At 62.0% G+C, this 142,553-nt stretch overlaps 2 pseudogenes; both read left to right on the top strand.

Moving 5' to 3' along the window:
• Positions 1–92,864: 92,864 nt before the first annotated feature.
• Positions 92,865–92,983, top strand: LOC142864478 (uncharacterized; annotated as a pseudogene).
• A 2,426-nt stretch (positions 92,984–95,409) lies between these two features.
• Positions 95,410–95,529, top strand: LOC142864600 (uncharacterized; annotated as a pseudogene).
• Positions 95,530–142,553: the final 47,024 nt, after the last annotated feature.

The raw sequence follows: 142,553 nt of genomic DNA, 5'->3' as shown, positions 1-142,553 counted from the left end.
GATCCACACTGCCCCTTGCCTGCCCGTCTCCCGTGGGTGAGTGGACACAGCCAGATCCACACTGCGCCTTGCCTCCCCGTCTCCCGTGGATGAGTGGACATAGCCAGATCTGCACTGCGCCCTGCCTGCCCGTCTCCCGTGGGTAAGTGGACACAGCCAGATCCGCCCTGTCCCCTGCCTGCCCGTCTCCCGTGGGTGAGTGGACACAGCCAGATCCGCACTGCGCCCTGCCTGACCGTCTGCCATGTGTGAGTGGACACAGCCAGATCAGCACTGCGCCCTACCTGCCCGTCTGCCTTGGGTCAGTGGAATAGCCAGATCCACACAGCACCATTTCTGCTCGTCTCCCGTGGGTGAATGGACACAGCCAGATCCGCACTGCGCCCTGCCTGACCGTCTGCCGTGGGTGAGTGGACACAGCCAGATCCGCACTGCGCCCTGCCTGCCCGTCTGCCGTGGGTCACTGGACATAGCCAGATCCCCACAGCACCCTCTCTGTCCGTCTCCCGTGGGTGAGGGGACACAGCCAGATCCGCACTGGGCCTTGTCTGCCCGTCTCCCGTGGGTGAGTGGACACAGCCAGATCCGCACTGCGCCCTGCCTGCCCGTCTGCCGTGGGTGATTGGACACACCCAGATCCACACTGGGCCTTGTTTGCCCGTCTGCCGTGGGTCAGTGGACATAGCCAGATCCACACAGCACACTCTATGCCTGTCTCCCGTGGGTGAGTGGACACAGCCAGGTCCGCACTGCGACCTGCCTGCCCGTCTCCCGTGGGTGAGTGGACACAGCCAGATCCGCACTGCGCCCTCCCTGACCGTCTGAGGTGGGTGGGTGGACACAGCCAGATCCGCACTGCACCCTGCCTGCCCGTCTGCCGTGGGTCAGTGGACATAGCCAGATCCACACAGCACACTCTATGCCCGTCTCCCGTGGGTGAGTGGACACAGCCAGATCCACACTGCCCCTTGCCTGCCCGTCTCCCATGGGTGAGTGGACACAGCCATATCCGCACTGCGCCCTGCCTGCCGGTCTGCCGTGGGTCAGTGGACATAGCCAGATCCACACAGCACCCTCTCTGCCCGTCTCCCGTGGGTGAGTGGACACAGACAGATCCGCACTGCGCCTTGCCTACGCGTCTCCCGTGGGTGAGTGGACAAAGCCAGATCCGCACTGCGCCCTGCCTGCCCGTCTCCCGTGGGTGAGTGGACACAGCCAGATCCGCACTGCGCCTTGCCTGCCCGTCTCCCGTGGGTGAGTGGACACAGCCAGATCCGCACTGCGCCCTGCCTGACAGTCTGCCGTGGGTGAGTGGACACAGCCAGATCCGCACTGCGCCGTGCCTGACCGTCCGCCGTCGGTGAGTGGTCACAGCCAGATCCGCACTGCGCCCTTCCTGCCCGTCTGCCGTGGTTCAGTGGACATAGCCAGATCCACACAGCACCGTCTCTGCCCATCTCCCGTGGGAGAGTGGACACAGCCAGATTCACACTGCGCCTTGCCTGCCCTCTTCCCGTGGGTGAGTGGACACAGCCAGATCCGCACTGCGCCCTGCCTGCCCGTCTGCCGTGGGTGAATGGACACAGCCAGATCCGCACTGCGCCCTGCCTGCCCGTCTGCCGTGGGTGAGTGGACACAGCCAGATCCGGACTGGGCCCTGCCTGCCCGTCTGCCGTGGGTCAGTAGACATTGCCAAATCCACACAGCACCCTCTCTGCCCGTCTCCCGTGGGTGAGTGGACACAGCCAGATCCACACTGCGCCTTGCCTGCCCGTCTCCCATGGGTGAGTGGACACAGCCAGATCCGCACTGCGCCTTGCGTGCCGGTCTCCCGTGGGTAAGAGGACACAGCCAGATCCGCCCTGTCCCCTGCCTGCCCGTCTCCCGTGGGTGAGTGGACACAGCCAGATCCGCACTGCGCCCTGCCTGCCCATCTTCCTTGGGTCAGAGGACATAGCCAGATCCACAAAGCACCCTCTCTGCTCGTCTCCCGTGGGTGAGTGGACACAGCCAGATCCACACTGCGCCTTGCCTGCCCATCTCCCGTGGGTGAGTGGACACAGTCAGATCCGCACGGCGCCCTGCCTGCCCGTCTGCCCTGGGTGAGTGGACACAGCCAGATCCGCACTGCGCCCTGCCTGCCCGTCTGCCGTGGGTCAGTGGACATAGCCAGATCCCCACAGAACCCTCTCTGTCCGTCTCCCGTGGGTCAGGGGACACAGCCAGATCCACACTGCGCCCTGCCTGCCCGTCTCCCGTGGGTGAGTGAACACAGCCAGATCCCCACTGCGCCCTGCCTGACTGTCTGCCGTGGGTGAGTGGACACAGCCAGATCCGCACTGCGCCCTGCCTGCCCGTCTGCCGTGGGTGATTGGACATAGCCAGATACGTATTGTGCCCTGCCTGCCCGTCTGCCGTGGGTCAGTGGACATAGCCAGATCCAAACAGCACCCTCTCTGCCCATCTCCCGTGGGTGAGTGGACACAGCCAGATCCACACTGCGCCCTTCCTGCCCGTCTCCCGTGGGTGAGTGGACACAACCAGATCCGCACTGCGCCCTGCCTGTCCGTCTCCCGTGGGAGACTGGATACAGCCAGATCCGCACTGCGCCCTGCCTGACCGTCTGACGTGGGTGAGTGGACACAGCCAGATCTGCACTGCGCCCTGCCTGCCCGTCTGCCGTGGGTCAGTGGACATAGCCAGATCCACACAGCACCCTCTGTGCCCGTCTCCCGTGGGTGAGTGGACACAGCCAGATCCACACTGCGCCTTTCCTGCCCCTCTCCCGTGGGTGAGTGGACACAGCCAGATCCGCACTGCGCCCTGCCTCCCCATCTCCCGTGGGTGAGTGGACACAGCCAGATCCGCAGTGCGCCTTGCCTGCCCGTCTCCCGTGGGTGAGTGGACACAGCCAGATCCGCACTGCGTCCTGCCTGAGTGTCTGCCGTGGTTGAGTGGACACAGACAGATCCGCACTGCGCCCTGCCTGCCCATCTGCTGTGGGTGATTGGACACAGCCAGATCCGTATTGTGCCCTGCCTGCCCGTCTGCCGTAGGTCAGTGGACATAGCCAGATCCAAACAGCACACTCTCTGCACGTCTCCCATGGGTGAGTGGACACAGCTAGATCCACACTGCGCCCTGCCTGCCCGTCTCCCGTGGGTGAGTGGACACAGCCAGATCCGCACTGCGCCCTGCCTGCCCGTCTCCCGTGGGTGAGTGGACACAGCCAGATCCGCACTGCACCCTGCCTGCCCGTCTCCCGTGGGTGAGTGGACACAGCCAGATCCGCACTGCGCCCTGCCTGCCCGTCTGCCGTGGGTGAGTGGACACAGCCAGATCAGCACTGCCCCCTGCCTGCCCGTCTGCCGTGGGTCAGTGGACATAGCCAGATCCACACAGAACCCTCTCTGCCCGTCTCCCGTGGGTGAGTGGACACAGCCAGATCCACACTGCGCCTTGCCTGCCCGCCTCTCGTGGGTGAGTGGACACAGCCAGATCCACAATTCGCCTTGCCTACCCGTCTCCCGTGGGTGAGTGGACACAGCCAGATCCGCACTGCGCCCTGCCTGACCATCTGCCGTGGGTGAGTGGACACAGCAAGATGCGCACTGCGCCCTGCCTGCCCCTCTGCCGTGGGTCAGTAGACATAGCCAGATCCACACAGCACCCCCTCTGCCCGTCTCCCGTGGGTGATTGGACACAGCCAGATCCACACTGCGCCTTGCCTGCCCATCTCCCGTGGGTGAGTGGACACAGCCAGATCCGCACTGCGCCCTGCCTGCCCGTGTCCCGTGGGTGAGTGGACACAGCCAGATCCGCACTGCGCCCTGCCTGCCCGTATCCCAAGGGTGAGTGGACACAGCCAGATCCGCACTGCTCCCTGCCTGCCCGTCTCCCATGGGTGAGTGGACACAGCCAGATCCGCACTGCGCCCTGCCTTACCGTCTGCCGTGGGTGAGTGGACACAGCCAGATCCGCACTGCGCCCTGCCTGCCCGTCTGCCGTGGTTAAGTGGACATAGCCAGATCCAAACAGCACCCTCTCTGCCCGTCTCCCGTGGGTGAGTGGACACAGCCAGATCCACACTGCGCCTTTCCTGCCCCTCTCCCGTGGGTGAGTGGACACAGCCAGATCCGCACTGCGCCCTGCCTCCCCATCTCCCGTGGGTGAGTGGACACAGCCAGATCCGCAGTGCGCCTTGCCTGCCCGTCTCCCGTGGGTGAGTGGACACAGCCAGATCCGCACTGCGTCCTGCCTGAGTGTCTGCCGTGGTTGAGTGGACACAGACAGATCCGCACTGCGCCCTGCCTGCCCATCTGCTGTGGGTGATTGGACACAGCCAGATCCGTATTGTGCCCTGCCTGCCCGTCTGCCGTAGGTCAGTGGACATAGCCAGATCCAAACAGCACACTCTCTGCACGTCTCCCATGGGTGAGTGGACACAGCTAGATCCACACTGCGCCCTGCCTGCCCGTCTCCCGTGGGTGAGTGGACACAGCCAGATCCGCACTGCGCCCTGCCTGCCCGTCTCCCGTGGGTGAGTGGACACAGCCAGATCCGCACTGCACCCTGCCTGCCCGTCTCCCGTGGGTGAGTGGACACAGCCAGATCCGCACTGCGCCCTGCCTGCCCGTCTGCCGTGGGTGAGTGGACACAGCCAGATCAGCACTGCCCCCTGCCTGCCCGTCTGCCGTGGGTCAGTGGACATAGCCAGATCCACACAGAACCCTCTCTGCCCGTCTCCCGTGGGTGAGTGGACACAGCCAGATCCACACTGCGCCTTGCCTGCCCGCCTCTCGTGGGTGAGTGGACACAGCCAGATCCACAATTCGCCTTGCCTACCCGTCTCCCGTGGGTGAGTGGACACAGCCAGATCCGCACTGCGCCCTGCCTGACCATCTGCCGTGGGTGAGTGGACACAGCAAGATGCGCACTGCGCCCTGCCTGCCCCTCTGCCGTGGGTCAGTAGACATAGCCAGATCCACACAGCACCCCCTCTGCCCGTCTCCCGTGGGTGATTGGACACAGCCAGATCCACACTGCGCCTTGCCTGCCCATCTCCCGTGGGTGAGTGGACACAGCCAGATCCGCACTGCGCCCTGCCTGCCCGTGTCCCGTGGGTGAGTGGACACAGCCAGATCCGCACTGCGCCCTGCCTGCCCGTATCCCAAGGGTGAGTGGACACAGCCAGATCCGCACTGCTCCCTGCCTGCCCGTCTCCCATGGGTGAGTGGACACAGCCAGATCCGCACTGCGCCCTGCCTTACCGTCTGCCGTGGGTGAGTGGACACAGCCAGATCCGCACTGCGCCCTGCCTGCCCGTCTGCCGTGGTTAAGTGGACATAGCCAGATCCAAACAGCACCCTCTCTGCCCGTCTCCCGTGGGTGAGTGGACACAGCCAGATCCACACTGCGCCTTTCCTGCCCCTCTCCCGTGGGTGAGTGGACACAGCCAGATCCGCACTGCGCCCTGCCTCCCCATCTCCCGTGGGTGAGTGGACACAGCCAGATCCGCAGTGCGCCTTGCCTGCCCGTCTCCCGTGGGTGAGTGGACACAGCCAGATCCGCACTGCGTCCTGCCTGAGTGTCTGCCGTGGTTGAGTGGACACAGACAGATCCGCACTGCGCCCTGCCTGCCCATCTGCTGTGGGTGATTGGACACAGCCAGATCCGTATTGTGCCCTGCCTGCCCGTCTGCCGTAGGTCAGTGGACATAGCCAGATCCAAACAGCACACTCTCTGCACGTCTCCCATGGGTGAGTGGACACAGCTAGATCCACACTGCGCCCTGCCTGCCCGTCTCCCGTGGGTGAGTGGACACAGCCAGATCCGCACTGCGCCCTGCCTGCCCGTCTCCCGTGGGTGAGTGGACACAGCCAGATCCGCACTGCACCCTGCCTGCCCGTCTCCCGTGGGTGAGTGGACACAGCCAGATCCGCACTGCGCCCTGCCTGCCCGTCTGCCGTGGGTGAGTGGACACAGCCAGATCAGCACTGCCCCCTGCCTGCCCGTCTGCCGTGGGTCAGTGGACATAGCCAGATCCACACAGAACCCTCTCTGCCCGTCTCCCGTGGGTGAGTGGACACAGCCAGATCCACACTGCGCCTTGCCTGCCCGCCTCTCGTGGGTGAGTGGACACAGCCAGATCCACAATTCGCCTTGCCTACCCGTCTCCCGTGGGTGAGTGGACACAGCCAGATCCGCACTGCGCCCTGCCTGACCATCTGCCGTGGGTGAGTGGACACAGCAAGATGCGCACTGCGCCCTGCCTGCCCCTCTGCCGTGGGTCAGTAGACATAGCCAGATCCACACAGCACCCCCTCTGCCCGTCTCCCGTGGGTGATTGGACACAGCCAGATCCACACTGCGCCTTGCCTGCCCATCTCCCGTGGGTGAGTGGACACAGCCAGATCCGCACTGCGCCCTGCCTGCCCGTGTCCCGTGGGTGAGTGGACACAGCCAGATCCGCACTGCGCCCTGCCTGCCCGTATCCCAAGGGTGAGTGGACACAGCCAGATCCGCACTGCTCCCTGCCTGCCCGTCTCCCATGGGTGAGTGGACACAGCCAGATCCGCACTGCGCCCTGCCTTACCGTCTGCCGTGGGTGAGTGGACACAGCCAGATCCGCACTGCGCCCTGCCTGCCCGTCTGCCGTGGTTAAGTGGACATAGCCAGATCCAAACAGCACCCTCTCTGCCCGTCTCCCGTGGGTGAGTGGACACAGCCAGATCCACACTGCGCCTTGCCTGCCCATCTCCCGTGGGTGAGTGGACACAGCCAGATCCGCACTCCGCCCTGCCTGCCCGTCTTCCGAAGGTGAGTGGACACAGCCAGATCCGCACTGCGCCCTTCCTGCCCGTCTGCCGTGGGTCAGTGGACATAGATAGATCCACATGGCACTTTCTCTGCCCGTCTCCCGTGGGTGAGTGGACACAGCCAGATCCGTACTACGCACTGCCTGACCGTCTGCCGTGGGTGAGTGGACACAGCCAGATCCGCACTACGCCCTGCCTGCCCGTCTCCCGTGGGTGAGTGGACACAGCCCGATCCGCACTGCGCCCTGCCTGCCCGTCTGCCGTGGGAGAGTGGACACAGCCAGATCCGCACTGCGCCCTGCCTGCCCGTCTGCCGTGGGTCAGTGGACATAGCCAGATCCACCCAGCACCCTCTCTGCCCGTCTCCCGTGGATTAGTGGACACAGCCAGATCCACACTGCGCCTTGCCTGCCTGTCTGCCATGGGGGAGTGGACACAGCCAGATCCGCACTGCGCCCTACCTGCCGGTCTGCCGTGGGTCAGTGGACATAGCCAGATCCACACAGCACCCTCTCTGCCCGTCTCCAGTGGGTGAGTTGACACAGCCAGATCCACACTGTGCCTTGCCTACTCGTCTCCCGTGGGTGAGTGGACACAGCCAGATCCGCACTGCGCCCTGCCTGACCGTCTGCTGTGGGTGAGTGGACACAGCCAGATCCGCACTGCGCCCTGCCTGACCGTCTGCCATGGGTGAGTGGACACAGCCAGATCCTCACTGCGCCCTGCCTGCCCGTCTGCCGTGGGTCAGTGGACATAGCCAGATCAACACAGCACCCCCTCTGCCCGTCTCCCGTGGGTGAGTGGATACAGCCAGAACCACACTGCGCCTTGCCTACCCGTCTCCCGTGGGTGAGTGGACACAGCCAGATCCACACTGCGCCTTGCCTGCCCGTCTCCCATGGGTGAGTGGACACAGCCAGATCCGCACTGCGCCTTGCCTGCCGGTCTCCCGTGGGTAAGAGGACACAGCCAGATCCGCCCTGTCCCCTGCCTGCCCGTCTCCCGTGGGTGAGTGGACACAGCCAGATCCGCACTGCGCCCTGCCTGCCCATCTGCCGTGTGTCAGAGGACATAGCCAGATCCACAAAGCACCCTCTCTGCTCGTCTCCCGTGGGGGAGTGGACGCAGCCAGATCCACACTGCGCCTGGCCTGCCCGTCTCCCGTGGGTGAGTGGACACAGTCAGATCCGCACGGCGCCCTGCCTGCCCGTCTGCCCTGGGTGAGTGGACACAGCCAGATCCGCACTGCGCCCTGCCTGCCCGTCTGCCGTGGGTCAGTGGACATAGCCAGATCCCCACAGAACCCTCTCTGTCCGTCTCCCGTGGGTCAGGGGACACAGCCAGATCCACACTGCGCCCTGCCTGCCCGTCTCCCGTGGGTGAGTGGACACAGCCAGATCTGCACTGCGCCTTGCCTGCCCGTCTCCCGTGGGTGAGTGGACACAGCCAAATCCGCACTGAGCCCTGCCTGCCGGTCTCCCGTGGGTGAGTGGACACAGCCAGATCCGCACTGCGCCCTGCCTGCCCATCACCCATGGGTGACTGGACACAGCCAGATACACACTGCGCCCAGCCTGACCGTCTGCCGTGGGTGAGTGGACACAGCCAGATCCGCACTGCGCCCTGCCTGCCCATCACCCATGGGTGACTGGACAAAGCCAGATCCGCACTGCGCCCAGCCTGACCGTCTGCCGTCTGTGAGTGGACACAGCCAGATCCGCACTGCGCCCTGCCTGCCCGTCTGCCGTGGGTCATTGGATATAGCCAGATCCACACAGCAGCCTCTCTGTCCGTCTCCCGTGGGTGAGTGGACACAGCCAGATCCACACTGCGCCCTTCCTGCCCGTCTCCCGTGGGTGAGTGGACACAGCCAGATCCACACTGCGCCTTTCCTGCCCCTCTCCCGTGGGTGAGTGGACACAGCCAGATCCGCACTGCGCCCTGCCTCCCCATCTCCCGTGGGTGAGTGGACACAGCCAGATCCGCAGTGCGCCTTGCCTGCCCGTCTCCCGTGGGTGAGTGGACACAGCCAGATCCGCACTGCGTCCTGCCTGAGTGTCTGCCGTGGTTGAGTGGACACAGACAGATCCGCACTGCGCCCTGCCTGCCCATCTGCTGTGGGTGATTGGACACAGCCAGATCCGTATTGTGCCCTGCCTGCCCGTCTGCCGTAGGTCAGTGGACATAGCCAGATCCAAACAGCACACTCTCTGCACGTCTCCCATGGGTGAGTGGACACAGCTAGATCCACACTGCGCCCTGCCTGCCCGTCTCCCGTGGGTGAGTGGACACAGCCAGATCCGCACTGCGCCCTGCCTGCCCGTCTCCCGTGGGTGAGTGGACACAGCCAGATCCGCACTGCACCCTGCCTGCCCGTCTCCCGTGGGTGAGTGGACACAGCCAGATCCGCACTGCGCCCTGCCTGCCCGTCTGCCGTGGGTGAGTGGACACAGCCAGATCAGCACTGCCCCCTGCCTGCCCGTCTGCTGTGGGTCAGTGGACATAGCCAGATCCACACAGAACCCTCTCTGCCCGTCTCCCGTGGGTGAGTGGACACAGCCAGATCCACACTGCGCCTTGCCTGCCCGCCTCTCGTGGGTGAGTGGACACAGCCAGATCCACAATTCGCCTTGCCTACCCGTCTCCCGTGGGTGAGTGGACACAGCCAGATCCGCACTGCGCCCTGCCTGACCATCTGCCGTGGGTGAGTGGACACAGCAAGATGCGCACTGCGCCCTGCCTGCCCCTCTGCCGTGGGTCAGTAGACATAGCCAGATCCACACAGCACCCCCTCTGCCCGTCTCCCGTGGGTGATTGGACACAACCAGATCCACACTGCGCCTTGCCTGCCCATCTCCCGTGGGTGAGTGGACACAGCCAGATCCGCACTGCGCCCTGCCTGCCCGTGTCCCGTGGGTGAGTGGACACAGCCAGATCCGCACTGCGCCCTGCCTGCCCGTATCCCAAGGGTGAGTGGACACAGCCAGATCCGCACTGCGCCCTGCCTGCCCGTCTCCCATGGGTGAGTGGACACAGCCAGATCCGCACTGCGCCCTGCCTTACCGTCTGCCGTGGGTGAGTGGACACAGCCAGATCCGCACTGCGCCCTGCCTGCCCGTCTGCCGTGGTTAAGTGGACATAGCCAGATCCAAACAGCACCCTCTCTGCCCGTCTCCCGTGGGTGAGTGGACACAGCCAGATCCACACTGCGCCTTGCCTGCCCATCTCCCGTGGGTGAGTGGACACAGCCAGATCCGCACTCCGCCCTGCCTGCCCGTCTTCCGAAGGTGAGTGGACACAGCCAGATCCGCACTGCGCCCTTCCTGCCCGTCTGCCGTGGGTCAGTGGACATAGATAGATCCACATGGCACTTTCTCTGCCCGTCTCCCGTGGGTGAGTGGACACAGCCAGATCCGTACTACGCACTGCCTGACCGTCTGCCGTGGGTGAGTGGACACAGCCAGATCCGCACTACGCCCTGCCTGCCCGTCTCCCGTGGGTGAGTGGACACAGCCCGATCCGCACTGCGCCCTGCCTGCCCGTCTGCCGTGGGAGAGTGGACACAGCCAGATCCGCACTGCGCCCTGCCTGCCCGTCTGCCGTGGGTCAGTGGACATAGCCAGATCCACCCAGCACCCTCTCTGCCCGTCTCCCGTGGATTAGTGGACACAGCCAGATCCACACTGCGCCTTGCCTGCCTGTCTGCCATGGGGGAGTGGACACAGCCAGATCCGCACTGCGCCCTACCTGCCGGTCTGCCGTGGGTCAGTGGACATAGCCAGATCCACACAGCACCCTCTCTGCCCGTCTCCAGTGGGTGAGTTGACACAGCCAGATCCACACTGTGCCTTGCCTACTCGTCTCCCGTGGGTGAGTGGACACAGCCAGATCCGCACTGCGCCCTGCCTGACCGTCTGCTGTGGGTGAGTGGACACAGCCAGATCCGCACTGCGCCCTGCCTGACCGTCTGCCATGGGTGAGTGGACACAGCCAGATCCTCACTGCGCCCTGCCTGCCCGTCTGCCGTGGGTCAGTGGACATAGCCAGATCAACACAGCACCCCCTCTGCCCGTCTCCCGTGGGTGAGTGGATACAGCCAGAACCACACTGCGCCTTGCCTACCCGTCTCCCGTGGGTGAGTGGACACAGCCAGATCCACACTGCGCCTTGCCTGCCCGTCTCCCATGGGTGAGTGGACACAGCCAGATCCGCACTGCGCCTTGCCTGCCGGTCTCCCGTGGGTAAGAGGACACAGCCAGATCCGCCCTGTCCCCTGCCTGCCCGTCTCCTGTGGGTGAGTGGACACAGCCAGATCCGCACTGCGCCCTGCCTGCCCATCTGCCGTGTGTCAGAGGACATAGCCAGATCCACAAAGCACCCTCTCTGCTCGTCTCCCGTGGGGGAGTGGACGCAGCCAGATCCACACTGCGCCTGGCCTGCCCGTCTCCCGTGGGTGAGTGGACACAGTCAGATCCGCACGGCGCCCTGCCTGCCCGTCTGCCCTGGGTGAGTGGACACAGCCAGATCCGCACTGCGCCCTGCCTGCCCGTCTGCCGTGGGTCAGTGGACATAGCCAGATCCCCACAGAACCCTCTCTGTCCGTCTCCCGTGGGTCAGGGGACACAGCCAGATCCACACTGCGCCCTGCCTGCCCGTCTCCCGTGGGTGAGTGGACACAGCCAGATCTGCACTGCGCCTTGCCTGCCCGTCTCCCGTGGGTGAGTGGACACAGCCAAATCCGCACTGAGCCCTGCCTGCCGGTCTCCCGTGGGTGAGTGGACACAGCCAGATCCGCACTGCGCCCTGCCTGCCCATCACCCATGGGTGACTGGACACAGCCAGATACACACTGCGCCCGGCCTGACCGTCTGCCGTGGGTGAGTGGACACAGCCAGATCCGCACTGCGCCCTGCCTGCAAATCACCCATGGGTGACTGGACAAAGCCAGATCCGCACTGCGCCCAGCCTGACCGTCTGCCGTCTGTGAGTGGACACAGCCAGATCCGCACTGCGCCCTGCCTGCCCGTCTGCCGTGGGTCATTGGATATAGCCAGATCCACACAGCAGCCTCTCTGTCCGTCTCCCGTGGGTGAGTGGACACAGCCAGATCCACACTGCGCCCTTCCTGCCCGTCTCCCGTGGGTGAGTGGACACACCCAGATCCGCACTGCGCCCTGCCTGCCCGTCTCCCGTGGGAGACTGGACACAGCCAGATCTGCACTGCGCCCTGCCTGACCGTCTGACGTGGGTGAGTGGACACAGCCAGATCCGCACTGCGCCCTGCCTGCCCGTCTGCCGTGGGTCAGTGGACATAGCCAGATCAACACAGCACCCCCTCTGCCCGTCTCCCGTGGGTGAGTGGATACAGCCAGAACCACACTGCGCCTTGCCTACCCGTCTCCCGTGGGTGAGTGGACACAGCCAGATCCGCACTGCGCCCTGCCTGCCCGTCTCCCGTGGGTGAGAGGACACAGCCAGATCCGCACTGCGCCGTGCCTGACCGTCTGCCCTGGGTGAGTGGTCACAGCCAGATCCGCACTGCGCCCTGCCTGCCCGTCTGCCGTGGTTCAGTGGACATAGCCAGATCCACACAGCACCCTCTCTGCCCATCTCCCGTGGGTGAGTGGACACAGCCAGATCCACACTGCGCCTTGCCTGCCCTCCTCCCGTGGGTGAGTGGACACAGCCAGATCCGCACTGCGCCCTGCCTGCCCGTCTGCCGTGGGTGAGTGGACACAGCCAGATCCGCACTGGGCCCTGCCTGCCCGTCTGCCGTGGGTCAGTAGACATTGCCAGATCCACACAGCACCCTCTCTGCCCGTCTCCCGTGGGTGAGTGGACACAGCCAGATCCACACTGCGCCTTGCCTGCCCGTCTCCCATGGGTGAGTGGACACAGCCAGATCCGCACTGCGCCTTGCCTGCCGGTCTCCCGTGGGTAAGAGGACTCAGCCAGATCCGCCCTGTCCCCGGCCTGCCCGTCTCCCGTGGGTGAGTGGACACAGCCAGATCCGCACTGCGCCCTGCCTGCCCGTCTGCCGTGGGTGAGTGGACACAGCCAGATCCGCACTGGGCCCTGCCTGCCCGTCTGCCGTGGGTCAGTGGACATAGCCAGATCCACCCAGCACCCTCTCTGCCCGTCTCCCGTGGGTGAGTGGACACAGCCAGATCCACACTGCGCCTTGCCTGCCCGTCTGCCATGGGGGAGTGGACACAGCCAGATCCGCACTGCGCTCTACCTGCCGGTCTGCCGTGGGTCAGTGGACATAGCCAGATCCACACAGCACCCTCTCTGCCCGTCTCCAGTGGGTGAGTTGACACAGCCAGATCCACACTGTGCCTTGCCTACTCGTCTCCCGTGGGTGAGTGGACACAGCCAGATCCGCACTGCGCCCTGCCTGACCGTCTGCTGTGGGTGAGTGGACACAGTCAGATCCGCACTGCGCCCTGCCTGACCGTCTGCCGTGGGTGAGTGGACACAGCCAGATCCTCACTGCGCCCTGCCTGCCCGTCTGCCGTGGGTCAGTGGACATAGCCAGATCAACACAGCACCCCCTCTGCCCGTCTCCCGTGTGTGAGTGGATACAGCCAGAACCACACTGCGCCTTGCCTACCCGTCTCCCGTGGGTGAGTGGACACAGCCAGATCCACACTGCGCCTTGCCTGCCCGTCTCCCATGGGTGAGTGGACACAGCCAGATCCGCACTGCGCCTTGCCTGCCGGTCTCCCGTGGGTAAGAGGACACAGCCAGATCCGCCCTGTCCCCTGCCTGCCCGTCTCCCGTGGGTGAGTGGACACAGCCAGATCCGCACTGCGCCCTGCCTGCCCATCTGCCTTGTGTCAGAGGACATAGCCAGATCCACAAAGCACCCTCTCTGCTCGTCTCCCGTGGGGGAGTGGACACAGCCTGATCCACACTGCGCCTGGCCTGCCCGTCTCCCGTGGGTGAGTGGACACAGTCAGATCCGCACGGCGCCCTGCCTGCCCGTCTGCCCTGGGTGAGTGGACACAGACAGATCCGCACTGCGCCCTGCCTGCCCGTCTGCCGTGGGTCAGTGGACATAGCCAGATCCCCACAGAACCCTCTCTGTCCGTCTCCCATGGGTCAGGGGACACAGCCAGATCCACACTGCGCCCTGCCTGCCCGTCTCCCGTGGGTGAGTGGACATAGCCAGATCTGCACTGCGCCTTGCCTGCCCGTCTCCCGTGGGTGAGTGGACACAGCCAAATCCGCACTGTGCCCTGCCTGCCCGTCTCCCGTGGGTGAGTGGACACAGCCAGATCCGCACTGCGCCCTGCCTGCCCATCACCCATGGGTGACTGGACACAGCCAGATACACACTGCGCCCAGCCTGACCGTCTGCCGTGGGTGAGTGGACACAGCCAGATCCGCACTGCGCCCTGCCTGCCCATCACCCATGGGTGACTGGACAAAGCCAGATCCGCACTGCGCCCAGCCTGACCGTCTGCCGTCTGTGAGTGGACACAGCCAGATCCGCACTGCGCCCTGCCTGCCCGTCTGCCGTGGGTCATTGGATATAGCCAGATCCACACAGCACACTCTATGCCCGTCTCCCGTGGGTGAGTGGACACAGCCAGGTCGGCACTGCGACCTGCCTGCCCGTCTCCCGTGGGTGAGTGGACACAGCCAGATCTGCACTGCGCCCTCCCTGACCGTCTGAGGTGGGTGGGTGGACACAGCCAGATCCGCACTGCACCCTGCCTGCCCGTCTGCCGTGGGTCAGTGGACATAGCCAGATCCACACTGCACACTCTATGCCCGTCTCCCGTGGGTGAGTGGACACAGCCAGATCCACACTGCCCCTTGCCTGCCCGTCTCCCATGGGTGAGTGGACACAGCCATATCCGCACTGCGCCCTGCCTGCCGGTCTGCCGTGGGTCAGTGGACATAGCCAGATCCACACAGCACCCTCTCTGCCCGTCTCCCGTGGGTGAGTGGACACAGACAGATCCGCACTGCGCCTTGCCTACGCGTCTCCCGTGGGTGAGTGGACAAAGCCAGATCCGCACTGCGCCCTGCCTGCCCGTCTCCCGTGGGTGAGTGGACACAGCCAGATCCGCACTGCGCCTTGCCTGCCCGTCTCCCGTGGGTGAGTGGACACAGCCAGATCCGCACTGCGCCCTGCCTGACAGTCTGCCGTGGGTGAGTGGACACAGCCAGATCCGCACTGCGCCGTGGCTGACCGTCCGCCGTCGGTGAGTGGTCACAGCCAGATCCGCACTGCGCCCTTCCTGCCCGTCTGCCGTGGTTCATTGGACATAGCCAGATCCACACAGCACCGTCTCTGCCCATCTCCCATGGGTGAGTGGACACAGCCAGATTCACACTGCGCCTTGCCTGCCCTCTTCCCGTGGGTGAGTGGACACAGCCAGATCCGCACTGCGCCCTGCCTGCCCGTCTGCCGTGGGTGAATGGGCACAGCCAGATCCGCACTGCGCCCTGCCTGCCCGTCTGCCGTGGGTGAGTGGACACAGCCAGATCCGGACTGGGCCCTGCCTGCCCGTCTGCCGTGGGTCAGTAGACATTGCCAAATCCACACAGCACCCTCTCTGCCCGTCTCCCGTGGGTGAGTGGACACAGCCAGATCCACACTGCGCCTTGCCTGCCCGTCTCCCATGGGTGAGTGGACACAGCCAGATCCGCACTGCGCCTTGCGTGCCGGTCTCCCGTGGGTAAGAGGACACAGCCAGATCCGCCCTGTCCCCTGCCTGCCCGTCTCCCGTGGGTGAGTGGACACAGCCAGATCCGCACTGCGCCCTGCCTGCCCATCTTCCTTGGGTCAGAGGACATAGCCAGATCCACAAAGCACCCTCTCTGCTCGTCTCCCGTGGGTGAGTGGACACAGCCAGATCCACACTGCGCCTTGCCTGCCCATCTCCCGTGGGTGAGTGGACACAGTCAGATCCGCACGGCGCCCTGCCTGCCCGTCTGCCCTGGGTGAGTGGACACAGCCAGATCCGCACTGCGCCCTGACTGCCCGTCTGCCGTGGGTCAGTGGACATAGCCAGATCCCCACAGAACCCTCTCTGTCCGTCTCCCGTGGGTCAGGGGACACAGCCAGATCCACACTGCGCCCTGCCTGCCCGTCTCCCGTGGGTGAGTGAACACAGCCAGGTCCGCACTGCGCCCTGCCTGACTGTCTGCCGTGGGTGAGTGGACACAGCCAGATCCGCACTGCGCCCTGCCTGCCCGTCTGCCGTGGGTGATTGGACATAGCCAGATACGTATTGTGCCCTGCCTGCCCGTCTGCCGTGGGTCAGTGGACATAGCCAGATCCAAACAGCACCCTCTCTGCCCATCTCCCGTGGGTGAGTGGACACAGCCAGATCCACACTGCGCCCTTCCTGCCCGTCTCCCGTGGGTGAGTGGACACACCCAGATCCGCACTGCGCCCTGCCTGCCCGTCTCCCGTGGGAGACTGGATACAGCCAGATCCGCACTACGCCCTGCCTGACCGTCTGACGTGGGTGAGTGGACACAGCCAGATCTGCACTGCGCCCTGCCTGCCCGTCTGCCGTGGGTCAGTGGACATAGCCAGATCCACACAGCACCCTCTGTGCCCGTCTCCCGTGGGTGAGTGGACACAGCCAGATCCACACTGCGCCTTTCCTGCCCCTCTCCCGTGGGTGAGTGGACACAGCCAGATCCGCACTGCGCCCTGCCTCCCCATCTCCCGTGGGTGAGTGGACACAGCCAGATCCGCAGTGCGCCTTGCCTGCCCGTCTCCCGTGGGTGAGTGGACACAGCCAGATCCGCACTGCATCCTGCCTGAGTGTCTGCCGTGGTTGAGTGGACACAGCCAGATCCGCACTGCGCCCTGCCTGCCCATCTGCTGTGGGTGATTGGACCCAGCCAGATCCGAATTGTGCCCTGCCTGCCCGTCTGCCGTAGGTCAGTGGACATAGCCAGATCCAAACAGCACACTCTCTGCACGTCTCCCATGGGTGAGTGGACACAGCTAGATCCACACTGCGCCCTGCCTGCCCGTCTCCCGTGGGTGAGTGGACACAGCCAGATCCGCACTGCGCCCTGCCTGCCCGTCTCCCGTGGGTGAGTGGACACAGCCAGATCCGCACTGCACCCTGCCTTCCCGTCTCCCGTGGGTGAGTGGACACAGCCAGATCCGCACTGCGCCCTGCCTGCCCGTCTGCCGTGGGTGAGTGGACACAGCCAGATCAGCACTGCCCCCTGCCTGCCCGTCTGCCGTGGGTCAGTGGACATAGCCAGATCCACACAGAACCCTCTCTGCCCGTCTCCCGTGGGTGAGTGGACACAGCCAGATCCACACTGCGCCTTGCCTGCCCGCCTCTCGTGGGTGAGTGGACACAGCCAGATCCACAATTCGCCTTGCCTACCCGTCTCCCGTGGGTGAGTGGACACAGCCAGATCCGCACTGCGCCCTGCCTGACCATCTGCCGTGGGTGAGTGGACACAGCAAGATGCGCACTGCGCCCTGCCTGCCCCTCTGCCGTGGGTCAGTAGACATAGCCAGATCCACACAGCACCCCCTCTGCCCGTCTCCCGTGGGTGATTGGACACAGCCAGATCCACACTGCGCCTTGCCTGCCCATCTCCCGTGGGTGAGTGGACACAGCCAGATCCGCACTGCGCCCTGCCTGCCCGTGTCCCGTGGGTGAGTGGACACAGCCAGATCCGCACTGCGCCCTGCCTGCCCGTATCCCAAGGGTGAGTGGACACAGCCAGATCCGCACTGCGCCCTGCCTGCCCGTCTCCCATGGGTGAGTGGACACAGCCAGATCCGCACTGCGCCCTGCCTGACCGTCTGCCGTGGGTGAGTGGACACAGCCAGATCCGCACTGCGCCCTGCCTGCCCGTCTGCCGTGGTTAAGTGGACATAGCCAGATCCAAACAGCACCCTCTCTGCCCGTCTCCCGTGGGTGAGTGGACACAGCCAGATCCACAGTGCGCCTTGCCTGCCCATCTCCCGTGGGTGAGTGGACACAGCCAGATCCGCACTCCGCCCTGCCTGCCCGTCTGCCGAAGGTGAGTGGACACAGCCAGATCCGCACTGCGCCCTTCCTGCCCGTCTGCCGTGGGTCAGTGGACATAGAGAGATCCACATGGCACTTTCTCTGCCCGTCTCCCGTGGGTGAGTGGACACAGCCAGATCCGTACTACGCACTGCCTGACCGTCTGCCGTGGGTGAGTGGACACAGCCAGATCCGCACTACGCCCTGCCTGCCCGTCTCCCGTGGGTGAGTGGACACAGCCCGATCCGCACTGCGCCCTGCCTGCCCGTCTGCCGTGGGAGAGTGGACACAGCCAGATCCGCACTGCGCCCTGCCTGCCCGTCTGCCGTGGGTCAGTGGACATAGCCAGATCCACCCAGCACCCTCTCTGCCCGTCTCCCGTGGGTGAGTGGACACAGCCAGATCCACACTGCGCCTTGCCTGCCCGTCTGCCATGGGGGAGTGGACACAGCCAGATCCGCACTGCGCCCTACCTGCCGGTCTGCCGTGGGTCAGTGGACATAGCCAGATCCACACAGCACCCTCTCTGCCCGTCTCCAGTGGGTGAGTTGACACAGCCAGATCCACACTGTGCCTTGCCTACTCGTCTCCCGTGGGTGAGTGGACACAGCCAGATCCGCACTGCGCCCTGCCTGACCGTCTGCTGTGGGTGAGTGGACACAGCCAGATCCGCACTGCGCCCTGCCTGACCGTCTGCCGTGGGTGAGTGGACACAGCCAGATCCTCACTGCGCCCTGCCTGCCCGTCTGCCGTGGGTCAGTGGACATAGCCAGATCAACACAGCACCCTCTCTGCCCGTCTCCCGTGGGTGAGTGGATACAGCCAGAACCACACTGCGCCTTGCCTACCCGTCTCCCGTGGGTGAGTGGACACAGCCAGATCCACACTGCGCCTTCCCTGCCCGTCTCCCATGGGTGAGTGGACACAGCCAGATCCGCACTGCGCCTTGCCTGCCGGTCTCCCGTGGGTAAGAGGACACAGCCAGATCCGCCCTGTCCCCTGCCTGCCCGTCTCCCGTGGGTGAGTGGACACAGCCAGATCCGCACTGCGCCCTGCCTGCCCATCTGCCGTGTGTCAGAGGACATAGCCAGATCCACAAAGCACCCTCTCTGCTCGTCTCCCGTGGGGGAGTGGACACAGCCAGATCCACACTGCGCCTGGCCTGCCCGTCTCCCGTGGGTGAGTGGACACAGTCAGATCCGCACGGCGCCCTGCCTGCCCGTCTGCCCTGGGTGAGTGGACACAGCCAGATCCGCACTGCGCCCTGCCTGCCCGTCTGCCGTGGGTCAGTGGACATAGCCAGATCCCCACAGAACCCTCTCTGTCCGTCTCCCGTGGGTCAGGGGACACAGCCAGATCCACACTGCGCCCTGCCTGCCCGTCTCCCGTGGGTGAGTGGACACAGCCAGATCTGCACTGCGCCTTGCCTGCCCGTCTCCCGTGGGTGAGTGGACACAGCCAAATCCGCACTGAGCCCTGCCTGCCCGTCTCCCGTGGGTGAGTGGACACAGCCAGATCCGCACTGCGCCCTGCCTGCCCATCACCCATGGGTGACTGGACACAGCCAGATACACACTGCGCCCGGCCTGACCGTCTGCCGTGGGTGAGTGGACACAGCCAGATCCGCACTGCGCCCTGCCTGCCCATCACCCATGGGTGATTGGACAAAGCCAGATCCGCACTGCGCCCGGCCTGACCGTCTGCCGTGGGTGAGTGGACACAGCCAGATCCGCACTGCGCCCTGCCTGCCCATCACCCATGGGTGATTGGATATAGCCAGATCCACACAGCACCCTCTCTGTCCGTCTCCCGTGGGTGAGTGGACACAGCCAGATCCGCACTGCGCCCTGCCTGCCCGTCTCCCGTGGGTGAGTGGACACAGCCAGATCCGCAGAGCGCCCTGCCTGACCGTCTGCCGTTGGTGAGTGGACACAGCCAGATCCGCACTGCGCCCTGCTTGCCCGTCTGCCGTGGGTGATTGGACATAGCCAGATACGTATTGTGCCCTGCCTGCCCGTCTGCCGTGGGTCAGCGGACATAGCCAGATCCAAACAGCACCCTCTCTGCCCATCTCCCGTGGGTGAGTGGACACAGCCAGATCCACACTGCGCCCTTCCTGCCCGTCTCCCGTGGGTGAGTGGACACACCCAGATCCGCACTGCGCCCTGCCTGCCCGTCTCCCGTGGGAGACTGGACACAGCCAGATCCGCACTGCGCCCTGCCTGACCGTCTGACGTGGGTGAGTGGACACAGCCAGATCCGCACTGCGCCCTGCCTGCCCGTCTGCCGTGGGTCAGTGGACATAGCCAGATCAACACAGCACCCCCTCTGCCCGAATCCCGTGGGTGAGTGGATACAGCCAGAACCACACTGGGCCTTGCCTACCCGTCTCCCGTGGGTTAGTGGACACAGCCAGATCCGCACTGCGCCCTGCCTGCCCGTTTCCCGTGGGTGAGAGGACACAGCCAGATCCGCACTGCGCCGTGCCTGACCGTCTGCCCTGGGTGAGTGGTCACAGCCAGATCCGCACTGCGCCCTGCCTGCCCGTCTGCCGTGGTTCAGTGGACATAGCCAGATCCACACAGCACCCTCTCTGCCCATCTCCCGTGGGTGAGTGGACACAGCCAGATCCACACTGCGCCTTGCCTGCCCTCCTCCCGTGGGTGAGTGGACACAGCCAGATCCGCACTGCGCCCTGCCTGCCCGTCTGCCGTGGGTGAGTGGACACAGCCAGATCCGCACTGGGCCCTGCCTGCCCGTCTGCCGTGGGTCAGTAGACATTGCCAGATAAACACAGCACCCTCTCTGCCCGTCTCCCGTGGGTGAGTGGACACAGCCAGATCCACACTGCGCCTTGCCTGCCCGTCTCCCATGGGTGAGTGGACACAGCCAGATCCGCACTGCGCCTTGCCTGCCGGTCTCCCGTGGGTAAGAGGACTCAGCCAGATCCGCCCTGTCCCCGGCCTGCCCGTCTCCCGTGGGTGAGTGGACACAGCCAGATCCGCACTGCGCCCTGCCTGCCCGTCTGCCGTGGGTGAGTGGACACAGCCAGATCCGCACTGGGCCCTGCCTGCCCGCCTGCCGTGGGTCAGTGGACATAGCCAGATCCACCCAGCACCCTCTCTGCCCGTCTCCCGTGGGTGAGTGGACACAGCCAGATCCACACTGCGCCTTGCCTGCCCGTCTGCCATGGGGGAGTGGACACAGCCAGATCCGCACTGCGCCCTACCTGCCGGTCTGCCGTGGGTCAGTGGACATAGCCAGATCCACACAGCACCCTCTCTGCCCGTCTCCAGTGGGTGAGTTGACACAGCCAGATCCACACTGTGCCTTGCCTACTCGTCTCCCGTGGGTGAGTGGACACAGCCAGATCCGCACTGCGCCCTGCTTGACCGTCTGCTGTGGGTGAGTGGACACAGCCAGATCCGCACTGCGCCCTGCCTGACCGTCTGCCGTGGGTGAGTGGACACAGGCAGATCCTCACTGCGCCCTGCCTGCCCGTCTGCCGTGGGTCAGTGGACATAGCCAGATCAACACAGCACCCCCTCTGCCCGTCTCCCGTGGGTGAGTGGATACAGCCAGAACCACACTGCGCCTTGCCTACCCGTCTCCCGTGGGTGAGTGGACACAGCCAGATCCACACTGCGCCTTGCCTGCCCGTCTCCCATGGGTGAGTGGACACAGCCAGATCCGCACTGCGCCTTGCCTGCCGGTCTCCCGTGGGTAAGAGGACACAGCCAGATCCGCCCTGTCCCCTGCCTGCCCGTCTCCCGTGGGTGAGTGGACACAGCCAGATCCGCACTGCGCCCTGCCTGCCCATCTGCCTTGTGTCAGAGGACATAGCCAGATCCACAAAGCACCCTCTCTGCTCGTCTCCCGTGGGGGAGTGGACACAGCCTGATCCACACTGCGCCTGGCCTGCCCGTCTCCCGTGGGTGAGTGGACACAGTCAGATCCGCACGGCGCCCTGCCTGCCCGTCTGCCCTGGGTGAGTGGACACAGACAGATCCGCACTGCGCCCTGCCTGCCCGTCTGCCGTGGGTCAGTGGACATAGCCAGATCCCCACAGAACCCTCTCTGTCCGTCTCCCATGGGTCAGGGGACACAGCCAGATCCACACTGCGCCCTGCCTGCCCGTCTCCCGTGGGTGAGTGGACATAGCCAGATCTGCACTGCGCCTTGCCTGCCCGTCTCCCGTGGGTGAGTGGACACAGCCAAATCCGCACTGTGCCCTGCCTGCCCGTCTCCCGTGGGTGAGTGGACACAGCCAGATCCGCACTGCGCCCTGCCTGCCCATCACCCATGGGTGACTGGACACAGCCAGATACACACTGCGCCCAGCCTGACCGTCTGCCGTGGGTGAGTGGACACAGCCAGATCCGCACTGCGCCCTGCCTGCCCATCACCCATGGGTGACTGGACAAAGCCAGATCCGCACTGCGCCCAGCCTGACCGTCTGCCGTCTGTGAGTGGACACAGCCAGATCCGCACTGCGCCCTGCCTGCCCGTCTGCCGTGGGTCATTGGATATAGCCAGATCCACACAGCACCCTCTCTGTCCGTCTCCCGTGGGTGAGTGGACACAGCCAGATCCGCACTGCGCCCTGCCTGCCCGTCTCCCGTGGGTGAGTGGACACAGCCAGATCCGCACTGCGCCCTCCCTGACCGTCTGAGGTGGGTGGGTGGACACAGCCAGATCCGCACTGCACCCTGCCTGCCCGTCTGCCGTGGGTCTGTGGACATAGCCAGATCCACACAGCACACTCTATGCCCGTCTCCCGTGGGTGAGTGGAACAGCCAGATCCACACTGCCCCTTGCCTGCCCGTCTCCCATGGGTGAGTGGACACAGCCATATCCGCACTGCGCCCTGCCTGCCGGTCTGCTGTGGGTCAGTGGACATAGCCAGATCCACACAGCACCCTCTCTGCCCGTCTCCCGTGGGTGAGTGGACACAGACAGATCCGCACTGCGCCTTGCCTGCCCGTCTCCCGTGGGTGAGTGGACACAGCCAGATCCGCACTGCGCCCTGCCTGACAGTCTGCCGTGGGTGAGTGGACACAGCCAGATCCGCACTGCGCCGTGCCTGACCGTCCGCCGTCGGTGAGTGGTCACAGCCAGATCCGCACTGCGCCCTTCCTGCCCGTCTGCCGTGGTTCAGTGGACATAGCCAGATCCACACAGCACCGTCTCTGCCCATCTCCCGTGGGTGAGTGGACACAGCCAGATTCACACTGCGCCTTGCCTGCCCTCTTCCCGTGGGTGAGTGGACACAGCCAGATCCGCACTGCGCCCTGCCTGCCCGTCTGCCGTGGGTGAATGGACACAGCCAGATCCGCACTGCGCCCTGCCTGCCCGTCTGCCGTGGGTGAGTGGACACAGCCAGATCCGGACTGGGCCCTGCCTGCCCGTCTGCCGTGGGTCAGTAGACATTGCCAAATCCACACAGCACCCTCTCTGCCCGTCTCCCGTGGGTGAGTGGACACAGCCAGATCCACACTGCGCCTTGCCTGCCCGTCTCCCATGGGTGAGTGGACACAGCCAGATCCGCACTGCGCCTTGCGTGCCGGTCTCCCGTGGGTAAGAGGACACAGCCAGATCCGCCCTGTCCCCTGCCTGCCCGTCTCCCGTGGGTGAGTGGACACAGCCAGATCCGCACTGCGCCCTGCCTGCCCATCACCCATGGGTGATTGGATATAGCCAGATCCACACAGCACCCTCTCTGTCCGTCTCCCGTGGGTGAGTGGACACAGCCAGATCCGCAGAGCGCCCTGCCTGACCGTCTGCCGTGGGTGAGTGGACACAGTCAGATCCGCACTGCGCCCTGCTTGCCCGTCTGCCGTGGGTGATTGGACATAGCCAGATACGTATTGTGCCCTGCCTGCCCGTCTGCCGTGGGTCAGTGGACATAGCCAGATCCAAACAGCACCCTCTCTGCCCATCTCCCGTGGGTGAGTGGACACAGCCAGATCCACACTGCGCCCTTCCTGCCCGTCTCCCGTGGGTGAGTGGACACACCCAGATCCGCACTGCGCCCTGCCTGCCCGTCTCCCGTGGGAGACTGGACACAGCCAGATCCGCACTGCGCCCTGCCTGCCTGTCCCCCGTGGATGAGTGGAGACAGCCAGATCCGCACTGCGCCCTGCCTGCCCGTCTGCCGTGGGTCATTGGATATAGCCAGATCCACACAGCACCTCTCTGTCCGTCTCCCGTGGGTGAGTGGACACAGCCAGATCCGCACTGCGCCCTGCCTGCCCGTCTCCCGTGGGTGAGTGGACACAGCCAGATCCGCAGAGCGCCCTGCCTGACCGTCTGCCGTTGGTGAGTGGACACAGCCAGATCCGCACTGCGCCCTGCTTGCCCGTCTGCCGTGGGTGATTGGACATAGCCAGATACGTATTGTGCCCTGCCTGCCCGTCTGCCGTGGGTCAGTGGACATAGCCAGATCCAAACAGCACCCTCTCTGCCCATCTCCCGTGGGTGAGTGGACACAGCCAGATCCACACTGCGCCCTTCCTGCCCGTCTCCCGTGGGTGAGTGGACACACCCAGATCCGCACTGCGCCCTGCCTGCCCGTCTCCCGTGGGAGACTGGACACAGCCAGATCCGCACTGCGCCCTGCCTGCCCGTCTGCCGTGGGTGAGTGGACACAGCCAGATCCGCACTGGGCCCTGCCTGCCCGTCTGCCGTGGGTCAGTAGACATTGCCAGATCCACACAGCACCCTCTCTGCCCGTCTCCCGTGGGTGAGTGGACACAGCCAGATCCACACTGCGCCTTGCCTGCCCGTCTCCCATGGGTGAGTGGACACAGCCAGATCCGCACTGCGCCTTGCCTGCCGGTCTCCCGTGGGTAAGAGGACTCAGCCAGATCCGCCCTGTCCCCGGCCTGCCCGTCTCCCGTGGGTGAGTGGACACAGCCAGATCCGCACTGCGCCCTGCCTGCCCGTCTGCCGTGGGTGAGTGGACACAGCCAGATCCGCACTGGGCCCTGCCTGCCCGTCTGCCGTGGGTCAGTGGACATAGCCAGATCCACCCAGCACCCTCTCTGCCCGTCTCCCGTGGGTGAGTGGACACAGCCAGATCCACACTGCGCCTTGCCTGCCCGTCTGCCATGGGGGAGTGGACACAGCCAGATCCGCACTGCGCCCTACCTGCCGGTCTGCCGTGGGTCAGTGGACATAGCCAGATCCACACAGCACCCTCTCTGCCCGTCTCCAGTGGGTGAGTTGACACAGCCACATCCACACTGTGCCTTGCCTACTCGTCTCCCGTGGGTGAGTGGACACAGCCAGATCCGCACTGCGCCCTGCCTGACCGTCTGCTGTGGGTGAGTGGACACAGCCAGATCCGCACTGCGCCCTGCCTGACCGTCTGCCGTGGGTGAGTGGACACAGGCAGATCCTCACTGCGCACTGCCTGCCCGTCTGCCGTGGGTCAGTGGACATAGCCAGATCAACACAGCACCCCCTCTGCCCGTCTCCCGTGGGTGAGTGGATACAGCCAGAACCACACTGCGCCTTGCCTACCCGTCTCCCGTGGGTGAGTGGACACAGCCAGATCCACACTGCGCCTTGCCTGCCCGTCTCCCATGGGTGAGTGGACACAGCCAGATCCGCACTGCACCTTGCCTGCCGGTCTCCCGTGGGTAAGAGGACACAGCCAGATCCGCCCTGTCCCCTGCCTGCCCGTCTCCCGTGGGTGAGTGGACACAGCCAGATCCGCACTGCGCCCTGCCTGCCCATCTGCCTTGTGTCAGAGGACATAGCCAGATCCACAAAGCACCCTCTCTGCTCGTCTCCCGTGGGGGAGTGGACACAGCCTGATCCACACTGCGCCTGGCCTGCCCGTCTCCCGTGGGTGAGTGGACACAGTCAGATCCGCACGGCGCCCTGCCTACCCGTCTGCCCTGGGTGAGTGGACACAGAGAGATCCGCACTGCGCCCTGCCTGCCCGTCTGCCGTGGGTCAGTGGACATAGCCAGATCCCCACAGAACCCTCTCTGTCCGTCTCCCATGGGTCAGGGGACACAGCCAGATCCACACTGCGCCCTGCCTGCCCGTCTCCCGTGGGTGAGTGGACATAGCCAGATCTGCACTGCGCCTTGCCTGCCCGTCTCCCGTGGGTGAGTGGACACAGCCAAATCCGCACTGTGCCCTGCCTGCCCGTCTCCCGTGGGTGAGTGGACACAGCCAGATCCGCACTGCGCCCTGCCTGCCCATCACCCATGGGTGACTGGACACAGCCAGATACACACTGCGCCCAGCCTGACCGTCTGCCGTGGGTGAGTGGACACAGCCAGATCCGCACTGCGCCCTGCCTGCCCATCACCCATGGGTGACTGGACAAAGCCAGATCCGCACTGCGCCCAGCCTGACCGTCTGCCGTCTGTGAGTGGACACAGCCAGATCCGCACTGCGCCCTGCCTGCCCGTCTGCCGTGGGTCATTGGATATAGCCAGATCCACACAGCACCCTCTCTGTCCGTCTCCCGTGGGTGAGTGGACACAGCAAGATCCGCACTGCGCCCTGCCTGCCCGTCTCCCGTGGGTGAGTGGACACAGCCAGATCCGCAGAGCGCCCTGCCTGACCGTCTGCCGTGGGTGAGTGGACACAGTCAGATCCGCACTGCGCCCTGCTTGCCCGTCTGCCGTGGGTGATTGGACATAGCCAGATACGTATTGTGCCCTGCCTGCCCGTCTGCCGTGGGTCAGTGGACATAGCCAGATCCAAACAGCACCCTCTCTGCCCATCTCCCGTGGGTGAGTGGACACAGCCAGATCCACACTGCGCCCTTCCTGCCCGTCTCCCGTGGGTGAGTGGACACACCCAGATCCGCACTGCGCCCTGCCTGCCAGTCTACCGTGGGTGAGTGGACACAGGCAGATCTGCACTGCGCCTTGCCTGCCCGTCTCCCGTGGGTGAGTGGACACAGCCAAATCCACACTGTGCCCTGCCTGCCCGTCTCCCGTGGGTGAGTGGACACAGCCAGATCCGCACTGCGCCCTGCCTGCCCATCACCCATGGGTGACTGGACACAGCCAGATACACACTGCGCCCAGCCTGACCGTCTGCCGTGGGTGAGAGGACACAGCCAGATCCGCACTGCGCCCTGCCTGCCCATCACCCATGGGTGACTGGAAACAGCCAGATCCGCACTGCGCCCTGCCTGCCCGTCTGCCGTGGGTGAGTGAACACAGCCAGATCCGCACTGCACAGTGCCTGCCCGTCTGCCGTGGGTCAGTGGACATAGCCAGATCCACACAGCACCCTCTCTGCCCGTCTCCTGTGGGTGAGTGGACACAGCCAGATCCATACTGCGCCTTGCCTGCCCGCCTCTCGTGGGTGAGTGGACACAGCCAGATCCACAATTCGCCTTGCCTGCCCGTCTCCCGTGGGTGAGTGGACACAGCCAAATCCGCACTGCACCCTGCCTGCCCGTCTCCCGTGGGTGAGTGGACACAGCCAGATCCGCACTGCGCCCTGCCTGCCCGTCTGCCGTGGGTGAGTGGACACAGCCAGATCAGCACTGCCCCCTGCCTGCCCGTCTGCCGTGGGTCAGTGGACATAGCCAGATCCACACAGCACCCTCTCTGCCCGTCTCCCGTGGGTGAGTGGACACAGCCAGATCCAATCTGCGCCTTGCCTGCCCGCCTCAGGTGGGTGAGTGGACACAGCCAGATCCACAATTCGCCTTGCCTACCCGTCTCCCGTGGGTGAGTGGACACAGCCACATCCGCACTGCGCCCTGCCTGACCATCTGCCGTGGGTGAGTGGACACAGCAAGATCCTCACTGCGCCCTGCCTGCCCGTCTGCCGTGGGTGAATGGACACAGCCAGATCCGCACTGCGCCCTCCCTGACCGTCTGAGGTGGGTGGGTGGACACAGCCAGATCCGCACTGCACCCTGCCTGCCCGTCTGCCGTGGGTCAGTGGACACAGCCAGATCCACACTGCGCCTTGCCTCCCCGTCTCCCGTGGGTGAGTGGACACAGCCAGATCCACACTGCGCCTTGCCTCCCCGTCTCCCGTGGATGAGTGGACAAAGCCAGTTCTGCACTGCGCCCTGCCTGCCCGTCTCCCGTGGGTAAGTGGACACAGCCAGATCCGACCTGTCCCCTTCCTGCCCGTCTCCCGTGGGTGAGTGGACACAGCCAGATCCGCACTGCGCCCTGCCTGACCGTCTGCCATGTGTGAGTGGACACAGCCAGATCAGCACTGCGCCCTACCTGCCCGTCTGCCTTGGGTCAGTGGACATAGCCAGATCCACACAGCACCATTTCTGCTCGTCTCCCGTGGGTGAATGGACACAGCCAGATCCGCACTGCGCCCTGCCTGACCGTCTGCCGTGGGTGAGTGGACACAGCCAGATCCGCACTTCGCCCTGACTGCCCGTCTGCCGTGGGTCAGTGGACATAGCCAGATCCCCACAGCACCCTCTCTGTCCGTCTCCCGTAGGAGAGGGGACACAGCCAGATCCGCACTGGGCCTTGTCTGCCCGTCTCCCGTGGGTGAGTGGACACAGCCAGATCCGCACTGCGCCCTGCCTGCCCCTCTGCCGTGGGTGATTGGACACACCCAGATCCGCACTGGGCCTTGTTTGCCCGTCTGCCGTGGGTCAGTGGACATAGCCAGATCCACACAGCACCCTCTCTGCCCGTCTCCCATGGGTGAATGTACACAGCCAGATCCACACTGCGCCTTGCCTACCCGTCTCCCGTGGGTGAGTGGACACAGCCAGATCCACACTGCGCCCTGCCTGACCGTCTGCCGTGGGTTAGTGGACACAGCCAGATCCGCACTGCACCATGCCTGCCCGTCTCCCGTGGGTGAGTGGACACAGCCACATCTGCACTGCGTCCTGCCTGACCGTCTGCCGTGGGTCAGTGGACATAGCCAGATCCACACAGCACCCTCTCTGCCCATCTCCCGTGGGTGAGTAGACACAGCCAGATCCACACTGCGCATTGCCTGCCCGTCTCCCATGGGTGACTGGACACAGCCAGATCCGCCCTGTGCCCTGCCTGCCCGTCTCCCGTGAGTGAGAGGACACAGCCAGGTCCGCACTGCGACCTGCCTGCCCGTCTCCCGTGGGTGAGTGGACACAGCCAGATCCGCACTGCGCCCTCCCTGACCGTCTGAGGTGGGTGGGTGGACACAGCCAGATCCGCACTGCACCCTGCCTGCCCGTCTGCCGTGGGTCAGTGGACATAGCCAGATCCACACAGCACCCTCTATGCCCGTCTCCCGTGGGTGAGTGTACACAGCCAGATCCACACTGCCCCTTGCCTGCCAGACTCCCATGGGTGAGTGGACACAGCCATATCCGCACTGCGCCCTGCCTGCCGGTCTGCCGTGGGTCAGTGGACATAGCCAGATCCACACAGCACCCTCTCTGCCCGTCTCCCGTGGGTGAGTGGACACAGACAGATCCGCACTGCGCCCTGCCTACCCGTCTCCCGTGGGTGAGTGGACACAGCCAGATCCGCACTGCGCCCTGCCTGCCCGTCTCCCGTGGGTGAGTGGACACAGCCAGATCCGCACTGCGCCTTGCCTGCCCGTCTCCCGTGGGTGAGTGGACACAGCCAGATCCGCACTGCGCCCTGCCTGCCCATCTGCCTTGGGTCAGAGGACATAGCCAGATCCACAAAGCACCCTCTCTGCTCGTCTCCCGTGGGTGAGTGGACACAGCCAGATCCAAACTGCGCCTTGCCTGACCGTCTCCCGTGGGTGAGTGGACACAGTCAGATCCGCACGGCGCCCTGCCTGCCCGTCTGCCCTGGGTGAGTGGACACAGCCAGATCCGCACTGCGCCCTGCCTGCCCGTCTGCCGTGGGTCAGTGGACATAGCCAGATCCCCACAGAACCCCCTCTGTCCGTCTCCCTTTGGTCAGGGGACACAGCCAGATCCACATTCGCCCTGCCTGCCCGTCTACCGTGGGTGAGTGGACACAGCCAGATCTGCACTGCGGCTTGCCTGCCCGTCTCCCGTGGGTGAGTGGACACAGCCAGATCCGCACTGCGCCATGCCTGCCCGTCTCCCGTGGGTGAGTGGACACAGCCAGATCCGCACTGCGTCCTGCCTGACCGTCTGCCGTGGGTCAGTGGACATAGCCAGATCCACACAGCACCCTCTCTGCCCATCTCCCGTTGGTGAGTAGACACAGCCAGATCCACACTGCGCATTGCCTGCCCGTCTCCCATGGGTGACTGGACACAGCCAGATCCGCCATGTGCCCTGCCTGCCCGTCTCCCGTGAGTGAGTGGACACAGCCAGGTCCGCACTGCGACCTGCCTGCCCGTCTCCCGTGGGTGAGTGGACACAGCCAGATCCGCACTGCGCCCTCCCTGACCGTCTGAGGTGGGTGGGTGGACACAGCCAGATCCGCACTGCACCCTGTCTGCCCGTCTGCCGTGGGTCAGTGGACATAGCCAGATCCACACAGCACCCTCTATGCCCGTCTCCCGTGGTGAGTGGACACAGCCAGATCCACACTGCCCCTTGCCTGCCCGTCTCCCATGGGTGAGTGGACACAGCCAGATCCGCACTGCGCCCTGCCTGCCGGTCTGCCGTGGGTCAGTGGACATAGCCAGATCCACACAGCACCCTCTCTGCCCGTCTCCCGTGAGTGAGTGGACACAGACAGATCCGCACTGCGCCTTGCCTACCCGTCTCCCGTGCGTGAGTGGACACAGCCAGATCCGCACTGCGCCCTGCCTGCCCGTCTCCCGTGGGTGAGTGGACACAGCCAGATCCGCACTGCGCCTTGCCTGCCCGTCTCCCGTGGGTGAGTGGACACAGCCAGATCCGCACTTCGCCCTGCCTGACAGTCTGCCGTGGGTGAGTGGACACAGCCAGATCCGAACTGCGCCGTGCCTGACCGTCTGCCGTGGGTGAGTTGTCACAGCCAGATCCGCACTGCGCCCTGCCTGCCCGTCTGCCGTGGTTCAGTGGACATAGCCAGATCCACACAGCACCCTCTCTGCCCATCTCCCGAGGGTGAGTGGACACAGCCAGATCCACACTGCGCCTTGCCTACCCTCCTCCCGTGGGTGAGTGGACACAGCCAGATCCGCACTGCGCCCTGCCTGCCCGTCTGCCGTGGGTGAATGGACACAGCCAGATCCGCACTGCGCCCTGCCTGCCCGTCTGCCGTGGGTGAGTGGACACAGCCAGATCCGCACTGGGCCCTGCCTGCCCGTCTGCCGTGGGTCAGTAGACATTGCCAGATCCACACAGCACCCTCTCTGCCCGTCTCCCGTGGGTGAGTGGACACAGCCAGATCCACACTGCGCCTTGCCTGCCCGTCTCCCATGGGTGAGTGGACACAGCCAGATCCGCACTGCGCCTTGCGTGCCGGTCTCCCGTGGGTAAGAGGACACAGCCAGATCCGCCCTGTCCCCTGCCTACCCGTCTCCCGTGGGTGAGTGGACACAGCCAGATCCGCACTGCTCCCTGCCTGCCCATCTTCCTTGGGTCAGAGGACATAGCCAGATCCACAAAGCACCCTCTCTGCTCATCTCCCGTGGGTGAGTGGACACAGCCAGATCCACACTGCGCCTTGCCTGCCCGTCTCCCGTGGGTGAGTGGACACAGTCAGATCCGCACGGCGCCCTGCTTGCCCGTCTGCCCTGGTTGAGTGGACACAGCCAGATCCGCACTGCGCCCTGCCTGCCCGTCTGCCGTGGGTCAGTGGACATAGCCAGATCCCCACAGAACCCTCTCTGTCCGTCTCCCGTGGGTCAGGGGACACAGCCAGATCCACACTGCGCCCTGCCTGCCCGTCTCCCGTGGGTGAGTGGACACAGCCAGATCTGCACTGCGCCTTGCCTGCCCGTCTCCCGTGGGTGAGTGGACACAGCCAAATCCGCACTGTGCCCTGACTGCCCGTCTCCCGTGGGTGAGTGGACACAGCCAGATCCGCACTGCGCCCTGCCTGCCCATCACCAATGGGTGACTGGACACAGCCAGATACACACTGCGCCCTGCCTGACCGTCTGCCGTGGGTGAGTGGACACAGCCAGATCCGCACTGCGCCCTGCCTGCCCATCACCCATGGGTGACTGGACACAGCCAGATCCGCACTGCGCCCAGCCTGACCGTCTGCCGTTTGTGAGTGGACACAGCCAGATCCGCATTGCGCCCTGCCTGCCCGTCTGCCGTGGGTCATTGGATATAGCCAGATCCACACGGCACCCTCTCTGTCCGTCTCCCGTGGGTGAGTGGACACAGCCAGATCCGCACTGCGCCCTGCCTGACTGTCTGCCGTGGGTGAGTGGACACAGCCAGATCTGCACTGCGCCCTGCCTGCCCGTCTGCCGTGGGTGATTGGACATAGCCAGATACGTATTGTGCCCTGCCTGCCCGTCTGCCGTGGGTCAGTGGACATAGCCAGATCCAAACAGCACCCTCTCTGCCCATCTCCCGTGGGTGAGTGGACACAGCCAGATCCACACTGCGCCCTTCCTGCCCGTCTCCCGTGGGTGAGTGGACACACCCAGATCCGCACTGCGCCCTGCCTGCCCGTCTCCCGTGGGAGACTGGATACAGCCAGATCCGCACTGCGCCCTGCCTGACTGTCTGACGTGGGTGAGTGGACACAGCCAGTCTGCACTGCGCCCTGCCTGCCCATCTGCCGTGGGTCAGTGGACATAGCCAGATCCACACAGCACCCTCTGTGCCCGTCTCCCGTGGGTGAGTGGACACAGCCAGATCCACACTGCCCCTTGCCTGCCCGTCTCCCGTGGGTGAGTGGACACAGCCAGATCCACACTGCGCCTTGCCTCCCCGTCTCCCGTGGATGAGTGGACAAAGCCAGATCTGCACTGCGCCCTGCCTGCCCGTCTCCCGTGGGTAAGTGGACACAGCCAGATCCGCCCTGTCCCCTGCCTGCCCGTCTCCCGTGGGTGAGTGGACACAGCCAGATCCGCACTGCGCCCTGCCTGACCGTCTGCCATGTGTGAGTGGACACAGCCAGATCAGCACTGCGCCCTACCTGCCCGTCTGCCTTGGGTCAGTGGACATAGCCAGATCCACACAGCACCATTTCTGCTCGTCTCCCGTGGGTGAATGGACACAGCCAGATCCTGACTGCGCCCTGCCTGACCGTCTGCCGTGGGTGAGTGGACACAGCCAGATCCGCACTGCGCCCTGCCTGCCCGTCTGCCGTGGGTCAGTGGACATAGCCAGATCCCCACAGCACCCTCTCTGTCCGTCTCCCGTGGGTGAGGGGACACAGCCAGATCCGCACTGGGCCTTGTCTGCCCGTCTCCCGTGGGTGAGTGGACACAGCCAGATCCGCACTGCGCCCTGCCTGCCCGTCTGCCGTGGGTGATTGGACACACCCAGATCCGCACTGGGCCTTGTTTGCCCGTCTGCCGTGGGTCAGTGGACATAGCCAGATCCACACAGCACCCTCTCTGCCCGTCTCCCATGGGTGAGTGTACACAGCCAGATCCACACTGCGCCTTTCCTACCCGTCTCCCTTGGGTGAGTGGACACAGCCAGATCCACACTGCGCCCTGCCTGACCGTCTGCCGTGGGTGAGTGGACACAGCCAGATCCGCACTGCGCCCTGCCTGACCGTCTGCCGTGGGTCAGTGGACACAGCCAGATCCGCACTGCGCCATGCCTGCCCGTCTCCCGTGGGTGAGTGGACACAGCCAGATCCGCACTGCGTCCTGCCTGACCGTCTGCCGTGGGTCAGTGGACATAGCCAGATCCACACAGCACCCTCTCTGCCCATCTCCCGTGGGTGAGTAGACACAGCCAGATCCACACTGCGCCTTTCCTACCCGTCTCCCTTTGGTGAGTGGACACAGACAGATCCGCACTGCGCCTTGCCTACTCGTCTCCCGTGGGTGAGTGGACACAGCCAGATCCGCACTGCGCCCTGCCTGCCCGTCTCCCGAGGGTGAGTGGACAAAGCCAGATCCGCACTGCGCCTTGCCTGCCCGTCTCCCTTGGGTGAGTGGACACAGCCAGATCCGCACTGCGCCCTGCCTGACAGTCTGCCGTGGGTGAGTGGACACAGCCAGATCCGCACTGCGCCGTGCCTGACCGTCCGCCGTCGGTGAGTGGTCACAGCCTGATCCCCACTGCGCCCTTCCTGCCCGTCTGCCGTGGTTCAGTGGACATAGCCAGATCCACACAGCACCCTCTCTGCCCATCTCCCGTGGGTGAGTGGACACAGCCAGATTCACACTGCGCCTTGCCTGCCCTCCTCCCGTGGGTGAGTGGACACAGCCAGATCCGCACTGCGCCCTGCCTGCCCGTCTGCCGTGGGTGAATGGACACAGCCAGATCCGCACTGCACCCTGCCTGCCCGTCTGCCGTGGGTGAGTGGACACAGCCAGATCCGCACTGGGCCCTGCCTGCCCGTCTGCCGTGGGTCAGTAGACATTGCCAGATCCACACAGCACCCTCTCTGCCCGTCTCCCGTGGGTGAGTGGACACAGCCAGATCCACACTGCGCCTTGCCTGCCCGTCTCCCATGGGTGAGTGGACACAGCCAGATCCGCACTGCGCCTTGCGTGCCGGTCTCCCGTGGGTAAGAGGACACAGCCAGATCCGCCCTGTCCCCTGCCTGCCCGTCTCCCGTGGGTGAGTGGACACAGCCAGATCCGCACTGCGCCCTGCCTGCCCATCTTCCTTGGGTCAGAGGACATAGCCAGATCCACAAAGCACCCTCTCTGCTCGTGTCCCGTGGGTGAGTGGACACAGCCAGATCCACACTGCGCCTTGCCTGCCCATCTCCCGTGGGTGAGTGGACACAGTCAGATCCGCACGGCGCCCTGCCTGCCCGTCTGCCCTGGGTGAGTGGACACAGCCAGATCCGCACTGCGCCCTGCCTGCCCGTCTGCCGTGGGTCAGTGGACATAGCCAGATCCCCACAGAACCCTCTCTGTCCGTCTCCCGTGGGTCAGGGGACACAGCCAGATCCACACTGCGCCCTGCCTGCCCGTCTCCCGTGGGTGAGTGGACACAGCCAGATCTGCACTGCGCCTTGCCTGCCCGTCTCCCGTGGGTGAGTGGACACACCCAAATCCGCACTGTGCCCTGACTGCCCGTCTCCCGTGGGTGAGTGGACACAGCCAGATCCGCACTGCGCCCTGCTTGCCCATCACCCATGGGTGACTGGACACAGCCAGATACACACTGCGCCCGGCCTGACCGTCTGCCGTGGGTGAGTGGACACAGCCAGATCCGCACTGCGCCCTGCCTGCCCATCACCCATGGGTGACTGGACACAGCCAGATCCGCACTGCGCCCAGCCTGACCGTCTGCCGTCTGTGAGTGGACACAGCCAGATCCGCACTGCGCCCTGCCTGCCCGTCTGCCGTGGGTCATTGGATATTGCCAGATCCACACAGCACCTCTCTGTCCGTCTCCCGTGGGTGAGTGGACACAGCCAGATCCGCACTGCACCCTGCCTGCCCGTCTCCCGTGGGTGAGTGAACACAGCCAGATCCGCACTGCGCCCTGCCTGACTGTCTGCCGTGGGTGAGTGGACACAGCCATATCCGCACTGCGCCCTGCCTGCCCGTCTGGCGTGGGTGATTGGACATAGCCAGATACGTATTGTGCCCTGCCTGCCCGTCTGCCGTGGGTCAGTGGACATAGCCAGATCCAAACAGCACCCTCTCTGCCCATCTCCCGTGGGTGAGTGGACACAGCCAGATCCACACTGCGCCCTTCCTGCCCGTCTCCCGTGGGTGAGTGGACACACCCAGATCCACACTGCGCCTTTCCTGCCCCTCTCCCGTGGGTGAGTGGACACAGCCAGATCCGCACTGCGCCCTGCCTCCCCATCTCCCGTGGGTGAGTGGACACAGCCAGATCCGCAGTGCGCCTTGCCTGCCCGTCTCCCGTGGGTGAGTGGACACAGCCAGATCCGCACTGCGTCCTGCCTGAGTGTCTGCCGTGGTTGAGTGGACACAGCCAGATCCGCACTGCGCCCTGCCTGCCCATCTGCTGTGGGTGATTGGACACAGCCAGATCCGTATTGTGCCCTGCCTGCCCGTCTGCCGTAGGTCAGTGGACATAGCCAGATCCAAACAGCACACTTTCTGCACGTCTCCCATGGGTGAGTGGACACAGCTAGATACACACTGCGCCCTGCCTGCCCGTCTCCCGTGGGTGAGTGGACACAGCCAGATCCGCACTGCGCCCTGCCTGCCCGTCTCCCGTGGGTGAGTGGACACAGCCAGATCCGCACTACACCCTGCCTGCCCGTCTCCCGTGGGTGAGTGGACACAGCCAGATCCGCACTGCGCCCTGCCTGCCCGTCTGCCGTGGGTGAGTGGACACAGCCAGATCAGCACTGCCCCCTGCCTGCCCGTCTGCCGTGGGTCAGTGGACATAGCCAGATCCACACAGCACCCTCTCTGCCCGTCTCCCGTGGGTGAGTGGACACAGCCAGATCCACACTGCGCCTTGCCTGCCCCCCTCTCGTGGGTGAGTGGACACAGCCAGATCCACAATTCGCCTTGCCTACCCGTCTCCCGTGGGTGATAGGACACAGCCAGATCCGCACTGCGCCCTGCCTGACCATCTGCCGTGGGTGAGTGGACACAGCAAGATGCGCACTGCGCCCTGCCTGCCCCTCTGCCGTGGGTCAGTAGACATAGCCAGATCCACACAGCACCCTCTCTGCCCGTCTCCCATGGGTGATTGGACACAGCCAGATCCACACTGCGCCTTGCCTGCCCATGTCCCGTGGGTGAGTGGACACAGCCAGATCCGCACTGCGCCCTGCCTGCCCGTGTCCCGTGGGTGAGTGGACACAGCCAGATCCGCACTGTGCCCTGCCTGACCGTCTGCCGTGTGTGAGTGGACACAGCCAGATCAGCACTGCGCCCTACCTGCCCGTCTGCCTTGGGTCAGTGGACATAGCCAGATCCACACAGCACCATTTCTGCTCGTCTCCCGTGGGTGAGTGGACACAGCCAGATCCGCACTGCGCCCTGCCTGACCATCTGCCGTGGGTGAGTGGACACAGCCAGATCCGCACTGCGCCCTGCCTGCCCGTCTGCCGTGGGTCAGTGGACATAGCCAGATCCCCACAGCACCCTCTCTGTCCGTTTCCCGTGGGTGAGGGACACAGCCAGATCCGCACTGGGCCTTGTCTGCCCGTCTCCCGTGGGTGAGTGGACACAGCCAGATCCGCACTGCGCCCTGCCTGCCCGTCTGCCGTGGGTCAGTGGACATAGCCAGATCCACACAGCACCCTCTCTGCCCGTCTCCCATGGGTGAGTGTACACAGCCAGATCCACACTGCGCCTTGCCTACCCGTCTCCCGTGGGTGAGTGGACACAGCCAGATCCACACTGCGCCCTGCCTGACCGTCTGCCGTGGGTGAGTGGACACAGCCAGATCCGCACTGCGCCCTGCCTGCCCGTCTGCCGTGGGTCATTGGATATAGCCAGATCCACACTGCTCCCTGCCTGACCGTCTGCCGTGGGTGAGTGGACACAGCCAGATCCACACTGCGTCTTGCCTGCCCGTCTCCCGTGGGTGAGTGGACACAGCCAGATCCGCACTGCGCCCTGCCTGCTCGTCTCCCGTGGGTGAGTGGACACAGCCAGATCCGCACTGCGCCATGCCTGCCCGTCTCCCGTGGGTGAGTGGACACAGCCAGATCCGCACTGCGTCCTGCCTGACCGTCTGCCGTGGGTCAGTGGACATAGCCAGATCCACACAGCACCCTCTCTGCCCATCTCCCGTTGGTGAGTAGACACAGCCAGATCCACACTGCGCATTGCCTGCCCGTCTCCCATGGGTGACTGGACACAGCCAGATCCGCCATGTGCCCTGCCTGCCCGTCTCCCGTGAGTGAGTGGACACAGCCAGGTCCGCACTGCGACCTGCCTGCCCGTCTCCCGTGGGTGAGTGGACACAGCCAGATCCGCACTGCGCCTTCCCTGACCGTCTGAGGTGGGTGGGTGGACACAGCCAGATCCGCACTGCACCCTGTCTGCCCGTCTGCCGTGGGTCAGTGGACATAGCCAGATCCACACAGCACCCTCTATGCCCGTCTCCCGTGGTGAGTGGACACAGCCAGATCCACACTGCCCCTTGCCTGCCCGTCTCCCATGGGTGAGTGGACACAGTCAGATCCGCACTGCGCCCTGCCTGCCGGTCTGCCGTGGGTCAGTGGACATAGCCAGATCCACACAGCACCCTCTCTGCCCGTGTCCCGTGAGTGAGTGGACACAGACAGATCCGCACTGCGCCTTGCCTACCCGTCTCCCGTGCGTGAGTGGACACAGCCAGATCCGCACTGCGCCCTGCCTGCCCGTCTCCCGTGGGTGAGTGGACACAGCCAGATCCGCACTGCGCCTTGCCTGCCCGTCTCCCGTGGGTGAGTGGACACAGCCAGATCCGCACTTCGCCCTGCCTGACAGTCTGCCGTGGGTGAGTGGACACAGCCAGATCCGAACTGCGCCGTGCCTGGCCGTCTGCCGTGGGTGAGTTGTCACAGCCAGATCCGCACTGCGCCCTGCCTGCCCGTCTGCCGTGGTTCAGTGGACATAGCCAGATCCACACAGCACCCTCTCTGCCCATCTCCCGAGGGTGAGTGGACACAGCCAGATCCACACTGCGCCTTGCCTACCCTCCTCCCGTGGGTGAGTGGACACAGCCAGATCCGCACTGCGCCCTGCCTGCCCGTCTGCCGTGGGTGAATGGACACAGCCAGATCCGCACTGCGCCCTGCATGCCCATCTGCCGTGGGTGAGTGGACACAGCCAGATCCGCACTTGGCCCTGCCTGCCCGTCTGCCGTGGGTCAGTAGACATTGCCAGATCCACACAGCACCCTCTCTGCCCGTCTCCCGTGGGTGAGTGGACACAGCCAGATCCACACTGCGCCTTGCCTGCCCGTCTCCCATGGGTGAGTGGACACAGCCAGATCCGCACTGCGCCTTGCGTGCCGGTCTCCCGTGGGTAAGAGGACACAGCCAGATCCGCCCTGTCCCCTGCCTGCCCGTCTCCCGTGGGTGAGTGGACACAGCCAGATCCGCACTGCTCCCTGCCTGCCCATCTTCCTTGGGTCAGAGGACATAGCCAGATCCACAAAGCACCCTCTCTGCTCATCTCCCGTGGGTGAGTGGACACAGCCAGATCCACACTGCGCCTTGCCTGCCCGTCTCCCGTGGGTGAGTGGACACAGTCAGATCCGCACGGCGCCCTGCCTGCCCGTCTGCCCTGGTTGAGTGGACACAGCCAGATCCGCACTGCGCCCTGCCTGCCCGTCTGCCGTGGGTCAGTGGACATAGCCAGATCCCCACAGAACCCTCTCTGCCCGTCTCCCGTGGGTCAGGGGACACAGCCAGATCCACACTGCGCCCTGCCTGCCCGTCTCCCGTGGGTGAGTGGACACAGCCAGATCTGCACTGCGCCTTGCCTGCCCGTCTCCCGTGGGTGAGTGGACACAGCCAAATCCGCACTGTGCCCTGACTGCCCGTCTCCCGTGGGTGAGTGGACACAGCCAGATCCGCACTGCGCCCTGCCTGCCCATCACCAATTGGTGACTGGACACAGCCAGATACACACTGCGCCCGGCCTGACCGTCTGCCGTGGGTGAGTGGACACAGCCAGATCCGCACTGCGCCCTGCCTGCCCATCACCCATGGGTGACTGGACACAGCCAGATCCGCACTGCGCCCAGCCTGACCGTCTGCCGTTTGTGAGTGGACACAGCCAGATCCGCATTGCGCCCTGCCTGCCCGTCTGCCGTGGGTCATTGGATATAGCCAGATCCACACAGCACCCTCTCTGTCCGTCTCCCGTGGGTGAGTGGACACAGCCAGATCCGCACTGCGCCCTGCCTGACTGTCTGCCGTGGGTGAGTGGACACAGCCAGATCCGCACTGCGCCCTGCCTGCCCGTCTGCCGTGGGTGATTGGACATAGCCAGATACGTATTGTGCCCTGCCTGCTCGTCTGCCGTGGGTCAGTGGACATAGCCAGATCCAAACAGCACCCTCTCTGCCCATCTCCCGTGGGTGAGTGGACACAGCCAGATCCACACTGCGCCCTTCCTGCCCGTCTCCCGTGGGTGAGTGGACACACCCAGATCCGCACTGCGCCCTGCCTGCCCGTCTCCCGTGGGAGACTGGATACAGCCAGATCCGTACTGCGCCCTGCCTGACTGTCTGACGTGGGTGAGTGGACACAGCCAGTCTGCACTGCGCCCTGCCTGCCCGTCTGCCGTGGGTCAGTGGACATAGCCAGATCCACACAGCACCCTCTGTGCCCGTCTCCCGTGGGTGAGTGGACACAGCCAGATCCACACTGCGCCTTTCCTGCCCCTCTCCCGTGGGTGAGTGGACACAGCCAGATCCGCACTGCGCCCTGCCTCCCCATCTCCCGTGGGTGAGTGGACACAGCCAGATCCGCACTGCGCCTTGCCTGCCCGTCTCCCGTGGGTGAGTGGACACAGCCAGATCCGCACTGCGTCCTGCCTGAGTGTCTGCCGTGATTGAGTGGACACAGCCAGATCCGCACTGCGCCCTGCCTGCCCATCTGCTGTGGGTGATTGGACACAGCCAGATGCGTATTGTGCCCTGCCTGCCAGTCTGCCGTAGGTCAGTGGACATAGCCAGATCCAAACAGCACACTCTCTGCACGTCTCCCATGGGTGAGTGGACACAGCTAGATCCACACTGCGCCCTGCCTGCCCGTCTCCCGTGGGTGAGTGGACACAGCCAGATCCGCACTGCGCCCTGCCTGCCCGTCTCCCGTGGGTGAGTGGACACAGCCAAATCCGCACTGCACCCTGCCTGCCCGTCTCCCGTGGGTGAGTGGACACAGCCGGATCCGCACTGCCCCCTGCCTGCCCGTCTGCCGTGGGTCAGTGGACATAGCCAGATCCACACAGCACCCTCTCTGCCCGTCTCCCGTGGGTGAGTGGACACAGCCAGATCCACACTGCGCCTTGCCTGCCCGCCTCTCGTGTGTGAGTGGACACAGCCAGATCCACAATTCGCCTTGCCTACCCGTCTCCCGTGGGTGAGTGGACACAGCCACATCCGCACTGCGCCCTGCCTGACCATCTGCCGTGGGTGAGTGGACACAGCAAGATCCGCACTGCGCCCTGCCTGCCCGTCTGCCGTGGGTGAATGGACACAGCCAGATCCGCACTGCGCCCTCCCTGACCGTCTGAGGTGGGTGGGTGGACACAGCCAGATCCGCACTGCACCCTGCCTGCCCGTCTGCCGTGGGTCAGTGGACATAGCCAGATCCACACAGCCCCCTCTATGCCCGTCTCCCGTGGTGAGTGGACACAGCCAGATCCACACTGCCCCTTGCCTGCCCGTCTCCCGTGGGTGAGTGGACACAGCCAGATCCACACTGCGCCTTGCCTCCCCGTCTCCCGTGGATGAGTGGACAAAGCCAGATCTGCACTGCGCCCTGCCTGCCCGTCTCCCGTGGGTCAGTGGACATAGCCAGATCCACACAGCACCCTCTCTGCCCGTCTCCCGTGGGTGAGTGGACACAGCCAGATCCACACTGCGCCTTGCCTGCCCGCCTCTCGTGGGTGAGTGGACACAGCCAGATCCACAATTCGCCTTGCCTACCCGTCTCCCGTGGGTGAGTGGACACAGCCAGATCCACACTGCGCCCTGCCTGACCATCTGCCGTGGGTGAGTGGACACAGCAAGATTCGCACTGCGCCCTGCCTGCCCCTCTGCCGTGGGTCAGTAGACATAGCCAGATCCACACAGCACCCTCTCTGCCCGTCTCCCGTGGGTGATTGGACACAGCCAGATCCACACTGCGCCTTGCCTGCCCATCTCCCGTGGGTGAGTGGACACAGCCAGATCCGCACTGCGCCCTGCCTGCCCGTGTCCCGTGGGTGAGTGGACACAGCCAGATCCGCACTGCGCCCTGCCTGCCCGTATCCCAAGGGTGAGTGGACACAGCCAGATCCGCACTGCGCCCTGCCTGCCCGTCTCCCATGGGTGAGTGGACACAGCCAGATCCGCACTGCACCCTGCCTGACCGTCTGCCGTGGGTGAGTGGACACAGCCAGATCCGCACTGCGCCCTGCCTGCCCGTCTGCCGTGGTTAAGTGGACATAGCCAGATCCAAACAGCACCCTCTCTGCCCGTCTCCCGTGGGTGAGTGGACACAGCCAGATCCACACTGCGCCTTGCCTGCCCATCTCCCGTGGGTGAGTCGACACAGCCAGATCCGCACTCCGCCCTGCCTGCCCGTCTGCCGAAGGTGAGTGGACACAGCCAGATCCGCACTGCGCCCTTCCTGCCCGTCTGCCGTGGGTCAGTGGACATAGATAGATCCACATGGCACTTTCTCTGCCCGTCTCCCGTGGGTGAGTGGACACAGCCAGATCCGTACTACGCCCTGCCTGAACGTCTGCCGTGGGTGAGTGGACACAGCCAGATCCGCACTACGCCCTGCCTGCCCGTCTCCCGTGGGTGAGTGGACACAGCCAGATCCGCACTGCGCCCTGCCTGCCCGTCTGCCGTGGGAGAGTGGACACAGCCAGATCCGCACTGCGCCCTGCCTGCCCGTCTGCCGTGGGTCAGTGGACATAGCCAGATCCACCCAGCACCCTCTCTGCCCGTCTCCCGTGGGTGAGTGGACACAGCCAGATCCACACTGCGCCTTGCCTGCCCGTCTGCCATGGGGGAGTGGACACAGCCAGATCCGCACTGCGCCCTACCTGCCGGTCTGCCGTGGGTCAGTGGACATAGCCAGATCCACACAGCACCCTCTCTGACCGTCTCCAGTGGGTGAGTTGACACAGCCAGATCCACACTGTGCCTTGCCTACTCGTCTCCCGTGGGTGAGTGGACACAGCCAGATCCGCACTGCGCCCTGCCTGAACGTCTGCTGTGGGTGAGTGGACACAGCCAGATCCGCACTGCGCCCTGCCTGACCGTCTGCCGTGGGTGAGTGGACACAGCCAGATCCTCACTGCGCCCTGCCTGCCCGTCTGCCGTGGGTCAGTGGACATAGCCAGATCAACACAGCACCCCCTCTGCCCGTCTCCCGTGGGTGAGTGGATACAGCCAGAACCACACTGCGCCTTGCCTGCCCGTCTCCCATGGGTGAGTGGACACAGCCAGATCCGCACTGCGCCTTGCCTGCCGGTCTCCCGTGGGTAAGAGGACACAGCCAGATCCGCCCTGTCCCCTGCCTGCCTGTCTCCCGTGGGTGAGTGGACACAGCCAGATCCGCACTGCGCCCTGCCTGCCCATCTGCCGTGTTTCAGAGGACATAGCCAGATCCACAAAGCACCCTCTCTGCTCGTCTCCCGTGGGGGAGTGGACACAGCCAGATCCACACTGCGCCTGGCCTGCCCGTCTCCCGTGGGTGAGTGGACACAGTCAGATCCGCACGGCGCCCTGCCTGCCCGTCTGCCCTGGGTGAGTGGACACAGCCAGATCCGCACTGCGCCCTGCCTGCCCGTCTGCCGTGGGTCAGTGGACATAGCCAGATCCCCACAGAACCCTCTCTGTCCGTCTCCCGTGGGTCAGGGGACACAGCCAAATCCACACTGCGCCCTGCCTGCCCGTCTCCCGTGGGTGAGTGGACACAGCCAGATCTGCACTGCGCCTTGCCTGCCCGTCTCCCGTGGGTGAGTGGACACAGCCAAATCCACACTGAGCCCTGCCTGCCCGTCTCCCGTGGGTGAGTGGACACAGCCAGATCCGCACTGCGCCCTGCCTGCCCATCACCCATGGGTGACTGGACACAGCCAGATACACACTGCGCCCGGCCTGACCGTCTGCCGTGGGTGAGTGGACACAGCCAGATCCGCACTGCGCCCTGCCTGCCCATCACCCATGGGTGACTGGACAAAGCCAAATCCGCACTGCGCCCAGCCTGACCGTCTGCCGTCTGTGAGTGGACACAGCCAGATCCGCACTGCGCCCTGCCTGCCCGTCTGCCGTGGGTCAGTGGACATAGCCAGATCAACACAGCACCCCCTCTGCCCGTCTCCCGTGGGTGAGTGGATACAGCCAGATCCAAACAGCACCCTCTCTGCCCATCTCCCGTGGGTGAGTGGACACAGCCAGATCCACACTGCGCCCTTCCTGCCCGTCTCCCGTGGGTGAGTGGACACACCCAGATCCGCACTGCGCCCTGCCTGCCCATCTCCCGTGGGAGACTGGACACAGCCAGATCCGCACTGCGCCCTGCCTGACCGTCTGACGTGGGTGAGTGGACACAGCCAGATCCGCACTGCGCCCTGCCTGCCCATCTGCCGTGGGTCAGTGGACATAGCCAGATCAACACAGCACCCCCTCTGCCCGTCTCCCGTGGGTGAGTGGATACAGCCAGAACCACACTGCGCCTTGCCTACCCGTCTCCCGTGGGTGAGTGGACACAGCCAGATCCGCACTGCGCCCTGCCTGCCCATCTCCCGTGGGTGAGAGGACACAGCCAGATCCGCACTGCGCCGTGCCTGACCGTCTGCCCTGGGTGAGTGGTCACAGATAGATCCGCACTGCGCCCTGCCTGCCCGTCTGCCGTGGTTCAGTGGACATAGCCAGATCCACACAGCACCCTCTCTGCCCATCTCCCGTGGGTGAGTGGACACAGCCAGATCCACACTGCGCCTTGCCTGCCCTCCTCCCGTGGGTGAGTGGACACAGCCAGATCCGCACTGCGCCCTGCCTGCCCGTCTGCCGTGGGTGAGTGGACACAGCCAGATCCGCACTGGGCCCTGCCTGCCCGTCTGCCGTGGGTCAGTAGACATTGCCAGATCCACACAGCACCCTCTCTGCCCGTCTCCCGTGGGTGAGTGGACACAGCCAGATCCACACTGCGCCTTGCCTGCCCGTCTCCCATGGGTGAGTGGACACAGCCAGATCCGCACTGCGCCTTGCCTGCCGGTCTCCCGTGGGTAAGAGGACTCAGCCAGATCCGCCCTGTCCCCTGCCTGCCCGTCTCCCGTGGGTGAGTGGACACAGCCAGATCCGCACTGCGCCCTGCCTGCCCATCTGCCTTGGGTCAGAGGACATAGCCAGACCACAAAGCACCCTCTCTGCTCGTCTCCCGTGGGTGAGTGGACACAGCCAGATCCACACTGCGCCTTGCCTGCCCGTCTCCCGTGGGTGAGTGGACACAGTCAGATCCGCACGGCGCCCTGCCTGCCCGTCTGCCCTGGGTGAGTGGACACAGCCAGATACGCACTGCGCCCTGCCTGCCCCTATGCCGTGGGTCAGTGGACATAGACAGATCCCCACAGAACCCCCTCTGCCCGTCTCCCGTGGGTTATTGGACACAGCCAGATCCACACTGCGCCTTGCCTGCTCATCTCCCGTGGGTGAGTGGACACAGCCAGATCCGCACTGCGCCCTGCCTGCCCGTGTCCCGTGGGTGAGTGGACACAGCCAGATCCGCACTGCCCATGCCTGCCCGTATCCCAAGGGTGAGTGGACACAACCAGATCCGCACTGCGCACTGCCTGCCCGTCTCCCATGGGTGAGTGGACACAGCCAGATCCGCACTGCGCCCTGCCTGACCGTTTGCCGTGGGGGAGTGGACACAGCCAGATCCGCACTGCGCCCTGCCTGCCCGTCTGCCGTGGGTAAGTGGACATAGCCAGATCCAAACAGCACCCTCTCTGCCCGTCTCCCGTGGGTGAGTGGACACAGCCAGATCCACACTGCGCCTTGCCTGCCCATCTCCCGTGGGTGAGTGGACACAGCCAGATCCGCACTGCGCCCTTCCTGCCCGTCTGCCGTGGGTCAGTGGACGTAGATAGATCCACATGGAACCCTCTCTGCCCGTCTCCCGTGGGTGAGTGGACACAGCCAGATCCGTACGACGCCCTGCCTGACCGTCTGCCGTGGGTGAGTGGACACAGCCATATCCGCACTACGCCCTGCCTGCCCGTCTCCCGTGGGTGAGTGGACACAGCGAGATCCGCACTGCGCCCTGCCTGCCCGTCTGCCGTGGGAGAGTGGACACAGCCAGATCCGCACTGCGCCCTGCCTGCCCGTCTGCCGTGGGTCAGTGGACATAGCCCGATCCACACAGCACCCTCTCTGCCCGTCTCCCGTGGGTGAGTGGACACAGCCAGATCCACACTGCGCCTTGCCTGCCCGTCTCCCATGGGGGAGTGGACACAGCCAGATCCGCACTGCGCCCTGCCTGCCGGTCTGCCGTGGGTCAGTGGACATAGCCAGATCCACACAGCACCCTCTCTGCCCGTCTCCAGTGGGTGAGTGGACACAGCCAGATCCACACTGCGCCTTGCCTACCCGTCTCCCGTGGGTGAGTGGACACAGCCAGATCCGCACTGCGCCCTGCCTGACCGTCTGCTGTGGGTGAGTGGACACAGCCAGATCCGCACTGCGCCCTGCCTGACCGTCTGCCGTGGGTGAGTGGACACAGCCAGATCCGCACTGCGCCCTGCCTGCCCGTCTGCCGTGGGTCAGTGGACATAGCCAGATCTACACAGCACCCCCTCTGCCCGTCTCCCGTGGGTGAGTGGATACAGCCAGAACCACACTGCGCCTTGCCTACCCGTCTCCCGTGGGTGAGTGGACACAGCCAGATCCGCACTGCGCCCTGCCTGCCCGTCTCCCTTGGGTGAGAGGACACAGCCAGATCCGCACTGCGCCGTGCCTGACCGTCTGCCGTGGGTGAGTGGTCACAGCCAGATCCGCACTGCGCCCTGCCTGCCCGTCTACCGTGGTTCAGTGGACATAGCCAGATCCACACAGCACCCTCTCTGTCCATCTCCCGTGGGTGAGTGGACACAGCCAGATCCACACTGCACCTTGCCTGCCCTCCTCCCGTGGGTGAGTGGACACAGCCAGATCCGCACTGCGCCCTGCCTGCCCGTCTGCCGTGGGTGAGTGGACACAGCCAGATCCGCACTGGGCCCTGCCTGCCCGTCTGCCGTGGGTCAGTAGACATTGCCAGATCCACACAGCACCCTCTCTGCCCGTCTCCCGTGGGTGTGTGGACACAGCCAGATCCACACTGCGCCTTGCCTGCCCGTCTCCCATGGGTGAGTGGACACAGCCAGATCCGCACTGCGCCTTGCCTGCCGGGCTACTGTGGGTAAGAGGACACAGCCAGATCCACCCTGTCCCCTGCCTGCCCGTCTCCCGTGGGTGAGTGGACACAGCCAGATCCGCACTGCGCCCTGCCGGCCCATCTGCCTTGGGTCAGAGGACATAGCCAGATCCACAAAGCACCCTCTCTGCTCGTCTCCCGTGGGTGAGTGGACACAGCCAGATCCAAACTGCGCCTTGCCTGCCCGTCTCCCGTGGGTGAGTGGACACAGTCAGATCCGCACGGCGCCCTGCCTGCCCGTCTGCCCTGGGTGAGTGGACACAGCCAGATCCGCACTGCGCCCTGCCTGCCCGTCTGCCGTGGGTCAGTGGACATAGCCAGATCCCCACAGAACCCTCTCTGTCCGTCTCCCTTGGGTCAGGGGACACAGCCAGATCCACATGCGCCCTGCCTGCCCGTCTACCGTGGGTGAGTGGACACAGCCAGATCTGCACTGCGCCTTGCCTGCCCGTCTCCCGTGGGTGAGTGGACACAGCCAAATCCGCACTGTGCCCTGCCTGCCCGTCTCCCGTGGGTGAGTGGACACAGCCAGATCCGCACTGCGCCCTGCCTGCCCATCACCCATGGGTGACTGGACACAGCCAGATACACACTGCGCCCAGCCTGACCGTCTGCCGTGGGTGAGAGGACACAGCCAGATCCGCACTGCGCCCTGCCTGCCCATCACCCATGGGTGACTGGACACAGCCAGATCCGCACTGCGCCCTGCCTGCCCGTCTGCCGTGGGTGAGTGGACACAGCCAGATCAGCACTGCCCCCTGCCTGCCCGTCTGCCGTGGGTCAGTGGACATAGCCAGATCCACACAGCACACTCTCTGCCCGTCTCCTGTGGGTGAGTGGACACAGCCAGATCCACACTGCGCCTTGCCTGCCCGCCTCTCGTGGGTGAGTGGACACAGCCAGATCCACACTGCGCCCTGCCTGCCCATCACCCATGGGTGACTGGACAAAGCCAGATCCGCACTGCGCCCAGCCTGACCGTCTGCCGTCTGTGAGTGGACACAGCCAGATCCGCACTGCGCCCTGCCTGCCCGTCTGCCGTGGGTCATTGGATATAGCCAGATCCACACAGCACCCTCTCTGTCCGTCTCCCGTGGGTGAGTGGACACAGCCAGATCCGCACTGCGCCCTGCCTGCCCGTCTCCCGTGAGTGAGTGGACACAGCCAGATCCGCAGAGCGCCCTGCCTGACCGTCTGCTGTTGGTGAGTGGACACAGCCAGATCCGCACTGCGCCCTGCTTGCCCGTCTGCCGTGGGTTATTGGACATAGCCAGATACGTATTGTGCCCTGCCTGCCCGTCTGCCGTGGGTCAGTGAACATAGCCAGATCCAAACAGCACCCTCTCTGCCCATCTCCCGTGGGTGAGTGGACACAGCCAGATCCACACTGCGCCCTTCCTGCCCGTGTCCCGTGGGTGAGTGGACACACCCAGATCCGCACTGCGCCCTGCCTGCCCATCTCCCGTGGGAGACTGGACACAGCCAGATCCGCACTGCGCCCTGCCTGACCGTCTGACGTGGGTGAGTGGACACAGCCAGATCCGCACTGCGCCCTGCCTGCCCGTCTGCCGTGGGTCAGTGGACATAGCCAGATCAACACAGCACCCCCTCTGCCCGTCTCCCGTGGGTGAGTGGATACAGCCAGAACCACACTGCGCCTTGCCTACCCGTCTCCCGTGGGTGAGTGGACACAGCCAGATCCGCACTGCGCCCTGCCTGCCCGTCTCCCGTGGGTGAGAGGACACAGCCAGATCCGCACTGCGCCGTGCCTGACCGTCTGCCCTGGGTGAGTGGTCACAGATAGATCCGCACTGCGCCCTGCCTGCCCGTCTGCCGTGGTTCAGTGGACATAGCCAGATCCACACAGCACCCTCTCTGCCCATCTCCCGTGGGTGAGTGGACACAGCCAGATCCACACTGCGCCTTGCCTGCCCTCCTCCCGTGGGTGAGTGGACACAGCCAGATCCGCACTGCGCCCTGCCTGCCCGTCTGCCGTGGGTGAGTGGACACAGCCAGATCCGCACTGGGCCCTGCCTGCCCGTCTGCCGTGGGTCAGTAGACATTGCCAGATCCACACAGCACCCTCTCTGCCCGTCTCCCGTGGGTGAGTGGACACAGCCAGATCCACACTGCGCCTTGCCTGCCCGTCTCCCATGGGTGAGTGGACACAGCCAGATCCGCACTGCGCCTTGCCTGCCGGTCTCCCGTGGGTAAGAGGACTCAGCCAGATCCGCCCTGTCCCCTGCCTGCCCGTCTCCCGTGGGTGAGTGGACACAGCCAGATCCGCACTGCGCCCTGCCTGCCCATCTGCCTTGGGTCAGAGGACATAGCCAGATCCACAAAGCACCCTCTCTGCTCGTCTCCCGTGGGTGAGTGGACACAGCCAGATCCACACTGCGCCTTGCCTGCCCGTCTCCCGTGGGTGAGTGGACACAGTCAGATCCGCACGGCGCCCTGCCTGCCCGTCTGCCCTGGGTGAGTGGACACAGCCAGATACGCACTGCGCCCTGCCTGCCCCTATGCCGTGGGTCAGTGGACATAGACAGATCCCCACAGAACCCCCTCTGCCCGTCTCCCGTGGGTTATTGGACACAGCCAGATCCACACTGCGCCTTGCCTGCTCATCTCCCGTGGGTGAGTGGACACAGCCAGATCCGCACTGCGCCCTGCCTGCCCGTGTCTCGTGGGTGAGTGGACACAGCCAGATCCGCACTGCGCCCTGCCTGCCCGTATCCCAAGGGTGAGTGGACACAACCAGATCCGCACTGCGCACTGCCTGCCCGTCTCCCATGGGTGAGTGGAAACAGCCAGATCCGCACTGCGCCCTGCCTGACCGTTTGCCGTGGGGGAGTGGACACAGCCAGATCCGCACTGCGCCCTGCCTGCCCGTCTGCCGTGGGTAAGTGGACATAGCCAGATCCAAACAGCACCCTCTCTGCCCGTCTCCCGTGGGTGAGTGGACACAGCCAGATCCACACTGCGCCTTGCCTGCCCATCTCCCGTGGGTGAGTGGACACAGCCAGATCCGCACTGCGCCCTTCCTGCCCGTCTGCCGTGGGTCAGTGGACGTAGATAGATCCACATGGAACCCTCTCTGCCCGTCTCCCGTGGGTGAGTGGACACAGCCAGATCCGTACGACGCCCTGCCTGACCGTCTGCCGTGGGTGAGTGGACACAGCCATATCCGCACTACGCCCTGCCTGCCCGTCTCCCGTGGGTGAGTGGACACAGCGAGATCCGCACTGCGCCCTGCCTGCCCGTCTGCCGTGGGAGAGTGGACACAGCCAGATCCGCACTGCGCCCTGCCTGCCCGTCTGCCGTGGGTCAGTGGACATAGCCCGATCCACACAGCACCCTCTCTGCCCGTCTCCCGTGGGTGAGTGGACACAGCCAGATCCACACTGCGCCTTGCCTGCCCGTCTCCCATGGGGGAGTGGACACAGCCAGATCCGCACTGCGCCCTGCCTGCCGGTCTGCCGTGGGTCAGTGGACATAGCCAGATCCACACAGCACCCTCTCTGCCCGTCTCCAGTGGGTGAGTGGACACAGCCAGATCCACACTGCGCCTTGCCTACCCGTCTCCCGTGGGTGAGTGGACACAGCCAGATCCGCACTGCGCCCTGCCTGACCGTCTGCTGTGGGTGAGTGGACACAGCCAGATCCGAACTGCGCCCTGCCTGACCGTCTGCCGTGGGTGAGTGGACACAGCCAGATCCGCACTGCGCCCTGCCTGCCCGTCTGCCGTGGGTCAGTGGACATAGCCAGATCTACACAGCACCCCCTCTGCCCGTCTCCCGTGGGTGAGTGGATACAGCCAGAACCACACTGCGCCTTGCCTACCCGTCTCCCGTGGGTGAGTGGACACAGCCAGATCCGCACTGCGCCCTGCCTGCCCGTCTCCCTTGGGTGAGAGGACACAGCCAGATCCGCACTGCGCCGTGCCTGACCGTCTGCCGTGGGTGAGTGGTCACAGCCAGATCCGCACTGCGCCCTGCCTGCCCGTCTACCGTGGTTCAGTGGACATAGCCAGATCCACACAGCACCCTCTCTGTCCATCTCCCGTGGGTGAGTGGACACAGCCAGATCCACACTGCACCTTGCCTGCCCTCCTCCCGTGGGTGAGTGGACACAGCCAGATCCGCACTGCGCCCTGCCTGCCCGTCTGCCGTGGGTGAGTGGACACAGCCAGATCCGCACTGGGCCCTGCCTGCCCGTCTGCCGTGGGTCAGTAGACATTGCCAGATCCACACAGCACCCTCTCTGCCCGTCTCCCGTGGGTGTGTGGACACAGCCAGATCCACACTGCGCCTTGCCTGCCCGTCTCCCATGGGTGAGTGGACACAGCCAGATCCGCACTGCGCCTTGCCTGCCGGGCTACTGTGGGTAAGAGGACACAGCCAGATCCACCCTGTCCCCTGCCTGCCCGTCTCCCGTGGGTGAGTGGACACAGCCAGATCCGCACTGCGCCCTGCCGGCCCATCTGCCTTGGGTCAGAGGACATAGCCAGATCCACAAAGCACCCTCTCTGCTCGTCTCCCGTGGGTGAGTGGACACAGCCAGATCCAAACTGCGCCTTGCCTGCCCGTCTCCCGTGGGTGAGTGGACACAGTCAGATCCGCACTGCGCCCTGCCTGCCCGTCTGCCCTGGGTGAGTGGACACAGCCAGATCCGCACTGCGCCCTGCCTGCCCGTCTGCCGTGGGTCAGTGGACATAGCCAGATCCCCACAGAACCCTCTCTGTCCGTCTCCCTTGGGTCAGGGGACACAGCCAGATCCACATGCGCCCTGCCTGCCCGTCTACCGTGGGTGAGTGGACACAGCCAGATCTGCACTGCGCCTTGCCTGCCCGTCTCCCGTGGGTGAGTGGACACAGCCAAATCCGCACTGTGCCCTGCCTGCCCGTCTCCCGTGGGTGAGTGGACACAGCCAGATCCGCACTGCGCCCTGCCTGCCCATCACCCATGGGTGACTGGACACAGCCAGATACACACTGCGCCCAGCCTGACCGTCTGCCGTGGGTGAGAGGACACAGCCAGATCCGCACTGCGCCCTGCCTGCCCATCACCCATGGGTGACTGGACACAGCCAGATCCGCACTGCGCCCTGCCTGCCCGTCTGCCGTGGGTGAGTGGACACAGCCAGATCAGCACTGCCCCCTGCCTGCCCGTCTGCCGTGGGTCAGTGGACATAGCCAGATCCACACAGCACACTCTCTGCCCGTCTCCTGTGGGTGAGTGGACACAGCCAGATCCACACTGCGCCTTGCCTGCCCGCCTCTCGTGGGTGAGTGGACACAGCCAGATCCACACTGCGCCTTGCCTGCCCGCCTCAGGTGGGTGAGTGGACACAGCCAAATCCGCACTGCACCCTGCCTACCCGTCTCCCGTGGGTGAGTGGACACAGCCAGATCCGCACTGCGCCCTGCCTGCCCGTCTGCCGTGGGTGAGTGGACACAGCCAGATCAGCACTGCCCCCTGCCTGCCCGTCTGCCGTGGGTCAGTGGACATAGCCAGATCCACACAGCACCCTCTCTGCCCGTCTCCCGTGGACACAGCCAGATCCACACTGCGCCAGGGTCAGTAGACATTGCCAGATCCACACAGCACCCTCTCTGCTGGATCTGGGTGAGTGGACACAGCCACATCCGCACTGCGCCCTGCCTGACCATCTGCCGTGAGTGAGTGGACACAGCAAGATCCGCACTGCGCCCTGCCTGCCCGACTGCCGTGGGTGAATGGACACAGCCAGATCCGCACTGCGCCCTCCCTGACCGTCTGAGGTGGGTGGGTGGACACAGCCAGATCCGCACTGCACCCTGCCTGCCCGTCTGCCGTGGGTCAGTGGACACAGCCAGATCCACACTGCGCCTTGCCTCCCCGTCTCCCGTGGGTGAGTGGACACAGCCAGATCCACACTGCGCCTTGCCTCCCCGTCTCCCGTGGATGAGTGGACAAAGCCAGTTCTGCACTGCGCCCTGCCTGCCCGTCTCCCGTGGGTAAGTGGACACAGCCAGATCCGCCCTGTCCCCTGCCTGCCCGTCTCCCGTGGGTGAGTGGACACAGCCAGATCCGCACTGCGCCCTGCCTGACCGTCTGAAATGTGTGAGTGGACACAGCCAGATCAGCACTGCGCCCTACCTGCCCGTCTGCCTTGGGTCAGTGGACATAGCCAGATCCACACAGCACCATTTCTGCTCGTCTCCCGTGGGTGAATGGACACAGCCAGATCCGCACTGCGCCCTGCCTGACCGTCTGCCGTGGGTGATTGGACACAGCCAGATCCGCACTGCGCCCTGCCTGCCCGTCTGCCGTGGGTCAGTGGACATAGCCAGATCCCCACAGCACCCTCTCTGTCCGTCTCCCGTTGGTGAGGGGACACAGCCAGATCCGCACTGGGCCTTGTCTGCCCGTCTCCCGTGGGTGAGTGGACACAGCCAGATCCGCACTGCGCCCTGCCTGCCCGTCTGCCGTGGGTGATTGGACACACCCAGATCCGCACTGGGCCTTGTTTGCCCGTCTGCCGTGGGTCAGTGGACATAGCCAGATCCACACAGCACCCTCTCTGCCCGTCTCCCATGGGTGAGTGTACACAGCCAGATCCACACTGCGCCTTGCCTACCCGTCTCCCGTGGGTGAGTGGACACAGCCAGATCCACACTGCGCCCTGCCTGACCGTCTGCCGTGGGTGAGTGGACACAGCCAGATCCGCACTGCGCCCTGCCTGACCGTCTGCCGTGGGTCAGTGGACACAGCCAGATCCGCACTGCGCCATGCCTGCCCGTCTCCCGTGGGTGAGTGGACACAGCCACATCCGCACTGCGTCCTGCCTGACCGTCTGCCGTGGGTCAGTGGACATAGCCAGATCCACACAGCACCCTCTCTGCCCATCTCCCGTGGGTGAGTAGACACAGCCAGATCCACACTGCGCATTGCCTGCCCGTCTCCCATGGGTGACTGGACACAGCCAGATCCGCCCTGTGCCCTGCCTGCCCGTCTCCCGTGAGTGAGTGGACACAGCCAGGTCCGCACTGCGACCTGCCTGCCCGTCTCCCGTGGGTGAGTGGACACAGCCAGATCCGCACTGCGCCCTCCCTTACCGTCTGAGGTGGGTGGGTGGACACAGCCAGATCCGCACTGCACCCTGCCTGCCCGTCTGCCGTGGGTTGTGGACATAGCCAGATCCACACAGCACCCTCTATGCCCGTCTCCCGTGGGTGAGTGGACACAGCCAGATCCACACTGCCCCTTGCCTGCCCGTCTCCCATGGGTGAGTGGACACAGCCATATCCGCACTGCGCCCTGCCTGCCGGTCTGCCGTGGGTCAGTGGACATAGCCAGATCCACACAGCACCCTCTCTGCCCGTCTCCCGTGGGTGAGTGGACACAGACAGAGCCGCACTGCGCCTTGCCTACCCGTCTCCCGTGGGTGAGTGGACACAGCCAGATCCACACTGCGCCCTGCCTGCCCGTCTCCCGTGGGTGAGTGGACACAGCCAGATCCGCACTGCGCCTTGCCTGCCCGTCTCCCGTGGGTGAGTGGACACAGCCAGATCCGCACTGCGCCCTGCCTGACAGTGTGCCGTGGGTGAGTGGACACAGCCAGATCCGCACTGCGCCGTGCCTGACCGTCCGCCGTGGGTGAGTGGTCACAGCCAGATCCGCACTGCGCCCTGCCTGCCCGTCTGCCGTGGTTCAGTGGACATAGCCAGATCCACACAGCACCCTCTCTGCCCATCTCCCGTGGGTGAGTGGACACAGCCAGATCCACACTGCGCCTTGCCTGCCCTCCTATCGTGGGTGAGTGGACACAGCCAGATCCGCACTGCGCCCTGCCTGCCCATCTTCCTTGGGTCAGAGGACATAGCCAGATCCACAAAGCACCCTCTCTGCTCGTCTCCCGTGGGGGAGTGGACACAGCCAGATCGACACTGCGCCTTGCCTGCCCGTCTCCCGTGGGTGAGTGGACACAGCCAGATCCGCACGGCGCCCTGCCTGCCCGTCTGCCCTGGGTGAGTGGACACAGCCAGATCCGCACTGCGCCCTGCCTGCCCGTCTGCCGTGGGTCAGTGGACATAGCCAGATCCCCACAGAACCCTCTCTGTCCGTCTCCCGTGGGTCAGGGGACACAGCCAGATCCACACTGCGCCCTGCCTGCCCGTCTCCCGTGGGTGAGTGGACACAGCCAGATCTGCACTGCGCCTTGCCTGCCCGTCTCCCGTGGGTGAGTGGACACAGCCAAATCCGCACTGTGCCCTGACTGCCCGTCCCCCGTGGGTGAGTGGACACAGCCAGATCCGCACTGCGCCCTGCCTGCCCATCACCCATGGGTGACTGGACACAGCCAGATACACACTGCGCCCGGCCTGACCGTCGGCCGTGGGTGAGTGGACACAGCCAGATCCGCACTGCGCCCTGCCTGCCCATCACCCATGGGTGACTGGACACAGCCAGATCCGCACTGCGCCCAGCCTGACCGTCTGCCGTCTGTGAGTGGACACAGCCAGATCCGCACTGCGCCCTGCCTGCCCGTCTGCCGTGGGTCATTGGATATAGCCAGATCCACACAGCACCTCTCTGTCCGTCTCCCGTGGGTGAGTGGACACAGCTAGATCCGCACTGCGCCCTGCCTGCCCGTCTCCCGTGGGTGAGTGAACACAGCCAGATCCACACTGCGCCCTGCCTGACTGTCTGCCGTGGCTGAGTGGACACAGCCAGATCCGCACTGCGCCCTGCCTGCCCGTCTGCCGTCGGTGATTGGACATAGCCAGATACGTATTGTGCCCTGCCTGCCCGTCTGCCGTGGGTCAGTGGACATAGCCAGATCCAAACAGCACCCTCTCTGCCCATCTCCCGTGGGTGAGTGGACACAGCCAGATCCACACTGCACCCTTCCTGCCCGTCTCCCGTGGGTGAGTGGACACACCCAGATCCGCACTGCGCCCTGCCTGCCCGTCTCCCGTGGGTGAGTGGACACAGCCAGATCCGCACTGCGCCCTGCCTGCCTGTCTCCCGTGGGTGAGTGGACACAGCCAGATCCGCACTGCACCCTGCCTGCCCGTCTCCCGTGGGTGAGTGGACACAGCCAGATCCGCACTGCGCCCTGCCTGCCCGTCTGCCGTGGGTGAGTGGACACAGCCAGATCAGCACTGCCCCCTGCCTGCCCGTCTGCCGTGGGTCAGTGGACATAGCCAGATCCACACAGCACCCTCTCTGCCCGTCTCCCGTGGGTGAGTGGACACAGCCAGATCCACACTGCGCCTTGCCTGCCCGCCTCTCGTGGGTGAGTGGACACAGCCAGATCCACAATTCGCCTTGCCTACCCGTCTCCCGTGGGTGAGTGGACACAGCCAGATCCGCACTGCGCCCTGCCTGACCATCTGCCGTGGGTGAGTGGACACAGCCAGATCCGCACTGCGCCCTGCCTACCCGTGTCCCGTGGGTGAGTGGACACAGCCAGATCCGCACTGCGCCCTGCCTGCCCGTATCCCAAGGGTGAGTGGACACAGCCAGATCCGCACTGCGCCCTGCCTGCCCGTCTCCCATGGGTGAGTGGACACAGCCAGATCCGCACTGCGCCCTGCCTGACCGTCTGCCGTGGGTGAGTGGACACAGCCAGATCCGCACTGCGCCCTGCCTGCCCGTCTGCCGTGGTTAAGTGGACATAGCCAGATCCAAACAGCACCCTCTCTGCCCGTCTCCCGTGTGTGAGTGGACACAGCCAGATCCACACTGCGCCTTGCTGCCCATCTCCCGTGGGTGAGTGGACACAGCCAGATCCGCACTCCGCCCTGCCTGCCCGTCTGCCGAAGGTGAGTGGACACAGCCAGATCCGCACTGCGCCCTTCCTGCCCGTCTGCCGTGGGTCAGTGGACATAGATAGATCCACATGGCCTTTCTCTGCCCGTCTCCCGTGGGTGAGTGGACACAGCCAGATCCGTACTACGCCCTGCCTGACCGTCTGCCGTGGGTGAGTGGACACAGCCAGATCCGCACTACGCCCTGCCTGCCCGTCTCCCGTGGGTGAGTGGACACAGCCAGATCCGCACTGCGCCCTGCCTGCCCGTCTGCCGTGGGAGAGTGGACACAGCCAGATCCGCACTGCGCCCTGCCTGCCCGTCTGCCGTGGGTCATTGGACATAGCCAGATCCACCCAGCACCCTCTCTGCCCGTCTCCCGTGGGTGAGTGGACACAGCCAGATCCACACTGCGCCTTGCCTGCCTGTGTGCCATGGGGGAGTGGACACAGCCAGATCCGCACTGCGCCCTACCTGCCGGTCTGCCGTGGGTCAGTGGACATAGCCAGATCCACACAGCACCCTCTCTGCCCGTCTCCGGTGGGTGAGTTGACACAGCCAGATCGACACTGCGCCTTGCCTACCCGTCTCCCGTGGGTGAGTGGACACAGCCAGATCCGCACTGCGCCCTGCCTGACCGTCTGCTGTGGGTGAGTGGACACAGCCAGATCTGCACTGCGCCCTGCCTGACCATCTGCCGTGTGTGAGTGGACACAGCCAGATCCTCACTACGCCCTGCCTGCCCGTCTGCCGTGGGTCAGTGGACATAGCCAGATCAACACAGCACCCCCTCTGCCCGTCTCCCGTGGGTGAGTGGATACAGCCAGAACCACACTGCGCCTTGCCTACCCGTCTCCCGTGGGTGAGAGGACACAGCCAGATCCGCACTGCGCCCTGCCTGACCGTCTGCCGTGGGTGAGTGGTCACAGCCAGATCCGCACTGCGCCCTGCCTGCCTGTCTGCCGTGGTTCAGTGGACATAGCCAGATCCACACAGCACCCTCTCTGCCCATCTCCCGTGGGTGAGTGGACACAGCCAGATCCGCACTGGGCCCTGCCTGCCCGTCTGCCGTGGGTCAGTAGACATTGCCAGATCCACACAGCACCCTCTCTGCCCGTCTCCCGTGGGTGAGTGGACACAGCCAGATCCGCACTGCGCCCTGCCTGACCGTCTGCTGTGGGTGAGTGGACACAGCCAGATCCGCACTGCGCCCTGCCTGACCGTCTGCCGTGGGTGAGTGGACACAGCCAGATCCGCACTGCGCCCTGCCTGCCCGTCTGCCGTGGGTCAGTGGACATAGCCAGATCAACACAGCACCCCCTCTGCCCGTCTCCCGTGGGTGAGTGGATACAGCCAGAACCACACTGCGCCTTGCCTACGCGATTCCGTGGGTGAGTGGACACAGCCAGATCCGCACTGCGCCCTGCCTGCCCGTCTCCCGTTGGTGAGAGGACACAGCCAGATCCGCACTGCGCCCTGCCTGACCGTCTGCCGTGGGTGAGTGGACACAGCCAGATCCGCACTGCGCCTTGCCTGACCGTCTGCCGTGGGTGAGTGGACACAGCCAGATCCGCACTGCGCCGTGCCTGCCCGTCTGCCGTGGGTCAGGGGACATAGCCAGATCCCCACAGCACCCTCTCTGTCCGTCTCCCGTGGGTGAGTGGAAACAACCAGATCCGCACTGCGCCCTGCCTGCCTGTCTGCAGTGGGTCAGTGGACACAGCCAGATCCGCACTGCGCCCTGCCTGCCCGTCTGCCGTGGGTCAGTGGACATAGCCTGATCCACACAGCACCCTCTCTGACCGTCTCCCGTGGGTGAGTGGACACAGCCAGATCCACACTGCGCCTTGCCTGCCCGTTTCACGTGGGTGAGTGGACACAGCAACATCCGCACTACGCCCTGCCTGCGCGTCTCCCATGTGTGAGTGGAGACAGTCAGATCCGCACTTCGCCCTGCCTGCCCGTCTGCCTTAGTGAGTGGACACAGCCAGATCCGCACTGCGCCCTGCCTGCCCGTCTGCCGTGGGACAGTGGACATAGCCAGATCCACACAGCACCCTCTCTGCCCGTCTCCCGTGGGTGAGTGGACACAGACAGATCTGCACTGCGCCCTGCCTGACCGTCTGCCGTGGGTGAGTGGACACATCCAGATCCGCACTGCGCCCTGCCTGCACGTCTGCCGTGGGTGATTGTACACAGCCAGATCCGTATTGTGCCCTGCCTGCCCGTCTGCCGTGGGTCAGTGGACATAGCCAGATCTACACAGCACCCTCTCTGCCCGTCTCCCGTGGGTGAGTGGACACAGCCAGATCCACACTGCGCCCTGCCTGCCGTCTCCCGTGGGTGAGTGGACACAGCCAGATCCGCACTGCGCCCTGCCGGCCCGTCTCCCGTGGGTGAGTGGACACAGCCAGATCCGCACTGCGCCCTGCCTGCCCATCACCCGTGGGTGAGTGGACACAGCCAGATCCGCACTGCGCCCTGCCTGCCCGTCTGCCGTGGGTGAGTGGACACAGCCAGATCCGCACAGCACCCTCTCTGTCCGTCTCCCGTGAGTGAGTGTACACAGCCCGATCCACACTGCGCCTTGCCTACCCGTCTCCCATGGGTGAATGGACACAGCCAGATCCGCACTGCGCCTTGCCTGACCGTCTGCACGGGTGAGTGGACACAGCCAGATCCGCACTGCGCCCTGCCTGCCCGTCTCCCGTGGGTGAGTGGACACAGCCAGATCCGCACTGAGCCTGCCTGCCCGTCTCCCGTGGGTGAGTGCACACAGCCAGATCCGCCGTGTGCCCTGCCTGACCGTAGGCCGTGGGTGAGTGGACACAGCCAGATCCGCACTGCGCCCTTCCTGCCCGTCTGCCCTGGGTCAGTGGACATAGCTAGATCCACACAGCACCCTCTCTGCCCGTCTCCCGTGGGTGAGTGGACACAGCCAGATCCACACTGCACCCTACCTGCCCGTCTCTTGTGGGTGAGTGGACACAGCCAGATCCGCACTGCGCCCTGCCTGCCCGTCTCCCGTGGGTGATTGTACACAGCCAGATCCCTATTGTGCCCTGCCTGCCCGTCTGCCGTGGGCCAGTGGACATAGCCAGATCAACACATCACCCCCTCTGCCCGTCTCCCATGGGTGATTGGACACAGCCAGATCCGCACTGCGCCCTGCCTGCCCGTCTCCCGTGGGTGAGTGGACACAGCCAGATCCGCACTGCGCCTTGCCTGCCCGACTGCCGTGGGTCAGTGGACATAACCAGATCCACACATCACCCCCTCTGCCCGTCTCCCATGGGTGATTGGACACAGCCAGATCCGCACTGCGCCCTGCCTGCCCGTCTCTCGTGGGTGATTGGACACAGCCAGATCCACACTGCGCCTTGCCTGCCCGTCTCCCGTGGGTGAGTGGACACAGCCAGGTGTGCACTGCGCCCTGCCTGCCCGTCCTCCGTGGGTGAGTGGACACAGCCAAATCCGCACTGCGCCCTGCATGCCCATCTGCCGTGGGTCACTGGACATAGCCAGATTCACACAGCACTCTCTCTGCCCGTTTCCCGTGGATGAGAGGACACAGCCAGATCCACACTGCGCCTTGCCTTCCCGTCTCCCCTGGATGAGTGGACACAGGCAGATCCGCACTGCGCCCTACCTGCCCGTCTCCCGTGGGTGAGGGGACACAGCCAGATCTGCACTGCGCCCTGCCTGACCGTCTGCCGTGGGTCAGTGGACACAGCCAGATCCGCACTGCGCCCTACCTGCCCGTCTGCCGTGGGTGATTGGACACAGCCAGATCCGCAGTGTGCCCTGCCTGCCCGTCCGCTGTGGGTCAGTGGACATAGCCAGATCCACACAGCACCCTCTCTGCCCGTCTCCCGTGGGTGAGTGGACACAGCCAGATCCCCACTGCGCCCTGCCTGCCCGTCTCCCGTGGGTGAGTGGACACAGCCAGATCCGCACTGCGCTCTGCCTGCCGGTCTCCCGCAGGTGAGTGGACACAGCCAGGTCCGCACTGCACCCTGCCTGCCCGTCGCCCGTGGGTGGGTGGACACAGCCAGATCCGCACTGCGCCCTGCCTTCCCGTCTCCCGTGGGTGAGTGGACACAGCCAGATCCGCACTGCGCCCTGCCTGCCCGTCTGCCCTGGGTCAGTGGACATAGCCAGATCCACACAGCACCCTCTCTGCCCGTCTCCCGTGGGTGAGGGGACACATCCAGATCCACACTGCGCCTTGCCTGCCCGTCTCTCGTGGGTGAGTGGACACTGCCAGATCCGCACTGTGCCCTGCCTGCCCGTCTCCTGTGGGTGAGTGGACACAGCCCGATCCGCAATGCGCCCTGCCTGACCGTCTGCCGTGGGTGAGTGGACACAGCCAGATCCGCACTGCGCTCTGCCTGACCGTCTGCCGTGTGTGAGTGGACACAGCCAGAACCGCACTGCTCCCTGCCTTCGCGTCTGACGTGGGTCAGTGGACATAGCCAGATCCACACAGCACCCTCTCTGCCCGTCTCCCGTGGGTGAGTGGACACAGCCAGATCCACACTGCGCCCTGCCTGCCCATCTCCCGTGGGTGAGTGGACACAGCCAGATCTGCACTGCGCCTTGCCTGCCCGTCTCCGGTGGTTGAGTGGACACAGCCAGATCGGCACTGCGCCCTGCCTGCCCGTCTGCCGTGGGTCAGTGGACATAGCCAGATCCACACAGCACCCTCTCTGACCGTCTCCTGTGGGTGAGTGGACACAGCCAGATCCACACTGCGCCTTGCCTGCCCGTTTCACGTGGGTGAGTGGACACAGCAACATCCACACTACGCCCTGCCTGCGCGTCTCCCATGTGTGAGTGGACACAGTCAGATCCGCACTTCGCCCTGCCTGCCCGTCTGCCTTGGTGAGTGGACACAGCCAGATCCGCACTGCGCCCTGCTTGCCCGTCTGCCGTGGGACAGTGGACATAGCCAGATCCACCCAGCACCCTCTCTGCCCGTCTCCCGTGGGTGAGTGGACACAGCCAGATCCAAACTGCGCTTGCCTACCCGTCTCCCGTGGGTGAGTGGACACAGCCAGATCAGCACTGCGCCCTGCCTGACCGTCTGCCGTGGGTGAGTGGACACATCCAGATCTGCATTGCGCCCTGCCTGCACGTCTGCCGTGGGTGATTGTACACAGCCAGATCCGTATTGTGCCCTGCCTGCCCGTCTGCCGTGGGTCAGTGGACATAGCCAGATCTACACAGCACCCTCTCTGCCCGTCTCCCGTGGATGAGTGGACACAGCCAGATCCACACTGCGCCCTGCCTGCCGTCTCCCGTGGGTGAGTGGACACAGCCCGATCCGCACTGCGCCCTGCCGGCCCGTCTCCCGTGGGTGAGTGGACACAGCCAGATCCGCACTGCGCCCTGCCTGCCCGTCTGCCGTGGGTGAGTGGACACAGCCAGATCCGCACAGCACCCTCTCTGTCCGTCTCCCGTGAGTGAGTGTACACAGCCCGATCCACACTGCGCCTTGCCTACCCGTCTCCCATGGGTGAATGGACACAATCAGATCCGCACTGCGCCCTGCCTGACCGTCTGCACGGGTGAGTGGACACAGCCAGATCCGCACTGAGCCCTGCCTGCCCGTCTCCCGTGGGTGAGTGGACACAGCCAGATCCGCACTGAGCCAGCCTGCCCGTCTCCCGTGGGTGAGTGCACACAGCCAGATCCGCCGTGCGCCCTGCCTGACCGTAGGCCATGGGTGAGTGGACACAGCCAGATCCACACTGCGCCATGCCTGCCCATATGCCGAGGGTCAGTGGACATAGCCAAATCCACACAGCACCCTCTCTGCCCGTCTCTCGTGTGTGAGTGGACACAGCCAGATCCACACTGCGCCTTGCCTGCCCGTCTCCCGTGGGTGAGTGGACACAGCCAGATCTGCACTGCGCCCTACTTGGCCGTCTCCCGTGGGTGAGTGGGCAGAGCCAGATCCGCACTGTGCCATGCCAGCCCGTCTCCCGTGGGTGCGTGGACACAGCCAGATCCGCACTGCGCCCTGCCTGACCGTCTGCCGTTGGTGAGTGGACACAGCCAGATCCGCACTGCGCCCTTCCTGCCCGTCTGCCGTGGGTCAGTGGACATAGCTAGATCCACACAGCACCCTCTCTGCCCGTCTCCCGTGGGTGAGTGGACACAGCCAGATCCACACTGCGCCCTGCCTGCCCGTCTCCCGTGGGTGAGTGGACACAGCCAGATCCGCACTGCGCTCTGCCTGCCGGTCTCCCGCAGGTGAGTGGACACAGCCAGGTCCGCACTGCACCCTGCCTGCCCGTCGCCCGTGGGTGGGTGGACACAGCCAGATCCGCACTGCGCCCTGCCTTCCCGTCTCCCGTGGGTGAGTGGACACAGCCAGATCCGCACTGCGCCCTGCCTGCCCGTCTGCCCTGGGTCAGTGGACATAGCCAGATCCACACAGCACCCTCTCTGCCCGTCTCCCGTGGGTGAGGGGACACATCCAGATCCACACTGCGCCTTGCCTGCCCGTCTCTCGTGGGTGAGTGGACACTGCCAGATCCGCACTGTGCCCTGCCTGCCCGTCTCCTGTGGGTGAGTGGACACAGCCCGATCCGCAATGCGCCCTGCCTGACCGTCTGCCGTGGGTGAGTGGACACAGCCAGATCCGCACTGCGCTCTGCCTGACCGTCTGCCGTGTGTGAGTGGACACAGCCAGAACCGCACTGCTCCCTGCCTTCGCGTCTGACGTGGGTCAGTGGACATAGCCAGATCCACACAGCACCCTCTCTGCCCGTCTCCCGTGGGTGAGTGGACACAGCCAGATCCACACTGCGCCCTGCCTGCCCATCTCCCGTGGGTGAGTGGACACAGCCAGATCTGCACTGCGCCTTGCCTGCCCGTCTCCGGTGGTTGAGTGGACACAGCCAGATCCGCACTGCGCCCTGCCTGCCCGTCTGCCGTGGGTCAGTGGACATAGCCAGATCCACACAGCACCCTCTCTGACCGTCTCCTGTGGGTGAGTGGACACAGCCAGATCCACACTGCGCCTTGCCTGCCCGTTTCACGTGGGTGAGTGGACACAGCAACATCCACACTACGCCCTGCCTGCGCGTCTCCCATGTGTGAGTGGACACAGTCAGATCCGCACTTCGCCCTGCCTGCCCGTCTGCCTTGGTGAGTGGACACAGCCAGATCCGCACTGCGCCCTGCTTGCCCGTCTGCCGTGGGACAGTGGACATAGCCAGATCCACCCAGCACCCTCTCTGCCCGTCTCCCGTGGGTGAGTGGACACAGCCAGATCCAAACTGCGCTTGCCTACCCGTCTCCCGTGGGTGAGTGGACACAGCCAGATCAGCACTGCGCCCTGCCTGACCGTCTGCCGTGGGTGAGTGGACACATCCAGATCTGCATTGCGCCCTGCCTGCACGTCTGCCGTGGGTGATTGTACACAGCCAGATCCGTATTGTGCCCTGCCTGCCCGTCTGCCGTGGGTCAGTGGACATAGCCAGATCTACACAGCACCCTCTCTGCCCGTCTCCCGTGGATGAGTGGACACAGCCAGATCCACACTGCGCCCTGCCTGCCGTCTCCCGTGGGTGAGTGGACACAGCCCGATCCGCACTGCGCCCTGCCGGCCCGTCTCCCGTGGGTGAGTGGACACAGCCAGATCCGCACTGCGCCCTGCCTGCCCGTCTGCCGTGGGTGAGTGGACACAGCCAGATCCGCACAGCACCCTCTCTGTCCGTCTCCCGTGAGTGAGTGTACACAGCCCGATCCACACTGCGCCTTGCCTACCCGTCTCCCATGGGTGAATGGACACAGCCAGATCCGCACTGCGCCCTGCCTGACCGTCTGCACGGGTGAGTGGACACAGCCAGATCCGCACTGAGCCCTGCCTGCCCGTCTCCCGTGGGTGAGTGGACACAGCCAGATCCGCACTGAGCCAGCCTGCCCGTCTCCCGTGGGTGAGTGCACACAGCCAGATCCGCCGTGCGCCCTGCCTGACCGTAGGCCATGGGTGAGTGGACACAGCCAGATCCACACTGCGCCATGCCTGCCCATATGCCGAGGGTCAGTGGACATAGCCAAATCCACACAGCACCCTCTCTGCCCGTCTCTCGTGTGTGAGTGGACACAGCCAGATCCACACTGCGCCTTGCCTGCCCGTCTCCCGTGGGTGAGTGGACACAGCCAGATCTGCACTGCGCCCTACTTGGCCGTCTCCCGTGGGTGAGTGGGCAGAGCCAGATCCGCACTGTGCCATGCCAGCCCGTCTCCCGTGGGTGCGTGGACACAGCCAGATCCGCACTGCGCCCTGCCTGACCGTCTGCCGTGGGTGAGTGGACACAGCCAGATCCGCACTGCGCCCTTCCTGCCCGTCTGCCGTGGGTCAGTGGACATAGCTAGATCCACACAGCACCCTCTCTGCCCGTCTCCCGTGGGTGAGTGGACACAGCCAGATCCACACTGCGCCCTGCCTGCCCGTCTCCCGTGGGTGAGTGGACACAGCCAGATCTGCACTGTGCCCTGCCTGACTGTCTTCCGTGGGTGTGTGGACACAGGCAGATCCGCACTGCGCCCTGCCTGCCCGTCTGTCGTGGGTGAGTGTACACAGCCAGGTCCCACTGCGCCCTGCCTGCCCGTCTGCCTGGGTCAGTGGACATAGCCAGATCCACACAGCACCCTCTCTGCACGTCTCCCGTGGGTGAGTGGACACAGCCAGATCCGCACTGCGCTCTGCCTGACCGTCTGCCGTGGGTGAGTGGACACAGCCAGATCCGCACTGCGCCCTTCCTGCCCGTCTACCCTGGGTCAGTGGACATAGCTAGATCCACACAGCACCCTCTCTGCCCGTCTCCCGTGGGTGAGTGGACACAGCCAGATCCACACTGCACCCTGCCTGCCCGTCTCTTGTGGGTGAGTGGACACAGCCAGATCCGCACTGCGCCCTGCCTGCCCGACTCCCGTGGGTGATTGTACACAGCCAGATCCCTATTGTGCCCTGCCTGCCCGTCTGCCGTGGGCCAGTGGACATAGCCAGATCAACACAGCACCCCCTCTGCCCGTCTCCCATGGGTGATTGGACACAGCCAGATCCGCACTGCGCCCTGCCTGCCCGTCTCCCGTGGGTGAGTGGACACAGCCAGATCCGCACTGCGCCTTGCCTGCCCGTCTCCCGTGGGTTAGTGGACACAGCCAGATCCGCACTGCGCCCTGCCTGCCCGACTGCCGTGGGTCAGTGGACATAACCAGATCCACACAGCACCCTCTCAGCCCGTCTCTCGTGGGTGAGTGGACACAGCCAGATCCACACTGCGCCTTGCCTGCCTGTCTCCCGTGGGTGAGTGGACACAGCCAGGTGTGCACTGCGCCCTGCCTGCCCGTCCTCCGTGGGTGAGTGGACACAGCCAAATCCGCACTGCGCCCTGCATGCCCATCTGCCGTGGGTCAGTGGACATAGCCAGATCCACACAGCACTCTCTCTGCCCGTTTCCCGTGGATGAGTGGACACAGCCAGATCCACACTGCGCCTTGCCTTCCCGTCTCCCCTGGATGAGTGGACACAGGCAGATCCGCACTGCGCCCTGCCTGCCCGTCTCCCGTGGGTGAGGGGACACAGCCAGATCTAGACTGCGCCCTGCCTGACCGTCTGCCGTGGGTCAGTGGACACAGCCAGATCCGCACAGCGCCCTACCTGCCCGTCTGCCGTGGGTGATTGGACACAGCCAGATCCGCAGTGCGCCCTGCCTGCCCGTCTGCCGTGGGTCAGTGGACATAGCCAGATCCACACAGCACCCTCTCTGCCCGTCTCCCGTGGGTGAGTGGACACAGCCAGATCCACACTGCGCCTTGCCTGCCCGCCTCCCGTGGGTGAGTGGACACAGCCAGATCCCCACTGCGCCCTGCCTGCCCGTCTCCCGTGGGTGAGTGGACACAGCCAGATCCGCACTGCGCTCTGCCTGCCGGTCTCCCGCGGGTGAGTGGACACAGCCAGACCCGGACTGCACCCTGCCTGCCCGTCGCCCGTGGGTGGGTGGACACAGCCAGATCCGCACTGCGCCCTGCCTGCCCGTCTCCCGTGGGTGAGTGGACACAGCCAGATCCGCACTGCGCCCTGTCTGCCCGTCTGCCCTGGGTCAGTGGACATAGCCAGATCCACACAGCACCCTCTCTGCCCGTCTCCCGTGGGTGAATGGACACAGCCATATCCGCACTGCGCCCTGCCTGCCCGTCTGCCGTGGGTGAGTCGACACAGCCAGATCCGCACTGCGCCCTGCCTGCCCATCTGCCGTGGGTGATTGGACACAGCCAGATCCGCACTGCGCCCTGCCTGCCCGTCTGCCGTGGGTGAGTGGACACAGCCAGATCCGCACTGCGCCCAGCCTGCCCGTCTGCCGTGGATGAGTGTACACAGCCAGATCCGCACTGCGCCCTGCTTGCCCATCTGCGGTGGGTCAGTGGACAGAGCCAGATCCACACAGCGCCCTCTCTGCCCGTATCCCTTGGGTGAGTGGACACAGCCAGATCCACACTGCGCCCTGCCTTCCCGTCTCCCGTGGGTGAGTGGACACAGCCACATCCGCACTGCGCCCTCACTGCACGTCTCCCGTTGGTGAGTGGACACAGCCAGATCCGCAATGCGCCCTGACTGCCCGTCTGCCGTGGGTGAGTGTACACAGCCAGATCCGCACTGCGCCCTGCCTGCCCGTCTCCCGTGGGTGAGTGGACACAGCCAGATCCGCACTGCGCCCTGCCTGCCCTTCTCCCAGGGTGAGTGGACACAGGCAGATCCACACTGCGCCCTGCCTGACCGTCTCCCGTGGGTGAGTGGACACAGCAAGATGCGCACTGCGCCCTGCCTGCCCCTCTGCCGTGGGTCAGTAGACATAGCCAGATCCACACAGCACCCCCTCTGCCCGTCTCCCGTGGGTGATTGGACACAGCCAGATCCACACTGCGCCTTGCCTGCCCATCTCCCGTGGGTGAGTGGACACAGCCAGATCCGCACTGCGCCCTGCCTGCCCGTGTCCCGTGGGTGAGTGGACACAGCCAGATCCGCACTGCGCCCTGCCTGCCCGTATCCCAAGGGTGAGTGGACACAGCCAGATCCGCACTGCGCCCTGCCTGCCCGTCTCCCATGGGTGAGTGGACACAGCCAGATCCGCACTGCGCCCTGCCTGACCGTCTGCCGTGGGTGAGTGGACACAGCCAGATCCGCACTGCGCCCTGCCTGCCCGTCTGCCGTGGTTAAGTGGACATAGCCAGATCCAAACAGCACCCTCTCTGCCCGTCTCCCGTGGGTGAGTGGACACAGCCAGATCCACAGTGCGCCTTGCCTGCCCATCTCCCGTGGGTGAGTGGACACAGCCAGATCCGCACTCCGCCCTGCCTGCCCGTCTGCCGAAGGTGAGTGGACACAGCCAGATCCGCACTGCGCCCTTCCTGCCCGTCTGCCGTGGGTCAGTGGACATAGAGAGATCCACATGGCACTTTCTCTGCCCGTCTCCCGTGGGTGAGTGGACACAGCCAGATCCGTACTACGCACTGCCTGACCGTCTGCCGTGGGTGAGTGGACACAGCCAGATCCGCACTACGCCCTGCCTGCCCGTCTCCCGTGGGTGAGTGGACACAGCCCGATCCGCACTGCGCCCTGCCTGCCCGTCTGCCGTGGGAGAGTGGACACAGCCAGATCCGCACTGCGCCCTGCCTGCCCGTCTGCCGTGGGTCAGTGGACATAGCCAGATCCACCCAGCACCCTCTCTGCCCGTCTCCCGTGGGTGAGTGGACACAGCCAGATCCACACTGCGCCTTGCCTGCCCGTCTGCCATGGGGGAGTGGACACAGCCAGATCCGCACTGCGCCCTACCTGCCGGTCTGCCGTGGGTCAGTGGACATAGCCAGATCCACACAGCACCCTCTCTGCCCGTCTCCAGTGGGTGAGTTGACACAGCCAGATCCACACTGTGCCTTGCCTACTCGTCTCCCGTGGGTGAGTGGACACAGCCAGATCCGCACTGCGCCCTGCCTGACCGTCTGCTGTGGGTGAGTGGACACAGCCAGATCCGCACTGCGCCCTGCCTGACCGTCTGCCGTGGGTGAGTGGACACAGCCAGATCCTCACTGCGCCCTGCCTGCCCGTCTGCCGTGGGTCAGTGGACATAGCCAGATCAACACAGCACCCTCTCTGCCCGTCTCCCGTGGGTGAGTGGATACAGCCAGAACCACACTGCGCCTTGCCTACCCGTCTCCCGTGGGTGAGTGGACACAGCCAGATCCACACTGCGCCTTCCCTGCCCGTCTCCCATGGGTGAGTGGACACAGCCAGATCCGCACTGCGCCTTGCCTGCCGGTCTCCCGTGGGTAAGAGGACACAGCCAGATCCGCCCTGTCCCCTGCCTGCCCGTCTCCCGTGGGTGAGTGGACACAGCCAGATCCGCACTGCGCCCTGCCTGCCCATCTGCCGTGTGTCAGAGGACATAGCCAGATCCACAAAGCACCCTCTCTGCTCGTCTCCCGTGGGGGAGTGGACACAGCCAGATCCACACTGCGCCTGGCCTGCCCGTCTCCCGTGGGTGAGTGGACACAGTCAGATCCGCACGGCGCCCTGCCTGCCCGTCTGCCCTGGGTGAGTGGACACAGCCAGATCCGCACTGCGCCCTGCCTGCCCGTCTGCCGTGGGTCAGTGGACATAGCCAGATCCCCACAGAACCCTCTCTGTCCGTCTCCCGTGGGTCAGGGGACACAGCCAGATCCACACTGCGCCCTGCCTGCCCGTCTCCCGTGGGTGAGTGGACACAGCCAGATCTGCACTGCGCCTTGCCTGCCCGTCTCCCGTGGGTGAGTGGACACAGCCAAATCCGCACTGAGCCCTGCCTGCCCGTCTCCCGTGGGTGAGTGGACACAGCCAGATCCGCACTGCGCCCTGCCTGCCCTTCTCCCAGGGTGAGTGGACACAGGCAGATCCGCACTGCGCCCTTCCTGCCCGTCTCCCGTGGGTGAGTGGACACAGCCAGATCCGCACTGCGCCTTGCCTGCCCGTCTGCCAAGGGTGAGTGGACACAGCCAGATCCGAACTGCGCCCTGCCTGCCCGTATGCCATGGGTCAGTGGACATAGCCAGATCCACACAACACCCTCTCTGCCCGTCTCCCGTGGAAGAGTCGACACAGCCAGATCCACACTGTGCCCTGCCTGCCCGTCTGCCGTGGGTCAGTGGACATAGCCAGATACACACAGCACCCTCTCTGCCCGTCTCCCGTGGGTGAGTGGACACAGCCAGATCTGCACTGCGCCCTGCCTGCCCGTCTGCCGAGGGTGAGTGGACACAGCCAGATCCACACTGCGCCATGGCTGCCCGTCTGCCGTGGGTCAGTGGACATAGCCAGATCCACACAGCACTCTCTCTGCCCGTTTCCCGTGGATGAGTGGACACAGCCAGATCCACACTGCGCCTTGCCTTCCCGTCTCCCCTGGATGAGTGGACACAGCCAGATCCGCACTGCGCCCTTCCTGCCCGTCTCCCGTGGGTGAGGGGACACAGCCAGATCTGGACTGCGCCCTGCCTGACCGTCTGCCGTGGGTCAGAGGACACAGCCAGATCCGCACTGCGCCCTACCTGCCCGTCTGCTGTGGGTGATTGGACACAGCCAGATCCGGAGTGCGCCCTGCCTGCCCGTCTGCCGTGGGTCAGTTGACATAGCCAGATCCACACAGCACCCTCTCTGCCCGTCTCCCGTGGGTGAGTGGACACAGCCAGATCCACACTGCGCCTTGTCTGCCCGTCTCCCGTGGGTGAGTGGACACAGCCAGATCCACACTGCACCCTGCCTGCCCGTCGCCCGTAGGAGGGTGGACACAGCCAGATCCACACTGCGCCCTGCCTGCCCGTCTCCCGTGGGTGAGTGGACACAGCCAGATCGACACTGCGCCCTCACTCCCCGTCTCGCGTGGGAGTGTGGACACAGACAGATCCGCACTGCGCCCTGCCTGCCCGTCTGCCGTGGGTAAGTGGACCGAGCCAAATCCACACAGCACCCTCTCTGCCCGTCTCCCGTGGGTGAGTGGACACAGCCAGATCAACACTGCGCCCTGCCTGCCCGTCTCCCATTGGTGAGTGGCCACAGCCAAATTCGCAATGCGCCCTGCCTGCCCGTCTTCCATGGCTGAGTGGACACAGCCAGATCCGCAGTGCGCCCTGCCTGCCCGTCTGCCGTGGGTAAGTGGACCGAGCCAAATCCACACAGCACCCTCTCTGCCCGTCTCCCGTGGGTGAGTGGACACTGCCAGATCAACACTGCGCCCTGCCTGCCCGTCTCCCATTGGTGAGTGGCCACAGCCAAATTCGCAATGCGCCCTGCCTGCCCGTCTTCCATGGCTGAGTGGACACAGCCAGATCCGCAGTGCGCCCTGCCTGCCCGTCTGCCGTGGGTCAATGGACATAGCCAGATCCACACAGCACCATCTCTGCCCGTCTCCCGTGGGTGACTGGACACAGCCAGATCCACACTGCGCCTTGCCTGCCCGTCTCCCATGGGTGAGTGGACACAGCCAGATCCGCACTGCGCCCTGTCTGCCCGTCTGCCGTGGGTGAGTGGACACAGCCAGATCCGCACTGCGCCCTGCCTGCCCGTCTGCCGTGGGTCAGTGGACATTGCCAGATCCACACAGCACCCTCTCTGCCCGTCTCCCGTGGGTGAGTGGACACAGCCAGATCCACACTGCACCTTGCCTGCCTGTCTCCCGTGGGTGAGTGGACACAGCCAGATCCGCACTGCGCCCTGCATGCCCGTCTGCCGTGGTTAAGTGGACACACCCAGATCCGCACTGCGCCTTGCCTGCCCGTCTGCCGTGGGTCAGTGTACATAGCCAGATCCACACAGCGCCCTCTCTGCCCGTCTCCCGTGGGTGAGTGGACACAGCCAGATCCACACTGCGCCTTGCCTGCCCGTCTCCCCTGGGTGAGTGGACACAGCCAGATACACGCTGCGCCCTGCCTGCCCGTCTGCGGTGGGTGAGTGGACACAGCCAGATCCGCACAGCGCCCTGCCTGCCCGTGTGCTGTGGGTCGGTGGACATAGCCAGATCCACACAGCACCCTCTCTGCCCGTCTCCTGTGGGTGACGGTACACAGCCAGATCCACACTGCGCCTTGCCTACCCGTCTCCAGTGGGTGAGTGGACACAGCCAATTTCACACTGTGCCCTGTCTGCCCGTCTGCCGTGGGTGAGTGGACACAGCCAGATCCGCACTGCGCCCTGCCTGCCCGTCTGCCGTGGTTCAGTGGACATAGCCAGATCCACACAGCACCCTCTCTGCCCGTCTCCCGTGGGTGAGTGGACACAGCCAGTTCCACACAGCACACTACCTGCCCGTCAACCGTCGGTGAGTAGACACTGCCAGTTCCACACCGCGCCCTGACTGCCCGTGTCCCGTGCGTGAGTGGACACAGCCAGGTCTACACAGTGACCTGCCTGCCCATCTCCCGTGGGTGAGTGGACACTGCCAGTTCAACACAGCGCCCTGCCTGCCCGTCTCCCATGGGAGAGTGGACACTGCCAGTTCCACACAGTGCCTTACCAACCTGTCTCGCGTGGGGCAGTGGGCACATCCGGTCCCACAGAGCGCCCTACCTGCCTCTCTACCATGGGTGAGTGTACATCGCCTGTTCCATATTGCGCCCTCCCTGTCTGTTTCCCGTCGGGGATTGGACACTGCCAGTTCAACACAGCACCCTGCCTGCACGTCTCCCATGGGTGAGTGGACAGAGCCAGTTCCACACAGCGCCCGACCTGCCCGACTCCCGTGGGTGAGTGGACACAGCCAGGTCAACACTGTGACCTGCATGCCCGTCTCCCGTGGGTGACTGGACATTGCCAGTTCAACACAGCGCCCTGCCTGCCCGTCTCCCGTGTGTGAGTGGACACAGCCAGTTCAACACAGCGACTTGCCTGCCCTTCTCCCATGGGTGAGTGGACACAGCCAGTTCCACACTGCGCCCTGCCTGCCCGTCACCCATGGGTGAGTGGACACAGCCAGATCCACACGGCACCCTGCCTGCCCGTCTCCAAAGGATGTGTGGACACAGCCAGTTCCACTCTGCGCCCTGCCTGCCCTTCACCCATGGGTGAGTGGACACGGCCACATCCACACTGCGCCCTGCCTGCTCATCTCCCGTGGGTGTGTGGACACGGCCAGATCTACACAGCGCCCTGCCTGCCCGTCTCCCGTGAGTGAGTGGACACAGCCAGATCCACTCAGCGCCCTGCCTACCCGTCTCCTGTGGGTGTGCGGACACAGCCAGTTCCACACAGAGCCCTGCCTGCTCGTCTCCCGTGGGTGAGTGGACACAGCCAGATCCACACAGCGCCCGGCCTGCCTGTCTCCCGTGGGTGTGTGGACACGGCCACATCCACACTGCGCCCTGCCTGCCTGTCTCCCGTGGATGTGTGGACATGGCAATATACACACAGTGCCTGCCTACCCATCTCCTGTGGGTGTGTGGATACGGGCAGATGTACACAGCGCCCTGCCTGCCCATCTCCCGTGGGTGTGTGGACACAGCCAGATCCAACACTGCCCTGCCTGACCGTCTCCCATGGGTGTGTGGACAGAGCTAGTTCTACACAGCGCCCTGCCTGCCCATCTTCCGTGGCTGTGTGAACACGGCAAGATCCACACAGCGCCCTGCCTGCCCGTCTCCCGTGGGTTAGTGGACACAGCCAGATCCACACTGCGCCCTGCCTGCTTGTCTCTGGTGAGTGTGTGGACACAGCAAGTTCCACACAGCGCCCTGCCTGCCCGACTCCCGTGGGTGTGTGGACACAGCCAGATCCACACACTGCCCTACTTGACCGTCTCCCATGGGCAGTTTAGACAGCCAGTTCCACACAGAGCTCTGCTTGCCCGTCTCCCGTGGGTGAGTGGACACAGCCAGTTCCACACTGCGCCCTGCCTGCCCGTCTCACGTGGGTGAGTGGACATGCCAGATCCACAGAGCACCCTGTCTGCCCATCTACCGTGAGTGAATGGACACAGCCAGATCCACACAGTGCCTTGCCTGACCGTATCCCTTGGATGTGTGGAGACAGCCAGATCCACACAGCGCCTGCCTGCTCGTCTCCCGTGGGTGAGTGGACACAGCCAGATCCACACACCGCCCTGCCTGCCCATCTACCATGGGTGTGTGGACACGGCCACATCGACACTGCGCACTGCCTGCCCGTCTCCCATGGGTATGTGGACATGGCATGATCCACACTGCGCCCTGCCTGCCCGTCTCCCGTGGGTGTGTGGACACACCCAGATCAACACAGCACACGGCCTGCCCGTCTCCCATGGGTGTGTGGACACAGCCAGTTCCACACTGCGCCCTGCCTGCCCGTCACCCATGAGTGAGTGGACACAGCCAGATCCACACTGCTCCCTGCTTGCCCATCTCCCTTTGGTGTGTGCACACAGCCTGTTTCACACTGCGCCCTGACTGCCCGTATCTCGTTGGTGAGTGGACACAGCCAGTTCCACACTGCGCCCTACCTGCCGGTCTCCCGTGGGTGAGTGGACACAGCCACATCCACACTGCGCCCTGCCTGCCCATCTCCCGTGGGTGTGTGGATACGGGCAGATCTACACAGCGCCCTGCCTGCACGTCTCCCGTGGGTGTGTGGACACAGCCAGATCCAACACTGCCCTGCCTGACCGTCTCCCATGGGTGTGTGGACAGAGCCAGATCTACACAGCGCCCTGCCTGCCTGTCCCCCATGGGTAATTGGACACAGGCAGACCCACACAGCGCCCTGCCTGCCCATCTCCCGTGGCTGTGTGAACACAGCAAGATCCACACAGCGCCCTGCCTGCCCGTCTCCCGTGGGTTAGTGGACACAGCCAGATCCACACTGCGCCCTGCCTGCTTGTCTCTGGTGTGTGTGTGGACACAGAAAGTTCCACACAGCGACCTGCCTGCCCGACTCCCATGGGTGTGTGGACACAGCCAGATCCACACACCGCCCTGCCTGACCGTCTCCCGTGGGCTGTGTAGACAGCCAGTTCCACACAGAGCCTTGCTTGCCCGTCTCCCGTGGGTGATTGGACACAGCCAGATCCACACAGCGCCCTGCCTGCCCGTCTCCCAAGGGTGTGTGGACACGGCAAGATCCACACTGAGCCCTGCCTGCCCGTCTGCCGTGGGTGTGTAGACACAGCCAGATCCACACGGCGCCCAGCCAGCCCGTCTCCCGTGGGTGAGTGGACACAGGCACATCCACACAGCCCCCTGCCTGACTGTCTCCCATGGGTGAGTGGACACACCCAGATCCACACAGCGCCCTACCTTCCCTTCTCCGGTGGGTGTGTGGACACAGCCAGATTTACACAGAGCTCTGCCTGCTCATCACCCATGGGTGAGTGGACACAGTCATATCCACACTGCGCCCTGCCTTCCCGTCTCCCGTGGGTGAGTGGACACAGCCAGTTCTACACTGCGCCCTGTGTGCCCGTCACCCATGGGTGAGTGGACACAGCCAGTTCCACACTGTGCCTTGCCTACCCGTCTCCCGTGGGTGTGTGGACATGGCAAGATCCACACTGCACCCTACCTGCCTGTATCCCGTGTGTGAGTGGACACAGCCGGTTCCACACTGCGCCCTTCCTGCCCATCTCTTGTGGGTGAGTGGACACAGCCACATCCACAACGTGCCCTGCCTGTCCGTCTCCCGGGGGTGTGTGGACACAGTCAGATCCACACGGCGCCCAGCCTGCCCGTCTCCCGTGGGTGTGTGGACACAGCCACATCCACACAGCACCCTGCCTGACCGTATCCCATGGTTGTGTGGAAACATCTAGATCCACACAGCCCCCTGCCTGCCCGTCTCCCGAGGGTGTGTAGACACAGCCAGTTCCACACTGCTCCCTGCCTGCCCGTCTCCCGTGGGTGTGTGGACACAGCCAGATCCACACAGCGCCCTGCCTGCCCGTCCCCCATGGGTTATTGGACACAGCCAGACCCACACAGAGCCCTGCCTGCCCATCGCCTGTGGCTGTGTGGACACGGCAAGATCCACACAGTGCCCTGCCTGCCCATCTCCTGTGGGTTAGTGGACACAGCCAGATCCACACTGTGCCCTGCCTGCTTGTCTCTGGTGAGTGTGTGGACACAGCAAGTTCCACACAGCGCCCTGCCTGCCCGACTCCCGTGGGTGACTGGACACAGCCAGTTCCACACAGCTCCCTGCCTGCCCGTCTCCCGTGGGTGTGTGGACACAGCAAGGTCAACCCAGCGCATGGCCTGCCCGTCTCCCGTGGGTAAATGGACACTGCCATTTCAACACAGCGCCTTGCCTGCCCATCTCTCCTGTGTGAGTGGACACAGCCTGTTCAACACAGCGCCCTGCCTGCCCGTCCCCCGTGGGTGAGTGGACAAAGCCAGTTCCACACAGTGCCTTACCTACCCGTCACCCGTGGGACATTGGACACAGCCGGTCCCACAGAGCGCCCTACCTGCCTCTCTACCATGGGTGATTGGACAGCGCCAGTTCCACACCGCGCCCTTCTTACCCGTGTCCCGTGTGTGAGTGGACACAGCCAGTTCAACACAGCGACTTGCCTGCCCGTCTCCCATGGGAGAGTGGACACTGCCAGTTCCACACAGTGCCTTACCTACCTGTCACGCGTGGGGCAGTGGACACAGCCGGTCCCACAGAGCGCCCTACCTGCCTCTCTACCATGGGTGAGTGGACAGCGCCAGTTCCACACCGCGCCCTGCCTGCCCCTCTCCCGTGGGTGAGTGGACACTGTCAGTTCCACACAGCTCCCTACCTGCCTGTCACCCGTGGGTCAGTGGACAGAGCCAGTTCCAAACAGCGCCCTACCTGCCCGTCAACCGTGGGTCAGTGGACACAGCCTGTCCCACAGAGCGCCCTACCTGCCTCTCTACCATGGGTGAGTGGGCAGCGCCTGTTCCACATTGCGCCCTGCCTGCCCGTCTCCCGTGGGTGATTGGACACAGTCAGTTCCACACGGCGCCCTATCTGTCCATCTCCCGAGTGTGTGTGGACACAGCCAGTTCCACACTGCGCACTGCCTGTCCGTCACTCATGGGTGAGTGGACACAGCCAGATCCACAATGCTCCCTGCTTGCCCATCTCCCTTTGGTGTGTGCACACAGCCTGTTTCACACTGCGCCCTGACTGCCCGGATCTCGTTGGTGAGTGGACACAGCCAGTTCCACACTGTGCCCTACCTGCCGGTCTCCCGTGGGTGAGTGGACACAGCCACATCCACACTGCGCCCGGCCTGCCCATCTCACTTAGGTCATTGGACACAGCCAGTTCCACACTGCGCCCAGCCTGCCGGTCTACCGGGGTGAGTGGACACAGTCACATCCACACTGTGCCCTACCTGCCCGTCTCTCTTGGGTGTGTGGACTCAGCCCGATCCACTAGGCGCCCAGCCTGCCCGTCTCCCGTGGGTGTGTGGACAAGCCACATCCACACAGCATTCTGCCTGACCATCTCCCATGGGTGTGTGGATACAGCCACATCCACACTGCGCCCTGCCTGCCCATCTCCTGTGGGTGAGTGGACACAGCCAGTTCCACACAGAGCTCTGCCTGTCCGTCTCCCATGGGTGAGTGGACACAGCAACATCCACACTGAGTCCTGCCTGCCCGTCTCGTGGGTGAGTGGACACAGCCGGATCCACACCGCGCCTGGCCTGACCGGCTCCCGTGGGTGAGTGGACACAGCCAGATTCACACAGCGCCCGGCCTTCCTGTCTCCCGTGGATGTGTGGACATGGCCAGATACACACAGTGCCTGCCTGTCCATCTCCAGTGGGTGTGTGGACAGAGCCAGATCCACACAGCGCCCTGCCTGCCCATACCCCATGGGTAATTGGACACAGCCAGATCCACACGGCGCCCAGCCTGCCCATCTCCCGTGGGTGAGTGGACACAGGCACATCCAGAGAGCACCCTGACTGACCGTCTCCCATGGGTGTGTGGACACAGCCAGTTCCACACAGCGACCTTCCTGACCGTCTCCCGTGGGTGAGTGGACACAGCCAGATCCACACAGCGCCCTGCCTGCCCATCTCCCGTGGGTGTGTGGACACGGCCACATCGACACTGCGCACTGCCTGCCCGTCTCCCATGGGTGTGTGGACATGGCAAGATCCACACTGCGCCCTGCCTGCCCGTCTCCCGTGGGTGTGTGGACACACCCAGATCAACACAGCGCACGGCCTGCCCATCTCCCATGGGTGTGTGGACACAGCCAGTTCCACACTGCGCCCTGCTTGCCCATCTCCCTTTGGTGTGTGCACACAGCCTGTTTCACACTGCGCCCTGACTGCCCGTATCTCGTTGGTGAGTGGACACAGGCAGTTCCACACTGCGTCCTACCTGCCGGTCTCCCGTGGGTGAGTGGACACAGCCACATCCACACTGCACCCTGCCAGCCTATCTCCCGTGGATGTGTGGACACGGCCACATACACACTGTGCCCTGCCTGCCCATCTCCTGTGGGTGTGTGTATACGGGCAGATCTACACAGCGCCCTGCCTGCCCGTCTCCCGTGGGTGTGTGGACACAGCCAGATCCAACACTGCCCTGCCTGACCGTCTCCCATGGGTGTATGGACAGAGCCAGATCTACACAGCGCCCTGCCTGCCTGTCCCCCATGGGTAATTGGACACAGGCAGACCCACACAGCGCCCTGCCTACCCATCTCCCGTGGCTGTGTGAACACGGCAAGATCCACACAGCGCCCTGCCTGCCCGTCTCCCGTAGGTTAGTGGACACAGCTAGATCCACACTGCGCCCTGCCTGCCCGTATCCTGTGGGTGAGTGGACATGCCAGATCCACAGAGCACCCTGTCTGCCCATCTACCGTGAGTGAATGGACACAGCCAGATCCACACAGTGTCCTGCCTGACCATATCCCTTGGGGTGTGGAGACAGCCAGATCTACACAGCGCCCTGCCTGCCCGTCTCCGGTGGGTGTGTGGACTCAGGCAGATCCACACAGAGCTCTGCCTGCCCGAAACCCATGGGTGAGTGGACACAGTCAGATCCACACTGCGCCCTTCCTGCCCGTCTCCCGTGGGTGAGTGGACATAGCCAGATCCACACTGCGCCCTGCCTGCCCGTCTCCCGTGGGTGAGTGGAAACAGCCACATCCACACTGCGCCCTGCCTGCCCGTCTCCCGTGGGTGTGTGGACACGGCAAGATCCACACTGCGCACTGCCTTCCCGTCACCCGTGGGTGAGTGGACACAGGCACATCCACACTGCGCCCTGCCTGCCTCTCTCCTTTGGGAGAGTGGACACAGCCACGTCCACAGAGCGCCCTGCCTGCCTGTCTCCCGTGGGTCAGTGGAAACAGCCATGTACACAAAGCACCCTTTTTGCCAGTCTCCAGTGGGTATGTGGACACAAAAAGTTCCACACTGTGCCCTGACTGCTCGTCTCCCGTGGGTGTGTGGACACGGCCAGATCCACACAGCACCCTGCCAGACCGTGCCCCATGGGTGCGTGGACACAGCCAGTTCCACACTGAGCCATGCCTGCCCGTCTCCTGTGGGTGAGTGGACACAGCCAGTTCCACACAGCGCCCAGCCTGCCCATCTCCCTTGGGTGTGTGGACACAGCCAGATCCACACAGCAACCTGCCTGACCGTTTTCCAAGGGTTTGTGGACACAGCCTGTTCCAACTGCGCCCTGCCTGCTCGTATCCCGTTGGTGTGTGGACACACCCAGATCCACACAGCGCCCTGCCTGCCTGTCTCCTTTGGGTGAGTGGACACAGCCAAGTCCACAGAGCGCCCTGTTTGCCCATCTCCTGTGGTTCAGTGGAAAAAGCCATGTCCACACAGCACCCTTCCTGCCAGTCTCCGGTGGGTGTGTGGACACAGCAAGTTCCACAATGCGCCCTGCCTGCCCGTCACCCATGGGTGAGTGGACACAGCCAGATCCACAATGCTCCCTGCTTGCCCATCTCCCTTTGGTGTGTGCACACAGCCTGTTTCACACTGCGCCCTGACTGCCCATATCTCGTTGGTGAGTGGACACAGCCAGTTCCACACTGCGCCCTACCTGCCGGTCTCCCGTGGGTGAGTGGACACAGCCACATCCACACTGCGCCCGGCCTTCCCGTCTCACTTGGGTCATTGGACACAGCCAGTTCCACACTGCGCCCAGCCTGCCGGTCTACCGGGGGTGAGTGGACACAGTCACATCCACACTGTGCCCTACCTGCCCGTCTCGCTTGGGTGTGTGGACTCAGCCCGATCCACTAGGCGCCCAGCCTGCCCGTCTCCCGTGGGTGTGTGGACAAGCCACATCCACACAGCATTCTGCCTGACCGTCTCCCGTGGGTGTGTGGATACAGCCACATCCACACTGCGCCCTGCCTGCCCGTCTCCCATGGGTGAGTGGACACAGCAACATCCACACTGAGTCCTGCCTGCCCGTCTCATGGGTGAGTGGACACAGCCGGATCCACACCGCGCCCGGCCTGACCGTATCCCATGGGTGTGGGGAAACAGCCAGTTCCAACTGCACCCTGCCTGCCCGTCTCCCATGGGTGTGTGGACACACCCAGATCCACACAGCGCCCTGCCTGCCCGTCTCCCGTGAATCAGTGGAAACAGCCATGTCCACACAGCGCCCTTCCTGCCCATCTCCAGTGGGTGTGTGGACACAGCAAGTTCCACACTGTGCCCTGCCTGACCATCATCCATAGGTGTGTGGACACAGCCAGTTCCACACACCACCCTGCCTGCCTGTCTCCCATGGGTGTGTGGATACGGGAAGATCCTCACAGCGTCTGCTCTGTGGGAACCAACACGCTGGAGGAAACCTTGAGAGTCTGAGAGGGGAGGGAGTTCCAGAAGAAGGCCAGGAGGTCATTTTGAGTGAGTATGTGACCAGAACTCGTCCCGTTGCTTTTGGAGTTCTATGGGCTACACGTAGGAATCTTTGGTGGTGGCACCTGATGTTGGGGGATCCGGAGTCACACTCAGACCTGCTCCACAGGCCTCCTTTTACTTTTCTCTTCGGATTCATTATTTTTAAAAAGTGTCTCTTACCTCTATCATTGCATTTTCTTTTCTCTCTCTTTTCAAGCAGATGATGGGAGTACAAGTATTCAGGTGACATGTGTTGCCCGTGCCCCCCTCCCCCCTGTGTTCTTATTCATTTACCTCGGATGTCGTTCCAGCGTATTGTGGGGGTACCAATGTTAAGGTCGGGTACGTTGCCCTCTCCCAACATCCCCCCTCGGGTCAGAGCTTCAAGTGTGCCCATCCCCCAGTCGGTGCGCACCCACTCCATTCCTAATGGAGGTGTATGCCCATCCCCTCCCCCCACCCGCCCGACACCCACCCGATGAAGGTGATTCCCCTCTGTCCACTTAGGTGTCCATCCGTTCGTACCAATTTGCTGGTGAGCGCGAGCACGTGGTGCTCGTGTGTCCATTCTTGGGATACTTGGCTTACTGGAACGGGTTCCAGCTCTGGCCAGGAGAACCACGAGAGGTGCCCCCTCACCGCTGCTCCTCATAGCCGAATAGCACTCTGTGGTGTCCACGCCCCACATTTTATTTTTTTTTATTTATTTATTTTTTTTTTGAGACAGAGTCTCACTTTGTTGCCCGGGCTAGAGTGAGTGCCGTGGCGTCAGCCTAGCTCACAGCAACCTCAATCTCCTGGGCTCCAGTGATCCTTCTGCCTCAGCCTCCCGGGTAGCTGGGACTACAGGCATGCGCCACCATGCCCGGCTAATTTTTATATATATATATATCAGTTGGCCAATTAATTTCTTTCTATTTATAGTAGAGACGGGGTCTCGCTCAGGCTGGTTTTGAACTCCTGACCTTGAGCAATCCGCCCGCCTCGGCCTCCCAAGAGCTAGGATTACAGGCGTGAGCCACAGCGCCCGGCCTCACCCCACATTTTATTAATGCACTCCTGGATGGATGGGCACTCGGGTCGCTTCCACATCATTGCGATTGTGAATTGTGCCCTAACTGTAACCCTAACCCTTACCGAGCCCGTCTCCTCTGCCCCTGCCTGACGCACTCCTCCCCGGCGAGGCCCGTCACTGTCCTGGACCCCCGCCTGACCGGCTCCTTCCCGCCCGGCCTGTCACCCTCCTCGGCCCCTGCCTGACCGACAAATTCCCGCCCGGCCTGTCACCGTCCTCTGCCCCTGTCTGACATACTCCTTCCTGCTCCTCCTGTCACCGTCCTCGGCCCATGCCTGACAGGCTCCTCCATCTCCTGGGTCTTCCAAGGGCTTGGTGTGGACGCTGCTTACAGGAAGCCCTCCAGAAACCCGGCAGCAGGGTGGCGGTAGCAGTGTCCAGCAGCCGTCCCTAAGTCGCGTGCGGGGGACGTGCCCCCGCTGTGCCTCGGGGGCCCAGCCTGGTGTCTTCCCTGAGGCACTGTGGCTGCCGGCTGCCGTTCCCCGCAAGGGGAGAGCCGCGGAGGTGGGGACCGCCTCCTCGTGGGGACGTACACCCAGCTCTCCACCTCGGATTCCGGGGCTCTCTGTCCTGCCAGAAGGCCCAGCTGGCCTGCGGGTCCTTAGAGTGGCAAAAACATCCGAAAACTGAGATTGAGGGTCCGGTGGGTGTCTGCACTTTTGTGCTGGGCACCCCAGGGAGGCCCGGGGGCTGGCTGGACAACGTGGTCTGCTAGGGGGGGGGGGCGGGGTTTGGAGGAGCAACTGATGCCCTTTGCACTTTGGGTAGCAAGTGTCTGAGGTGTCTCTGAGCCCTGCGCCATGTCGGGGGGGGGGTGGGAGTCCGGGGGGGTGTAGGAGTAGGAGGAGGAGGAGGAGGAGGAGGTGGGAAGGGCCGTGGCCTGCAGTCGTGTTCCCGGGGTGGCTTCTTCCACAGGCTGCTTGGCCTGGGCTCCCTGCACCTGGGCCTTTGGAGGACTGGCCCTGTGCTTGCCAACGCTTCCCCTGCAGGGACCCAGAGCTGGGAGGTTGCATCTCTCAGCCCTGGGTCGGGCAGAGCCCCAGCGGGCCATGCCCACAACCTCTCTCAGCACGGGTCCCCCAGAAGGCTCCTTTGGGACCAGGATTCTCTTGCGGGTGACTTTTTAAGGTCTGTCCCCTGGATGGAGGGGCACCAGGAGTAGAGGAGCAGGAAGGGGAAGGGGGTGGCCATGCGAGGGGACACTTTCAGGCCAAGTCCCAGCTTCAGCCTGATCCTCCTGGGAACCCCGGGGTGTACGTCACACCTCCTGGTTGTCCTGCTCTGAGACAAGGAGCCGGGCTTCGCATTCCCACAGCAGCCAGTCGTGGGCTGAGGACACCTGGGGCGTTGGGAACTCCCTGGCTTCTCCTTGGCTTAACATCTGGAGCTGCTTGTGAATTGTGCCGCCACACACACCCGAGTGCAGGTGTCTTCTGCACAGACTGCGGGCCTCGCTCTTCTGAATGCCGCTAGCTCGCCACCCACCCACGGGAGAACCTGGTCAGGGTACTTTCTCTCGGGGGCAGACTCTGATCCTGGCGGGCTACCGGTGTTTCTGTTTGCTCGTTTCTTTCTTCCATTTCGGGAAAGGCTTCCTTACTGGGTGTGGAAATCTCCTATGCCTTTCCTCGCCTATTCTGTCAGCTTTAAAATTCTCTTTCAGTTGCCACCCTCACAGATGGATTAGGAAACTCTTTCCGGTGCACTCATTAGTGAATTGACCTCAACGAAGCTGGAATCCAATATCTAATCGCCGATTTTTAGCAAGTCTACATGCCAGGGTGGTCGGGGTCCAATGCAGCCCCGGCCAGGCCCAGGCCCCTTGGACCAGGACACAGAGGAGGGTCCCGGCCCCCACGGTCGCGGTGCCGGCAGTTCTCCAAGGGCTTGGGCGTTTTCCAGAGGTAGGAGATGGAGGGGACTGATTTCTTCAGCGCCCCACAAACCACGCCACCCCACCCATGGGACACATCCCTAGAGAGAGAGAGAGACGCCCCATACACTCGCTCCCCTCCCCCATGCGCTGTGCCCCAGCCCTGGCCCTGGAGAATAGGCGGCAGCCCACCCACAGGGTGGGGGGCGCAGCTGAAAGGGGTTGTGGGGGAGGGCGGCCCCTGCCTGGGGTCAAAGGGCAGGCGACCCGCGCGTGCGCAATTGGCGGTGGCAGCGGCAGTGGAGGCAGCGGTGGTGGTGGCGGTGGCCAGGAGCTGGGGGTGGGGGGTGGGTAGGTGAAGGAGGCCAGGCGAGGAGAGGAAGGGGGCTGGAAGGTCTCCACTGTCGACGGAAAAAAGCTAAACTCTGTAAAATAATTTTAAAGAGATTTATTTTGAGCCAAATTTGAGGACCATGACCCGGAGCCACTGCCAAGAGGCCTTGGGCAAGTGGACTCGCTGTGGCTGGGTTATAGTTTAGTTTTATGCATTTTTAGAGAGGCAGGGGTTATAGGCAAAGTCACAAATCAATACATGAGAGGCATACATTGGTTTGGCCCAAAAAGGTGGGACATTTCGAAGCGGGGGCTTACAGGTTATAGGTGGGTTTAAAGATTCTTTGGCTGGCAATTGGCTGAGAGAGTTAGTCTTTATTTAGAAGACCAGAAAGGATATGCTTACTTTAAGATAAGGGTATGAGCACTCTGGGAGGTCTAGACAGGAGGACACTTTAAATTTATAATAGGCGCCTGCTAGGATGTTTTAAGATGGTTTAAATTTAAGAATAGGCATTTGCTAGGATGCTTGAGTTAAGACAGGGGCTTCTTATTTTTTAGGTGATGTTAATGCCATACCAGAATTAGGTCAGGAAGTAAACCACTGCTTCGTTTGGTTAACAAAAGCCGCTTAGTGGGAATTTATTGTTTGTCAGCCTAACCCTGCTGGCCTCTTTACCATTTGCCAGCCTAACTCAGCTGGCCTCTTTAGGACAGAGTTTTTAGCAAAAAATTAGAGTTTAGTCCTCAGTTCCCCCTGTTGGCCAAAGATTATTTTATGGAATGCATATGTAGGCCAATAACTAGCATGAGGTCTCACGGTGCTAGGAAGGCTCATTTTTAGAGATGTCTGGTCCTATGGTGCTAGGAAGGCTCATTTTTAGAGTTGTCTATTTGGTCGCATGGTGTTGTGAAATAGGCGGTGTTATATTTTAGGGGGGGGACATGACTTTACTTGATTTAATAGCCAATTGTTAAAGGGGGCCAGATAGAGTCAGGCCTCTGGCCTACTCTGAAAAAAAAAAAAACATTTTGAACCAGATTTGTTTTGCGAGCTATTATGATTTGGGCCTTTGATTGATTTTTTCTTTTTTTTGTATCTGGTATAGCATTTATAGGAAACTTAATAAGAATTATAGGTAGAATTAGAAGGTAACAAGCAGCCTAACCAGCCAAAAAATTTTTTGCATGCATTATTATATTTTTTTAATTAGACTAACAATGCATTTACCCTCTGTATTAACAGTCAATTGAACTTTATGGTAAATTTTATTTGAGGATTATAAAACTGATACCAATTTAGAATCTAATAAATTTAATTTTTTTTTGGACAATTAGTCTCTATAGGTATAACATCTTGAGGAGGGCATAAATTAAACTTGAGAAACATTTGATTTTTAATATTTTAAAGGCAAAGTTATAAAACTAATTTACCTACAACTTGTAGCAAAATATAAGCATTATTAACAATTAAGCTAAGGAGGAAATTTAGTAATTTATAGTAAGGTGGCTGATAAATTACTTATTATATTTTCTTTTGGATAAATTTATAACTGATAAAAATTATACTTAGTAAGTTTTAAGTCTATAGGAAGCAGAGACAGACTTTTATGATTGGGATGGCTATCTGCAGCATGTGGCCTGAAATGACGGAGTATTTTATTTAGTATTTTTTTAGGCTTTTGTGTGTCCCTCCTTCATCTGGAGGGTCTAAACTAATTCTATCTCTTAGAATTGGCCCTTACAATCTGGCACGCCCCCTCTTCTGCGATATTCTCTGGGCTTAGAGGGAGGACATTTGAACAGGGCTTTGGCAGATTTTATGGTTTTAAGGTCTCAGAGATCAGGTAAACTTGCTAATTACTTAAAATTTGTCAGGACTTTGGAAAACAAAATAAAAGAATTAGTAATGTTTTAAATAAAGAGTCTTTATATGAAAATTTAGTTCCGTCTCATGAGGTTTGAATTAGCTATACTCATGGTCATATCAGATTTTTAATTAAAGTCTTGGAACTTTGTTTTTTTTTAGTCTAGTGGCATATATAATCTCTAAAGTTATTAGAAACCAGTATTTAAGTGGATTTGTCAGTCTTTTTTATGGCCTTTACTTGAAGAAGCCAATTTTAGACTTAGCCAGAAAGAATTATTTTCTGAGATGAATTAAAGTAAAATAATAACTTAAAAGATGATAAAACTTGACCAGCCATGGTTATAGAGTCTAAATTGGTTATTTTGTGACATATAGCAATTTACCTAATAACCATAATCATTACTGATAACACATACCAAGACATGTCAATATTTTATAATACTAGTATATTAATAATATACTTATAAGTATAGCTCAAAGAAAGTTAAACACCATTTTATATTTGACAATGTTTTCTGGATAGTTTTGACACATTAAAATAAATCTAAAGTCTGTCTTAGACTTTTGGTGATCTTAATGTGTAAAAAGCTAGTTTAAGGTCAAAAGGCTGGATTTAGAATTTAAGTTTTGGAAAGGTTGTCAAATATTAAAGGCTTAAAGCATTTGTGTACATATAATCACAAACTATTATAAAATAATTTAACAAAGAGATAGATATTAAATAAATCTAAAGGTGATAAAGTTATATGGATATAAATCTTAACCCTTTTTTAGTTTTTCTAGTTAGTCAAAACCTAATAAAGAGAGCACAGGGATTATTTGACAAAGTATAAAATGTTTTACCAAAGCATAAAATGCCAATTACTAAAATTAAACAAAAACCTTTTGTACTACACTACCTTTTATATTAAAAGGAAAAAAAAACATGTTATAAAATTAAAATGAGTACACATTATGTTATTTTATTAAGAGTAAATTAATATTGACAGAAATCTTTGTTTTAGCCAAAATTTTTTAATAAATTTTTTATAAACTTTATCTTTACCTGCACGTACCACAAACTATTTACAAAACATACTTTAAAACTTTTGATTTTGTCTTAACATTCCCTTTTTTAAAATAACCATTTATTTTAGGACAAAAATTTCATGCAAGATCTTTTCTTTACATTATTTTTTCTGTTTAACCTTTCTTACTAGAATATATTTTTATATTTATTGTCCCTTTATATCTTTTTTTTACACAAGTGGAATTTTGTATTTTTTTTCTAAATTTATTTTGATTTAGCCCTTATTAGACAAAGTTATATATTTTAATAAGAACATTTTGTTTTATATTTTTTGGTACACCTTATATGTAGAATTATATATAATGACTAGAATTTTTATTTTTAGTAACTTTAAATTTTAGTGAAAATTTTAAAAAGTAGGAAGTCATGAATTGTTTATCTTAAGACACTTGTCATGAAACAAGATTGTAGGTTACTGTAAAATTATAGCCAAATTAATAATTTGAATATATATATATATTTTTTAAGTACCAAAATCTTATTTTTTTTAGAGAAAGGAGACTCAGTGTCTCAAACAAGTATAAGACCTAAATAGACAGACTGTAGTACAAGTTAATAAGGAAGCTGAATCTGTGTCTTTTTTGCAGTTTATTAAAAGATGAATAAAAAAATCTTGTTATTCCTATTAATATCATATGACAATCTAGTTTAAAAGAGAAAACCAAATTTCATTGTGTTAATGTACTAATCATTAAAGTTAATTTTAATAAAATCTTATAAACAAATTAATCTAATTTTAACTTATAAGACTATAAGACTTTTATAAACCTTTTATAACCTTTAACTTTTATATCTACTTAATTTTTAATGATCATTTACATATTGGATAAGTAGTTTTAAAAAACCAATTAAACAAAATAATGGACTTAAACAGAACTCTAGAACAATTGGGCCTGACTTATATTTTATAGGACATTCTACCTCAAAACCACTGAATACACATTTTTCTCATCAACTTATAGGCCATTCTCTAAGATTGACCATATCTTAGGACAAAGCATATCTCAAACAATTTTTTTTTTTTAAATAGAAATTATACTGTGTCTTTTTTTTAGATCACAATGGAGTAAATGTAGAGATTAACCCTAACAGGAACTTTCATTTTTATATAAAATTATGGAAACTAAATAACCTTCTACTAAATGATCACTTTATAAATGAGGAAATTAAGATGGAAATTAAAAGATTTTTTTTTTTTAACACAAGTTATTAAACACAAGTTGTTAAAACCTGTGGGACACAGCTAAAGCAGTCCTGAGAGGAAAGTTTGTTTCTATAAATGCCTATAAACAAAATTATCTTTTAACAAACTAATACTTATGCTGTATAACATTTTATTTATTTATTTATTTATTATTTTTTTTAAGGCAAGCATGAAAATTAGGTTTATTGAGGAGAGAAAGCTAGGATTATAGGGCAAGAGCAAGATATAGGTTTATAGAGCATGATACATATGCCACAGATGACAAGGGGACCCATTGTCACAGCAAAGGGAAGGTATAACAAAGGCGGGGGTGGGGTGGGAAAAGAGAGTTGGTGATGGTCTCAGTCTTCTTTTATAGTTTATAACATTTTATTAAAAGAATTTTTGTACAGAGTTGTTCTTTTTTTATTTAGAAGTTTTAATTATACGTACTAATCATAATGTCAACTCTTAGAAAAACTTAGGAAGTTAAATTAACTTTGAACTATTAGTCACTAATTGTATTAGTATTTCTAAATATAAGGCTATGAAGGTATAAACTTAAACTTATATTTAAGAACTGATGTTCTAGTATTTTACCTTATAAATGACCCATTTTTAAGGGACATATAATGACATTTTATGATTATTTTTTTAACTTAACATGACTTTAAGATTTATTTGTATTTATTGCATTTGTATTTATTTAATTCATCTATATTAGCAGCTTACTTAGATCTTAGCTATTAAAAGTTTATGTTACTTTATTAACCATTTTTATACCCTGTAAATTAGATATATATAACAGAACACGGATTAAAATACAAACTCAAATCTTATTAGAAACAATAAGCATTTAAATAAGACTTGTTATTTTAAACAAAATATAACATCACTTCTAAATTTTGTAAACATAGTAGTCATTTTAGAATATCTTGTTTAAAGGTATTTGCTAATTAGATCCTTCTAAAACATTACATCCCCAAACAAAATCTATTGGCATCATAGGGGAATGTCTCTGGCACCCAAAGTTTGGGAGCAAAGGCCACTGTTCTCTTAAAGGCTTGCTGAAAATCTACTGACATTAAAAGTAATAGGATTAATAAGAGAAGGACTTAAAACTTATACATGGACGTTTTTAGAATGAACACAAAGATGCAGGGGAAATTGTCCATTTTTTATGTTTAAAGTATGGACAGCTGTGTAGAAAGATGATTGGACAAAAAGGATATGAGCTAATTCTAACAGGCTTAGTGGCAGAACCAGCAAGGCATTTTATATTTAGATTTTGCTTGGCCTCTTGAGTGTGCATTTTTCCCTTTTGGGTGTAGGACAAAGCCCTTTCTGGCATGGGGTTTTACAGTAAAACAAAGTAAAAACAAAGTAGGTCAGATAATTGCTTTATGGGCATTTTACATGAATAATTTTAGGTTTTATGGCTAGCTTTAGGGAAGAATTGGCACAAGAGGTGAGCAAGGTCAGAAAATTTTGCTTTTGAAGCCTTTATTTTAAGCTAGTTTTTTTTTTTTTTTTAATCCCATCAACATAAGATCTCCTGGCTGTAGACTGAGGAAAAAAACTTTCAGCACCATTTGTTAGCACCTCAAACAATGATATAAAGTGGTAACATGCTTTTTACATGAGGTTTAAGATTAAGCTGTTAAAAAAAAACAAACTATCTAAATGGTCTCAAAACAATGTTTAGTGCATAAACTTGAGCACATTTATAGAGTAAGATTACTTTGAGAGTCTCATGGATTTTAACCATCATTCACTTTTTATCTTAAATTGCTATATAAAAATTAATAATTTAGAATTTTTTTTAGGCAAAAACTCTATTACAGTAACACAATGTAATCATAACCAGCTAGATTGTAAAGAGTAGGACAAAAATGGACAAGACCAAGGTAAAACTAAAGCTTTCAATTTAAGTTCTTTACAACTTTCAGGACAACTTTGAATTTCTAACAGTACTGTTAAATGAGTTGAACACACCTTGTGCACCTCTCTACAGGCATTGAATGAGTGGAGGTAAACTATTTCTGCAGTTAGGATTAAAAGACCAAAACCAAAATGTTTTTTTTTTTTTATATACCTTTAACGATTAAATTTGGATTTTTTTTTTCTTCTACTTGGTGTTTTATTTATTCTAATTTGTTGACTCAGGTACATTTGCATTTTTACCTTAAAGTTAAACACATAAGTATTTTTGTTGGTAACCCAGATTCAGTTAATATCATTTGACCAAATATTAAATGTACTTAACAAAAATCACCCATTACATTTTTATCAAACCTTTACACCTCAAGAACTTAAAAATGTCTAGTAAAAGCCAGGCAAAAACAAATGTATGCTGACAGTTTGAAAGCATTTTTACTATTACTTTACTAATAACACCTTATTTATTAATAATAACACAGCTTATTTACCAACAGTTACTAAATTCACATGAAGCATTTGGGTTTAATTTATGAGCGCTTTCTTAATTTTAAAACAGTTTGAAACCTATAAGCACAAACATGTGATACATGGACAGACATAAAACATACCCAAACATATACACTCTCTCAGACGCATACATACACACAAAGTTCTGATAAATTTTACCTTAGAATGTTAGCCATGAAATGGTAACACAAACTCACCAGTCTGTAAAAGAAAGCTGGATCTAAATTTCTTCTGTTGAGACTGGAACTTGTACACCTGGCAAACTTTAGTTGACCTGATAGGTAACTTAATTAGACCTGTGGATTAAAGTTTTGGGTAAAGCAGTTTCTATGGCAGTTTGATTTTTTTTTTTTTCAGTGCAAAATGAGTTTTCTATGTTAGCATTTTAGCTAGAACTGGCTGCAAGGTCTCCAGGCAGCCTTTCAATTGTAAATACCACAAACAAAGAGTTATCTTAACATCACTAGAAAAAGTTAGCAGATTTTAGAGTAGCCAGAAAGGAAGAGAGATAGCTTGAGACATTTTAATAGTGGGGGGTCGACCATTTCAGCTCTGAATTTTTCTTGATGTAATTTTGCCCTTTCTTAAAATCTTGTGCACAAGAATTAGCTATAACCAGCTGGAGCCCTAGAAAACCTGGCATGCCTTTGAATCTTTTCGTTTACAAAAATACTTGCAAGTAGAGGTACCACAAACCAACTGGGGTGCCCCCAAAAGAGTCATTTTCCTTGCCCTTCCTCTTTTTTTTTTTTTTTTTTCTTCAAGGAACCGAACTGTGGTCTAGGGTTTGGTGTCGTGGATCACAGTGTGCTGCTTGTGGGTGGGGCTCTTCAATGTTTCACCATTGAGTCGGTCCCACCCTCTTACCTGTCTCAGTTTCTCTCTCGGGGGTCTAGTACTTCCGAGAGGGCTCAAAACGCTGAGTGATCAGCTCTTATGTGCGTTTCCTGAACGAGCCTTCTTTTAATTAATTTGTTGGGGGGTTCCCTGTGGGGCTACTCGCGCCTTGGGGAATCGCCCCAGGCAACTCCCATTCAGGGCCCTGGTCACCCAGAGCTGCCTTAGGTCTGGGAGGAGTAAGCTGCCCCTTTTCTTCAGAGCTGAGAAACTCAGTCTCTCATCTATCTACAAATAGGACAGTTGGGTTCCTTGCCAAATGCGCAGACAAGCCAATTGAAACTAGTTTTGAGAGGAAAAAAAAGGCAATGGAGAAAGCCCTTTAGAGTGCACTTCTAAACCTAAATTAGGATCCCAAACAACAATTCCTAGGAAAAGAACCAGCTCAGAATAAACCAAGACCATCAACCAAAAGCGGGAGGTCCGGATCTCAGGAGGACTTACCAGTCCCGCTGAAGGAGAAGCTCAGAGTCGGAGGCCTAAAAGGGCCGTGCCGGTACCTGGCGCCGAGTCCGCGCTGCTCCTTAGGCGGTCCTGAGTCTTCTCTGAGATCCTGCCGACTACGCCAAAATTGTCGATGGAAAAAAGCTAAACTCTGTAAAATAATTTTAAAGAGATTTATTCTGAGCCAAATTTGAGGACCATGACCCGGAGCCACTGCCAAGAGGCCTTGGGCAAGTGGACTCACTGTGGCTGGGTTACAGTTCAGTTTTATGCATTTTTAGAGAGGCAGGGGTTACAGGCAAAGTCACAAATCAATACATGAGAGGCATACATTGGTTTGGCCCAAAAAGGTGGGACATCTCGAAGCGGGGGGCTTACAGGTTATAGGTGGGTTTAAAGATTCTTTGGCTGGCAATTGGCTGAGAGAGTTAGTCTTTATTTAGAAGACCAGAAAGGATATGCTTACTTTAAGATAAGGGTATGAGCACTCTGGGAGGTCCAGACAGGAGGACACTTTAAATTTACAATAGGCGCCTGCTAGGATGTTTTAAGATGGTTTAAATTTAAGAATAGGCATCTGCTAGGATGCTTGAGTTAAGACAGGGGCTTCTTATCTTTTAGGTGATGTTAATGCCATACCAGAATCAGGTCAGGAAGTAAACCACTGCTTCGTTTGGTTAACAAAAGCCGCTTAGTGGGAATTTACTGTTTGTCAGCCTAACCCTGCTGGCCTCTTTACCATTTGCCAGCCTAACCCAGCTGGCCTCTTTAGGACAGAGTTTTTAGCAAAAAATTAGAGTTCAGTCCTCACCACCTTGGCGAGTCCAGCCGTGGAGGCGCATCTTGTGTGAGTGTGAGTGAGTGAGTGTGAGTGTGAGTGTGTGTGTGTGTATAGAGAGAGACAGCCCCCCACCCCGGCCCGCCGCTCCCTGCCTGCCCCGCCCCGCCAGTCACCCCCGTCGCTCAGAGCCCGCCGGACCCGGCCGGTGAACTCAACAGGCCCGGCCCGGCGCGGGTCAGCGCTGGCGCGGGGCCTGGGGCAGGAGGCGGCGGGGAAGCGCAGAGAGGCTCGGCTTCTTGAGCGGGGCAGGGGCGCCCTCCGCCGTCTAGGGCCACACCACCCTGAACGCGCCCGACCTCGTCTGATCTCAGAAGCTAAGCAGGGTCTGGCCTGGTTAGTACATGGATGGGAGACCGCCTGGGAATACTGGGTGCCGTAGGCTTCTTCTTTTTTGTTGTTGTTGTTTTGCCTCTTGTTCTGTCCCCTTTCTGGGAGCAAGGCGGCGGCCCGGGGTGGGGGTCACCCCCACCCTCAGCGCCCGCCGCGGTGCCTGGTGCCCCAGCCCGCACCGTGGGGCCTCCTCTTGTCCCAAGCCGCGACACCGCCGTCAAGCGGCAGCACGCGTGGCTTCTGGACTGTCAGGTCTCAGACCAAAGGTCTGCTCTGTGTGAACCGACACGCTGGAGGAAACCTTGAGAGTCTGAGAGGGGAGGGAGTTCCAGAAGAAGGCCAGGATGTCATTTTGAGGGAGTATGTGACCAGAACTCGTCCCGTTGCTTTTGGGGTTCTATGGGCTACACGTAGGAATCTTTGGTGGCGGCCGTCGCTAAGTGGCCTGCGGGGACGTGCCCCCGCTGTGCCGTGGGCGCCCAGCCTGGTGTCTTCTCTGAGGCCCCGCGGCTGCTTTTCCCCCCGCAAGGGGAGAGCCGCGGAGGTGGGGACCGCCTCCTCGTGGGGACGTACACCCAGCTCTCCACGTCGGATTCCGGGGCTCTCTGTCCTGCCAGAAGGCCCAGCTGGCCTGCGGGTCCTTAGAGTGGCAAAAACATCCGAAAACTGAGATTGAGGGTCCTGTGGGTGTCTGCACTTTTGTGCTGGGCACCCCAGGGAGGCCCGGGGGCTGGCTGGACAACGCGGTCTGCTGGGCAGGGGGTGGGAGGGGGGGCGTTGTTTGGAGGAGCAACTGATGCCCTTTGCACTTTGGGTAGCAAGAGTCTGAGGTGTCTCTGAGCCCTGCGCCATGTCCGGGGGGGGGGGCTGGGAGTCCGGGGGGGGGGGTGGAGGAGCAGGAGGAGGAGGTGGGAAGGGCCGTGGCCTGCAGTCGTGTTCCCGGGGTGGCTTCTTCCACAGGCTGCTTGGCCTGGGCTCCCTGCACCTGGGCCTTTGGAGGACTGGCCCTGTGCTTGCCAACACTTCCCCTGCAGGGACCCAGAGCTGGGAGGTTGCATCTCTCAGCCCTGGGTCGGGCAGAGCCCCAGCGGGCCATGCCCACAACCTCTCTCAGCACGGGTCCCCCAGAAGGCTCCTTTGGGACCAGGATTCTCTTGCGGGTGACTCTTTAAGGTCTGGCCCCTGGATGGAGGGGCACCAGGAGTAGAGGAGCAGGAAGGGGAAGGGGGTGGCCATGCGAGGGGACACTTTCAGGCCAAGTCCCAGCTTCAGCCTGATCCTCCTGGGAACCCCGCTCTGAGACAAGGAGCCGGGCTTCGCATTCCCACAGCAGCCAGTCGTGGGCTGAGGACACCTGGGGCGTTGGGAACTCCCTGGCTCCTCCTTGGCTTAACATCTGGAGCTGCTTGTGAATTGTGCCGCCACACACACCCGAGTGCCGGTGTCTTCCGCACAGACTGCGGGCCTCGCTCTTCTGAATGCCGCCAGCTCGCGACCCACCCACAGGTGAACCTGCTCAGGGTACTTTCTCTCAGGGGCAGACTCTGATCCGGGCGGGCTAACTGTGTCTCTGTTTGCTCGTTTCTTTCTTCCATTTCGGGAAAGTCTTCCTTTCTGGGTGTGGAAATCTCCTATGCCTTTCCTCGCCTATTCTGTCAGCTTTAAAATTCTCTTTCAGTTGCCACCCTCACAGATGGATTAGGAAACTCTTTCCGGTGCACTCATTAGTGAAATGACCTCAATGAAGCTGGAATCCAATATCTAATCGCCGATTTTTAGCGAGTCCACACGCCAGGGTGGTCGGGGTCCAATGCAGCCCCGGCCAGGCCCAGGCCCCTTGGACCGGGTCACAGGAGGACACAGAGGAGGGTCCCAGCCCCCAGGAAGCGGTGCCGGCAGTTCTCCACGGGCTTGGGCGTTTTCCAGAGGTAGGAGATGGAGGGGACTGATTTCTTCAGCGCCCCACAAACCACGCCACCCCACCCCACCCATGGGACACATCCCCAGAGAGAGACGCCCCATTCACTGGCTCCCCTCCCCCTTGCGCTGCGCCCCAGCCCTGGCCCGGGGGAATAGGCGGCAGCCCACCCACAGGGCGAGGGGGGGCGCAGCTGAAAGGGGTTGTGGGGGAGGGCGGCCCCTGGCTGGGGTCAAAGGGCGAGCGTCCGGCGCGCGTGCGCAGTCAGCGGTGGCGACGCGCTGGGGGTGGGCAGCGGGTAGGTGATGGAGGCCGGGGGAGGAGACGAGGGGGGCTGGAAGGGCTCCACCTTGGCGAGTCCAGCCATGGAGGCGCATCTTGTGTGAGTGTGAGTGAGTGTGAGTGTGTGTGTGTGTATAGAGAGACAGCCCCCCACCCCGCCCCTCCCCGCCCATCACCCCCTTCTGTCCCTGGGAGCCCACGGGGCCTGGGGCAGGAGGAGGCGGCAGGGAAGCACAGAGAGGCTGGGCTTCTTGAGCGGGGCAGGGGCGCCCTCCGCCGTCTAGGGCCACACCACCCTGAACGCCCCTGATCTCGTCTGGTCTCGGAAGCTAAGCAGGGTCGGGCCATCGTTAGTACCTGGATGGGAGACCGCCTGGGCATACCTGGTGCCACAGGCTTCTTCTTCTTCTTCTTTTTTTTTTTGCCTCTTGTTCTGACCCCTTTCTGGGAGCGCGGCGGCGGCCGGGGTGGGGGTCACCCCCACCCTCGGCGCCCGCCGTGGTGCCTGGCGCGCCAGCCCTCACCGTGGGGCCGCCTCTTGTCCCAAGCCACGACACCGCTGCCACGCGGCAGCATACGTGGCATCTGGACTCTCAGGTCTCAGACCAAAAGTCTGGCACCCTGTCTGACCGTCCCCCATGGGTGTGTGGACACACCCAGATCGACACAGCGCACGGCCTGCCCATCTCCCATGGGTGTGTGGAAACAGCTAGATCCACACAGAGCCCTGCCTTCCTGTCACCCACGGGTGAGTGGACACAGCCTGATCCACACTGCGCCCTGCCTGTGTCCCTTTGGTGTGTGGACACAGCCAGTTCCACACTGCGCCCTGCCTGCCCGTCTCCCGTGGGTGTGTGGACAAGGGAAGATCCACACTGCGCCTTACCTGCCGGTCATCCATGGATGAGTGGACACTGAAAGTTCCACACTGTGCCCTACCTTCCCGTCTCACGTGGGTGAGTAGACACAGCCACATCCACACTGCGCCCTGCCTGCCTGTCTCACGCAGGTGTTTGGACAAGCAAGATCCACACTGCGCTCTCCTGCCCGTCTCCCGTGGGTGAGTGGACATAGCCACATCCACACTGCGCCCTATGTGCCCGACTCCCGCGGGTGAGTGGACACAGTCAAATCTAAACTGTGCCCTACCTGCCCGTCTCCCGTGGGTGAGTGGACACAACCACATCCATACTGCCCCCTGCCTGCCCATCTCCCGTGGGTGTGTGGACACAGACTGATCCACACCGCGCCCAGCCTGCCCTTCTCCCGTGGGTGAGTGGACACAGCCAAATTTACTCTGCGCCCTGCTTGCCCATCTCCCGTGGGTGTGTGGACACAGCCAGTTCCACACTGCACCCTGCCTGTCCATCACCCCTGTGTGAGTGGACACAGCCAGAATCACACTGCGCCGTGCCTGCCCGTCCCCATGGGAGTGTGGACACAGCAAGATCCACACTGCACCCTGCCTGCCCGTCTCCCGTGGGTGTGTGGACACAGCCAGTTCCACACTGTGCCCTGCCTGCCCATCACCCATGGGTGAGTGGACACAGCCAGTTCCACAATGCGCCCTGCCTTCCCGTCTCCCATGGGTGTGTGGACACAGCCAGATCCACATGGCGCCCAGCCTGCCCGTCTCCCGTGGGTGTGTGGACACAGCCAGTTCCATAATGCGCCCTGCCTTCCCGTCTCCCGTGGGTGTGTGGACACAGCCAGTTCCAAACTGCGCCCTACAAGTCCATCACCCGTGGGTGAGTGGACACAGCCAGATTCACACTGCGCCGTGCCTGCCCGTCTCCCATGGGAGTGTGGACACAGCCAGATCCACACGGCTCCCAGCCTGCCCGTCTCCCGTGGGTGTGTTGACACAGCCACATCCACACAGCACCCTGCCTGCCCGTCTCCCATGGGTGAGTGGACACAGCCAGATCCACACAGCGCCCTGCCTGCCCGTCTCCGGTGAGTGTGTGGACACAGCCAGATCCAAACAGCGCCCTGCCTGCCCGTCTCCGGTGGGTGAGTGGACACAGCCACATCCACACAGCACCCTTTCTGACCATCTCCCATGGATGTGTGGACACAGCATGTTCCACACAGCGCCCTGCCTGCCCATCTGCCGTGGGTGAGTGGACAGAGCCAGATCCACATAGCGCCCTCTATGCCCGTCTCCCGTGAGTGTGTGTACACGGCAACATCCACACGGCGCCCAGCCTGCCCATCTCCCGTGCGTGAGTGGACACAGCCACATCCACACAGCGCCCTGCCTGCCCATCTACCGTGGGTCAGTGGAAACAGCCAGATCTACACTGCGCCCTGCCTGCCTGTCTCCCGTGGGTGAGTGGACACAGCCACATCCACACTGCAACCTGCCATCCCGTCTCCCGTGGGTGTGTGGACACGGCAAGATCCACACTGCGCCCTGCCTCCCCGTCTCCCGTGGCTGTGTGGACACGGCAAGATCGACACTGCGCCCTGCCTCCCTGTCTCCTGTGGGTGAGTGGACACAGCCAGTTCCACACAGCGCCCTGCCTGACCATATCCCATGGGTAAGTGGACACACCCAGATCCAAACAGCGCCCTGCCTTCCCGTCTCCAGTGGGTGTGTGGACAAAGCCAGATCCACACAGAGCTCTGCCTGCCCATCACCCATGGGTGAGTGGACACAGTCAGATCCACACTGCGCCCTGCCTGCCCGTCTCCCGTGGTTGAGTGGAAACAGCAGGATCCACACTGCGCGCTGCCTGCCCATCTCCTGTGGATGAGTGGACAGAGCCAGATACACACGGCGCCCAGCCTGCCCGTCTCCCATTGGTGAGTGGACACCGCCACATCCACAAAGCACCTTGCCTGACCATCTCCCATGGGTGTGTGGACACAGCAAGTTCCACACTGCGCTCTGCCTGCCCGTCTCCCGTGGGTGAGTGGACACAGCCACATCCACACTGCGCCCTGCCTCCCGTTTACCGTGGGTGTGTGGACACACCAGTTCCACACTGCACCCTGTCTGCCCGACACCCCTGGGTGAGTGGAACCAGCCAGTTCAACACTGGGCCCTGCCTGCCCGTCTCCCATGAGTGTGTGAACATGGCAAGATCCACACTGTGCCCTACCTGCCCGTCTCCTGTGGTTGAGTGGACACAGCCAGTTCCACACTGCACCCTGCCTGCCCGTCTCCTGTGGGTGAGTAGACACAGGCAGATCCACACAGCGCCCTGCCTGCCCGTCTCCCGTGGGTGAGTAGACACAGCCAGATCCACACAGCGCCGCGACCTGCCTGCCCGTCTCCCGTGGGTTAGTGGACATAGCCAGATCCACACAGTGCCCTGCCTGTCCGTCTCTCATGAGTGTGTCGACACAACCAGATCCACACGGCGCCCAGCCTGCACGTCTCCCATGGGTGTGTGGACACAGCCAGATACACAGAGCGCCCTGCCTGCCCGTCTCCCGTGGGTGAGTGGACACAGCCAGATCCACACTGCACCCTGCCTGCCCGTCTCCCGTGGGTGAGTGGACACAGCCAGATCGTCACGGTGCCCAGCCTGCCCATCTCGTGTGGGTGAGTGGACACAGCCACATCCACACAGCACCCTTCCTGCCAGTCTCACGTGGGTGAGTGGACAAAGCCAGATCCACACAGTGCCCTGCCTGAAAGTATCCCATGGGTGTGTGGAAACAGCCAGATCCACACAGCGCCCTGCCTGCCCGTCTCCCGTGGGTCAGTGGATACAGCCAGTTCCACACAGCGCCCTACCTGCCCGTCACCCGTGGATCAGTGGACACAGCCAGTTCCACAGAGCGCCCTACCTGCCCGTCACCCGTGGGTCAGTGGACACAGCCATTTCCACACAGCGCCCTACCTGCCCGTCAGCCGTGGGTGAGTGGACACTGCCAGTCCCACACCATGCCCTGCCTGCCCATGTCCCGTGGGTGAGTGGACACTGCCAGTACAAAACAGCGCCCTGCCTGCCCGTCCCCCGTGGGTGAGTGGACAAAGCCAGTTCCACACAGTGCCTTACCTACCCGTCACCTGTGGGTCAGTGGAAACAGCCCGTCCCACAGAGCGCCCTACCTGCCTGTCTACCATGGGTGAGTGGACAGCGCCAGTTCCACACCACGCCCTGCCTGCCCGTCTCCCGTGGGTGAGTGGACACAGCCAGTTCCGACAGCGCCCTACCTGCCCATCACCCGTGGGTCAGTGTACACAGCCAGTTCCACACAGCACCCTAACTGCCCGTCAACCGTGGGTAAGTGGACACTGCCAGTTCCACACAGCGCCCTACCTGCCTGTCACCCGTGGGTCAGTGGACACAGCCAGTTCCACACAGCGCCCTACCTGCCCGTCAACCGTGGGTGAGTGGACACTGCCAGTTCCACACAGCCCCCACCTGCCTGTCACCCGTGGGTCAGTGGACACAGCCAGTTCCACAGAGCGCCCTACCTGCCCGTCAGCCGTGGGTGAGTGGACACTGCCAGTTCCACACCACTCCCTGCCTGCCCGTGTTCCGTGGGTCAGTGGACACTGCCAGTTCAACACAGCGCCCTGCCTGCCCATCTCCCGTGTGTGAGTGGACTCAGCCAGTTCAACACAGCGACCTGCCTGACTGTCTCCCGTGGGTGAGTGGACACTGCCAGTTCCACACAGCACCCTACCTGCCTGTCACCCATGGGTCAGTGGACAGAGCCAATTCCACACAGCGCCCTAACTGCCATCAGCCGTGGGTGAGTGGACACTGCCAGTTCCACACAGCGCCCTACCTGCCTGTCACCCATGGGTCAGTGGACAGAACCAATTCCACACAGCGCCCTACCAGCCATCAGCTGTGGGTGAGTGGACACTGCCAGTTTAACACAGCGCCCTGCCTTCCCGTCCCGCGTGGGTGAGTGGACAAAGCAAGTTCTACACAGTGCCTTGCCTACACGTCACCCGTGGGTCAGTGGACACAGCCCGTCCCACAGAGCACCCTACCTGCCTCTCTACCATGGGTGAGTGGACAGCGCCAGTTCCACACCGCACTCTGCCTGCCCGTCTCCCGTGGGTGAGTGGACACTGCCAGTTCCACACAGCGCCCTACCTGCCCATCACTCGTGGTCAGTGGACACAGCAAGTTCCACACAGCGCCCTACCTGCGCGTCAACCGTGGGTGAGTGGACACTGCCAGTTCCACACAGCGCACTACCTGCCCGTCAACCGTGGGTGAGTGGACACTGCCAGTTCCACACAGCGCCCTACCTGCCTGTCACCCGTGGGTCAGTGGACACAGCCAGTTCCACACAGCACCCTACCTGCCCGTCAGCCGTGGGGGAGTGGACACTGCCAGTTCCACACCGTGCCCTGCCTGCCCGTCTCCCATGTGTGAGTGGACACAGCCAGTTCAACACAGCGCCCTACTTGCCTGTCACCTGTGGGTCAGTGGACAGAGCCAGTTCCACACAGCGCCCTACCTGCCCGTCAGCCGTGGGTGAGTGGACACTGCCAGTTCCACACCGTGCCCTGAATGCCCGTGTCCCGTGGGAGAGTGGACACTGCCAGTACAAAACAGCGCCCTGCCTACCCGTGTCTTGTGGGAGAGTGGACACTGCCAGTAGAAAACAGCGCCCTGCCTGCCCGTCCCCCGGGGGTGAGTGGACAAAGCCAGTTCCACACAGTGCCTTACCTACCCGTCACCCGTGGGTCAGTGGACACAGCCCGTCCCACAGAGCACCCTACCTGCCTCTCTACCATGAGTGAGTACACAGCGCCTGTTCCACATAGTGCCCTGCCTGTCTGTTTCCCGTCGTTGAGTGGATACTGCCAGTTCATCACAGCAACCTGCCTGCCCGTCTCCCATGGGTGAGTGGACACAGCCAGTTCCACACAGCGCCCTACCTGTCCGTCAACTGTGGGTGAGTGGACACTGCCAGTTCCACACCGCGCTCTACCTGCCCGTGTCCCGTCGGTGTGTGGACACAGCGAGGTCAACACAGTGACCTGCCTGACCGTCTTCCATGGGTGAGTGGACACAGCCAGTTCAACACAGCGCCCTGCCTTCCCGTCTCCCGTGTGTGAGTGGACATAGCCAGTTCAACACAGCGACCCACCTGCCCGTCTCCCATGGGTAAGTGGACACTGCCAGTTCCACACAGCGCCCTTCTTGCCTGTAACCCGTGGGTCAGTGGACACAGCCAGTTCCACCCAGCGCCCTACCTGCCCGTCAGCCGTGGGTGAGTGGACACTGCCAGGTCCACACCGCGCCCTGCCTGCCGGTGTCCCGTGGGTGAGTGGACACTGCCAGTACAAAACAGCGCCCTGCCTGCCCGTCTCCCGTGGGTGAGTGGACACAGCCAGTTCCACACAGTGCCTTACCTACCTGTCACCAGTGTGTCAGTGGACACAACCCGGCCCACAGAGAGCCCTACCTGCCTCTCTACCATGGGTGAGTGGACAGCGCCTGTTCCACATATTGCCCTGCCTGTCCGTTTCCCATCGTTGAGTGGATACTGCCAGTTCACCACAGCGACCTGGCTGCCCGTCTCCTGTTGGTGAGTGGACACTGCCAGTTCCACACAGCGCCCTACCTGCCCGTCACCCGTGGGTAAGTGGACACAGCCAATTCCACACAGCGCCCTACCTGCCCGTCAACTGTGGGTGAGTGGACACTGCCAGTTCCACACCACGCTCTGCCTGCCCGTGTCCCATGGGTGAGTGGACACAGCCAGGTCAACACAGTGACCTGCCTGCCTGTCTCCCGTGGGTGAGTGGACTCAGCCAGTTCAACACAGCGACCTGCCTGCCTGTCTCCCGTGGGTGAGTGGACACTGCCACTTCCACACAGCGCCCTACTTGCCTGTCACCCATGGGTCAGTGGACAGAGCCAATTCCACACAGCGCCCTACCTGCCATCAGCCGTGGGTGAGTGGACACTGCCAGTTCAACACAGCGCCCTGCCTGCCCGTCCCGCGTGGGTGAGTGGACAAAGCCAGTGTCACACAGTGCCTTATCTACCCGTCACCCATGGGTCAGTGGACACAGCCCGTCCCACAGAGCGCCCTACGTGCCTCTCTACCATGGGTGAGTGGACAGCGCCAGTTCCAAACCACACCCTGCCTGCCCGTCTCCCGTGGGTGAGTGGACACTGCCAGTTCCACACAGCGCCCTACCTGCCTGTCACCCGTGGGTCAGTGGACACAGCGAGTTCCACACAGCGCCCTACCTGCGCGTCAACCGTGGGTGAGTGGACACTGCCAGTTCCACACAGCGCCCTACCTGCCTGTCAACCGTGGGTGAGTGGACACTGCCAGTTCCACACTGCGCCCTACCTGCCCGTCAACCGTGGGTGAGTGGACAGTGCCAGTTCCACACAGTGCCCTACCTGCCTGTCACCCGTGGTTCAGTGGACACAGCCAGTTCCACACAGCGACCTACCTGCACGTCAGCCGTGGGTGAGTGGACACTGCCAGATCCACACCACGCCCTGCCTGCCCGTGTCCCGTGGGTGAGTGAACACTGCCAGTACAAAACAGCGCCCTGCCTGCCCGTCCCCCGTGGGTGAGTGGACAAAGGCAGTTCCACACAGTGCTTTACCTACCGGTCACCCGTGCGTAAGTGGACACAGCCCGTCCCACAGAGCGCCGTACCTCCCTCTCTACCATGGTTGAGTGGACAGCGAAGTTCCACACCATGCCCTGCCTGCCCGTCTCCCGAGGGTGAGTGGACACTGCCAGTTCCACACAGCGCCCTACCTGCCCGTCACCCCTGGATCAGTGGAGACAGCCAGTTCCACACAGCGCCCGACCTCCCCATCAACCGTAGGTGAGTGGACACTGTTAGTTCCACAACGCGCCCTGCCTGCCCGTGTCCCGTGGGTGAGTGGACACAGCCAGGTCAACACAGTGACCTGCCTGCCCATCTCCCGTGTGTGAGTGGACACAGCCAGTTCTACACAGCGACCTGCCTGCTCGTCTCTCATTGGTGAGTGGACACTGCCAGTTCCACACAGCGCCCTACCTGCCTGTCACCCGTTGGTCAGTGGACACAGCCAGTTCCACACAGCGCCCTACCTGCCCGTCAACCATTCGTCAGTGGACACAGCCCGTGCCACAGAGCACCCTACCTGGCCGTCACCCATGGGTGAGTGGACACAGCCAGATCCACACTGCGCCCTTCCTGCCCGACTCCCGTGGGTGTGTGGACACACCCAGTTCCACACTGCACTCTTCATGCCCATCTCTAATCGGTGTGGGGACACATCCATATCAACTCAGCGCCCAGCATGTCCGTCTCCCGTGGGTGAGTTGAAACAGCCAGATCCACACTGCACCCTGCCTGCCCGTCTCCCGTGGGTGTGTGGACATAGCCAGTTCTACACAGAGCCCTGCCTGCCCCTCTCCGGTGTGTGTGTGGACACAGCCAGTTCCAAATTGTGCCCTGCCGGCCCATCACCCATGTTTGAGTGGACACAGCTAGTTCCACACTGTGCCCTACCTGCCCGTCTCGTGGGTGAGTGGACACAGCCGGATCCACACCGCGCACGGCCTGACCGTCTCCCATGGGTGTGTGGACACAGCCAGTTCCACACAGCGACCTTCCTGACCATCTCCCGTGGGTGAGTGGACACAGCCAGATCCACTCAGCGCCTTGCTTACCCATCTCCTGTGGGTGTGTGGACACAGCCAGTTCCACACAGAGCCCTGCCTGCTCATCTCCCGTGGGAGAGTGGACACGGCCAGATTCACACAGCGCCTGGCTTGCCTGTCTCCCATGGGTGTGTGGACACGGCCACATCCACACTGCGCCCTGCCTGCCTGTCTCCCGTGGATGTGTGGACATGGCCAGATACACACAATGCCTGCCTGCCCATCTCCAGTGGGTGTGTGGACAGAGCCAGATCCACACAGCGCCCTGCCTGCCCATCCCCCATGGGTAATTGGACACAGCCAGACACACACGGCGCCCTGCCTGCCCATCTCCCGTGGCTGTGTGGACACGGCAAGATCCACACAGTGCCCTGCCTGCCCGTCTCCCGTGGGTTAGTGGACACAGCCAGATCCACACTGCGCCCTGCCTGCTTGTCTCTGGTGAGTGTGTGGACACAGCAAGTTCCACACAGCGCCCTGCCTGTCCGTCTCCCATGGGCTGTGTAGACAGCCAGTTCCACACAGAGCCCTGCTTGCCCGTCTCCCGTGGGTGAGTGGACACAGCCAGTTCCACACTGCGCCCTGCCTGCCCGTCACCCGTGGGTGAGTGGACACAGCCATATCCACACTGCGCCCTGCCTGCCTGTATCCCGTGGGTGAGTGGACACAGCCGGTTCCACACTGCGCCCTTCCTGCCCATCTCTTGTGGGTGAGTGGACACAGCCACATCCACAACGTGCCCTGCCTGTCCGTCTCCCGGGAGTGTTGGACACAGCCAGATCCACACGGCGCCCAGCCTGCCCGTCTCCCGTGGGTGTGTGGACACAGCCAGATCCACACAGCGCCCTGCCTGCCCGTCTCCCGTGGGTGTGTAGACACAGCCAGTTCCACACTGAGCCCTGCCTGCCTGTCTCCGGTGGGTGAGTGGAGACAGCCACATCAACGCAGCGCCCTGCATGCCCATCTCTGGTGGGTGTGTGGACACAGCCATTTCCACACTGCGCCCTGCCTGCCCGTCTCCCATGTGTGTGTGGACACAGCCAGATCCACACAGCGCCCGGCCTGCCCGTCTCCCGTGGGTGTGTGGACACGGCCACATCCACACTGCGCCCTCCCTGCCTGTCTCCCGTGGGTGTGTGTATACAGGCAGATCTACACAGCGCCCTGCCTGCCTGTCTCCCGTGGGTGTGTGGACACAGCCAGATCCAACACTGCCCTGCCTGACCGTCTCCCATGGGTGTGTGGACAGAGCCAGATCTACACAGCGCCCTGCCTGCCTGTCCCCCATGGGTAATTGGACACAGGCAGACCCACACAGCGCCCTGCCTGCCCATCTCCCGTGGGTTAGTGGACACAGCCAGATCCACACTGCGCCCTGCCTGCTTGTCTCTGGTGAGTGTGTGGACACAGCAAGTTCCACACAGCGCCCTGCCTGCCCGACTCCCGTGGGTGTGTGGACACAGCCAGATCCACACACCGCCCTGCCTGACCGTCTCCCATGGGCTGTGTAGACAGCCAGTTCCACACAGAGCCCTGCTAGCCCATCTCCCGTGGGTGAGTGGACACAGCCAGTTTCACACTGCGCCCTGCCTGCCCGTCTCCCGTGGGTGTGTGGACATGGCAAGATCCACACTGCGCCCTGCCTGCCAGTTTCCCGAGGGTGTGTGGACACAGCCAGTTCCACAATGCGCCCTGCTTGCCCGTCACCCATGGGTGAGTGGACACAGCCAGATCCACAATACTCCCTGCTTGCCCATCTCCCTTTGGTGTGTGCACACAGCCTGTTTCACACTGCGCCCTGACTGCCCGTATCTCGTTGGTGAGTGGACACAGCCAGTTCCACACTGCGCCCTGCCTGCCCATCCTCTGTGGGTGTGTGTATACGGGCAGATCTACACAGCGCCCTGCCTGCCCATCTCCCGTGGGTGTGTGGACACAGCCAGATCCAACACTGCCCTGCCTGACCGTCTCCCATGGGTGTGTGGACAGAGCCAGATCTACACAGCGCCCTGCCTGCCTGTCCCCCATGGGTAATTGGACACAGGCAGACCCACACAGCGCCCTGTCTGCCCATCTCCCGTGGCTGTGTGAACACGGCAAGATCCACACAGCGCCCTGCCTGTCCGTCTCCCGTGGGTTTGTGGACACGGCCAGATCCATACTGCGCCCTGCCTGCCCGTCTACCGTGGGTGATTGGACACAGCCAGATCCACACAGCGCCCTGCCTGCCCGTCTCCCGAGGGTGTGTGGACACTGCCATTTCCACACTGCGCCCTGCCTGCCGGTCTCCCGTGGGTGTTTGGACACGACAAGATCCACACTGCGCCCTGCCTACCCGTCTGCCGTGGGTCAGTGGACATAGCCAGATCCACACAGCAACCTCTCTGCCCGTCTCCCGTTGGTGAGTGGACACAGCCAGATCCGCACTGCGCCTTGCCTGCCCGTCTCCCATGGGTGAGTGGACACAGCCAGATCAGCACTGCGCCCTGCCTGACCGTCTGCCGTGTGTGAGTGGACACAGCCAGATCCGCACTGCACCCTGCCTACCCGTCTGCCGTGGGTCAGTGGACATAGCCAGATGCACACAGCACCATCTCTGCCCGTCTCCCGTGGGTGTGTGGACATGGCAAGATCCACACTGCGCTCTGCCAGCCCGTCTCCCGTGAGTGAGTGGATACAGCCAGATCTACACTGCGCCCTGTCTGCCCATCTCCCGTGGGTGAGTGGATACAGCCAGATCCACACCGCGCCCTGCCTGCCCCTCTTCCGTGGGTTAGTGGACACAGCCAGATCCACACAGTGCCCTGCCTGCCCATCTGCCGTGGGTGTGTGGACACAGCCAGATCCACACGGTGCCCAGCCAGCCCGTCTCCCGTGGGTGAGTGGAAACAGCCACATCCACACAGCGCCCTACCTTCCCTTCTCCGGTGGGTGTGTGGACACAGCCAGATTTACACAGAGCTCTGCCTGCCCATCACCCATGGGTGAGTGGACACAGTCATATCCACACTGCGCCCTGCCTTCCCGTCTCCCGTGGGTGAGTGGACACAGCCAGTTCTACACTGTGCCCTGTGTGCCCGTCACCCATGGGTGAGTGGACACAGCCAGTTCCACACTGTGCCTTGCCTGCCCGTCTCCCGTGGGTGTGTGGACATGGCAAGATTCACACTGCACCCTACCTGCCTGTATCCCGTGGGTGAGTGGACACAGCCGGTTTCACACTGCGCCCTTCCTGCCCATCTCTTGTGGGTGAGTGGACACAGCCACATCCACAATGTGCCCTGCCTGTCCGTCTCCCGGGGGTGTGTGGACACAGCCACATCCACACAGCACTCTGCCTGACCGTATCCCATGGTTGTGTGGAAACATCTAGATCCACAAAGCGCCGTGCCTGCCCGTCTCCTGAGGGTGTGTAGACACAGCCAGTTCCACACTGCTCCCTGCCTGCCCGTCTCCCGTGGGTGTGTGGACACAGCCAGATCCACACAGCGCCCTGCCTGCCCATCTCCCGTGGGTTAGTGGACACAGCCAGATCCACACTGCGCCCTGCCTGCTTGTCTCTGGTGAGTGTGTGGACACAGCAAGTTCCACACAGCGCGCTGCCTGACCGTCTCCCATGGGCTGTGTAGACAGCCAGTTCCACACAGAGCCCTGCTTGCCCGTCTCCCGTGGATGAGTGGACACAGCCAGTTCCACACTGCGCCCTGCCCGCCCGTCTCCCGTGGGTGTGTGGACACACCCAGATCCACACAGCGCCCTGCCTGCCCGTCCCACATGGGTAATTGGACACAGCCAGACCCAGACAGCGCCCTGCCTGCCCATCTCCCGTGGCTGTGTGGACACGGCAAGATCCACACAGCGCCCTGCCTGACCGTCTCCCATGGGCTGTGTAGACAGCCAGTTCCACACAGAGCCCTGCTTGCCCGTCTCCCGTGGGTGAGTGGACACAGCCAGTTCCACACTGCGCCCTTCCTGCCCGTCTCCCGTGGGTGTGTGGACACACCCAGATCAACACAGCGCACGGCCTGCCAGTCTCCCATGGGTGTGTGGACACACCCAGATCAACACAGCACACGGCCTGCCGTCTCCCATGGGTGTGTGGTCACAGCCAGTTCCACACTGCGCCGTGCCTGCCTGTCACCCATGGGTGAGTGGACACAGCCAGATCCACACTGCGCCCTGCCTGCCCGACTCCCGTGGGTGTGTGGACACACCCAGTTCCACACTGCGCCCTTCATGCCCATCTCTAATCGGTGTGGGGACACATCCAGATCAACTCAGCGCCCAGCCTGCCCGTCTCCCGTGGGTGAGTGGACACAGCCAGATGAACACAGCGCACGGCCTGCCCGTCTCCCATGGGTGTGTGGACACAGCCAGTTCCACACTGCGCCCTGCCTGCCCATCACCCATGGGTGAGTGGACACAGCCAGATCCACACTGCACCCTGCCTGCCCGTCTCCCGTGGTCGAGTGGACACAGCCAGATCCACACTGCACCCTGCCTGCCCGTCTCCCGTGGGTGTGTGGACATAGCCATTTCTACACAGAGCCCTGCCTGCCCCTCTCCGGTGGGTGTGTGGACACAGTCAGTTCCAAATTGTGCCCTGCCGGCCCATCACCCATGTTTGAGTGGACACAGCTAGTTCCACACTGCGCCCTACCTGCCCGTCTCCCATGGGTGAGTGGATACAGCCACATCCACACTGCGCCCTGACTGCCCGTCTCCCGTGGGTGAGTGGACACAGCCAGATCCGCACTGCGCCCTGCCTGCTCGTCTCCTGTGGGTGTGTGGACACAGCCAGATCCACACGGCACCCAGCCTGCCCGTCTCCCGTGTGTGAGTGGACACAGCCAGATCCACACTGCGCCCTGCCTGCCCGTCTCGCGTGGGTGTGTGGTCACAGCAAGTTCCACACAGAGCTCTGCCTGCCCGTCTCCGGTGCTTGTGTGGACACAGCTAGTTCACTCTGTGCCCTGCCTGTCCATCACCCATGGGTGAGTGGACACAGCCAGATCCACACGGCACCCAGCTTGCCCGTCTCCCATGTGTGAGTGGACACAGCCACATCCACACAGCGCCCTGCCTGCCCGTCTCCCATGGGTGAGTGGACACAGCCACATCCACACAGCGCCCTGCCTGCCAGTCACGCATGGGTGTGTGGACACAGCCCGATCCACACTGCACCCTGCCTGCAAGTCTGCCGTGGGTGTGTGGACACGGCAAGATCCACACTGTGCCCTGCCTGCCCGTCAGGCATGGGTGAGTAGACACAGCCCTATCCACACTGCGCCCTGCCTGCAAGTCTCCCGTGGGTGAGTGGACATAGCCACATCCACACTGCGCCCTGTCTGCCCGTCACCCATGGGTGAGTGGACAAAGCCAGTTCTACACTGCGCCCTGCCTGCCCATCCTCGGTGGGTGTGTGGACACGGCAAGATCCACACTTTGCCCTACCTGCCCGTCGCCCATGTGTGAGTGGACATAGCAAGTTCCACACTCTGCCCTACCTTCCCGTCTCCCGTGGGTGAGTGGAAACAGCCACATCCACACTGCGCCCTGCCTGCCCATCTCCCGTGGGTGTGTGGACACGGCAAGATCCACACTGCACACTGCCTTCCCGTCTCCCGTGGGTGAGTGGACACAGGCACATCCACACTGCGCCCTGCCTGCCTCTCTCCTTTGGGAGAGTGGACACAGCCACGTCCACGGAGTGCCCTGCCTGCCTGTCTCCCGTGGGTCAGTGGAAACAGCCATGTACACAAAGCGCCCTTCCTGCCAGTCTCCAGTGGGTATGTGGACACAGCAAGTTCCACACTGTGCCCTGACTTCTCGTCTCCCGTGGGTGTGTGGACACGGCCAGATCCACACAGCACCCTGCCAGACCGACCCCCATGGGTGCGTGGACACAGCCAGTTCCACACTGAGCCATGCCTGCCCGTCTCCTGTGGGTGAGTGGACACAGCCAGTTCCACACAGCGCCCAGCCTGCCCATTTCCCTTGGGTGTGTGGACACAGCCAGATACACACAGCAACCTGCCTGACCGTTTTCCAAGGGTTTGTGGACACAGCCTGTTCCAACTGCGCCCTGCCTGCCCGTCTCCCGTTGGTGTGTGGACACACCCAGATCCACACAGCGCCCTGCCTGCCTGTCTCCTTTGGGTGAGTGGACACAGCCAAGTCCACAGAGCGCCCTGCCTGCCCATCTCCTGTGGGTCAGTGGAAAAAGCCATGTCCACACAGCGCCCTTCCTGCCAGTCTCCGGTGGGTGTGTGGATACAGCAAGTTCCACACTGTGCCCTGCCTGCCCGTCACCCATGGGTGTGTGGACACAGCCAGTTACACGCAGCGTCCTGCCTGCCCGTCTCCCGTGGGTGTGTGGACTCAGCCAGATCAACACAGCGCACGGCCTGCCAGTCTCCCAAGGGTGTGTGGACACACCCAGATCAGCACAGCGCACGGCCTGACCGTCTCTCATGGGTGTGTGGACACAGCCAGTTCCACACTGAGCCCTGCCTGCTCATCTCTCGTGAGTGTGTGGACACAGCCAGTTCCACACTGCGCCCTGCCTGCCCGTCACCCATGGGTGAGTGGACACAGCCAGGTCCACAATGCGCCCTGCTTGCCCGTCTCCCTTTGGTGTGTGCCGACAGCCAGTTTCACACTGCGCCCTTACTGCCCGTATCTCGTGGGTGAGTGGACACAGCCAGTTCAACACTGCGCCCTACCTGCCGGTCTCCTGTGGGTGAGTGGACACAGCCACATCCACACTGCGCCCGGCCTGCCCGTCTCACTTGGGTCATTGGACACAGCCAGTTCCACACTGCGCCCAGCCTGCCGGTCTACCGGGGGTGAGTGGACACAGTCACATCCACACTGTGCCCTACCTGCCCGTCTCCCTTGGGTGTGTGGACTCAGCCCGATCCACTAGGCGCCCAGCCTGCCCGTCTCCCGTGGGTGTGTGGACAAGCCACATCCACACAGCATTCTGCCTGACCGTCTCCCGTGGGTGTGTGGATACAGCCACATCCACACTGCGCCCTGCCTGCCCATCTCCCGTGGGTGAGTGGACACAGCCAGTTCCACTCAGAGCTCTGCCTGCCCTTCTCCCATGGGTGAGTGGACACAGCAACATCCACACTGAGTCCTGCCTGCCCGTCTCATGGGTGAGTGGACACAGCCGGATCCACACCGCGCCCGGCCTGACCGTATCCCATGGGTGTGGGGAAACAGCCAGTTCCAACTGCGCCCTGCCTGCCCGTCTCCCGTGGGTGTGTGGACACACCCAGATCCACACAGCGCCCTGCCTGCCCATCTCCCGTGAATCAGTGGAAACAGCCATGTCCACACAGCGCCCTTCCTGCCCATCTCCAGTGGGTGTGTGGACACAGCAAGTTCCAAACTGTGCCCTGCCTGACCATCACCCATAGGTGTGTGGACACAGCCAGTTCCACACACGACCCTGCCTGCCTGTCTCCCGTGGGTGTGTGGATACGGGAAGATCCTCACAGCGTCTGCTCTGTGGGAACCGACACGCTGGAGGAAACCTTGAGAGTCTGAGAGGGGACGGAGTTCCAGAAGAAGGCCAGGAGGTCATTTTGAGGGAGTATGTGACCAGAACTCGTCCCATTGCTTTTGGGGTTCTATGGGCTACACGTAGGATTCTTTAGTGGTGGCACCTGGTGTTGGGGGATCCGGAGTCACACCCAGACCTGCTCCACAGGCCTCCTTTTACTTTTCTTTTCGGATTCATTTTCTTAAAAAGTGTCTCTTATCTCTATTATTGCATTTTCTTTTCTCTCTCTTTCCAAGCAGATGATGGGAGTCCAAGCATTGAGGTGACATGTATTCCCCCTGCCCCCCAGCCCCTGTTTTCTTATTCATTTATTTCTCATTTTCTCCCAGCCTATTGTGAGGGTACCAAGGTTAAGGTCAGGTGCATTGCTCTTTCCCCGCCTCCCCCCTCGGGTCAGAGCTCCAAGCGCGCCCATCCCCCAGTTGGTGCGCACCCACCCCCTCCCTAATGGATGTGTATGTCCACCCCCTCCCCACGCCCGCCCGACACCCACCCGATGAAGGTGATTCCCCTCTGTCCACTTAGGTGTCCATCGGTTCGTACCCATTTGCTGGTGAGCGCGATCACGTGGTGCTCGTGTGTCCATTCTTGGGCTACCTGGCTTACTGGAACGGGTTCCAGCTCTGGCCAGGAGAGCACGAGAGGCGCCCTCTCACCGCTGCTCCTCACAGCCGAATAGCACTCCGTGGTGTCCACGCGCCACATGTTATTAATGCACTCCTGGATGGATGGGCACTCGGGTCGCTTCCACATCTTTGCGATTGTGAATTGTGCCCTAACTGTAACCCTAACCCTTACCCAGCCCGTCTCCTCTGCCCCTGCCTGACGCGCTCCTCCCCGGCCAGGCCCGTCACTGTCCTGGGCCCCTGCCTGACCGGCTCCTTCCCGCCCGGCCTGTCACCGTCCTCTGCCCCTGCCTGACACCCTCCTCCCCGCCCGGCCCCTCACCTCGGCCCCTGCCTGACTCGCTCCTCCCCACCCGGCCGGTCACCGTCCTGGGCCCCTGCCTGACCGGCTCCTTCCCGCCCGGCCTGTCACCGTCCTCTGCCCCTGCCTTACACGCTCCTCCCCGCCCGTCACCCTCCTAGGACCCTGCCTGACCGGCTCCTCCATCGCCTGGGCCTTCCAAGGGCTTGGTGTGGACGCTGCTTCCAGGAAGCCCTCCGGGAACCCGGCAGCAGGGCGGCCTCAGCAGTCTGGCTCAGGTGCCCCGCTGTGCCGCGGGGGCCCAGCCTGGTGTCTTCCCTGAGGCCCTGCAGCTGCCGCTCCCCGCAAGGGGAGAGCCGGGGAGGTGGGGACCGCCTCCTGATGGGGACGTACACGCAGCTCTCCACGTCGGATTCCAGGGCTCTCTGTCCTGCCCGAAGGCCCAGCTGGCCTGCGGGTCCTTAGAGTGGCAGAAACATCCTCAAACTGACATTGCGAGTCCGGTGGTTGTCTGCACTTTTGTGTGGGCACCCCAGGGAGGCCCAGGGGCTGGCTGGACAACGCGGTCTGCTCGGGTGCTTTGGAGTAGCAACCGATGCCCTGTGGACTTTGGTAGCAGCGTCTGAGGTGTCTCTGAGCCCTGCGCCATGTCGGGGGTGGGGAGGAGGAGGTGGAGGAGGAGGAGGAGGAGGAGGAGGAGGAGGAAGAGGAGTGGGGAGAGGGAGGGGCCGTGACCTGCAGTCGTGTTCCCGGGGTGGCACGGCATGTGGCTTCTTGCACAGGCTGCTTGGCCTGGGCTCCCTGCACCTGGGCCTTTGGAGGACTGGCCCAGTGCTTGCCAACACTTCCTGCAGGGACCCAGAGCTGGGAGGTTGCATCTCCCAGCCCTGGGTCGGGCAGAGCCCCAGCGGGCCATGCCCACAAGCTCTCTCAGCACGGGTCCCCCAGAGGGCTTCTTTGGGACCAGGATACTCTTGCGGGTGATTTTTTAAGGTCTGGCCCCTGGACGGAGGGGCACCAGGGGTAGAGGAGCCGGAAGCGGAAGGGGGTGCCCATGCGAGGGGACACTTTCAGGCCAAGTCCCAGCTTCAGCCTCATCCTCCTGGGAACCCCCGGAGTGGACATCACACCTCCTGGTTGTCCCGCTCTGAGACAAGGAGCCGGGCTTCGCATTCCCACAGCAGCCAGTCGTGGGCTGCGGACACCTGGGGCGTTGGGAACTCCCTGGCTTCTCTTTGGATTACCATTTGGAGCTGCTTGGGAATTGTGCCGCCACACACACCCGAGCGCAGGTGTCTTCTGCACAGACTGCGGGCCTCGCTCTTCTGAACGCCGCTAGCTCGCCACCCACCCACGGGTGAACCTGGTCAGGGTACTTTCTCTCAGGGGCAGACTCTGATCCGGGCGGGCTACCGGTGTTTCTGTTTGCTCGTTTCTTTCTTCCGTTTCGGGAAAGGCTTCCTTACTGGGTTTGGAAATCTCCTATGCCTTTCCTCGCCTATTCTGTCAGCTTTAAAATTCTCTTTCAGTTGCCACCCTCACAGATGGATTAGGAAACTCTTTTCGGTGCATTCATTAGTGAAAAGACCTCAATGAAGCTCGAATCCAATATCTAATCGCCGACTTTTAGCAAGTCCACACCCCAGGGTGGTTGGGGTCCAATGCAGCCCCGGCCAGGCCCAGGCCCCTTGGACTGGGCCACAGGAGGACACAGAGCAGGGTCCCGGCCCCCACGGTCGCGGTGCCGGCATTCTCCAAGGGCTTGGGGGTTTTCCAGAGGTAGGAGATGGAGGGGACTGATTTCTTCAGCGCCCCACAGGCCACGCCACCCCACCCCACCCATGGGACACATCCCGAGAGACGCCCCTACACTCGCTCGCCTCCCCCATGCGCTGTGCCGCAGCCCTGGCCCGGGGGAATAGGCGGCAGCCCACCCACAGGGCTGGGGGCGCAGGTGAAAGCGGTTGTGCGCGAGGCCGGCCCCTGGCTGGGGGCAAAGGGCGAGCGCCCCACGCGTGCGCAGTCAGCGGCGGCCGGCGCCCTGGCAGTGGGGAGCGGGTAGGTGAAGGAGGCGAGGTGAGGAGAGGAGGGGGGCTGGAAGGTCCCCACCTTGGCGGGTCCAGCCGTGGAGGCACATCGTGTGTGTGTGTGTGTGTGTGTGTGTGTGTGTGTGTGTGTGTGTGTGTGTCTGTGTCTGTGTGTCTGTGTGTCTGTGTGTGGAGAGACAGCCCCCCACCCCGCCCCGTCCCTCACCTCAGTCCCGCGAACTCAACAGGCCCTGTCCAACCGGCGAACTCAACAGGCCCGGCCCGGCGCGGGGCAGAGCTATCGCGGGGAAGTGCAGTGAGACTCGGCTTCTTGAGCGGGGCAGGGGCGCCCTCCGCCGTCTAAGGCCACACCACCCTGAACGCTTCCCATCTCTTCTGATCTCCGAAGCTAAGCAGCTTCCGTCCTGGTTAGTACTTGCATGGGAGACCGCCTGGGAATACCGGGTGCCGGAGGCTTTTTTTTTTTCTTTACTTTTCTTTTTTTTTTGCCTCTCATTCTGTCCCCTTTCTGGGAGTGCTACTGCGGTGGCGGCGGCGGGTCCCGCGGATCACCCCCACCCTCAGCGCCCCCCGGGGTGCCTGCCACCACAGCCCACACCGTGGGGCCTCCTCTTGTCCCGAGCCGCGGCACCGCCGCCACGCGGCAGCATGCGTGCCATCTGGACTGTCAGGTCTCAGACCAAAGTTCTGGTCTGTGGGAACCGACACGCTGGAGGAAACCTTGAGAGTCTGAGAGGGGAGGGAGTTCCGGAAGCATTCCAGGATGTAATTTGAGGGAGTATGTGACCAGAACTCGTCCCGTTGCTTTCGGGGTTCTATGGGCTACACCTAGGAATCTTTGGTGGTGGCACCAGATGTTGGGGGATCCGGAGTCACACCCAGACCTGCTCCACAGGCCTCCTTTTACTTTTCTTTTCGGATTCATTTTCTTAAAAAGTGTCTCTTATCTCTATTATTGCATTTTCTTTTCTCTCTCTTTCCAAGCAGATGATGGGAGTCCAAGCATTGAGGTGACATGTATTGCCCCTGCCCCCCAGCCCCTGTTTTCTTATTCATTTATTTCTCATTTTCTCCCAGCCTATTGTGAGGGTACCAAGGTTAAGGTCAGGTGCATTGCTCTTTCCCCGCCTCCCCCCTCGGGTCAGAGCTCCAAGCGCGCCCATCCCCCAGTTGGTGCGCACCCACCCCCTCCCTAATGGATGTGTATGTCCACCCCCTCCCCACGCCCGCCCGACACCCACCCGATGAAGGTGATTCCCCTCTGTCCACTTAGGTGTCCATCCGTTCCTACCAATTTGCTGGTGAGCGCGCTCACGTGGTGCTCGTGTGTCCATTCTTGGGATACTTGGCTTACTGGAACGGGTTCCAGCTCTGGCCAGGAGAGCACGAGAGGCGCCCTCTCACCGCTGCTCCTCACAGCCGAATAGCACTCCGTGGTGTCCACGCGCCACATGTTATTAATGCACTCCTGGATGGATGGGCACTCGGGTCGCTTCCACATCTTTGCGATTGTGAATTGTGCCCTAACTGTAACCCTAACCCTTACCCAGCCCGTCTCCTCTGCCCCTGCCTGACGCGCTCCTCCCCGGCCAGGCCCGTCACTGTCCTGGGCCCCTGCCTGACCGGCTCCTTCCCGCCCGGCCTGTCACCGTCCTCTGCCCCTGCCTGACACCCTCCTCCCGGCCCGGCCCCTCACCTCGGCCCCTGCCTGACTCGCTCCTCCCCACCCGGCCGGTCACCGTCCTGGGCCCCTGCCTGACCGGCTCCTTCCCGCCCGGCCTGTCACCGTCCTCTGCCCCTGCCTTACACGCTCCTCCCCGCCCGTCACCCTCCTAGGACCCTGCCTGACCGGCTCCTCCATCGCCTGGGCCTTCCAAGGGCTTGGTGTGGACGCTGCTTCCAGGAAGCCCTCCGGGAACCCGGCAGCAGGGCGGCCTCAGCAGTCTGGCTCAGGTGCCCCGCTGTGCCCGGGGGCCCAGCCTGGTGTCTTCCCTGAGGCCCTGCAGCTGCCGCTCCCCGCAAGGGGAGAGCCGGGGAGGTGGGGACCGCCTCCTGATGGGGACGTACACGCAGCTCTCCACGTCGGATTCCGGGGCTCTCTGTCCTGTCCGAAGGCCCAGCTGGCCTGCGGGTCCTTAGAGTGGCAGAAACATCCTCAAACTGACATTGCGAGTCCGGTGGTTGTCTGCACTTTTGTGTGGGCACCCCAGGGAGGCCCAGGGGCTGGCTGGACAACGCGGTCTGCTCGGGTGCTTTGGAGTAGCAACCGATGCCCTGTGGACTTTGGTAGCAGCGTCTGAGGTGTCTCTGAGCCCTGCGCCATGTCGGGGGTGGGGAGGAGGAGGTGGAGGAGGAGGAGGAGGAGGAGGAGGAAGAGGAGTGGGGGGAGGGAGGGGCCGTGACCTGCAGTCGTGTTCCCGGGGTGGCACGGCATGTGGCTTCTTGCACAGGCTGCTTGGCCTGGGCTCCCTGCACCTGGGCCTTTGGAGGACTGGCCCAGTGCTTGCCAACACTTCCTGCAGGGACCCAGAGCTGGGAGGTTGCATCTCCCAGCCCTGGGTCGGGCAGAGCCCCAGCGGGCCATGCCCACAAGCTCTCTCAGCACGGGTCCCCCAGAGGGCTTCTTTGGGACCAGGATTCTCTTGCGGGTGATTTTTTAAGGTCTGGCCCCTGGATGGAGGGGCACCAGGGGTAGAGGAGCCGGAAGCGGAAGGGGGTGCCCATGCGAGGGGACACTTTCAGGCCAAGTCCCAGCTTCAGCCTCATCCTCCTGGGAACCCCCGGAGTGGACATCACACCTCCTGGTTGTCCCGCTCTGAGACAAGGAGCCGGGCTTCGCATTCCCACAGCAGCCAGTCGTGGGCTGCGGACACCTGGGGCGTTGGGAACTCCCTGGCTTCTCTTTGGATTACCATTTGGAGCTGCTTGGGAATTGTGCCGCCACACACACCCGAGTGCAGGTGTCTTCTGCACAGACTGCGGGCCTCGCTCTTCTGAACGCCGCTAGCTCGCCACCCACCCACGGGTGAACCTGGTCAGGGTACTTTCTCTCAGGGGCAGACTCTGATCCGGGCGGGCTACCGGTGTTTCTGTTTGCTCGTTTCTTTCTTCCGTTTCGGGAAAGGCTTCCTTACTGGGTTTGGAAATCTCCTATGCCTTTCCTCGCCTATTCTGTCAGCTTTAAAATTCTCTTTCAGTTGCCACCCTCACAGATGGATTAGGAAACTCTTTTCGGTGCATTCATTAGTGAAAAGACCTCAATGAAGCTCGAATCCAATATCTAATCGCCGACTTTTAGCAAGTCCACACCCCAGGGTGGTTGGGGTCCAATGCAGCCCCGGCCAGGCCCAGGCCCCTTGGACTGGGCCACAGGAGGACACAGAGCAGGGTCCCGGCCCCCACGGTCGCGGTGCCGGCATTCTCCAAGGGCTTGGGGGTTTTCCAGAGGTAGGAGATGGAGGGGACTGATTTCTTCAGCGCCCCACAGGCCACGCCACCCCACCCCACCCATGGGACACATCCCGAGAGACGCCCCTACACTCGCTCGCCTCCCCCATGCGCTGTGCCGCAGCCCTGGCCCGGGGGAATAGGCGGCAGCCCACCCACAGGGCTGGGGGCGCAGGTGAAAGCGGTTGTGCGCGAGGCCGGCTCCTGGCTGGGGGCAAAGGGCGAGCGCCCCACGCGTGCGCAGTCAGCGGCGGCCGGCGCCCTGGCAGTGGGGAGCGGGTAGGTGAAGGAGGCGAGGTGAGGAGAGGAGGGGGGCTGGAAGGTCCCCACCTTGGCGGGTCCAGCCGTGGAGGCACATCGTGTGTGTGTGTGTGTGTGTGTGTGTGTGTGTGTGTGTGTGTGTGTGTGTGTCTGTGTGTCTGTGTGTGGAGAGACAGCCCCCCACCCCGCCCCGTCCCTCACCTCAGTCCCGCGAACTCAACAGGCCCTGTCCGACCGGCGAACTCAACAGGCCCGGCCCGGCGCGGGGCAGAGCTATCGCGGGGAAGTGCAGTGAGACTCGGCTTCTTGAGCGGGGCAGGGGCGCCCTCCGCCGTCTAAGGCCACACCACCCTGAACGCTTCCCATCTCTTCTGATCTCCGAAGCTAAGCAGCTTCCGTCCTGGTTAGTACTTGCATGGGAGACCGCCTGGGAATACCGGGTGCCGGAGGCTTTTTTTTTTTCTTTACTTTTCTTTTTTTTTTGCCTCTCATTCTGTCCCCTTTCTGGGAGTGCTACTGCGGTGGCGGCGGCGGGTCCCGCGGATCACCCCCACCCTCAGCGCCCCCCGGGGTGCCTGCCACCACAGCCCACACCGTGGGGCCTCCTCTTGTCCCGAGCCGCGGCACCGCCGCCACGCGGCAGCATGCGTGCCATCTGGACTGTCAGGTCTCAGACCAAAGTTCTGGTCTGTGGGAACCGACACGCTGGAGGAAACCTTGAGAGTCTGAGAGGGGAGGGAGTTCCGGAAGCATTCCAGGATGTAATTTGAGGGAGTATGTGACCAGAACTCGTCCCGTTGCTTTCGGGGTTCTATGGGCTACACCTAGGAATCTTTGGTGGTGGCACCAGATGTTGGGGGATCCGGAGTCACACCCAGACCTGCTCCACAGGCCTCCTTTTACTTTTCTTTTCGGATTCATTTTCTTAAAAAGTGTCTCTTATCTCTATTATTGCATTTTCTTTTCTCTCTCTTTCCAAGCAGATGATGGGAGTCCAAGCATTGAGGTGACATGTATTGCCCCTGCCCCCCAGCCCCTGTTTTCTTATTCATTTATTTCTCATTTTCTCCCAGCCTATTGTGAGGGTACCAAGGTTAAGGTCAGGTGCATTGCTCTTTCCCCGCCTCCCCCCTCGGGTCAGAGCTCCAAGCGCGCCCATCCCCCAGTTGGTGCGCACCCACCCCCTCCCTAATGGATGTGTATGTCCACCCCCTCCCCACGCCCGCCCGACACCCACCCGATGAAGGTGATTCCCCTCTGTCCACTTAGGTGTCCATCCGTTCCTACCAATTTGCTGGTGAGCGCGCTCACGTGGTGCTCGTGTGTCCATTCTTGGGATACTTGGCTTACTGGAACGGGTTCCAGCTCTGGCCAGGAGAGCACGAGAGGCGCCCTCTCACCGCTGCTCCTCACAGCCGAATAGCACTCCGTGGTGTCCACGCGCCACATGTTATTAATGCACTCCTGGATGGATGGGCACTCGGGTCGCTTCCACATCTTTGCGATTGTGAATTGTGCCCTAACTGTAACCCTAACCCTTACCCAGCCCGTCTCCTCTGCCCCTGCCTGACGCGCTCCTCCCCGGCCAGGCCCGTCACTGTCCTGGGCCCCTGCCTGACCGGCTCCTTCCCGCCCGGCCTGTCACCGTCCTCTGCCCCTGCCTGACACCCTCCTCCCCACCCGGCCCCTCACCTCGGCCCCTGCCTGACTCGCTCCTCCCCACCCGGCCGGTCACCGTCCTGGGCCCCTGCCTGACCGGCTCCTTCCCGCCCGGCCTGTCACCGTCCTCTGCCCCTGCCTTACACGCTCCTCCCCGCCCGTCACCCTCCTAGGACCCTGCCTGACCGGCTCCTCCATCGCCTGGGCCTTCCAAGGGCTTGGTGTGGACGCTGCTTCCAGGAAGCCCTCCGGGAACCCGGCAGCAGGGCGGCCTCAGCAGTCTGGCTCAGGTGCCCCGCTGTGCCCGGGGGCCCAGCCTGGTGTCTTCCCTGAGGCCCTGCAGCTGCCGCTCCCCGCAAGGGGAGAGCCGGGGAGGTGGGGACCGCCTCCTGATGGGGACGTACACGCAGCTCTCCACGTCGGATTCCGGGGCTCTCTGTCCTGTCCGAAGGCCCAGCTGGCCTGCGGGTCCTTAGAGTGGCAGAAACATCCTCAAACTGACATTGCGAGTCCGGTGGTTGTCTGCACTTTTGTGTGGGCACCCCAGGGAGGCCCAGGGGCTGGCTGGACAACGCGGTCTGCTCGGGTGCTTTGGAGTAGCAACCGATGCCCTGTGGACTTTGGTAGCAGCGTCTGAGGTGTCTCTGAGCCCTGCGCCATGTCGGGGGTGGGGAGGAGGAGGTGGAGGAGGAGGAGGAGGAGGAGGAGGAAGAGGAGTGGGGGGAGGGAGGGGCCGTGACCTGCAGTCGTGTTCCCGGGGTGGCACGGCATGTGGCTTCTTGCACAGGCTGCTTGGCCTGGGCTCCCTGCACCTGGGCCTTTGGAGGACTGGCCCAGTGCTTGCCAACACTTCCTGCAGGGACCCAGAGCTGGGAGGTTGCATCTCCCAGCCCTGGGTCGGGCAGAGCCCCAGCGGGCCATGCCCACAAGCTCTCTCAGCACGGGTCCCCCAGAGGGCTTCTTTGGGACCAGGATTCTCTTGCGGGTGATTTTTTAAGGTCTGGCCCCTGGATGGAGGGGCACCAGGGGTAGAGGAGCCGGAAGCGGAAGGGGGTGCCCATGCGAGGGGACACTTTCAGGCCAAGTCCCAGCTTCAGCCTCATCCTCCTGGGAACCCCCGGAGTGGACATCACACCTCCTGGTTGTCCCGCTCTGAGACAAGGAGCCGGGCTTCGCATTCCCACAGCAGCCAGTCGTGGGCTGCGGACACCTGGGGCGTTGGGAACTCCCTGGCTTCTCTTTGGATTACCATTTGGAGCTGCTTGGGAATTGTGCCGCCACACACACCCGAGTGCAGGTGTCTTCTGCACAGACTGCGGGCCTCGCTCTTCTGAACGCCGCTAGCTCGCCACCCACCCACGGGTGAACCTGGTCAGGGTACTTTCTCTCAGGGGCAGACTCTGATCCGGGCGGGCTACCGGTGTTTCTGTTTGCTCGTTTCTTTCTTCCGTTTCGGGAAAGGCTTCCTTACTGGGTTTGGAAATCTCCTATGCCTTTCCTCGCCTATTCTGTCAGCTTTAAAATTCTCTTTCAGTTGCCACCCTCACAGATGGATTAGGAAACTCTTTTCGGTGCATTCATTAGTGAAAAGACCTCAATGAAGCTCGAATCCAATATCTAATCGCCGACTTTTAGCAAGTCCACACCCCAGGGTGGTTGGGGTCCAATGCAGCCCCGGCCAGGCCCAGGCCCCTTGGACTGGGCCACAGGAGGACACAGAGCAGGGTCCCGGCCCCCACGGTCGCGGTGCCGGCATTCTCCAAGGGCTTGGGGGTTTTCCAGAGGTAGGAGATGGAGGGGACTGATTTCTTCAGCGCCCCACAGGCCACGCCACCCCACCCCACCCATGGGACACATCCCGAGAGACGCCCCTACACTCGCTCGCCTCCCCCATGCGCTGTGCCGCAGCCCTGGCCCGGGGGAATAGGCGGCAGCCCACCCACAGGGCTGGGGGCGCAGGTGAAAGCGGTTGTGCGCGAGGCCGGCTCCTGGCTGGGGGCAAAGGGCGAGCGCCCCACGCGTGCGCAGTCAGCGGCGGCCGGCGCCCTGGCAGTGGGGAGCGGGTAGGTGAAGGAGGCGAGGTGAGGAGAGGAGGGGGGCTGGAAGGTCCCCACCTTGGCGGGTCCAGCCGTGGAGGCACATCGTGTGTGTGTGTGTGTGTGTGTGTGTGTGTGTGTGTGTGTGTCTGTGTCTGTGTGTCTGTGTGTCTGTGTGTCTGTGTGTGGAGAGACAGCCCCCCACCCCGCCCCGTCCCTCACCTCAGTCCCGCGAACTCAACAGGCCCTGTCCGACCGGCGAACTCAACAGGCCCGGCCCGGCGCGGGGCAGAGCTATCGCGGGGAAGTGCAGTGAGACTCGGCTTCTTGAGCGGGGCAGGGGCGCCCTCCGCCGTCTAAGGCCACACCACCCTGAACGCTTCCCATCTCTTCTGATCTCCGAAGCTAAGCAGCTTCCGTCCTGGTTAGTACTTGCATGGGAGACCGCCTGGGAATACCGGGTGCCGGAGGCTTTTTTTTTTTCTTTACTTTTCTTTTTTTTTTGCCTCTCATTCTGTCCCCTTTCTGGGAGTGCTACTGCGGTGGCGGCGGCGGGTCCCGCGGATCACCCCCACCCTCAGCGCCCCCCGGGGTGCCTGCCACCACAGCCCACACCGTGGGGCCTCCTCTTGTCCCGAGCCGCGGCACCGCCGCCACGCGGCAGCATGCGTGCCATCTGGACTGTCAGGTCTCAGACCAAAGTTCTGGTCTGTGGGAACCGACACGCTGGAGGAAACCTTGAGAGTCTGAGAGGGGAGGGAGTTCCGGAAGCATTCCAGGATGTAATTTGAGGGAGTATGTGACCAGAACTCGTCCCGTTGCTTTCGGGGTTCTATGGGCTACACCTAGGAATCTTTGGTGGTGGCACCAGATGTTGGGGGATCCGGAGTCACACCCAGACCTGCTCCACAGGCCTCCTTTTACTTTTCTTTTCGGATTCATTTTCTTAAAAAGTGTCTCTTATCTCTATTATTGCATTTTCTTTTCTCTCTCTTTCCAAGCAGATGATGGGAGTCCAAGCATTGAGGTGACATGTATTGCCCCTGCCCCCCAGCCCCTGTTTTCTTATTCATTTATTTCTCATTTTCTCCCAGCCTATTGTGAGGGTACCAAGGTTAAGGTCAGGTGCATTGCTCTTTCCCCGCCTCCCCCCTCGGGTCAGAGCTCCAAGCGCGCCCATCCCCCAGTTGGTGCGCACCCACCCCCTCCCTAATGGATGTGTATGTCCACCCCCTCCCCACGCCCGCCCGACACCCACCCGATGAAGGTGATTCCCCTCTGTCCACTTAGGTGTCCATCCGTTCCTACCAATTTGCTGGTGAGCGCGCTCACGTGGTGCTCGTGTGTCCATTCTTGGGATACTTGGCTTACTGGAACGGGTTCCAGCTCTGGCCAGGAGAGCACGAGAGGCGCCCTCTCACCGCTGCTCCTCACAGCCGAATAGCACTCCGTGGTGTCCACGCGCCACATGTTATTAATGCACTCCTGGATGGATGGGCACTCGGGTCGCTTCCACATCTTTGCGATTGTGAATTGTGCCCTAACTGTAACCCTAACCCTTACCCAGCCCGTCTCCTCTGCCCCTGCCTGACGCGCTCCTCCCCGGCCAGGCCCGTCACTGTCCTGGGCCCCTGCCTGACCGGCTCCTTCCCGCCCGGCCTGTCACCGTCCTCTGCCCCTGCCTGACACCCTCCTCCCGGCCCGGCCCCTCACCTCGGCCCCTGCCTGACTCGCTCCTCCCCACCCGGCCGGTCACCGTCCTGGGCCCCTGCCTGACCGGCTCCTTCCCGCCCGGCCTGTCACCGTCCTCTGCCCCTGCCTTACACGCTCCTCCCCGCCCGTCACCCTCCTAGGACCCTGCCTGACCGGCTCCTCCATCGCCTGGGCCTTCCAAGGGCTTGGTGTGGACGCTGCTTCCAGGAAGCCCTCCGGGAACCCGGCAGCAGGGCGGCCTCAGCAGTCTGGCTCAGGTGCCCCGCTGTGCCCGGGGGCCCAGCCTGGTGTCTTCCCTGAGGCCCTGCAGCTGCCGCTCCCCGCAAGGGGAGAGCCGGGGAGGTGGGGACCGCCTCCTGATGGGGACGTACACGCAGCTCTCCACGTCGGATTCCGGGGCTCTCTGTCCTGTCCGAAGGCCCAGCTGGCCTGCGGGTCCTTAGAGTGGCAGAAACATCCTCAAACTGACATTGCGAGTCCGGTGGTTGTCTGCACTTTTGTGTGGGCACCCCAGGGAGGCCCAGGGGCTGGCTGGACAACGCGGTCTGCTCGGGTGCTTTGGAGTAGCAACCGATGCCCTGTGGACTTTGGTAGCAGCGTCTGAGGTGTCTCTGAGCCCTGCGCCATGTCGGGGGTGGGGAGGAGGAGGTGGAGGAGGAGGAGGAGGAGGAGGAGGAAGAGGAGTGGGGGGAGGGAGGGGCCGTGACCTGCAGTCGTGTTCCCGGGGTGGCACGGCATGTGGCTTCTTGCACAGGCTGCTTGGCCTGGGCTCCCTGCACCTGGGCCTTTGGAGGACTGGCCCAGTGCTTGCCAACACTTCCTGCAGGGACCCAGAGCTGGGAGGTTGCATCTCCCAGCCCTGGGTCGGGCAGAGCCCCAGCGGGCCATGCCCACAAGCTCTCTCAGCACGGGTCCCCCAGAGGGCTTCTTTGGGACCAGGATTCTCTTGCGGGTGATTTTTTAAGGTCTGGCCCCTGGATGGAGGGGCACCAGGGGTAGAGGAGCCGGAAGCGGAAGGGGGTGCCCATGCGAGGGGACACTTTCAGGCCAAGTCCCAGCTTCAGCCTCATCCTCCTGGGAACCCCCGGAGTGGACATCACACCTCCTGGTTGTCCCGCTCTGAGACAAGGAGCCGGGCTTCGCATTCCCACAGCAGCCAGTCGTGGGCTGCGGACACCTGGGGCGTTGGGAACTCCCTGGCTTCTCTTTGGATTACCATTTGGAGCTGCTTGGGAATTGTGCCGCCACACACACCCGAGTGCAGGTGTCTTCTGCACAGACTGCGGGCCTCGCTCTTCTGAACGCCGCTAGCTCGCCACCCACCCACGGGTGAACCTGGTCAGGGTACTTTCTCTCAGGGGCAGACTCTGATCCGGGCGGGCTACCGGTGTTTCTGTTTGCTCGTTTCTTTCTTCCGTTTCGGGAAAGGCTTCCTTACTGGGTTTGGAAATCTCCTATGCCTTTCCTCGCCTATTCTGTCAGCTTTAAAATTCTCTTTCAGTTGCCACCCTCACAGATGGATTAGGAAACTCTTTTCGGTGCATTCATTAGTGAAAAGACCTCAATGAAGCTCGAATCCAATATCTAATCGCCGACTTTTAGCAAGTCCACACCCCAGGGTGGTTGGGGTCCAATGCAGCCCCGGCCAGGCCCAGGCCCCTTGGACTGGGCCACAGGAGGACACAGAGCAGGGTCCCGGCCCCCACGGTCGCGGTGCCGGCATTCTCCAAGGGCTTGGGGGTTTTCCAGAGGTAGGAGATGGAGGGGACTGATTTCTTCAGCGCCCCACAGGCCACGCCACCCCACCCCACCCATGGGACACATCCCGAGAGACGCCCCTACACTCGCTCGCCTCCCCCATGCGCTGTGCCGCAGCCCTGGCCCGGGGGAATAGGCGGCAGCCCACCCACAGGGCTGGGGGCGCAGGTGAAAGCGGTTGTGCGCGAGGCCGGCTCCTGGCTGGGGGCAAAGGGCGAGCGCCCCACGCGTGCGCAGTCAGCGGCGGCCGGCGCCCTGGCAGTGGGGAGCGGGTAGGTGAAGGAGGCGAGGTGAGGAGAGGAGGGGGGCTGGAAGGTCCCCACCTTGGCGGGTCCAGCCGTGGAGGCACATCGTGTGTGTGTGTGTGTGTGTGTGTGTGTGTGTGTGTGTGTGTGTGTGTCTGTGTCTGTGTGTCTGTGTGTCTGTGTGTCTGTGTGTGGAGAGACAGCCCCCCACCCCGCCCCGTCCCTCACCTCAGTCCCGCGAACTCAACAGGCCCTGTCCGACCGGCGAACTCAACAGGCCCGGCCCGGCGCGGGGCAGAGCTATCGCGGGGAAGTGCAGTGAGACTCGGCTTCTTGAGCGGGGCAGGGGCGCCCTCCGCCGTCTAAGGCCACACCACCCTGAACGCTTCCCATCTCTTCTGATCTCCGAAGCTAAGCAGCTTCCGTCCTGGTTAGTACTTGCATGGGAGACCGCCTGGGAATACCGGGTGCCGGAGGCTTTTTTTTTTTCTTTACTTTTCTTTTTTTTTTGCCTCTCATTCTGTCCCCTTTCTGGGAGTGCTACTGCGGTGGCGGCGGCGGGTCCCGCGGATCACCCCCACCCTCAGCGCCCCCCGGGGTGCCTGCCACCACAGCCCACACCGTGGGGCCTCCTCTTGTCCCGAGCCGCGGCACCGCCGCCACGCGGCAGCATGCGTGCCATCTGGACTGTCAGGTCTCAGACCAAAGTTCTGGTCTGTGGGAACCGACACGCTGGAGGAAACCTTGAGAGTCTGAGAGGGGAGGGAGTTCCGGAAGCATTCCAGGATGTAATTTGAGGGAGTATGTGACCAGAACTCGTCCCGTTGCTTTCGGGGTTCTATGGGCTACACCTAGGAATCTTTGGTGGTGGCACCAGATGTTGGGGGATCCGGAGTCACACCCAGACCTGCTCCACAGGCCTCCTTTTACTTTTCTTTTCGGATTCATTTTCTTAAAAAGTGTCTCTTATCTCTATTATTGCATTTTCTTTTCTCTCTCTTTCCAAGCAGATGATGGGAGTCCAAGCATTGAGGTGACATGTATTGCCCCTGCCCCCCAGCCCCTGTTTTCTTATTCATTTATTTCTCATTTTCTCCCAGCCTATTGTGAGGGTACCAAGGTTAAGGTCAGGTGCATTGCTCTTTCCCCGCCTCCCCCCTCGGGTCAGAGCTCCAAGCGCGCCCATCCCCCAGTTGGTGCGCACCCACCCCCTCCCTAATGGATGTGTATGTCCACCCCCTCCCCACGCCCGCCCGACACCCACCCGATGAAGGTGATTCCCCTCTGTCCACTTAGGTGTCCATCCGTTCCTACCAATTTGCTGGTGAGCGCGCTCACGTGGTGCTCGTGTGTCCATTCTTGGGATACTTGGCTTACTGGAACGGGTTCCAGCTCTGGCCAGGAGAGCACGAGAGGCGCCCTCTCACCGCTGCTCCTCACAGCCGAATAGCACTCCGTGGTGTCCACGCGCCACATGTTATTAATGCACTCCTGGATGGATGGGCACTCGGGTCGCTTCCACATCTTTGCGATTGTGAATTGTGCCCTAACTGTAACCCTAACCCTTACCCAGCCCGTCTCCTCTGCCCCTGCCTGACGCGCTCCTCCCTGGCCAGGCCCGTCACTGTCCTGGGCCCCTGCCTGACCGGCTCCTTCCCGCCCGGCCTGTCACCGTCCTCTGCCCCTGCCTGACACCCTCCTCCCGGCCCGGCCCCTCACCTCGGCCCCTGCCTGACTCGCTCCTCCCCACCCGGCCGGTCACCGTCCTGGGCCCCTGCCTGACCGGCTCCTTCCCGCCCGGCCTGTCACCGTCCTCTGCCCCTGCCTTACACGCTCCTCCCCGCCCGTCACCCTCCTAGGACCCTGCCTGACCGGCTCCTCCATTGCCTGGGCCTTCCAAGGGCTTGGTGTGGACGCTGCTTCCAGGAAGCCCTCCGGGAACCCGGCAGCAGGGCGGCCTCAGCAGTCTGGCTCAGGTGCCCCGCTGTGCCCGGGGGCCCAGCCTGGTGTCTTCCCTGAGGCCCTGCAGCTGCCGCTCCCCGCAAGGGGAGAGCCGGGGAGGTGGGGACCGCCTCCTGATGGGGACGTACACGCAGCTCTCCACGTCGGATTCCGGGGCTCTCTGTCCTGTCCGAAGGCCCAGCTGGCCTGCGGGTCCTTAGAGTGGCAGAAACATCCTCAAACTGACATTGCGAGTCCGGTGGTTGTCTGCACTTTTGTGTGGGCACCCCAGGGAGGCCCAGGGGCTGGCTGGACAACGCGGTCTGCTCGGGTGCTTTGGAGTAGCAACCGATGCCCTGTGGACTTTGGTAGCAGCGTCTGAGGTGTCTCTGAGCCCTGCGCCATGTCGGGGGTGGGGAGGAGGAGGTGGAGGAGGAGGAGGAGGAGGAGGAGGAAGAGGAGTGGGGGGAGGGAGGGGCCGTGACCTGCAGTCGTGTTCCCGGGGTGGCACGGCATGTGGCTTCTTGCACAGGCTGCTTGGCCTGGGCTCCCTGCACCTGGGCCTTTGGAGGACTGGCCCAGTGCTTGCCAACACTTCCTGCAGGGACCCAGAGCTGGGAGGTTGCATCTCCCAGCCCTGGGTCGGGCAGAGCCCCAGCGGGCCATGCCCACAAGCTCTCTCAGCACGGGTCCCCCAGAGGGCTTCTTTGGGACCAGGATTCTCTTGCGGGTGATTTTTTAAGGTCTGGCCCCTGGATGGAGGGGCACCAGGGGTAGAGGAGCCGGAAGCGGAAGGGGGTGCCCATGCGAGGGGACACTTTCAGGCCAAGTCCCAGCTTCAGCCTCATCCTCCTGGGAACCCCCGGAGTGGACATCACACCTCCTGGTTGTCCCGCTCTGAGACAAGGAGCCGGGCTTCGCATTCCCACAGCAGCCAGTCGTGGGCTGCGGACACCTGGGGCGTTGGGAACTCCCTGGCTTCTCTTTGGATTACCATTTGGAGCTGCTTGGGAATTGTGCCGCCACACACACCCGAGTGCAGGTGTCTTCTGCACAGACTGCGGGCCTCGCTCTTCTGAACGCCGCTAGCTCGCCACCCACCCACGGGTGAACCTGGTCAGGGTACTTTCTCTCAGGGGCAGACTCTGATCCGGGCGGGCTACCGGTGTTTCTGTTTGCTCGTTTCTTTCTTCCGTTTCGGGAAAGGCTTCCTTACTGGGTTTGGAAATCTCCTATGCCTTTCCTCGCCTATTCTGTCAGCTTTAAAATTCTCTTTCAGTTGCCACCCTCACAGATGGATTAGGAAACTCTTTTCGGTGCATTCATTAGTGAAAAGACCTCAATGAAGCTCGAATCCAATATCTAATCGCCGACTTTTAGCAAGTCCACACCCCAGGGTGGTTGGGGTCCAATGCAGCCCCGGCCAGGCCCAGGCCCCTTGGACTGGGCCACAGGAGGACACAGAGCAGGGTCCCGGCCCCCACGGTCGCGGTGCCGGCATTCTCCAAGGGCTTGGGGGTTTTCCAGAGGTAGGAGATGGAGGGGACTGATTTCTTCAGCGCCCCACAGGCCACGCCACCCCACCCCACCCATGGGACACATCCCGAGAGACGCCCCTACACTCGCTCGCCTCCCCCATGCGCTGTGCCGCAGCCCTGGCCCGGGGGAATAGGCGGCAGCCCACCCACAGGGCTGGGGGCGCAGGTGAAAGCGGTTGTGCGCGAGGCCGGCTCCTGGCTGGGGGCAAAGGGCGAGCGCCCCACGCGTGCGCAGTCAGCGGCGGCCGGCGCCCTGGCAGTGGGGAGCGGGTAGGTGAAGGAGGCGAGGTGAGGAGAGGAGGGGGGCTGGAAGGTCCCCACCTTGGCGGGTCCAGCCGTGGAGGCACATCGTGTGTGTGTGTGTGTGTGTGTGTGTGTGTGTGTGTGTGTGTGTGTGTCTGTGTCTGTGTGTCTGTGTGTCTGTGTGTCTGTGTGTGGAGAGACAGCCCCCCACCCCGCCCCGTCCCTCACCTCAGTCCCGCGAACTCAACAGGCCCTGTCCGACCGGCGAACTCAACAGGCCCGGCCCGGCGCGGGGCAGAGCTATCGCGGGGAAGTGCAGTGAGACTCGGCTTCTTGAGCGGGGCAGGGGCGCCCTCCGCCGTCTAAGGCCACACCACCCTGAACGCTTCCCATCTCTTCTGATCTCCGAAGCTAAGCAGCTTCCGTCCTGGTTAGTACTTGCATGGGAGACCGCCTGGGAATACCGGGTGCCGGAGGCTTTTTTTTTTTCTTTACTTTTCTTTTTTTTTTGCCTCTCATTCTGTCCCCTTTCTGGGAGTGCTACTGCGGTGGCGGCGGCGGGTCCCGCGGATCACCCCCACCCTCAGCGCCCCCCGGGGTGCCTGCCACCACAGCCCACACCGTGGGGCCTCCTCTTGTCCCGAGCCGCGGCACCGCCGCCACGCGGCAGCATGCGTGCCATCTGGACTGTCAGGTCTCAGACCAAAGTTCTGGTCTGTGGGAACCGACACGCTGGAGGAAACCTTGAGAGTCTGAGAGGGGAGGGAGTTCCGGAAGCATTCCAGGATGTAATTTGAGGGAGTATGTGACCAGAACTCGTCCCGTTGCTTTCGGGGTTCTATGGGCTACACCTAGGAATCTTTGGTGGTGGCACCAGATGTTGGGGGATCCGGAGTCACACCCAGACCTGCTCCACAGGCCTCCTTTTACTTTTCTTTTCGGATTCATTTTCTTAAAAAGTGTCTCTTATCTCTATTATTGCATTTTCTTTTCTCTCTCTTTCCAAGCAGATGATGGGAGTCCAAGCATTGAGGTGACATGTATTGCCCCTGCCCCCCAGCCCCTGTTTTCTTATTCATTTATTTCTCATTTTCTCCCAGCCTATTGTGAGGGTACCAAGGTTAAGGTCAGGTGCATTGCTCTTTCCCCGCCTCCCCCCTCGGGTCAGAGCTCCAAGCGCGCCCATCCCCCAGTTGGTGCGCACCCACCCCCTCCCTAATGGATGTGTATGTCCACCCCCTCCCCACGCCCGCCCGACACCCACCCGATGAAGGTGATTCCCCTCTGTCCACTTAGGTGTCCATCCGTTCCTACCAATTTGCTGGTGAGCGCGCTCACGTGGTGCTCGTGTGTCCATTCTTGGGATACTTGGCTTACTGGAACGGGTTCCAGCTCTGGCCAGGAGAGCACGAGAGGCGCCCTCTCACCGCTGCTCCTCACAGCCGAATAGCACTCCGTGGTGTCCACGCGCCACATGTTATTAATGCACTCCTGGATGGATGGGCACTCGGGTCGCTTCCACATCTTTGCGATTGTGAATTGTGCCCTAACTGTAACCCTAACCCTTACCCAGCCCGTCTCCTCTGCCCCTGCCTGACGCGCTCCTCCCCGGCCAGGCCCGTCACTGTCCTGGGCCCCTGCCTGACCGGCTCCTTCCCGCCCGGCCTGTCACCGTCCTCTGCCCCTGCCTGACACCCTCCTCCCGGCCCGGCCCCTCACCTCGGCCCCTGCCTGACTCGCTCCTCCCCACCCGGCCGGTCACCGTCCTGGGCCCCTGCCTGACCGGCTCCTTCCCGCCCGGCCTGTCACCGTCCTCTGCCCCTGCCTTACACGCTCCTCCCCGCCCGTCACCCTCCTAGGACCCTGCCTGACCGGCTCCTCCATCGCCTGGGCCTTCCAAGGGCTTGGTGTGGACGCTGCTTCCAGGAAGCCCTCCGGGAACCCGGCAGCAGGGCGGCCTCAGCAGTCTGGCTCAGGTGCCCCGCTGTGCCCGGGGGCCCAGCCTGGTGTCTTCCCTGAGGCCCTGCAGCTGCCGCTCCCCGCAAGGGGAGAGCCGGGGAGGTGGGGACCGCCTCCTGATGGGGACGTACACGCAGCTCTCCACGTCGGATTCCGGGGCTCTCTGTCCTGTCCGAAGGCCCAGCTGGCCTGCGGGTCCTTAGAGTGGCAGAAACATCCTCAAACTGACATTGCGAGTCCGGTGGTTGTCTGCACTTTTGTGTGGGCACCCCAGGGAGGCCCAGGGGCTGGCTGGACAACGCGGTCTGCTCGGGTGCTTTGGAGTAGCAACCGATGCCCTGTGGACTTTGGTAGCAGCGTCTGAGGTGTCTCTGAGCCCTGCGCCATGTCGGGGGTGGGGAGGAGGAGGTGGAGGAGGAGGAGGAGGAGGAGGAGGAAGAGGAGTGGGGGGAGGGAGGGGCCGTGACCTGCAGTCGTGTTCCCGGGGTGGCACGGCATGTGGCTTCTTGCACAGGCTGCTTGGCCTGGGCTCCCTGCACCTGGGCCTTTGGAGGACTGGCCCAGTGCTTGCCAACACTTCCTGCAGGGACCCAGAGCTGGGAGGTTGCATCTCCCAGCCCTGGGTCGGGCAGAGCCCCAGCGGGCCATGCCCACAAGCTCTCTCAGCACGGGTCCCCCAGAGGGCTTCTTTGGGACCAGGATTCTCTTGCGGGTGATTTTTTAAGGTCTGGCCCCTGGATGGAGGGGCACCAGGGGTAGAGGAGCCGGAAGCGGAAGGGGGTGCCCATGCGAGGGGACACTTTCAGGCCAAGTCCCAGCTTCAGCCTCATCCTCCTGGGAACCCCCGGAGTGGACATCACACCTCCTGGTTGTCCCGCTCTGAGACAAGGAGCCGGGCTTCGCATTCCCACAGCAGCCAGTCGTGGGCTGCGGACACCTGGGGCGTTGGGAACTCCCTGGCTTCTCTTTGGATTACCATTTGGAGCTGCTTGGGAATTGTGCCGCCACACACACCCGAGTGCAGGTGTCTTCTGCACAGACTGCGGGCCTCGCTCTTCTGAACGCCGCTAGCTCGCCACCCACCCACGGGTGAACCTGGTCAGGGTACTTTCTCTCAGGGGCAGACTCTGATCCGGGCGGGCTACCGGTGTTTCTGTTTGCTCGTTTCTTTCTTCCGTTTCGGGAAAGGCTTCCTTACTGGGTTTGGAAATCTCCTATGCCTTTCCTCGCCTATTCTGTCAGCTTTAAAATTCTCTTTCAGTTGCCACCCTCACAGATGGATTAGGAAACTCTTTTCGGTGCATTCATTAGTGAAAAGACCTCAATGAAGCTCGAATCCAATATCTAATCGCCGACTTTTAGCAAGTCCACACCCCAGGGTGGTTGGGGTCCAATGCAGCCCCGGCCAGGCCCAGGCCCCTTGGACTGGGCCACAGGAGGACACAGAGCAGGGTCCCGGCCCCCACGGTCGCGGTGCCGGCATTCTCCAAGGGCTTGGGGGTTTTCCAGAGGTAGGAGATGGAGGGGACTGATTTCTTCAGCGCCCCACAGGCCACGCCACCCCACCCCACCCATGGGACACATCCCGAGAGACGCCCCTACACTCGCTCGCCTCCCCCATGCGCTGTGCCGCAGCCCTGGCCCGGGGGAATAGGCGGCAGCCCACCCACAGGGCTGGGGGCGCAGGTGAAAGCGGTTGTGCGCGAGGCCGGCTCCTGGCTGGGGGCAAAGGGCGAGCGCCCCACGCGTGCGCAGTCAGCGGCGGCCGGCGCCCTGGCAGTGGGGAGCGGGTAGGTGAAGGAGGCGAGGTGAGGAGAGGAGGGGGGCTGGAAGGTCCCCACCTTGGCGGGTCCAGCCGTGGAGGCACATCGTGTGTGTGTGTGTGTGTGTGTGTGTGTGTGTGTGTGTGTGTGTGTGTGTGTCTGTGTCTGTGTGTCTGTGTGTCTGTGTGTCTGTGTGTGGAGAGACAGCCCCCCACCCCGCCCCGTCCCTCACCTCAGTCCCGCGAACTCAACAGGCCCTGTCCGACCGGCGAACTCAACAGGCCCGGCCCGGCGCGGGGCAGAGCTATCGCGGGGAAGTGCAGTGAGACTCGGCTTCTTGAGCGGGGCAGGGGCGCCCTCCGCCGTCTAAGGCCACACCACCCTGAACGCTTCCCATCTCTTCTGATCTCCGAAGCTAAGCAGCTTCCGTCCTGGTTAGTACTTGCATGGGAGACCGCCTGGGAATACCGGGTGCCGGAGGCTTTTTTTTTTTCTTTACTTTTCTTTTTTTTTTGCCTCTCATTCTGTCCCCTTTCTGGGAGTGCTACTGCGGTGGCGGCGGCGGGTCCCGCGGATCACCCCCACCCTCAGCGCCCCCCGGGGTGCCTGCCACCACAGCCCACACCGTGGGGCCTCCTCTTGTCCCGAGCCGCGGCACCGCCGCCACGCGGCAGCATGCGTGCCATCTGGACTGTCAGGTCTCAGACCAAAGTTCTGGTCTGTGGGAACCGACACGCTGGAGGAAACCTTGAGAGTCTGAGAGGGGAGGGAGTTCCGGAAGCATTCCAGGATGTAATTTGAGGGAGTATGTGACCAGAACTCGTCCCGTTGCTTTCGGGGTTCTATGGGCTACACCTAGGAATCTTTGGTGGTGGCACCAGATGTTGGGGGATCCGGAGTCACACCCAGACCTGCTCCACAGGCCTCCTTTTACTTTTCTTTTCGGATTCATTTTCTTAAAAAGTGTCTCTTATCTCTATTATTGCATTTTCTTTTCTCTCTCTTTCCAAGCAGATGATGGGAGTCCAAGCATTGAGGTGACATGTATTGCCCCTGCCCCCCAGCCCCTGTTTTCTTATTCATTTATTTCTCATTTTCTCCCAGCCTATTGTGAGGGTACCAAGGTTAAGGTCAGGTGCATTGCTCTTTCCCCGCCTCCCCCCTCGGGTCAGAGCTCCAAGCGCGCCCATCCCCCAGTTGGTGCGCACCCACCCCCTCCCTAATGGATGTGTATGTCCACCCCCTCCCCACGCCCGCCCGACACCCACCCGATGAAGGTGATTCCCCTCTGTCCACTTAGGTGTCCATCCGTTCCTACCAATTTGCTGGTGAGCGCGCTCACGTGGTGCTCGTGTGTCCATTCTTGGGATACTTGGCTTACTGGAACGGGTTCCAGCTCTGGCCAGGAGAGCACGAGAGGCGCCCTCTCACCGCTGCTCCTCACAGCCGAATAGCACTCCGTGGTGTCCACGCGCCACATGTTATTAATGCACTCCTGGATGGATGGGCACTCGGGTCGCTTCCACATCTTTGCGATTGTGAATTGTGCCCTAACTGTAACCCTAACCCTTACCCAGCCCGTCTCCTCTGCCCCTGCCTGACGCGCTCCTCCCTGGCCAGGCCCGTCACTGTCCTGGGCCCCTGCCTGACCGGCTCCTTCCCGCCCGGCCTGTCACCGTCCTCTGCCCCTGCCTGACACCCTCCTCCCGGCCCGGCCCCTCACCTCGGCCCCTGCCTGACTCGCTCCTCCCCACCCGGCCGGTCACCGTCCTGGGCCCCTGCCTGACCGGCTCCTTCCCGCCCGGCCTGTCACCGTCCTCTGCCCCTGCCTTACACGCTCCTCCCCGCCCGTCACCCTCCTAGGACCCTGCCTGACCGGCTCCTCCATTGCCTGGGCCTTCCAAGGGCTTGGTGTGGACGCTGCTTCCAGGAAGCCCTCCGGGAACCCGGCAGCAGGGCGGCCTCAGCAGTCTGGCTCAGGTGCCCCGCTGTGCCCGGGGGCCCAGCCTGGTGTCTTCCCTGAGGCCCTGCAGCTGCCGCTCCCCGCAAGGGGAGAGCCGGGGAGGTGGGGACCGCCTCCTGATGGGGACGTACACGCAGCTCTCCACGTCGGATTCCGGGGCTCTCTGTCCTGTCCGAAGGCCCAGCTGGCCTGCGGGTCCTTAGAGTGGCAGAAACATCCTCAAACTGACATTGCGAGTCCGGTGGTTGTCTGCACTTTTGTGTGGGCACCCCAGGGAGGCCCAGGGGCTGGCTGGACAACGCGGTCTGCTCGGGTGCTTTGGAGTAGCAACCGATGCCCTGTGGACTTTGGTAGCAGCGTCTGAGGTGTCTCTGAGCCCTGCGCCATGTCGGGGGTGGGGAGGAGGAGGTGGAGGAGGAGGAGGAGGAGGAGGAGGAAGAGGAGTGGGGGGAGGGAGGGGCCGTGACCTGCAGTCGTGTTCCCGGGGTGGCACGGCATGTGGCTTCTTGCACAGGCTGCTTGGCCTGGGCTCCCTGCACCTGGGCCTTTGGAGGACTGGCCCAGTGCTTGCCAACACTTCCTGCAGGGACCCAGAGCTGGGAGGTTGCATCTCCCAGCCCTGGGTCGGGCAGAGCCCCAGCGGGCCATGCCCACAAGCTCTCTCAGCACGGGTCCCCCAGAGGGCTTCTTTGGGACCAGGATTCTCTTGCGGGTGATTTTTTAAGGTCTGGCCCCTGGATGGAGGGGCACCAGGGGTAGAGGAGCCGGAAGCGGAAGGGGGTGCCCATGCGAGGGGACACTTTCAGGCCAAGTCCCAGCTTCAGCCTCATCCTCCTGGGAACCCCCGGAGTGGACATCACACCTCCTGGTTGTCCCGCTCTGAGACAAGGAGCCGGGCTTCGCATTCCCACAGCAGCCAGTCGTGGGCTGCGGACACCTGGGGCGTTGGGAACTCCCTGGCTTCTCTTTGGATTACCATTTGGAGCTGCTTGGGAATTGTGCCGCCACACACACCCGAGTGCAGGTGTCTTCTGCACAGACTGCGGGCCTCGCTCTTCTGAACGCCGCTAGCTCGCCACCCACCCACGGGTGAACCTGGTCAGGGTACTTTCTCTCAGGGGCAGACTCTGATCCGGGCGGGCTACCGGTGTTTCTGTTTGCTCGTTTCTTTCTTCCGTTTCGGGAAAGGCTTCCTTACTGGGTTTGGAAATCTCCTATGCCTTTCCTCGCCTATTCTGTCAGCTTTAAAATTCTCTTTCAGTTGCCACCCTCACAGATGGATTAGGAAACTCTTTTCGGTGCATTCATTAGTGAAAAGACCTCAATGAAGCTCGAATCCAATATCTAATCGCCGACTTTTAGCAAGTCCACACCCCAGGGTGGTTGGGGTCCAATGCAGCCCCGGCCAGGCCCAGGCCCCTTGGACTGGGCCACAGGAGGACACAGAGCAGGGTCCCGGCCCCCACGGTCGCGGTGCCGGCATTCTCCAAGGGCTTGGGGGTTTTCCAGAGGTAGGAGATGGAGGGGACTGATTTCTTCAGCGCCCCACAGGCCACGCCACCCCACCCCACCCATGGGACACATCCCGAGAGACGCCCCTACACTCGCTCGCCTCCCCCATGCGCTGTGCCGCAGCCCTGGCCCGGGGGAATAGGCGGCAGCCCACCCACAGGGCTGGGGGCGCAGGTGAAAGCGGTTGTGCGCGAGGCCGGCTCCTGGCTGGGGGCAAAGGGCGAGCGCCCCACGCGTGCGCAGTCAGCGGCGGCCGGCGCCCTGGCAGTGGGGAGCGGGTAGGTGAAGGAGGCGAGGTGAGGAGAGGAGGGGGGCTGGAAGGTCCCCACCTTGGCGGGTCCAGCCGTGGAGGCACATCGTGTGTGTGTGTGTGTGTGTGTGTGTGTGTGTGTGTGTGTGTGTCTGTGTCTGTGTGTCTGTGTGTCTGTGTGTCTGTGTGTGGAGAGACAGCCCCCCACCCCGCCCCGTCCCTCACCTCAGTCCCGCGAACTCAACAGGCCCTGTCCGACCGGCGAACTCAACAGGCCCGGCCCGGCGCGGGGCAGAGCTATCGCGGGGAAGTGCAGTGAGACTCGGCTTCTTGAGCGGGGCAGGGGCGCCCTCCGCCGTCTAAGGCCACACCACCCTGAACGCTTCCCATCTCTTCTGATCTCCGAAGCTAAGCAGCTTCCGTCCTGGTTAGTACTTGCATGGGAGACCGCCTGGGAATACCGGGTGCCGGAGGCTTTTTTTTTTTCTTTACTTTTCTTTTTTTTTTGCCTCTCATTCTGTCCCCTTTCTGGGAGTGCTACTGCGGTGGCGGCGGCGGGTCCCGCGGATCACCCCCACCCTCAGCGCCCCCCGGGGTGCCTGCCACCACAGCCCACACCGTGGGGCCTCCTCTTGTCCCGAGCCGCGGCACCGCCGCCACGCGGCAGCATGCGTGCCATCTGGACTGTCAGGTCTCAGACCAAAGTTCTGGTCTGTGGGAACCGACACGCTGGAGGAAACCTTGAGAGTCTGAGAGGGGAGGGAGTTCCGGAAGCATTCCAGGATGTAATTTGAGGGAGTATGTGACCAGAACTCGTCCCGTTGCTTTCGGGGTTCTATGGGCTACACCTAGGAATCTTTGGTGGTGGCACCAGATGTTGGGGGATCCGGAGTCACACCCAGACCTGCTCCACAGGCCTCCTTTTACTTTTCTTTTCGGATTCATTTTCTTAAAAAGTGTCTCTTATCTCTATTATTGCATTTTCTTTTCTCTCTCTTTCCAAGCAGATGATGGGAGTCCAAGCATTGAGGTGACATGTATTGCCCCTGCCCCCCAGCCCCTGTTTTCTTATTCATTTATTTCTCATTTTCTCCCAGCCTATTGTGAGGGTACCAAGGTTAAGGTCAGGTGCATTGCTCTTTCCCCGCCTCCCCCCTCGGGTCAGAGCTCCAAGCGCGCCCATCCCCCAGTTGGTGCGCACCCACCCCCTCCCTAATGGATGTGTATGTCCACCCCCTCCCCACGCCCGCCCGACACCCACCCGATGAAGGTGATTCCCCTCTGTCCACTTAGGTGTCCATCCGTTCCTACCAATTTGCTGGTGAGCGCGCTCACGTGGTGCTCGTGTGTCCATTCTTGGGATACTTGGCTTACTGGAACGGGTTCCAGCTCTGGCCAGGAGAGCACGAGAGGCGCCCTCTCACCGCTGCTCCTCACAGCCGAATAGCACTCCGTGGTGTCCACGCGCCACATGTTATTAATGCACTCCTGGATGGATGGGCACTCGGGTCGCTTCCACATCTTTGCGATTGTGAATTGTGCCCTAACTGTAACCCTAACCCTTACCCAGCCCGTCTCCTCTGCCCCTGCCTGACGCGCTCCTCCCTGGCCAGGCCCGTCACTGTCCTGGGCCCCTGCCTGACCGGCTCCTTCCCGCCCGGCCTGTCACCGTCCTCTGCCCCTGCCTGACACCCTCCTCCCGGCCCGGCCCCTCACCTCGGCCCCTGCCTGACTCGCTCCTCCCCACCCGGCCGGTCACCGTCCTGGGCCCCTGCCTGACCGGCTCCTTCCCGCCCGGCCTGTCACCGTCCTCTGCCCCTGCCTTACACGCTCCTCCCCGCCCGTCACCCTCCTAGGACCCTGCCTGACCGGCTCCTCCATTGCCTGGGCCTTCCAAGGGCTTGGTGTGGACGCTGCTTCCAGGAAGCCCTCCGGGAACCCGGCAGCAGGGCGGCCTCAGCAGTCTGGCTCAGGTGCCCCGCTGTGCCCGGGGGCCCAGCCTGGTGTCTTCCCTGAGGCCCTGCAGCTGCCGCTCCCCGCAAGGGGAGAGCCGGGGAGGTGGGGACCGCCTCCTGATGGGGACGTACACGCAGCTCTCCACGTCGGATTCCGGGGCTCTCTGTCCTGTCCGAAGGCCCAGCTGGCCTGCGGGTCCTTAGAGTGGCAGAAACATCCTCAAACTGACATTGCGAGTCCGGTGGTTGTCTGCACTTTTGTGTGGGCACCCCAGGGAGGCCCAGGGGCTGGCTGGACAACGCGGTCTGCTCGGGTGCTTTGGAGTAGCAACCGATGCCCTGTGGACTTTGGTAGCAGCGTCTGAGGTGTCTCTGAGCCCTGCGCCATGTCGGGGGTGGGGAGGAGGAGGTGGAGGAGGAGGAGGAGGAGGAGGAGGAAGAGGAGTGGGGGGAGGGAGGGGCCGTGACCTGCAGTCGTGTTCCCGGGGTGGCACGGCATGTGGCTTCTTGCACAGGCTGCTTGGCCTGGGCTCCCTGCACCTGGGCCTTTGGAGGACTGGCCCAGTGCTTGCCAACACTTCCTGCAGGGACCCAGAGCTGGGAGGTTGCATCTCCCAGCCCTGGGTCGGGCAGAGCCCCAGCGGGCCATGCCCACAAGCTCTCTCAGCACGGGTCCCCCAGAGGGCTTCTTTGGGACCAGGATTCTCTTGCGGGTGATTTTTTAAGGTCTGGCCCCTGGATGGAGGGGCACCAGGGGTAGAGGAGCCGGAAGCGGAAGGGGGTGCCCATGCGAGGGGACACTTTCAGGCCAAGTCCCAGCTTCAGCCTCATCCTCCTGGGAACCCCCGGAGTGGACATCACACCTCCTGGTTGTCCCGCTCTGAGACAAGGAGCCGGGCTTCGCATTCCCACAGCAGCCAGTCGTGGGCTGCGGACACCTGGGGCGTTGGGAACTCCCTGGCTTCTCTTTGGATTACCATTTGGAGCTGCTTGGGAATTGTGCCGCCACACACACCCGAGTGCAGGTGTCTTCTGCACAGACTGCGGGCCTCGCTCTTCTGAACGCCGCTAGCTCGCCACCCACCCACGGGTGAACCTGGTCAGGGTACTTTCTCTCAGGGGCAGACTCTGATCCGGGCGGGCTACCGGTGTTTCTGTTTGCTCGTTTCTTTCTTCCGTTTCGGGAAAGGCTTCCTTACTGGGTTTGGAAATCTCCTATGCCTTTCCTCGCCTATTCTGTCAGCTTTAAAATTCTCTTTCAGTTGCCACCCTCACAGATGGATTAGGAAACTCTTTTCGGTGCATTCATTAGTGAAAAGACCTCAATGAAGCTCGAATCCAATATCTAATCGCCGACTTTTAGCAAGTCCACACCCCAGGGTGGTTGGGGTCCAATGCAGCCCCGGCCAGGCCCAGGCCCCTTGGACTGGGCCACAGGAGGACACAGAGCAGGGTCCCGGCCCCCACGGTCGCGGTGCCGGCATTCTCCAAGGGCTTGGGGGTTTTCCAGAGGTAGGAGATGGAGGGGACTGATTTCTTCAGCGCCCCACAGGCCACGCCACCCCACCCCACCCATGGGACACATCCCGAGAGACGCCCCTACACTCGCTCGCCTCCCCCATGCGCTGTGCCGCAGCCCTGGCCCGGGGGAATAGGCGGCAGCCCACCCACAGGGCTGGGGGCGCAGGTGAAAGCGGTTGTGCGCGAGGCCGGCTCCTGGCTGGGGGCAAAGGGCGAGCGCCCCACGCGTGCGCAGTCAGCGGCGGCCGGCGCCCTGGCAGTGGGGAGCGGGTAGGTGAAGGAGGCGAGGTGAGGAGAGGAGGGGGGCTGGAAGGTCCCCACCTTGGCGGGTCCAGCCGTGGAGGCACATCGTGTGTGTGTGTGTGTGTGTGTGTGTGTGTGTGTGTGTGTGTGTGTCTGTGTCTGTGTGTCTGTGTGTCTGTGTGTCTGTGTGTGGAGAGACAGCCCCCCACCCCGCCCCGTCCCTCACCTCAGTCCCGCGAACTCAACAGGCCCTGTCCGACCGGCGAACTCAACAGGCCCGGCCCGGCGCGGGGCAGAGCTATCGCGGGGAAGTGCAGTGAGACTCGGCTTCTTGAGCGGGGCAGGGGCGCCCTCCGCCGTCTAAGGCCACACCACCCTGAACGCTTCCCATCTCTTCTGATCTCCGAAGCTAAGCAGCTTCCGTCCTGGTTAGTACTTGCATGGGAGACCGCCTGGGAATACCGGGTGCCGGAGGCTTTTTTTTTTTCTTTACTTTTCTTTTTTTTTTGCCTCTCATTCTGTCCCCTTTCTGGGAGTGCTACTGCGGTGGCGGCGGCGGGTCCCGCGGATCACCCCCACCCTCAGCGCCCCCCGGGGTGCCTGCCACCACAGCCCACACCGTGGGGCCTCCTCTTGTCCCGAGCCGCGGCACCGCCGCCACGCGGCAGCATGCGTGCCATCTGGACTGTCAGGTCTCAGACCAAAGTTCTGGTCTGTGGGAACCGACACGCTGGAGGAAACCTTGAGAGTCTGAGAGGGGAGGGAGTTCCGGAAGCATTCCAGGATGTAATTTGAGGGAGTATGTGACCAGAACTCGTCCCGTTGCTTTCGGGGTTCTATGGGCTACACCTAGGAATCTTTGGTGGTGGCACCAGATGTTGGGGGATCCGGAGTCACACCCAGACCTGCTCCACAGGCCTCCTTTTACTTTTCTTTTCGGATTCATTTTCTTAAAAAGTGTCTCTTATCTCTATTATTGCATTTTCTTTTCTCTCTCTTTCCAAGCAGATGATGGGAGTCCAAGCATTGAGGTGACATGTATTGCCCCTGCCCCCCAGCCCCTGTTTTCTTATTCATTTATTTCTCATTTTCTCCCAGCCTATTGTGAGGGTACCAAGGTTAAGGTCAGGTGCATTGCTCTTTCCCCGCCTCCCCCCTCGGGTCAGAGCTCCAAGCGCGCCCATCCCCCAGTTGGTGCGCACCCACCCCCTCCCTAATGGATGTGTATGTCCACCCCCTCCCCACGCCCGCCCGACACCCACCCGATGAAGGTGATTCCCCTCTGTCCACTTAGGTGTCCATCCGTTCCTACCAATTTGCTGGTGAGCGCGCTCACGTGGTGCTCGTGTGTCCATTCTTGGGATACTTGGCTTACTGGAACGGGTTCCAGCTCTGGCCAGGAGAGCACGAGAGGCGCCCTCTCACCGCTGCTCCTCACAGCCGAATAGCACTCCGTGGTGTCCACGCGCCACATGTTATTAATGCACTCCTGGATGGATGGGCACTCGGGTCGCTTCCACATCTTTGCGATTGTGAATTGTGCCCTAACTGTAACCCTAACCCTTACCCAGCCCGTCTCCTCTGCCCCTGCCTGACGCGCTCCTCCCCGGCCAGGCCCGTCACTGTCCTGGGCCCCTGCCTGACCGGCTCCTTCCCGCCCGGCCTGTCACCGTCCTCTGCCCCTGCCTGACACCCTCCTCCCCACCCGGCCCCTCACCTCGGCCCCTGCCTGACTCGCTCCTCCCCACCCGGCCGGTCACCGTCCTGGGCCCCTGCCTGACCGGCTCCTTCCCGCCCGGCCTGTCACCGTCCTCTGCCCCTGCCTTACACGCTCCTCCCCGCCCGTCACCCTCCTAGGACCCTGCCTGACCGGCTCCTCCATCGCCTGGGCCTTCCAAGGGCTTGGTGTGGACGCTGCTTCCAGGAAGCCCTCCGGGAACCCGGCAGCAGGGCGGCCTCAGCAGTCTGGCTCAGGTGCCCCGCTGTGCCCGGGGGCCCAGCCTGGTGTCTTCCCTGAGGCCCTGCAGCTGCCGCTCCCCGCAAGGGGAGAGCCGGGGAGGTGGGGACCGCCTCCTGATGGGGACGTACACGCAGCTCTCCACGTCGGATTCCGGGGCTCTCTGTCCTGTCCGAAGGCCCAGCTGGCCTGCGGGTCCTTAGAGTGGCAGAAACATCCTCAAACTGACATTGCGAGTCCGGTGGTTGTCTGCACTTTTGTGTGGGCACCCCAGGGAGGCCCAGGGGCTGGCTGGACAAC

Source organism: Microcebus murinus, chromosome 25 (assembly GCF_040939455.1).
Source record: "Microcebus murinus isolate Inina chromosome 25, M.murinus_Inina_mat1.0, whole genome shotgun sequence".
Taxonomy (NCBI): Eukaryota; Metazoa; Chordata; class Mammalia; order Primates; family Cheirogaleidae; genus Microcebus; species Microcebus murinus.
The sequence above is the reverse complement of the archived record's forward strand: the minus strand, read 5'-3'. Positions and strand labels throughout refer to the sequence as shown.